Source organism: Amblyraja radiata, chromosome 1, assembly GCF_010909765.2.
Source record: "Amblyraja radiata isolate CabotCenter1 chromosome 1, sAmbRad1.1.pri, whole genome shotgun sequence".
NCBI lineage: Eukaryota > Metazoa > Chordata > Chondrichthyes > Rajiformes > Rajidae > Amblyraja > Amblyraja radiata.
Genome location: NC_045956.1, coordinates 124,690,331 through 124,833,717, shown reverse-complemented (window position 1 = coordinate 124,833,717; position 143,387 = coordinate 124,690,331). Strand labels below are relative to the sequence as shown.

Below are 143,387 nucleotides of genomic sequence, written 5' to 3'. Positions count from 1 at the left end.
CTCAAGATATGCTGCCTGTCCCGCTGAGTGACCATACTGAGGGAATTCCCATGTATATGAAGCGAAAATGCTCTGGCACTGGACGATGCGCATTTTCCCTTTGTAGGTCATATCAATAGGTGCGGCCGCGCTGAATTCTATCTTTAACTCAAAGCTGCAGGATGGAGCTGTCTTCTTTAACACTGTTGCTTCACCGCCACCGCCTTCTTGCTGCACAACGGCAGCGAGTGCGGGGCCGAGATCCTGCCTAGTTTTTTTAAGTTCTGAAATTGAATAACTTTCAATACTGAATCAGAATATACTTACTGTATGAGATGCTGTCCAGCTCCTCTATTTGATACTTAAAACAGGCCTTCATTCACGGTTGGCTCATGAGTAACTCGGGAGAGGAACTTGTTACATCGCAGAAATGAGAAGTAAATGGCAAACTTAGACACACACGTGGGAACTCGTTTAAACTCGTGAACATAACCTTGGAATCTTGTGTGAAACCAAGAGTGGGATTTTTTCCTTTCACTCGGGATCACTCGTGGGTGGATTCGCACCGTGAGACGGGGCCATTAAGCACATTCTAGCAAGTTCAGTAAGATACATCCACCGATAGGCACTGCACACTGAAAAAAGATTTTGCAGACGGCAGTGAAAAATGGAGTGCACAATGCACATAAAACATAAGAAGGGCTAGTTGAAATGACGAGCTTGAGAGACTATTTCCATAGTTATTGTTTCAAAGTTTCAGCTTGATACTATGTTGGAAAGGTATATATTGGAAGGTTGATATACTACTGGCACAGTCAGATAACATAGTCATACAGCATGGAATCACCCCAACCTGCCCATGCTGGCCAACATACTCCATCTACAGTAGTCCCATCTGCCTCAGTATGGCCAATATCCCTCTAAACCTTTCCTATCAAAGTTCTTATCCAAAAGTCTTTTAAATATTGTTATACTTCTGTACTCAATACCTGCCTCAACTACCTCCTCTGGCAGCTCACTCCATATAAGCACCACCCTCTGTGAGGAAAAAGCTGCCCCTCAGGTTTGTATCTTCCTTCTCGCCTTTAGATTTATGTTCTCTGGTCCATGATTCTCCTACTCTAGCTAAAAAACACTGCATTCACCCTATCCCCTTCATGACCATATACACCTCTAAGATCACCCCTCGGCCTCATGCACGGGCAAGGAATAAAGTTCTAGTCTGCCCAACCGCCACCAATAGTTCGGGCTCTCAAGACCTAGAAACGTAATCGTAAATCTTCTCTGCCCTCTTTACAGCTTCACAACATCCTTTCAATAGCAGGGTGACCCAACTGAACACAATACTCCAAATGCAGCCCTGCCAATGTCTTGTACAACTGTAACTTTACGACCCAGCCCCTGTATTCAGTACCTTTAGTTTAGAGATACAGCACGGAAACGCCCTTCAGCCCACTGGGTCTGCGCCGACCAGCGATCCCCACATATTAACATCATCGGATGGCTCCAGCAGTCTGTCGCCTCCATTGCTTCTTGTTTTTTAGAATGCGTTAAATGTATGTTTTGGTGTTCTTTAGCTTGTTTATGTGGGGTGGGGCTGGTTGGGGGAAACTTTTTTAAATCTCTAACCTCGACAGAGATGCAATTTTATTTCCGTATGGCTGTATGGTAAATCGAATATCACTGTACCTTAATTGGTACACATGACAATAAAAGACCTTTGAACTATCCTCCACACACTAGGGACAATTTTTACATTTACCAAGCCAATTAACCAATATCTGTACGTCTTTGGAGTGTGGGAGGAAACCGAAGGTCTTGAAGAAAACCCACGCAGGTCACGGGGAGAACGTACAAACTCCATACAGACAGCACCCGTAGTTGGGATCGAACCCTGGTCTCCGGTGCTGCATTAGCTGTAAGGCAGCAACTCTTCCATTGCGCCGCTGCCGCCCTGACTGATGAAGCCCATTCTGTGCAAATGCCTTCTTGTCCACCATATCTAAATGTGAAGCAACATCTAAAAGTGATCTGTAGAATGCCCAGAAATCTCTTGTATTCTATAAAGAGGCTATATAGATTACAATAATATTGTGTGCTTGTGAAACTGAACAGGCCATGCCAACGATAGTTATAATCTAACGCAGACAAAATATCAGTTGTCTAGAGGCAAGAAAGTCACGCTATAAATAATGAACATTATAACGCACTTATACATTTTCCCAGCAGTTGCTGGAAAAATGAAAGATATTCACAAAATGTTTGCAATTCCCATGCTTATTCAGAATTGAAAGTCAACAACAGTAGTCAGCAGTATTTGATCATCAACATAACTAAATAGCTGCACTCATTAATGTGGTTTAGTCAAGCTTTGCTGAAAGGTTTCAAGGTGGTTATGAATACAATTGTGCAAGAACTGGCCATTGCTTGCATAAGCATGCTGATCTGCTGATCATCACAAGCACAGAAGAGAATGTTCTGATTTTGAAGGAAGTGTTTAGGAGATAACATGAGATCAATGAGTTATAGCACAGGAAAAGTTCAGTTTAGTTTATTATTGTCATGTGTACCGGGGGTACAGTGAAGCCTTTGTTTGTGATATCTGGTCGGAAAAAAAGACTATACATGAATAAAATCCATCCGTCCACAGTGCAAATCTAAAGGAAAAGGATACAACATTTAGTGCAAAGATATAATGTTGTTGTCTGATAAAGTCCGATTAAGAAAGTTCAAAAGTCTGTAATGGGGTATAATGGAGGTCAGGATTGCACTTCAGCTGTTGAAAGGATGGTTCAGTTGCTTGATTACAGCTTGGAAGAAACTCCCTGAATCTGGAGGTTTGCATTTAGAAACTTCTGTACTTCTTGCCTGATAGGAGAGGGGAGAAGAAGGAGTACTGGGATGTGTCTAGTCCTTGATTATGCTGGTGGCCTTGCCTAGGTCATGTGAAGTGTAGATGGAGTTGATGGAAGGGTGGCTGGTTTGTGTGATGGTCTGCACTGCATCCACCACTCTCTGCAATGACTTGTGGTCTTAGTTGGAGCTGTTCCCAAACCATGCTGTGGTGCACCCTGATAAAATGCCTTCAATGGCATATCTGTGGAAGTTGATGACACTTGTTGGGAACATGCTAAACTTCCAACCCCTTCAAAGGAAGTAGAGGCATTGGTGTACTTTTTTGGCCACAGCTTTGATGTGACTGGGCTCCAGGACAAATTGCTGGTGATATTTATTCATCTGAACTTGAAGCCTTCGACTTTGGCACCATCACTGTAGACTAGGGCGTGTTTACCGCTTCCTTTTGTGAAGTCAATCACAATCTTCTTTATCTTGCTGATATTGAGGGAGAGGTTGTTGTCTTGGCAACAAGTTACAAGGTTCTTAATCTCCTATCTATACTCTGTCTCATCATTATTCAATCTCTGGCCCACTGTGGTGGTATCATCTGCAAACCATTTTATTGAAAGCATATTTAACAACTTTAAAGCATATTTTTATCAACAAAAATGTTTGGATTCGATGCTAATGACCTAAAAACAACAACCAAGCTCTTGGTCCAATGGACCCCATCTTCCAGCCAGTCCACATATAGCATACCCTTCAAAGCACTGGCGAAAAACCAATGCTATCTCATAGAGCAATACAGTTGTCTGGCCCAACTCATTCATGCCATCTGATGCCCAGTTATGCCAATTCCATTTGTCACACTAGGTCCATATCCCCTCCTTTGCAATCCAACAACCTATCTAAATACTTTTTAAATGCTGTGATTTTATCTGCCTCTACCACTTGCAAGTAACTGCCACTCTGTGTGGAAAAACCTACCTTTCGAATGTTCAAATTCCCCTCCCCTTAACGTATTGTCCGCAAATTATACTCCCCTCCCCCCAACCCTACACATAAGAATCTAACCATCTACCCTCGCTGTGTCCCTCACACTTTTATAAACCTCTATAATAAGTTCACCCACTCAGCCTCCATTCTGCAGCTTTATAGAACACAGAACAGTGCAACACAGGGACACAATATCTGTCATCTCTTAACTGCCTGCACATAATCCATATCCCTCCATTCTCTGCATATGTATGTGTCAACCCAAAGTCGCCTAAATGCCATGATAGTATCCAGGGCCGGTGCTAGGAATTGCGGGGCCCAATTAGAAAACTGATGGCGGGGCCCCTACTCTAGAAAAGTAAAAATTTATGTATGTTTATATTTCGTGTAGTTTCGGGAATTTTAAGGCAAGCTGGTTGGTGATTGGATGCAACCCCCCTAGAGACAGCGTTTGATTGGCCGCCAAATAAATTTGTCAAATCTGTAACAAAAATCGCTGGTTGGTGCGAACTCAGTGGACTATCTGGTTGTATCTCCAAACTAATCTGGTTGTATCTCCAAACTAATCTGGTTGTATCTCCAAACTAATCTGGTTGTATCTCCAAACTGATCTGGTTGTATCAACCAGACTATCTGGTGGTATCTCCAAACTAAACAGTATAACATGCAGGTACATTCATTTAAAATTAAATTCAGTGATTATTTCACATGATTTCTCACTGTGTAAAGCTCAATATCTGACCAATTTCTGTTTAACACGTTTGGTCTGCCGTGAGCATTTTTCGTTGCATCTCGTTGCATCTCCCCTTTTCCTAATCGGCCACAATTCAGATAATAGTCTACTTTCCTGTTTTTGCCACCAAAGTGGATAACCTCACATTTATCCACATTATACTGCATCTCCCATGCATTTGCCCACTCACCCAGCCTATCCAAGTCACCTTGCAGCCTCCTAGTTTAGAGGGGTTTAAACGGTTTAGAGATGTTTAGAGGGCTTCAGATGGGTTCAGGTGTGTTTACAATTGTTTAGAGGGGAATAGAGGGAAATAGGGGGGCTAGAGGGGGTTTAGACGTGTTCAGAGGGTCCCAGAGGGGTTTAGAGACGTTATAAGCCCCCCGTGAGAAATTGTAATTCTCTGAAATTGAAGATAGACATAAAGCTGGAGTAACTCAGCAGGACAGGCAGCGCAGCGACTCTGGAGAGAAGACCCTTCTTCAGACCGCACTGAACTCGCGTCGATGAGAGTACTTGTGATTGTCTGAAGAAGGGTCTCGACCAGAAACACAACCCTCTCCCCAGAGCCGCTGCCCGTCCCGCTGAGCCACCTTCAACTTCAGAGCCAAACAAAAAACACAGAGTGCTGGAGGAACTCAGCAGGCCAGGCGAATGCTTCACCCGCAGGGTTTCTCCAGCATTTTTGTCTACTGCAAAACGTCAACGATTCCGGGAATGCTGAGGGGACAGGGTGATAGAGAGGGAGTGGGAGAGCTAGAGAGAGACAATATGGGGAGCGGGAGAGAGAGCGCGAGAGAAAGAGGGAGGGAGGGAGGGAGTGAGCAAAAGACAGAGAGACACAACCAAAGATCCGCTATAAGATCTTTGGACACAACGTGGGTCGGTAGGTGAATGACTAACCTGCACACCAGGAAGAAGCCCCTTCTCGTGGTCCGGGGCCCTCACTCATGATGGTGAGTTAAATGAAATTCTCAACGTGTCATCGATCTACATTCCTCAGTAAATGTAATTGTGTTTTAAACAAGTATTAATGACGCCGCGTGAATTTTATTCAAAGGAACACGGCGTCATTAATACTTGTTCAAAACACTATAACATTTACTGAGGAATGCGGATAGATGCAGATTCATGACATTGCATAACAAGGTGTTAAGTACTTACCATTAAGAAGTGCTAACAGCACTAGTTAACAAATCGTTTGTGTATGATGGCCGTGCAGCGGTTGTTATACATGTTCGTTTAAAAAAAATCCGGATGGCGAATTAAAAAAAATCTTTATTTAACAAAGAGAATTCGTATTTCCGTACGAAATACTGAACATTAGTGCGGGGCCCCGCTTAGGCGCGGGGCCCAATTTGGAGCAATCGGTCAAATCGGCTTAACGCCGGCCCTGATAGTATCTGTCTCTATTACCCCTGGCAGTGTATTCCAGGCACTCTGTAAAACAAAACTACTTCCCCTGCACATATCCTTTAAACTTTGCCCCTCTCACCTTAAAGCTAGGCCCTCTGGTATTTGATACCCTATCTGTGCCTCTCATGATTTCATATCCTTCTATCAGGTATTTCTTCAACTTTCAGCATTCAAGAGAAAATAGTATGTCTGTCCAACTTCTCCCTATTGCTAATCCAGGCATCATTATGGTAAACCTCTGCACTCTTACTACCAAAGCCTCCATATCCTTCCTGTAATGGGACGAACAGAACTGCACACAATACTCCAAATAGAACAGAATAGAATGCATTTTATTGTCATTCAAACAGACAAGGTTTGAACGAAATTTCATTCCTACAGTCATGACATTACAAAAAAAAAACGAAGACACACACTTAACACAATTTACACAAACATCCATCACAATGAATCTCCAACACCTCCTCCTCACTGTGATGGAAGGCAAAAGTCTTATCTCTTCCCTTTGTTCTTCTCCCGCAGTCCAGCAGTCCAACTGCAGCGTCGAGACGACTGGGGCTCACGATGTTAAAACCCCTGGCCGGCAATGGTAAATCCCGCGGCAGTTTAATCCGCGCAGGGCGATGTTAGGCCCCGCTCCGAGTCATTTAAACCCCGCGATTCCGATGGTAGAAGTTGCCATTGCGGGAGCTCCGAAAAGCGGTCTCCCACCAGGGACCTGCGAGCTGCCGATGTTCCTGTCCACCGGGCCTGCGGCCGGAGCCTCCGAAGCTCCGAAATCGGGTTCCAGCTGCGCGCCACCACAGCTCTCCCCATCCCGAAGATGGCCAGCTCCACGATGGCGAGTCCGCAGGCTCCGCTCCTCGATGTTAGGCCCAACGACACCGGAGACCCGACAGGGAAAAAGTCGGGTCCCCGTACAGGGAAGAGATTAAACAATTTCCCTCACCCCCCCTCCCCCATTCCCCTCCCCACCCCCCACATATACACAGCTAAAAATCTCTCCTTATAAATAAAGCCCGCCATTCCATGTGCGTGGAAGTAGAGATGAAGGAGAAGGATGTGCCCACCTAGTCAAACGCTTTCTGCCCTCCATGTGCTCAGGACAGCAGATTCCATATTGGTCTCATCGACATCTGAGAATCCACAGACAAGGAGTTGAACCCACAGACAAGTTGAGTTGAGGGCAGCACGGTGGCGCAGCGGTAGATTTGCTGCCTTACAGCGCTTTCAGCACCAGAGACCCGGGTTCCATCCTGACTACTGGTGCTTGTCTGTACTGAGTTTGTACGTTCTCCCCGTGAAGAAGTAGAATGAATAAAGTGGACGAGCTTGAGGTTCAGTTAGAAACGGGCAAGTATGATGTTGTGGGAATTACAGACATGGCTGCAAGAGGGCCAGGGCTGGGAACTAAATATTCAAGGGTATACCTCCTATCGAAAAGACAGACAGGTGGGTAGAGAGGGTGGGGTTGTCCTGTTGGTGAGGAATGAAATTCAGTCCCTTGCAAGGGGTGACATTGAAACAGGAGATGTGGAGTCAGTATGGATAGAACAAGGGAATTTTAAGGGTAAAAAGACCCTAATGGGACTAATCTACAGGCCCCCAAACAGTAGCCTGGACATAGGGCGCAAGTTGAATCAGGAGTTACAATTGGCATGTAGCAAAGGTAATGCTGTGGTTGTTATGGGAGATTTCAACATGCAGGTAGACTGGGAAAATCAGATTGGTACTGGAACCCAAGAAAGGGACTTTGTAGAGTGCCTTCGTGATGGATTCTTAGAACAGCTTGTATTGGAGCTTACCAGGGAGAAGGCAATTCTGGATTTAGTGTTATGTAATGAACCGGATTTGATAAAGGACCTCGAGGTTAATGAGCCATTAGGAGGCAGTGACCATAACATGGTCAGGTTCAATCTACAATTGGAGAGGGAGAAGAGTAGATCGGAGGTGTCAGTGTTGCAGTTGAATAAAGGGGACTATGGGGCCATGAGGGAGGAGCTGGCCAAAGTTGACTGGAAAGATACACTAGCAGGGATGACAGAGGAACAAAAATGGCAGGTGTTTCTAGGAATAATACAGAAGGTACAGGATCAGTTCAATCCTAGGAGGAAAAAATATTCCAAGGGGAGAATGGGACGGCCATGGCTGACAAGGGACGTCAGGGACAGTATAAAAATTAAAGCGAAGAAGTACAATGTAGCAAAGATAAGCGGGAAGCAAGAGGATTGGGTAATGTTTAAAGAACAACAGGAGATAACCAAAAAAACAATACGGGGAGAAAAGATGAGGTGCGAAGGTAAGCTAGCCAAGAATATAAAGCAGGATAGTAAAAGCTTCTTTAGGTATATGGAGAGGAAAAAATTATTTAAGACCAAAGTTGGGCCCTTGAAGTCCGAAAAAGGTGAATTTATTATGGGGAACAAGGAAATGGCAGATGAGTTGAACAGGTACTTTGGATCCGTCTTCACTAAGGAGGACACAAACAATCTTCCTGATATAGTAGTGGCCAGAGGATCTGGGGTGACGGAGGAACTGAAGGAAATCCACATTAGGCAGGAAATGGTGTTGGGTAGACTGATGGGACTGAAGGCTGATAAATCCCCCAGGGCCTGATGATCTGCATCCGAGGGTACTTAAGGAAGTGGCTCTAGAAATCATGGATGCATTGGTGATAATTTTCCAATGATCTACAGACTCAGGATCAGTTCCTGTGGATTGGAGGGTAGCTAATGTTATCCCACTTTTTAAGAAAGGCGGGAGAGAGAAAACAGAGAATTATAGACCAGTTAGCCTGACATCGGTGGTGGGGAAGATGCTGGAGTCAATTTTAAAAGATGAGATAGCCGAACATTTGGATAGCAATAACAGGATCGGTCCGAGTCAGCATGGATTTTCGAAGGGGAAATCATGCTTGACTAATCTTCTGGAATTTTTTGTAGATGTAATTAGGCAAATGGACAAGTGATAGCCAGTAGTGTACCTGGACTTACAGAAAGCATTTGATAAGGTCCCCACATAGGAGATTAGTGGGCAAAATTAGGGCACTTGGTATTGGGGGTAGAATGCTCACATGGATAGAGAAGTGGTTGGCAGACAGGAAACAAAGAGTAGGGATTAACGGGTCCCTTTCAGAATGGCAGGCAGTGACTAGTGGTGTACCGCAAGGCTCGGTGCTGGGACCGCAGCTATTTACAATATACATCAATGATTTGGATGAAGGGATTCAAAATAACATTAGCAAATTTGCAGATGACACAAAGCTGGGCGGCAATGTGAACTGTGAAGAGGATGCTATGAGAATGCAGGGTGACTTGGACAGGTTGGGGGAGTGGGCAGATGCATGGCAGATGAAGTTTAATGCGGATAAATGTGAGGTTATCCACTTTGGTAGCAAAAACAGGAAGGCAGATTACTATCTAAATGGCGTCAAATTGGGAAAAGGGAAAGTACAACGGGATCTGGGGGTCCTTGTACATCAGTCTATGAAAGTAAGCATGCAGGTACAGCAGGCAGTGAAGAAAGCGAATGGCATGTTGGCCATTATAACAAGAGGAAATTAATATAGTCTAGTTGTACAGAGCCCTAGTGAGACCACACCTGGAGTATTGTGTGCAGTTTTGGTCCCTAATTTGAGGACGGACATTCTTGCTATTGAGGGAGTGCAGCATAGGTTTACAAGGCTAATTCCCGGGATGGCGGGACTGTCATATGCTGAGAGAATGGAGCAGCTGGGCTTCTACATTCTGGAGTTTAGAAGGATGAGAGGGTATCTCATTGAAACATATAAGATTGTTAAGGGCTTGGACACGCTAGAGGTAGGAAACATGTTCCCGATGTTGGGGGAGTCCAGTACCAGGGGCCACAGTTTAAGAATAAGGAGTAAGCCATTTAGAACGGAGATGAGGAAACACTTTTTCTCACAGAGGGTGGCGAGTCTGTGGGATTCTCTGCCTCAGAGGGCAGTGGAGGCAGGTTCTCTGGATGCTTTCAAGAGAGCTAGATAGGGCTCTTAAAAATAGCGGAGTCGGGGGATATGGGGAGAAGTCAGGAACGGGGTACTGATTGCGTATGATCAGCCATGATCACATTGAATGGCGGTGCTGGCCCGAAGGGCCAAATGGCCTCCTCCTGCACCTTTTGTCTATTGTATATTGACCTGGGTGGGTTTTCTCCAAGATCATTGGTTTCCCCCCACACTCCAAAGACGTACAGGGTTGTAGGTTAATTGGCTTTCTATAAATATAAATTGTCCCGAGTGTGCCTAGGATAGTGATAATGATTGGCGAGTACTCAGTGGGCTGAAGAGCCTGTTTCTGCGCTCTATCTCTAAACTGAACTAAACTAAACCCATGTTTAAGAAGGAACTGCAGATGCTGGAAAATCAAAGGTAGACAAAAATGCTGGAGAAACTCAGCGGGTGAGGCAGCATCTATGGAGCAAAGGAAATAGGCAACGTTTCAGTTCGAAACCCTTCATCATGTATTAAACCCATCCTCTATCCTGAAGCACTGCTAAAGAAGACAGTGTAAAAGGTAGAGGCCCTCACCAATGCTCCACAGCCTAAATACAGGCTGATTCAAGGTTGTTCCTGGGATGTTGCAGACTTTTGGAAGTTCCTTCCAAACCTTGTCACATGCTGTTTCATCATGTATTGAAAAAGTATATAAACATGGATTTGAAGCAAGAAGCCACAAAGTATATATGAAGATTGCAAGAAAAAGTTAGCAAGAGAAGCTGTTCTAGTTTGTTACAATATTGTCCGGATGTTGAAGTTTATATGTGATATGTCAAGATATGGTGCAGATGCTGTGATAAATCACATGATAGATGATGCGCATTAAAAAACCATCCCTTTTGCTTCCCACGCCCTCTTGGGAAGAAACAACATTACTGCCCATGATTTGAGAAGCAAACAAATGTGTTCGGAATCAAGAAGTATTAGCAGTGTTTATTCAGCAAAGCTTCTACACTGGTAATAGATCACCCGCCATTACTAGTGATATTAAGTCTTAAGCCAGCATCACCCTCTAAGAACACCTTAAGGATTCAAAGGTAAGCAATTCTCTGTCTCAACTGGGAACAGGAGTTGTGGGCTGAATGCTAAGGTTGGAAGTGAGAATCTGCTCTATGCATAAATATATAAATATAAATTGTCCCTAGTGTGTGTCGGATAGTGTTAATGGTTGGCGGGTACTCTGTGGGCCGAAGGGCCTGTTTCCGTGCTGTATCTCTAAACTAAACTACACTCATCCTCTATCCAGAAGCACTGCCAAAGAAGACAATGGAAAAGGTAGAGGCCCTCACCAATACCGCATCCGGGTGTCTCACTCAGTATATTTGGTGGTGTATTTTGTTTGGTCACAGTCCCAGGGATTCCTGTGGGTCGAATTGCTGGGTTCAAATTGTTATAGGTTTCATTTATAGTTCTCTTAAACTGGGGGTGCAGAATGTCCCAGGTTGAAAAACTTTTAAATATGATAGGACTTTATTTATCCCAGGAGGAAAATTGGTCTGCCAATAGTCATAAAGCACAAGATACATGAAACATGAAATTAAAATGACAAGTGGAAAGTCCAGGATTGGGGTATGCAAAGATTGTGGAGGGGGGGGGGGGGGGGGGTGGAGAAGGGAAGTTCTCTTAAAAGGGGGGTGCAAAATGTCCCAGTATTTAAAAAATCAGCATTACTACTTTGAAATAAACCTATGAGTTTGATAAAAAGCAAAATGAATACTTCCATTTATTAGTCACTAGACTAAGTGGGACACGTTGGGTCCCAGGTTCACATGGGAGGGCTGGTCCCCCAACGCAACATTCCACCTCTCCACCAACTCTAATATTGGTGGCCAGTGGGGGGGGGGGGGGGTCTGGAGCGCTAGCATGGGTGTTGTGGGTCAAGTCAAGTCAAGTCAAACACGGTGAGTGCAGGGCTAACAATCCATTTCAATCCATTTCATGTCAATCCATTTCAAGTCAAGTCAAGTCAAGCACAGGGCAGGCGGGGTCAGCCAACAATACAATCCATTTGCTTTCATTTCAGGTGAGGTCAAGCAAAGCAAAGGCAAAGCAAAGCAAAAGCACAGGGCAGGCCAAACAACTAATTTAATTTCATTAAGGGCAAACAAATCATTTATTGCAAGCATAATGCTGGCCAACAAATCATTTATTGCAAGCACATTAAGGGTTAACAAATCAACATTCATTGCAAGCACATTGCTGGCTAACAAATCATTTATTGCAAGCAAATAAAGGGTTAACTACATTAACCACATAACCACATAAAGGGTAGACTCACAGTTCAGTTGACTCACAGCAGAATCATAGTTGTGGCATCTCCTTCGCGATCTTCCAGAGTGACTGACTCACATCCAGGCATCCCGGATTTTATAGTCCTGCCCCCCCCCCCCCCCCCCCAGAAGGGGTGTTACCTTCTTCATGGTGATTGACAGGCGAGGGGACCTATCAGCTGATCTCAAGATTTTTTAAACACTCAAAACATTTTTATTATCCATCAATCGGAAAAATCCTCGGGGCTGCCTGTGAGTAATAAGCGGAGGAAGACTGTGAGTAAGATGGTCAAAAATCATAGCGATGTATGGTAGCGTTTTTTCTAAAATCAATATACAACGCAGACAGGAAGTGGTCAAGCTGAGACTTTTCGTTATATAGATATTTTCATTCATGTTAATCAATTGTCATTTTAATTTATCATTTGAATTTTGTATTACTCCTTTGAGATAATGGATTGCTAAGTGATGGTCATTTGTGAATGATCGTTTTAATACTGTGCAACAGCACCATCTACTGGTTTAGCATCAGAAAGTCCCCAGGTTTCAACAGGAGACAGTTGCATCTGTTCCTGAGAAATGTTCGTAACCCGATCTGCTCATGTCAGAAACAAACGGAAACACTGTGTGGAAAACAATCACAGAAAAACAGTTATGATGGGAGGGTGAGCTGTCGTCAGTGAATAAGCAAGTGAGTCTAAATGTAGAAACAAGGAACTGCAGATGTAGGTTTACACAAAAGGACACAAAGTACTGGAGTAACTCAGCAGGTCAGGCAGCATCTCTGGAGATCATGGATTGGTGCAGTTTTTTCAGACTTGGAAAAAGGGGTCCCGACCGGAAAGGTCACCTATCAAGTCAAAGTGTTGTATTTTGGCGGATGAGACAAGAGTCGATTTTCCAAACGAGTTTTATTAACAAAACGATTAAATCAAAGAAGTGACTCAACACAACCAATACACAGATCCAGCCACAACAGTGGTCCAGAACAACTGAAGGGGCATCGCCCAGAAAGCGCGCGAAACACAACCCTTCCCCAGAGTCACATGTCCGAGGCACCCGACCACAGGGTTCAATTACCTGCGGGCACCAGTAGGTGCCGCTACAAGCCCCCCCCCCCAGAACCCGTGGTACAGAACCGAGCAGGGTCCAGGTTGAGACGTCCGGAACACGTGGTCCTCAAAGGCGGGGCGGGCGTAACAGGAGGGGCCAGGAAAACAGGGCCGGGGACCGCGAAAGTGGGACGGTCGTAACAAGTGTGGCCGGCGGAACAAAACCGGAAACAGGCGAAGAAACAACGGTAACAGATGGTGATGAAACAGGCGTACTCAGTACGGGCGAAACGGCCGGCGGACGACTCCTAGGTCGCGATGGAGCAATGACCACCGGGCTGTCTACATCCCCATGGGCGGGCTTAAGACGGCCGACGGAGACGAACTCCTCCCGGCTACCCACGCTCAACGTGAACGTGGTGACTCCGGCTCGCAGCACCCGGAAAAGCCCTTCATAGACCCGCTGCAGTGGCGAGCGGTGTGCGGCCCTGCGGATGAAAACGTAGGCACACCGTTGTAACACCGCGGGCACATGCACCGCAGACAGCCCATGCCTGGAAGTGGGAACTGGGGCCAACGTGCGTACCCGTTCACGAAGGCCAGCCAGCAGCACCGGGGCTGAAACACCCTGGCCGCGTGTGGCAGGCGGGAAATCTCCAGGCACCCGCAAGGCCGAACCATACACAAGCTCAGCTGAGGAAGCAGCTAAATCCTCCTTAGGGGTGGTACAGATACCCAGGAGGACCCAGGGCATCTGGTCCACCCAGTCCGGACCCGGGCCTTCATCGCCGACTTAAGGTGTTGATGGAACCTCTCGACCAGCCCATTAGCCTGCGGGTGATAGGCGGTAGTATGATGTAACCGGGCGCCGTAGAGCTGTGCCAGGACCGACCACAAGGAAGAGGTGAACTGGGCCCCCCGGTCCGTGGTGATGTCAGAGGGCACCCGAATCGGGCGATCCAGTGGGCCCCCATAGCCTGCTCGCAAACCTCGGCGGAGGTATCCAGCCACCGCGTGCAACGGTCCACGATGGTGAGCAGGTGCGTGGTGCATCGGGATTGTGGCAAGAGACCTACGAGGTCCACGTGCACGTGCAGGAACCTGCCCTCAGGGACGGCAAATCCTGCACCGGAGGCCGTACGTGCCGCTGGACCTTGGAGGTCTAGCACGGGATGCAGGCGCGGTCCCAGGCAGCCACCTGCTTACGGAGTCCGTGCCAGACGAACTTGGCTGCCAACAAGGCGGACGTCGCTCGTATGGACGGGTGGGCCAAACCATGGACCGCGTCGAAAACTTGCCATCTCCAACTGACGGGGATGACCGAGCGGGCGCGTCCTGTGGAGATGTCGCACAGGACCTTGGTACCGGCTGCACCGCAAGGAACATCGGCTAGCCGGAGGCCAGTGCGGTAGTCCGCCATACTGGCATTCACCTGCTGCGCTGCTGCCAGCTCACCGTAGTCGACGCCGTGGTCGAGAGCCAAAACGGAAGGAATGGCGGGGCAGGTTAAGCTTCCCAGCTATGTGGCGGATATCTGTCGTGAATTCCGAGACGTAGGCAAGGTGTCGCTGCTGTCAGGCAGACCACGGATCCGCGATCTTACTGAGGATGAAAGTAAGGGATTTGTGGTCCATGAACACGGTGAAAGGGCGGCCCTCGAGGAAATACCTGAAATGCCTGACAGCCAGGTAAAGCGCCAGGAGCTCTTGGCCGAAAGCACTGTATTTGCACTCTGGAGCCTGCAGTTGCCGGCTGAAAAACGGCAACGGCTGCCAGCGGCTGTCAACGAACTGCTCCAGAACTGCACCAACAGCAGCATCCGAGGCGTCGATGGTGAGCACTGTAGGAGCGGACGTGCGTGGGTGCACTAGTATGGTGGCGTCAGCCAAGGCTACCTTGGTACCTTCAAACGCCGCGTCTGCCTTCGCGGACTACACGAGATCCCGCGGTTTGCCCGCCAGGCACCGGAACAGGGGGTGCATGACAGCGGCAGCCGCCGTCAGAAAACGATGATAAAAATTCACCATGCCGACGAACTCCTGTAGCCTCGTGATGGTGAGCGGCCGAGGAAACTGCTGGATGGCCTCAACATTCGCAGGGAGAGGGGTAGCACCCTGCGGGGTAATCCGGTGTCCCAGGAATGAAATGGAACGCAGGCCAAACTGGCACTTCGCGGGGTTAATTACCAGGTCGGACGGGGCCTGCCTTTTGTTTTAATTTATTTTGATGACATTCTTATCGCCAGTGTTTCCCAGATGGAGCACGTCACCCACCTCCTTCTTTTATTTCAGCGCCTCCGCGAACACGAGGGTAAGGGTCCGCATACCGTACGTTCGTATGTCGCTTCCGTTAACGTCCGAGAGAATGGGGCCCTTCTTACCAGCACGAGTGTCACAGCTGGTCGGGGGAAGGATGCTGACGATCGCACCAGAGTCCACCAGGAAACGGCGGCCGGAATGGCGGTCGAGGACGTAGAGGCGGTTGTTTGGGCCGATCGCCATCGCCTCTACAGATGTTCGACCGGGGCATTTCCCTGAAACGAGCAGGGAAGGCGGCAGCGTCGAGCCTCCGTGCCACAGCGGAGGTGATAGTAACACCAATGGTGTCTTCCACGAGTCTCGGGACGCTGCTGTGGTACTTCGGCAGGAGACGAGGGCATGCCCTCCTCGCGGAGCTGCTGAGGCGAAGGCCGTGCTGGTGTCTGGTCATCCAGAGTTCGTCAGCCCGCTCCGCGAGCTGCAGGGGATCGGTGAAGTCCGCGCCGGCGAGCATCAGGCGGATATCGTCGGGCATCTGCTCGAGAAACGACTTTTCGAACAACAGGCACGGGTGGTGGCCGTCCATGAGTGCGAGCATCTTGGCCATGAGGACGGACGGCCAGCGATCTCCCAAAACGTTTATGCAAAGGATGCGGGCGGCACGGTCCCATCGGCTGAGTCCAAAAGTGTATAATAGGAGGGCCTTGAGGTCGTCATAATTCGCGGTTGCGGGAGGGTCCCGAAGATAAGGCAGTAGACAGGAGGCTGACTCCTGCGGCAGAGCTCCCATCACATGGAAGTATCTTGTCTCGTCCGCAACGATGTGGTGCAGATGAAACTGCGCCGCAACGTGTGCGAGCCACACCTGAGGCTGATCCGGCCAAAATACGGGCAGTTTCAGGCTGGGCGTCGGGAGGTAATTGTTCTGCATTCTGTCGTCCAATCTTCAGTTCGACGCATCGGGGTCACCAATTTGGCGGATGAGACAAGAGTCGAATTTCCAAACGAGTTTTATTAACAAAAAAACGATTTAATCAACAAAGTGACTCAACACAGCCAATACACATATCTAGCCACAACGGTGGTCCAGAGCGACTGAAGGGGCAAAGCCCAGAAAGCGCGCGAAACACAACCCCTCCCCAGAGTCACATGTCCGATGCACCCAACCGCAGGGTTCAATTACCTGTGAGCACCAGCAGGTGCCGCTACAGTATATGAATTGGCGAAGTATAAGAAATAAAGTGGACGAGCTTTGAGGCTCAGTTAGAAATTGGCAAGTATGATGTAGTGGGAATTACAGACATGGCTGCAAGAGGAGCAGGGCTGGGAACGGAATATTCAAGGGTATACCTCCTATCGAAAAGACAGACAGGTGGGCTGAGGGGGTGGGGTAGCTCTGTTGATGAGGAATGAAATTCAGTCCCTTGCAAGGGGTGACATTGAAACAGGAGCTGTGGAGTCAGTATGGATAGAACTAAGGAATTGTAAGGCTAAAAATACCCTAATGGGACTAATCTACAGGCCCCCAAACAGTAGCCTGGATATAGGGTGCAAGTTGAATCAAGAGTTAAAATTGGCATGTCGTAAAGGTAATGCTACAGTTGTTTTGGGAGATTTCAACATGCAGGTAGACAGGGAAAATCAGGTTGGTACTGGACCCCAAGAAAGGGAGTTTGTGGAGTGCCTCCGTGATGGATTCTTAGAGCAGCTTGTACTGGAGCCTACCAGGGAGAAGGCAATTCTGGATTTAGTGTTGTGTAATGAACTGGATTTGATAAGGGAACTTGAGGTAAATGAGCCATTAGTGACCATAATATCATGTTTTAATCTACAATTTGAGAGTAAGAAGGGTAAATCGGAGGTATCAGTATGACAGTTGAACAAAGGGAACTATGGAGTCATGAGGGAGGAGCTGGCTAAAGTTGAATGGCAAGATACAATATCAGGGATGACAGTGGAACAACAATGGCAGGTATTTCTGGGAATAATACAGAAGGTGCAGGATCAGTTCATTACAAAGAGGAAGAAAGATTCCAACGGGATAAAGGGGTGACTGTGGATGACAAGGGAAGTCAGGGACAGTGTTAAAATAAAAGAGAAGTACAACATAGCAAAGATGAGCGGGAAGCCAATGGATTTAAAGAGCAACAGAAGATAACTAAAAAAGGCAATATGGGGAGATAAGATGAGGTACGAAGGTAAGCTAGCCAAGAAAATAAAGGAGGATAGTAAAAGCTTCTTTAGGTATGTGAAGAGGAAAAAAATAGTTAAGATCAAAGTTGGACCCTTGAAGGTGAATTTCAAAGGTGAATGTATTATGGGGAACAAGGAAATGGAAACATAGAAAATAGGTGCAGGAGTAGGTCATTCGGCCCTTCGAGCCTGCACCGCCATTCGATATGATCATGGCTGATCATCCAACTCAGTATCCCATCCCTGCCTTCTCTCCATACCCCCTGATCCCTTTAGCCAGAAGGGCAACATCTAACCCTCTTAAATATAGCCAATGAACTGGCCTCAACTACCTTCTGTGGCAAAGAATTCCACAGATTCACCACTCTCTGTGTAAAAAATGATTTTCTCATCTGGGTCCTAAAAGACTTCCCTTAGGACTATCCTTAAACTGTGTCCCCTAGTTCTGGAAATGGCAGATGAGTTGAACAGGTACTTTAGATCCGTCTTCACTAAGGAGGGCACAAACAATCATCCTGATGTACCAGTGGGCAGAGGATCTGGGGTGACGGAGGAATTGAAGGAAATCCACATTAGGCAGGAAATGGTGTTGGATAGACTGATGGGACTGAAGGCTGATAAATCCCCAGGGCCTGATGGTCTGCATCCAAGGGTACGTAAGGAAGTGGCTCTAGAAATCGTGCATGCATTGGTGATCATTTTCCAATGTTCTATAGATTCAGGATCAGTTCCTGCGGATTGGAGGGTAGCTAATGTTATCCCACTTTTTAAGAAAGGCGGGAGAGAGAAAACAGGAAATTATAGACCAGTTAGCCTAACGTCGGTGGTGGGGAAGATGCTGGAGTCAATCATAAAATATGAAATAGTGGCACATTTGGATAGCAGTAACAGGATCGGTCCGAGTCAGCATGGATTTACGAAGGGGAAATCATGCTTGTCTAATCTTCTGGAATTTTTTGAGGATGTAACTAGGAAAATGGACAAGGGAAAATCAGTGGATGTAGTGTACCTGGATTTTCAGAAAGCATTTGATAAGGTCCCACATAGGAGATTAGTGGGCAAAATCTCTGCAATGGTATTGGGGGTAGAGTGCTGACATGGATAGAAAATTGGTTGGCAGACAGGAAACAAAGAGTAGGGATTAACAAGTCCCTTTCAGAATTGCAGGCAGTGACTAGTCGGGTACCGCAAGGCTCGATGCTGGTACTGCATCTATTTACAATATATATTAATGATTTAGATGAAGGGATTACATTAGCAAATTTGCAGATGACACAAAGCTGGGTGGCAGCGTAAACTGTGAGGAGGATGCTATGAGAATGCAGGGCGACTTGGACAGGTTGGGTGAGTGGGCAGATGCATGGCAGATGCGGTTTAATGTGGATAAATGTGAGGTTATCCACTTTGGTAGCAAAAACAGGAAGGCAGATTATTATCTAAATGGTGTCATTGGGAAAAGGGGAAGTACAACGGGATCTGGGGGTCTTTGTTCTTCAGTCAATGAAAGTAATGGCCCTGTCCCTCGGTACGAGTTCATTCCAAGAGCTCTCCCGAGTTTGTCCTGATTTGAACTCGGAGATTTACGTTAATGGCCGCTCGTCGATACTCGGGGCTCTCGTGGACATTTTTCAACATGTTGAAAAATCTTCTCGAGTCTTCCCGAGCTTACTTGCCGTTAGCGAGTCTTCCCGAGTACCTGCCATTAGCGTTAAGAGCCGCTAAGAGACGTCCCCGAGCTCCGACGTACCCGCTACGTTCATTCTCCGTGCTTACCACGAGTTGATTTTTTTTTAAACTCGGGAGAGCTCTCGGAATGAACTCGTACCGTGGGACATGGCCATAAGCATGCAGGTAAAGCAGGCAGTGAAGAAAGTGAATGGCATGTGGCCTTCATAACAAGAGTTGAGTATAGGACAAAGAGGTCCTTCTTCAGTTGTACAGGGCCCTAGTGAGACCACACCTGGAGCATTGTGTGCAGTTTTGGTCTCCAGATTTGAGGAAGGACATTCTTGCTATTGAGGGATTGGCAGATGCAGTATAATGTGGATAAATGTGAGGTTATCCACTTTGGTGGCAAAAGCAGGAAAGTAGACTATTATCTAAATGGTGGCTGATTAGGAAAAGGGGAGATGCAACGAGACCTGGGTGTCATGATACACCATTCATTGAAAGTAGGCATGCAGGTGCAGCATGCAGTGAAAAAAGCGAATGGTATGTTAGCATTCATAGCAAAAGGATTTGTGTATAGGAGCAGGGAGGTTCTACTGCAGTTGTACAGGGTATTGGTGAGACCACACCTGGAGTATTGTGTACTGTTTTGGTCTCCAAATCTGAGGAAAGACATTCTTGCCTTAGAGGGAGTACAGAGAAGGTTCACCAGACTGATTCCTGGAATGTCAGGACTTTCATATGAAGAAAGACTGGATAGACTTGGCTTGTACTCGCTAGAATTTAGAAGATTGCGGGGGGATCTTATAGAAACTTACAAAATTCTTAAGGGGTTGGACAGGCTAGGGGTCAGGGGGTATGGAGAGAAGGCAGGTACAGGATACTGAGTTGGATGATCAGCCATGATCATATTGAATGGCGGTGCAGGCTCGAAGGGCCGAATGGCCTACTCCTGCTAATTTGAGGATGGACATTCTTGCTATTGAGGGAGTGCAGCATAGGTTCACAAAGTTAATTCCCGGGATGGCGGGACTGTCATATGCTGAGAGAATGGAGCAGCTGGGCTTGTATACTCTGGAATTTAGAAGGATGAGAAGGGATCTTATTGAAACATATACAGTGCATTCAGAAAGTATTCAGACCCCATCACTTTTTCCACATTTTGTTACGTTACAGCCTTATTCTAAAATGGATTAATTCATTTTTTTTATCAGCAATTTACACACAATAGCCCACAATAAAATAAGTGAAAACAGGTGTTTAGAAATTTTGGTAAAATAATTAAAAATAAATAACTGAAATATCACATTTACATAAGTATTCAGACCCTTTACTCAGTACTTTATTGAGGCACCTTTGGCAGTGATTACAACCTCAAGTCTTCTTGGATATCACACTACAAGCTTGGCACACCTGTATTTGGGTAATTTATCCCATTCTTCTCTGCAGATCCTCTCAAGCTCTGTCAGGTTGGATGGGGAGTGTTGATGCACAGCTATTTTCAGATCCCTCCAGAGATGTTCGATCGGGTTCAAGTCCGGGCTCTGGCCGGGCCACTTACGGACATTCACAGACTTGTCACAAAGCCACTCTTGCGTTGTCTTGGACGTGAGCTTTAGGTCGTTGTCCTGTTGGAAGGTGAACGTCTGCCCCAGTCCGAGGTCCTGAACGCTCTGGAGCAGGTTTTCATCAAGGATCTCTCTATACTTTGCTCCGTTCATCTTTACCTCGATCCTGACTGGTCTCCCAGTTCCTACCGCTGAAAAACGTCCCTACAGCATGATGCTGCCACCACAATGCTTCACCGTAGATATGGTATTGGCCAGGTGATGAGCGGTGCCTGGTTTCCTCCAGACGTGACACTTGGCATTCAGGCCAAAGAGTTCAATCTTGGTTTCATCAGGCCAGGGAATCTTGTTTAGGTGCCTTTTGGCAAACTCCAAGCGGGCAGTCATGTGCCTTTAACTGAGGAGTGGCTTCTGTCTGGCCACTCTACAATAAAGGCCTGATTGGTGGAGTGCTGCAGATATAGTTGTCCTTCTGGAAGTTTCTCCCATCTCCACAGAGGAACTCTGGAGCTCTGTCAGAGTGACCATCGGGTTCTTGGTCACCTCCCTGAATATGTTAGTAAGTCTCTATCCTAAGGCCCTTCTCCCCAGATTGCTCAGTTTGGCCAGGCTCTATGAAGAGTCCTGGTGGTTTCAAAGTTTTATTTAAGAATGACGGAGGCCACTGTGCTCTTCGGGACCTGCAATGCTCCAAAAAATGTTTTATACCCTTCCCCAGATCTGTGTCTCAACACAATCCTGTCTCGGAGGTCTACAGACAATTCCTTCGTCTTCATGGCTTGTTTTTTGCTCTGACATGCACTGTCAACTGTGGGACCTTATATAGACAGGTGTGTGCCTTTCCAAATCATGTACAGGTGCACAACCTTTTATCCGAAAGCCTTGGGACCAGACACTTTTCGTAATTCGGAATTTTTCGGCTTTCGGAATGGAAGATTTTTAGCGTAGATTTTAACGGCTGGCTCAGTGGTAGAGTGCTCGGCTCATATCCGCAAGGTCGCGAGTTTGCGCCTCGATCCCGGCAGTTACTCGATCGCGAGTTTGAGTCTTCAATGTAGTTTTTTCTTGCAGAATAGGAGAGAATAGGGAGGGTTAGGCTGGGATCATTCTCTGCGAGATGATCTTAGTGCGGGAGACAAGTGTAGGAGAGGTGTACTGACTGTGTGGGCAGAACTTTGGAAGTGATTGCCCACCATTCTCAAAAGCCACTGTGTCTCCCTGTCCCTGGGATAGCAGGGGGCGATCAAACAGCACAATACCCCCCTCCCCCTCCAACTCCAGAGGAATCCGCTCCCCGATGGGCCGCTACGGCGACGTGGCAGTTCGCCCACAGCCCGAGCTGCGCCACCCCAAGAACAAGACGTACCTTGCACACCATCAGCTTCTGCCCCTACGGGGAGCATGTTCCTCTGGAGTTGGAGCGGGGCTGGGCTGGAGTTGCTGATCTGGGATCTCCGTGCTTGCTCGGGCTGTGGGCGAACTGCCACTTGTCGCCGTAGCGGCCCATCGGGAAGCGGCTTCTGTGGTCCTGACGTCTCCGGCCAGTTTGTAGTTTTCCTCTGGAGTTGAAACGGGGCTGGGCTGCTGCTGGCTGTGGGTCTCTGGGATCTCCGTGCTTGCAGTGGGCCTGGGGGTCGGTGTCCCGTTGGTCCTGACGTCTCCGGTGACTGGCACTGACCTGCTGGCATCGCCGACGTGAAGACAGTGCAAAGCCCCCGCGCCGGTGCAATGGGCGGGGAGCTGGAGAGGGGAGTGAAGGGGTCACACACATGGCCGGGAAGCAGAGGGGTGTAGGTGGGGTGAAACTGAAGGGAGCGACAATCTGCTGCTGCCTGCCCGCTGAGTTAAAAAGTTCCCACGCAAGACTCACGATACACTGTGTATCGTGAGTCTACCGTGGGAACTTTTTAACTCAGCGGGCAGGCAGCAGCAGATTGTCAATTATTAACCCTCCCGCGCAATATTCGGAGCTTTTTGTTATTTGGAATTTCGGATAAAAGGTTGTGCACCTGTACAATCAATTTAATTGACCACTTGTAGACTCCTATCAAGTTGTAGAAACATCTCAAGGATAATTAATGGAAACACAATGCACCAAAGCTCAATTTTGAGAGACAGCAAAGGGTCTGAATACTTACGTAAATGTGATATTTCAGTTATTTATTTTTAATTATTTTGCAATAATTACTAAACACCTGTTTTCGCTTTTATATTATGAGGTATTGTGCGTAGATTGATGATTAAAAAAAATGACTGTAACCAATTTTAGAATAAGGCTGTAATGTAACAAAATGTGGAAAAAGTGAAGGGGTCTGAATACTTTCTCAATGCATTGTAAGATTATTAAGGGTTTGGACACACTAGAGGCAGGAAACATGTTCCCAATGTTGGGGGAGTCCAGAACCAGGGGGCACAGTTTAAGAATAAGGGGTAAGCCATTTAGAACAGAGATGAGGAAACATCTTTTCACACAGGGGAGAGAGAAGAAAAAGACAATAAACAGAGAATAAGAGAGGGTGGGTTTCTTAAATGTGTATATTTTAATGCTAGGAGCATTGTAAGAAAGGTGGATGAACTTAGAGCCTGGATTGACACCTGGAAGTATGATGTTGTGGCGATCAGTGAAACATGGTTGCAGGAGGGCTGTGATTGGAAACTAAATATTCCAGGATTTTGTTGCTTCAGCTGTGATAGAATTGGAGGGGCAAGAGGTGGAGGTGTTGCATTGCTTATCAGGGAAGATATTACAGCAGTGCTTTGGCAGGATAGATTAGAGGGCTCGTCTAGGGAGGCTATTTGGGTGGAACTGAGAAATGGGAAAGGGGTAGCAACACTTATAGGGGTGTATTATAGACCGCCAAATGGGGAGCGAGAATTGGAAGAGCAAATATGTAAGGAGATTGCAGATATTAGTAGTAAGCACAAGGTAGTGATTGTGGGAGATTTCAATTTTCCACACATAGACTGGGAAACACATTCTGTAAATGGGCTGGATGGGTTGGAGTTTGTAAAATGTGTGCAGGATAGTTTTTTGCAGCAATACATAGAAGTACCTACTAGAGAAGGGGCGGTGCTGGACCTCCTGTTAGGAAATGAGACGGGTCAGGTGGCAGAGGTATGCGTTGGGGAACAGTTCGGGACCAGTGATCACAATACCATTAGTTTCAATATAATTATGGAGAGGGTCAGGACTGGACCTAGGGTTGAGATTTTTGATTGGAGAAAGGCTAACTTTGAGGAGGTGCGAAAGGATTTAAAAGGAGTAAATTGGGACAGTTTGTTTTATGGGAAAGATGTGGAAGAGAAATGGAGGACACTTAAAGGTGAAATTTAAGATAACAGAATATTTATGTCCCTGTTCGGTTGAAAGGAAATAGTAAAAATTGGAAAGAGCCATGGTTTTCAAGGGAAATTGGACACGGTTCGGAAAAAGAGAGAGATCTACAATAATTATAGGCAGCATGGAGTAAATGAGGTGCTTGAGGAGTATAAAGAATGTAAAAAGAACCTTAAGAAAGAAATTAGAAAAGCTAAAAGAAGATATGAGTTTGCTTTGGCAAGTAAGGTGAAAGTAAATCCAAAGGGTTTCTACAGCTATATTAATAGCAAAAGGATAACGAGGGATAAAATTGGTCCATTAGAGAGTCAGAGTGGACAGCTATCTGCAGAGCCAAAAGAGATGGGGGAGATATTGAACAATTTCTTTTCTTCGGTATTCACCAAGGAGAAGGATATTGAATTATGTGAGGTAAGGGAAACAAGTAGAGTAGCTATGGAAACTATGAGATTCAAAGAAGAGGAAGTACTGACACTTTTGAGAAATATAAAAGTGGATAAGTCTCCAGGTCTGGACAGGATATTCCCTAGGACATTGAGGGAAGTTAGTGTAGAAATAGCAGGGGCTATGACAGAAATATTTCAAATGTCATTAGAAACGGGATAGTACCGGAGGATTGGCGCACTGCGCATGTTGTTCCAATGTTTAAAAAGGGGTCTAAGAGTAAACCTAGCAATTATAAACCTGTTAGTTTGACGTCAGTGGTGGGCAAATTAATGGAAAGGATACTTAGAGATAATATATATAAGCATCTGGATAAACAGGGTCTGATTAGGAACAGTCAACATGGATTTGTGCCTGGAAGGTCATGTTTGACTAATCTTCTTGAATTTTTTGAAGAGGTTACTCGGGAAATTGATTAGGGTAAAGCAGTGGATTTTGTATATATGGGCTTCAGTAAGGCCTTTTGACAAGGTTCCTCACGGAAGGTTGGTTAAGAAGGTTCAATGGTTGGGTATTAATGGTGGAGTAGCAAGATGGATTCAACAGTGGCTGAATGGGAGATGCCAGAGAGTAATGGTGGATGGTTGTTTGTCAGGTTGGAGGCCAGTGACTAGTGGGGTGCCACAGGGATCTGTGCTGGGTCCACTGTTGTTTGTCATGTACATCAATTATCTGGATGATGGTGTGGTAAATTGGATTAGTAAGTATGCAGATGATACTAAGATAGGTGGGGTTGTGGATAATGAAGTAGGTTTTCAAAGTCTACAGAGAGATTTATGCCAGTTGGAAGAGTGGGCTGAAAGATGGCAGATGGAGTTTAATGCTGATAAGTGTGAGGTGCTACATCTTGGCAGGACAAATCAAAATAGGACGTACATGGTAAATGGTAGGGAATTGAAGAATGCAGGTGAACAGAGGGATCTGGGAATAACTGTGCACAGTTCCCTGAAAGTGGAATCTCATGTAGATAGGGTGGTAAAGAAAGCTTTTGGTGTGCTGGCCTTTATATATCAGAGCATTGAGTATAGAAGTTGGGATGTAATGTTAAAATTGTACAAGGCATTGGTGAGGCTGATTCTGGAGTATGGTGTACAATTTTGGTCGCCTAATTATAGGAAGGATGTCAACAAAATAGAGAGAGTACAGAGGAGATTTACTAGAATGTTGCCTGGGTTTCAGCAACTAAGTTACAGAGAAAGGTTGAACAAGTTAGGGCTTTATTCTTTGGAGCGCAGAAGGTTAAGGGGGGACTTGATAGAGGTCTTTAAAATGATGAGAGGGATAGACAGAGTTGACGTGGATAAGCTTTTCCCACTGAGAGTAGGGAAGATTCAAACAAGGGGACATGACTTGAGAATTAAGGGACAGAAGTTTAGGGGTAACATGAGGGGGAACTTCTTTACTCAGAGAGTGGTGGCTGTGTGGAATGAGCTTCCAGTGAAGGTGGTGGAGGCAGGTTCGTTTTTATCATTTAAAAATAAATTGGATAGTTATATGGACGGGAAAGGAATGGAGGGTTATGGTCTGAGCGCAGGTATATGGGACTATGGGAGAATACGTGTTTGGCACGGACTAGAAGGGTCGAGATGGCCTGTTTCCGTGCTGTAATTGTTATATATGGTTATACAAAGTTGTGAGTGTGGAATTATCTGCCTCAGAGGGTGGTGGAGGCCAGTTCTCTGGATGCTTTCAAGAGAGAGCTAGGTAGGGCTCTTAAAGATAGCGGAGTCGGGGGATATGGGGAGAAGGCAGGAACGGGGTCCTGATTGTGGATGATCAGCCATGATCACATTGAATGGCGGTGCTGACTCAAAGGGCTGAATGGCCTACTCCTGCACCTATTGTCTATTGTTACTTCAGTACTTTATGTCCTTTTACGCATGCTTCTGCTCATCGTTCACAACTCCAAGTGCCAGCAGAAGATGCCAGCAGTCGGCAAATCCATCCCCATCCCAACAGTCCTCCAATATGTATTGGGTGTCCCAAAGTTGGATGTTTGTAATTCGGATGGGTCTTGTATTAGTTTTAATGCCCCAGTGCTGGTTATTTTTCTGCGTTAGCTGCAACATAATTCAATCTTTGCAGCTATAATCTGTTTTCATTAAAAAACAATGTTAATAGTAGCACATCGAAACTAAAGATAGGAAGAGAGAAAGTAGCGTAGAGGAATCAAGTCAAGTTTATTATCTAATGCACAGATTTGGTTGGGTACAGGTACAATCAAACACTTGTAGCAGCATCACAGGCAATGCGAGACAATACACAAAAATATAAAATTCCTGGGATGTCAGGACTTTCATATGAAGAAAGACTGGATAGACTCGGTTTGTACTCGCTAGAATTTAGAAGATTGAGGGGGGATCTTATAGAAACTTACAAAATTCTTAAGGGGTTGGACAGGCTAGATGCAAGAAGATTGTTCCCGATGTAGGGGAAGTCCAGGACAAGGGGTCACAGTTTAAGGATAAGGGGGAAATCTTTTAGGATCGAGATGAAAAAAAAAAATTTCACACAGAGAGTGGTGAATCTCTGGAATTCTCTTCCACAGAAAGTAGTTGAGGCCAGTTCATTGGCTATATTTAAGAGGGAGTTAGATGTGGCCCTTGTGGCTAAAGGGATCAGGGGGTATGGAAAGAAGGCAGGTACAGGATACTGATCAGCCATGATCATATTGAATGGCGGTGCAGGCTCAAAGGGACGAATGGCCTACTCCTGCACCTATTTTCTAGGTTTCTATGTTTCTATGTAATAGAAACACAAGTTTAGCCCCTTCCTTCCCAAATGTTCTGTTCTCACCCCCTTAATGCAGGTGGACCTTAACGCTGCATGCTTAACCTCCTGCTTTATTCTCTTTGCATCCATATCTGTATGGCTACGTACAGCTCCAATGCCATCCATATATTCACTGACAACACTACTCTGGATGGTCGATTCACCGGTGGTGATGAGCCAGCGTAGAAGAGAGATACAGAACACCTGGTTGAGTGCTATCACAACAACTTCTCACTCAACATCAACAAGACCAAGGAACTGATTGTTGACTTCATAAAGGGGAAGACGGGAGACCACGTGCCATTTTCTATTGGTTAGCAATTTCAAATTCCTGGGCTTTAACATTTTACGTGGCCTACCCTGGGCCCAGTACAAAGCTGCAATTAGGAAGAAGGTACGTCAACATCTCTACTTTCTTAGAAGTTTCTTAAAGATTTGGTACCTCTCCAAATACTCCAACAAGGTTTTGCAGATGTACTGTAGAAATTATCCTGACTGGTTGTATCATGGCTGGGTATAGCAACTGCAATGTGCAGGAATGCAGGACCCTCCAGAGAATTGAAGCGTTGGCCCAGTCAATCACAGGCACAGACCTCCCCTCCATTGAAAGTATCTACACGAGGCACTGCCTCAAGAAGGTGGCATTTATCATCAATGATTCCCACCATCTGGCTTATGCTCTAAACTCACTGTTACCACTGGGCAGTAGGTGCAGAGGCCTAATGTCTGACATGACCAGGTTCAGGAACAGTTACTTTCCTACAACTGCATTCTGCACTCCGGATGTGGCCTCCTTTACATTGGCAAGACCAAGAAAAGACCAGGCAACCGTTTCTCCATACACTTACACTCGGTCCACCAAGGCCTGCTGCATCTCCCAGTTGCTACCCATTTTAACACTCCTTCCTATTGTCATACTGACCTTTTTGTCCTGGGCGTCCTCCATTGCCAGGTTGAGGCCACACGTAAACTGGAGAAGCAGTATCACGTGTCCCCTTGGGTAACTTACTCCCAACTGTATGGACATTGAATCCTCAAATTTAAAGTAACAACACTCGCCCTTCCCCTTTCTATTCTGTACCTCTCCTCCACCCTAGTGCACACCCATTTCACCCACTATCCAACCATTCCTATCCCCGTCCCCTTCCACCCATATCCCTCTCTTTGACTTTGTGTTTCACTCCTCTCCTTAGCTGATACCTTTATGTCTCTTTTTCATCTCTAGCCTTTGTCCACCCACCTTTGTCCGCCAATCAAACCTCCTCGCTTATGTCCGCCTATCACTTGCCCGGTTTTGTCCTACCCCAATATTTTTTCCAATTATCTTCCGCCCCTTTGCAGTCTATTGAAGAAGGGCCTTGACCTTAAACAGTGTGCATCCATTCCGTTCACCGATGCTGCCTGACCCGTTGAGTTCATCCAGCACTTTGTCTTTTACTCAACTCTTCAACGATCAGGTTGTTGAAGCAATCTCCACAACTGTGATCGTACTTACCAACAGAACACTATGGCCCACCTCTTGCACTTCTCTGGACCTGTTTCTTTCTGAACTTGAATGCCAGATTCAAAGGACTTTTGGAAGATTACAACCAATGCATCCATTATCTCTGTAGCCACATTTTTTACAATCCTAGAATGTAACTATTAGGTCGAGAGCTCTTATTAGCCATGAACCTCATTAATTTACTTAACACTATTTCCCAAATGACAATGATGGTATTTAATTATTACCCTGTATTTTTTTAGTATACTTTGACCTCTCATCCCTTTTAATACTGTATCACGCACTGTCAATTTTTGTTTCTTGCCAAGGGGGAAAGAAACAGGGGGGAGAGGAATGGGTAAGAGGGGGAAGTAAAGGGAACAAGATTCAAGAGAGTTTATTTTGGGACGACAGATGGCACAATGGACTAAGTGTTCGGCTGGCAACCGGAAGGTAGCCGGTTCGAATCCCGCTTGGAGTGCATACTGTCGTTGTGTCCTTGGGCAAGACACTTCACCCACCTTTGCCTGTGTGTGAATGTGTGTGAGTGATTGGTGGTGGTCGGAGGGGCCGTAGGCGCAGATTGGCAGCCACGCTTCCGTCAGTCTGCCCCAGGGCAGCTGTGGCTACAGAAGTAGCTTACCACCACCGAGTGTGACTGAGGAGTGAATGAATAATGCGATGTAAAGCGCCTTGAGTATTAGAAAGGCGCTATATAAATCCCATCCATTATTATTATTATTGTCATGTGTCCCAGATAGGACAATGAAATTCTTACTTTGCTTCAGCACAACAGAATATAGTAGGCATGAATACAGAACAGATCAGTGTGTCCATATACCATTATATAAATATATACCCACATGAATAAATAAACAGATAAAGTGCAAATAAACAGACAATGGGCTATTAATGTTCAGAGTTTTGTTTGAGTTGAGCTTAATAGCCTGATGGCTGTGGGGAATTAGCTATTCCTGAACCTGAACGTTGCAGTCTTCAGGCTCCTGTACCTTCTACCTGAAGGTAGCAGGGAGATGAGTGTGTGGCCAGGATGGTGTGGGTCCTTAATGATGCTTCCAGCCTTTCTGAGGCAGCGACTGCAATAGATTCCCTCGATGGACTGGGCAGTGTTTACTACTTTTTGTAGTCTTTTCTGCTCCTGAGCGCTCAAGTTGCCGAACCAAGCCACGATGCAACCGGTCAGCATGCTCTCTACTGTGCACCTGTAGAAGTTAGAGAGAGTCCTCCTTGACATACCGACTCTCTGTAATCTTCTCAGGAAGTAGAAGCACTGAAGTGCTTTCTTTATAATTGCATCAGTGTTCTCGGACCAGGAGAGATCTTCAGAGATGTGCACGCCCAGAAATTTGAAGCACTTGACCCTTTCCACCATCGACCCGTTGATATAAATGGGACGGTACACAAAAATGCTGGAGAAACTCAGTGGGTGCAGCAGCATCTATGGATCGAAGGAAATAGGCAATGTTTCGGGCCGAAACCCTTCTTCAGATATAAATGGGACTGTGGGTCCCCATCCTACCTCTTCCAAAGTCCACAATCAGTTCCTTGGTTTTGCTGGTGTTGAGGGCCAGGTTATTGTGCTGGCACCATTTGGACAGTCGGTCAATCTCTCTCCTATACTCTGACTCGTCCCCATCAGTGATACGTCCCACAACAGTGGTGTAGTCAGCGAACTTGATGATGGAGTTCACTCTATGGCCGGCTACGCAGTCATGAGTATAGCAGGGGGCTGAGCACGCAGCCTTGAGGTGTTATCGAGGCTGACACCTTTCCACCAATTCGAACAGACTGTGGTCTCTGAATGAGGGAGACAGGGAGATGGGAATGGGGTAGGGGCTCAAGTAGGGGAAGGGAGGGGCTGTGGAGAGTGTTAAAGGGGATAAAGAGGGGTAGATGGGGTGAGGGGGAAATGGGAAAGTCTGAAGAAAGACAAGGGGGAAGAAGAGGTGTTGGGGAATAGGAGTGGACGAAGGGGATAAAGATTCTGGGAGAAGTGGCAGAGCTAAGAGGATTGGGGGAAATGGGGTGAAGGGGAATGGCGCAAGTGAGAAATTGGGCAACAGGAAAGGGGAAAAAGGGGTGTGGGGAAATGGGGCAGAGGGGAAATGTGCTTAGGGGTGAAGGGAAATGAAGTGAAGGGATAAGAGTGCAGGTGGGATGGGAGTTGGTGAAGGACTGTGGTGGAAGGGAAGCGAAGGGTGGGAGTAGAGGATAAGTGGCAGCGAGGGTGTGAGCGTCCCAGGCTTATGGTGAGAGGACGTGCGTGGCCCGGAGCAAAGATACTAGAGAGGGAGGGAGGGGGGAGCTGGCAGACGGAGCGGCGCCTCCTCTCTCTGCCGGGCCGGGCCGGGCTGGGGCGGCGATGCTGCGCCGGCTGCTGTCCCGCTGGAAGCGCTACAAGTACCGGCTGGTGCCCTGGATCGCGCTGAACGTGGGCAAAAACCCCAGGTAAGGAGGTCGCCAGCAACAAACAGCCAGGCTTGGGCCAGGGTAACGCGGCGGCATATTGTGCAGCTAAATGCTCATTTCAAACTCATAACATTACGGAAATAATTAAACCATCAAATTAAATGCAGAGAAACATTAATCCGTATAACGTATAATTGCAATAAAATGAAATATACGTACAGCAACTTCCTTAAAATATATAGTTAAATATTAATATCAACAAGGAGTTAAATGGTGAATATGTTTATTTCCCAAAATCAATTTTATTCAGAATTTAAAAAAATATATATATATATATACAAAACACGAACTATGCAAAAACTCTGCCGACATTTTCAGCAGCTATACATACATTTCATTGGCCTTGTATTTGGAAGCAGCTGAGGCAGGTTATGGCAGAGCCTTGAAGGAATGAAATGCTGTCCCCTGCAGTTAAACAGGAACATAGCAACTATGTCAACATGAGGAAGAGAGGCATTGACTGAGACCAAACAGGATATCGACTCGTGGAGCAATTTGAAAGACCGAAGCACTGCAGGAGCACCTAGAGACATAGTCATACAGCATAGAAACAGGCCCAATTTGCCCATGCCAGCCAGCCAGCCAGCCAAGGTGCCCCATGTGCACTTGCATATATACCTCTAAACCGTTCCTATTCATGTACGTCCAAGTGTCTTTTAAATACTGTTATAGTGGGGGTGGAAAAATATAAAGTTGGTATATCCCTTTTGCGCGGTTTTTATAATAGCTTTGGGGTTTTTTTCCTTTTTCCTCCTTTCTTTTCTAGGGTCTATTTCTTAATTATTTTCTCTAACCAATGGGTCTCTATTTTTTTTCTCATTGATCACTCTTTTACACGAACACAACTTTCTTTCTCTCACTTTCTCTACTTTCTTTATCTATACCTTTCTTTAAAGCTTAAAAAATGAAGGGGTACAATAAATGTAATAAGATATATCTGGCTTGTACTATTGTAATTTACTGTCGTTCTAATAAATAAAATATTTTTAAAAATACTGTTATAGTACCTGCCTCAACTACATCCTCTGCTCGTTTCATATACCTGCCAGTCTCCGTATACATGTCTGTTTGTTTCTCTCTTGCTGAAGAGAAAACTGCAGATGTTGGAAATCTGAAGTAAATCCTGGAAACAAGTCAGCAGGTCAGGTAGCAGAGAAGCCAGGTTAACATTTAACGTCTGAGTCACTCAATCAAAAATATTAGTTTTCTATAGGAGAAAATTGGATATCTTTATTAGGCAGATAGGCAGCCAGAAGTGCAGTGGACATCTTTGGTTTTGTTATATGTGTATGAATAGCATAGCTGTGTGACAAGTCCAGCAGGCCAAACTATTGCCATGGAGAATGAGAAACGGACTCAGAATCTTGAGAACCTCTGACAAATTTGTTCTTAACCTTCTGAATGAATGAATGAATTAATAATTTATTTCGGTCATACATTAAAAAGAACAAAACTTTATAATCTGTGTGAATATGAACCAACACTGTATCCATTTCACACAACGTTCATATAGGGGGGTTGCACGTAAGGTCACTGGGTCATAGGGCTTGATGCACGGAGCCGCTCAATCCACCTGGAGGACATCCGTCACTTCTGGTATATGTTATTAATGCAAGAAACGCGTACTTTCCTACCTGTTAAAAACCACCAAAATGTTGAATTTTTGCGTTGAAAAAAATTGTGGAAGGTGGGGTAAGTGTGAGACATGTACCCAACTTTAGAATTCCAAAAGTGAAGCGAAATGAAGGTAAAGAGAAGCGAGAACTGAAGGGACTACAGCAGCTAAAGTGCTTGGTAAACATTGGCCGTGCAGATATCGGAATTGAAAATATTGGGAATTATCGCGCTTGCTCACTGCATTTCATCAACAGTAAGGCATTATTTGTGTTTTTTCTTGATTCCTTTGGCATCTAAAAAGTCTCAGAAGTGATAAATCTGGCTGTAAATTTTGCTTCAGAGGCGTTTTCTTTTTGTATGTAAAAACTCACTTGAGAACCATCGGCGATTTTTTAAATTTACAGCCAGATTTATCACTTTGAAACTTTTTAGATGCCAAAGGAATCAAGAAAAAACACAAATAATGCCTCAGTTGATGAAATGCAGTGAGCAAACGGCCAATGTTCGGCAAGCACTCTGGCTGTTGTTGTCCCTTCAGCTCTCGCTTCTATCTACCATCATTTCTCCTCACTTTTGGAATTCTGAAGTAGGCTAAATGTCTCACGCTTATCCCGATTTCCATTATTAATTACAGCGCAAAAATGGACAATTTCGGCGGGTTTTAACGGGCCCGCTACGCTGGAAACAATGGTCAGTGCTTACCTGCAGTTCATCGCGTGTAATCCATTTGGAGTAGCGTAGCAGCAGTACGGGTCATGGGTTGTGACCCGACTGCCGTGAAACCTCCCTATAATCAATGACCGAAAAAGGAATAGGCTGAAGCCACATAGCTTATTTTTGCCTATCCTATACAATCCATAAAATAACCCAGAATATCAGCATTACAAAGGAAAGAAGAAAAAAAAATTACTAAATTGTAATCCTTACTTATTTCACATTTTAATCATTTTACATTATAATTATTTTACATTTTAAGGCTTTCTTGAAACTCAACAGAGAGCTACAAAATATCAACTCATCACTAAGCCCTTTCCATAATTTGACTCCCAAAACTGAGACGCATCTATATATTAAATTGGTTCTCACTTTCAAAAATACACAACCCTCTTAAATTATAATGTCCTTCTCTTAATTAAAAAATGTTTTGAATACTAACAGGAAGGCTTTTATTCCTAACTCGGAAAAGTATTTCTAATATCTTTACATGCGCAATATCCAAAAAATTTAAGGTACCGGACTTTATGAATAAAGATTTTTAGTTTCACGGTAAGAAGCTTTATGTATTATTCTAATAGCTCTTTTCTGGAGTTTAATTATAGGGTTTTATATACATATTTGTTTTATATACATTTCCCCAAACGTCAACACAATATGACATATATGGCATTATAAGCGAGCAATACAATATATACAAACACTTCTTATTCAACAGATCCTTTGTTTTGTAAAGAATAGCAATGGATTTAGATAATTTCCGTTCGGTGTATTCTATATGTGGCAGTAAAGAGAAGAACCATGGCTTCTCCAATCTACATCTTTAGTGTGATCATAGCCAATCCTTCCTGTATCCTCTCCAAAGCCTGGCACTCTCTTAAATGACCTCAGAATTGACCTCAGTTTTGTATCTACTACAAACCCACTGACTCCCATCGCTATCTCGACTACACTTCTTCCCACCCTGCTTCCTGCAAGGACTCTATCCCCTACTCCCAATTCCTCTGTCTACGCCGTATCTGCAACCGGGATGAGGTGTTCCAGACCAGGGCAGCGGAGATGTCCTCATTCTTTGGGGAACGGGGGTTCCCCTCTTCTATTTTAGATGAGGCTTTCACCAGGGTCTCCTCTATATCCCACAACTCCGCTCTCACTCCCCATCCCCCCCACTCGTAACAAGGTCAGAGTCCCCCTTTGTCCTCACCTTCCACCCTACCAGCTGCCACATAAAACAAATAATCCTCCGACATTTTCGCCACCTCCAACGAGATCCTACCACTGGCCACATGTTCCCATCTCCTCCCTTTTCTGCTTTCTGCAGAGACCATTCCCTCCGTAACTCCCTGGTCAATTCGTCCCTTCCCACCCAAACCACCCCCTCCCCTGGTACTTTCCCTTGCAACCGCAGGAAATGCTACACTTGTCGCTTTACCTCCCCCCTTGGCTCCATCAAAGGCCCCAAGCAGTCTTTCCGGCTGAGGCACAGGTTCACCTGCACCTCCTCGAACCTCATCTAATGCATCCGCTGTTCCAGGTGTCAACTTCTCTGCATCGGTGAGAGCAAGCACAGGTTTGGCGATCGCTTCGCCCAACAACTCCGCTCAGTTCGCATTAACCAACCTGACCCCCCTGTGGCTCAGCACTTCAACTCCCCCTCCCATTCTGAATCTGACCTTTCTAGCCTCCTCCATGGCCAGAGTGAGGCCCTGTGCAAATTGGAGGAACAGCACCTCATATTTCGCTTGGGTAGTTTACACCCCAGCCGTATGAACATTGACTTCTCCAATTTTAGAGGGGATCTTATTGAAACATATAAGATTATTAAGGGATTGGATACGCTACAGGCCGAAAACATGTTCCTGATGTTGGGGGAGTCCAGAACCAGGGGCCACAGTTTAAGAATAAGAACGGAGATGAGGAAAAACTTTTTCACCCAGAGAGTTGTGAATCTGTAGAATTCTCTGCCTCAGAAGGCAGTGGAGGCCAATTCACTGGATGCTTTCAAGAGAGAGTTTGATAGAGCTCTTAAAGATAGTGGAGTCAAGGGATATGGGGCGAAGGCAGGAACGGGGGTACTGATTGTGGATGATCAGCCATGATCACAATGAATGGCAGTGCTGGTTCGAAGGCTTACTGAATGGCCAACTCCTGCACCTATTGCCTATAACCAGTGTTTTATGCTTAGCATTACATCCATGTTTTTGTACTCTGTTCCATAGTTTATGAAACTAAGTCAAAAGTGTCTTATTGTGTCTTATTGTTATATGTCCAAATTTTTACCTGCAGCACTGCAACAGATATGTAATCATAGTACTTAATAAAAAACAGATGTTCTCAGTACGAAGGCAGTTGAGTACGCCTCATTCTACCTCTGGGCTGCCAACATTGGGTGAGAGTTGGGAGTGAAAAATTGCGAGAGACCAAGCCCGAGGAAGTTATATATATATAGCCTATATATATATATATATATATATATATATATATATATAATAAAAAACATTTTGGTGTTATATATAATAAAAAACATTTTGGTGTTTATTATGAACAAACAATAATAGACAAAAATGATGCCCCCACGTTAATGTATTTCGGAGCTTATTTGAAGGTTGTAGTGTTTAATAGCCTAATGATTATTGGGAAGAAGCTGCTCCTGAATGTGGACGTCACAGTTTTCAGACTCCTGTCTCTTCTTCCCAATGACAGGAATGAAATTAGAGTGCGGCAAGGGTGGTGTGGATCTCTGATGATGGCTGCCTTTTTGATAGATCCAAGCGGTCTTATAGATCCCTTTGATGATGGGGATGTCATTACCCGTGATGGACTGGGCAGTGTTCGTCATGTTTTGCTATCTTCTTCCTTCCTGAGCGTTCAAGTTGTCATACTAGGCGCATATTCAAACAAAATTCCATGTGGTTATGATGCCTTTGAGGGGCACAAGCAAAGACTGGTCTGAAATCTCACGACTGGACGATGTGAAACACATCAAACCACTTTAGATTTGGGAATTTCAGCTTTCAAGTTTTCTGTTGACTAAAATAAATAGAATGAAATCACTGATCAGTAATCGTATGTGCATAATATTCCAACCAGATTTAATTTCATTTGAGGAATCTTATTTCAGGAACATGTCATAAGTGTCCTATTAGAAGGAATTAGGGAGCCACCATTCCTAATTTGCAGAGAGAATCTGAGTTTGTAGTCAAATTATTCCTTGGTGGAGGTTTGATGGTATAAGGCTTTGCTAGCGTACACAAGTAATGCCTTTTACTTGTTATTGCAGGACAATTCGATTTGTTCCAGAAACTTCCTTGGATAAAGTTATTTCTGACTGTGCGATTGAGGCCTCGTTACTGAAGTTATTTCGTGCTTTGTTCAGGAGAGATTTGAGCAATCAAGCTGAGTTTCTTAATATGCTGCCGGAAAGTATTCAATCAAAATACAAGAATATATTAACTAATTTTCACAAAGAAACAGAAGGAAATGGAATGGATTTTAACCCTGATGGGGCAATGCTTGAAACATTTGGATTCATTATAAGACGGGCAATTAGTTCACTTTCATTTGCTGGAAGAGGGGTATTTGTCACAACCGGAAGGGTGCCAAAAGGAACAGTAGCCTGCATGTATCCTGGTACTGCAGTCATTCTTGTACAATGTTTTTTAAAGCTTATGAAATGACCATTGTAATGTGATCTCTATCCTTTGCTATCTAAAATGGAGTGGTGTTCGGCAATTTGAGACACTAACTTTCATTATTTGTTAAGGGCATGGTACTTAACTGCACATATCTCCATTCCTTGACTCCTACTTGCAACTACTATCTTCCCTTGTTATTTGTGTGCAGTTAACCATATAACCATATAACAATTACAGCACGGAAACAGGCCATCTCGGCCCTACAAGTCCGTGCCGAACAATTATTTTCCCCTAGTCCCATCTGCCTGCACTCAGACCATAACCATTCCTTTCCCATCCATATACCTATCCAATTTATTTTTAAATGATAACAACGAACCTGCCTCCACCACCTTCACTGGAAGCTCATTCCACACAGCTACCACTCTCTGAGTAAAGAAGTTCCCCCTCATGTTACCCCTAAACTTCTGTCCCTTAATTCTCAAGTCATGTCCTCTTGTTTGAATCTTCCCTACTCTCAATGGGAAAATCTCGTTGCACTGACGTGCAATCACTAAATCTCGTTGCACTGACGTGCAATGACAATAAAAGATATATTAGCTTGTCCACGTCAACTCTGTCTATCCCTCTCATCATTTTAAAGACCTCTATCAAGTCCCCCCTTAACCTTCTGCGCTCCAGAGAATAAAGACCTAACTTATTCAACCTCTCTCTGTAACTTAGTTGTTGAAACCCAGGCAACATTCTAGTAAATCTCCTCTGTACTCTCTCTATTTTGTTGACATCCTTCCTATAATTGGGCGACCAAAATTGTACACCATACTCCAGAATTGGCCTCACCAATGCCTTGTACAATTTTAACATTACATCTCAACTTCTATACTCAGTTCTGGTCAATCAATTACAGGAAGGATCGGGAGGCTTTGGAGAGTTTACGAGAATGCTGTCTGAGTATTACCGAGGGGTTGGATAAACTTGGATTGCTTTCTCTAGAATATCAGAGGTTGCGTGGAGTCCTGGCAGAAGTATATAAAATTGAGAGAGATAAAGAAGGTAGACAGAGGAATCAAAGGTCGACAGTCGGAACCTTTTTCGAAGGGGGGAAATGTCGAGGCCCAGAGGGCATAGTTTTAAGGTGGGAGGGGCAAAGTTTAAAGGAGATGTATGGGGTGAGTTTTATTACACATAGTGGTGAGTGCCTGGACTGTGCAGCGAGGGTGGTGGCAACAGATGCACTAGTGGTGTTTAAGATGCTTTTAGATAGGCACATGAATGTACAGGGTATGGTGGGATATGGATCACATGCAGGCAGAGGAGATTAGTTTATTTTGGACATTCCAACTGATCTATTCCTATGCTGTACTGTTCTTCCATGTTCCATGTAATTTAGTCTTTCCTGCCCCATCCCCTGTGATATTTGCCCTCCTTTCCCCCTTTCCTTTACCTCTTCATCCCTTTCTGATTTTCAGTTTTCTTCCACAGCTGAAGGGCTGTGAAGTGTAAAATATAATTAGCATTAGAAGGGGACAAAAAGGTTGATTAGAATTTTAAAACTGATCTGTTGAATGGATGATGATGAAGTATAGCGGCTGATATTGGTATTTGTGCACAGTGCAAGTTTCCAACTTCAGGAAGTCGAAAACATAGGAAGAGAGAGGGAAGAGTTGCCCGAGGTCCACACGGATGTAAAATTTCCAGCAGTCATTACAGGGGGGTGACTGAGCTCCCAGGTGGATGCAGATCTAAAATAAACCTGTTGGAAGGACATGCTCAAACTCTACTGCAGGGCAAAGCATGGGGACGGTTATGAAATCTCTGCAATATGAGAAGCTGTGATTGCTAATAGGGCTAAAAATGCAGAAAGATGTTGCACATCCAAGTTGAATGTAATCTCCAGTGCATATTTGAGTCTGACACGTGATAAAATGACTAATCAGATATTATAGGGGTAATATAATATTTCTGCATTACAATAACTCCTGGTTGATCAGACAGTGTGCCAAATGGAGGCTTGCAGTAGGTGGGCTCTTTCCTTTGAATTTGTTTTGAAGTAGGGCCTTTCTTTTGATACATTAGGATATTCTCTACTGTCTCCCAGTGGAATTTTCAAGGCACTATGTTCTTAGCATGGTGAAATGTGGTTGCAAAGCTGTGGTGGCCCTATTGTTTGGACAGAGTTTGATATTATAAATAGTCAGGATAATCTATTAAAGTGACATGTAGAATATTTAAGTAAATAAATGTTATGACAATTCAAAAATGATTTCCCAAAGCCAAGTCTGACAGGAGCCTTCCTGGATTTTGTGATTTGCTGTAGAAAGCCACACACCGTGTGTGTGTATCTGCAGTATTTTTGTATTCAATGTTCACGGTTCAGTTTGCCCATTTTCCCCCTCTGCCATCAGTACATGGCATGATGAAGACATGTACATATGTGTGTACATACACAATTATGTGTGGTCATATATATGTACAAGAGTGTGTACATACAATTAACACGTGCATGTGAATTATAACTCATAAGTTCTAAATTATGAATAACAGTGTGCACTAATTCTGCAAGTTTTGGAGTTCAATCTGACATTACTGATAATGCACGAGTATGGCAAATTTCTGCTTTCATTTTCTCTCACTTTTTCACGAGTGTAAACTCTTGTAAACTTAAAGTCCATCTGGATGTTGTATATTGTCAAGTAGCGTGTTGTGAATTGCGGACATTACAATTGGATTTCAGTTGCTATTATAGAAACATAGAAAATTGGTGCAGGAGGAGGCCATTTGGCCCTTTGAGCCAGCACCGCCATTCATTGTGATCATGGCTGATCATCCCCAATCAGTAACTCGTGCCTGCCGTCTCTCCATATCCCTTGATTCCGCTGTAATAAAAGTTGACTGGAAAGATACCCTAGCAGGGATGACAGTGGAACAACAATGGCAGGTATTTCTGGGAATATTACAGAAGGTACAGGATCAGTTCATTCCAAAGAGGAAGATTCCAACGGGAGTAGGGGGGCGACCGTGGCTGACAAGGGAAGTCAGGGACAGTATAAAAATAAAAGAGAAGAAGTACAACATAGCAAAGATGAGCGGGAAGCCAGAGGATTGGGTAACATTTAAAGAGCAACAGAAGAGAACTAAAAAGGTAATATGGGGAGAAACGATGAGGTATAAAGGTAAGCTAGCCAAGAATATAAAAGGGGATAGTAAAAGCTTCTTTAGGTATGTGAAGAGGAAAAAATTAGTTAAGACCAAAGTTGGACCCTTAAAGACTGAAAAAGGTGAATTTATTATGGGGAACAAGGAAATGGCAGATGAGTTGAACAGGTACTTTGGATCCGTCTTCACTAAGGAGGACACAAACAATCTTCCTGATGTACTAGTGGCCAGAGGATCTGGGGTGACGAAGGAACTGAAGGAAATCCACATTAGGCAGGAAATGGTGTTGGGTAGACTGATGGGACTGAAGGCTGATAAATCCCCAGGGCCTGATGTTCTGCATCCCAGGGTACTTCAGGAAGTGGCTCTAGAAATCGTGAATGCATTGGTGATCATTTTCCAATGTTCTATAGATTCAGGATCAGTTCCTGTGGATTGGAAGGTAGCTAATGTTATCCCACTTTTTAAGAAAGGCGGGAGAGAGAAAACAGGGAATTATAGACCAGTTAGCCTGACATCAGTGGTGGGGAAGATGCTGGAGTCAATCATAAAAGATGAAATAGCGGCACATTAGGATAGCAGTAACAGGATTGAACCGAGTCAGCATGGATTTACGAAGGGGAAATCATGCTTGACTAATCTTCTGGAATTTTTTGAGGATGTAGCTTGGAAAATGGACAAGGGAGAGCCAGTGGATGTAGTGTACCTGGACTTTCAGAAAGCATTTGATAAGGTCCCACAGAGGAGATTAGTGGACAAAATTAGGCCGCATGGTATTGGGGGTAGAGTGCTGACATGGATAGAAAATTGGTTGGCAAACAGGAAATAAAGAGTAGGGATAAACCGGACCCTTTCAGAATTGCAGGCAGTGACTAGTGGGGTACCGCAAGGCTCGGTGCTGGGACCGCAGCTATTTACAATTTTCTATTAATGATTTAGATGAAGGGATTACAAGTAACATTAGCAAATTTGCAGATGACACAAAACTGGGTGGCAGTGTGAACTGTGTGGATGATGCTATGAGAATGCAGGATGACTTGGACAGGTTGGGTGAGTGGGCAGATGCATGGCAGATGCAGTTTAATGTGGATAAATGTGTGGTTATCCACTTTGGTAGCAAAAACAGGAAGGAAGATTATTTGAATGGTGTCAAGTTGGGAAAAGGGGAAGTACAATGGGATCTGGGTGTCCTTGTTCATCAGTCAATTAAAGTAAGCGTGCAGGTACAACAGGCAGTGAAGAAAGCGAATAACATGTTGGCCTTCATAGCAAGAGTTGAGTATAGGAGCAAAGAGGTCCTTCTGCAGTTGTATAGGGCCCTAGTGAGACCACACCTGGAATACTGTGTGCAGTCTTGGTCTCCAAATTTGAGGAAGGACATTCTTGCTATTGAGGAGTGTAGCGTAGATTCACAAGGTTAATTCCCGGGATGGCGGGACTGTCATATGCTGAGAGAATGGAGTGGCTGGGCTTGTATACTGGAAATTAGGATGATAGGGGATCTTATTGAAACATATAAGATTATTAAGGGTTTGGACAGTTTAAGAATAAGGGTAAGCCATTTAGAACAGAGATGAGGAAACACTTTTTCACACAGAGAGTTGTGAGTCTGTGGAATTCTCTGCCTCAGAGGGCGATGGAGGCCGGTTCTCTGGTTTCAAGAGAGAGCTAGATAGGACTCTTAAAGATAGCGGAGTCAGGGGATATGGGGAGAAGGCAGGAACAGGGTACTGATTGTGGATGATCAGCCATGATCACATTGAATGGCGGTGCTGGCTCGAAGGGCCGAATGGCCTACTCCTGTACCTATTGTCTATTGCATTTGCTTTCATGTGTCCGGACCAACAGTTCTAACCGTGCTGTTGGAATGGAGCAGATTCAACCTGTGGTCATTATTCACCCCATTTGACCATTAAATTCTTGACCATCCGCATCCCCATTGTTTCGCTCATCTTCCTTATCAATGGAAGCTTTCAAAGTCTGTTTTTTTGTTTCTCGCTAGATTGTTCACTTATTCCACTTTCCCCTTCCATATCAATGTCTTGATCCTCCCTTTATCAATTCTGAAATGTTCCCACTGCTCTCGTTACTATTCTCTTTGGCAACATTATTGGCCCTTTTCCGCATTATCGAATGCCATCTTTAACTTGTACTGAACCACTTTTCTTCACTTTCCTGGGTACTTGTTCCTTAAGTGGAATTATACTTGTGCTCAGTGTACTCATTCTTTAAATGCTATCCATTGTTTGTTTACTGTTACACGTTTTAATGTAGTTTCCCAATCTATCAGAGCCATCTCACATATCCTTGTTGTTTGCTTTATTTATAACCATATAACAATTACAACACGTAAACAGGCCATCTCGGCCCTTCTAGTCCGTGCCGAACACTTATTCTCCCCTAGTCCCATCTACCTGCACTCAGACCATAACCCTCCATTCCTTTCCCGTCCATATACCTATCCAATTTATTTTTAAATTATAAAATCGAACCTGCCTCCACCACTTCCACTGGAAGCTCATTCCACACAGCTACCACTCTCTGAGTAAAGAAGTTCCCCCTCATGTTACCCCTAAACTTCTGTCCCTTAATTCTCAAGTCATGTCCTCTTGTTTGAATCTTCCCTACTCTCAATGGGAAAAGCTTATCCACGTCAACTCTGTCTATCCCTCTCATCATTTTAAAGACCTCTATCAAGTCCCCCCTTAACCTTCTGCGCTCCAAAGAATAAAGACCTAACTTGTTCAACCTTTCTCTGTAACTTAGTTGCTGAAACCCAGGCAACATTCTGGTAAATCTCCTCTGTACTCTCTCCATTTTGTTGACATCCTTCCTATAATTAGGCGACCAAATTTGTACACCATACTCCAGAATTGGCCTTACCAATGCCTTGTACAATTTTAACATTACATCCCAACTTCTGTACTCAATGCTCTGATTTATAAAGGCAGCACACCAAAAGCTTTCTTTACCACCCTATCTACATGAGATTCCACCTTCAGGGAACTGTGCATAGTTATTCCTAGATCCCTCTGTTCAACTGCATTCCCCAACTCACTACCATTTACCATGTACGTCCTATTTTGATTTGTCCTGCCAAGATGTAGCACCTCACACTTATCAGCATTAAACTCCATCTGCCATCTTTCAGCCCACTCTTCCAAATGGCCTAAATCTCTCTGTAGACTTTGAAAATCTACTTCATTATCCACAACACCATCTATCTTAGTATCATCTGCATACTTACTAATCCAATTTACCACACCATCATCCAAATCATTGATGTACATGACAAACAACAGTGGACCCAACACAGATCCCTGTGGCATCCCACTATTTAGGTTTAGGATTTTGACTTTGCACTTAATTAAATCACTTTCCACCATTTGCCATCATACCAGTTCATCACCACCTTCTGCTAAGCAGGTCTATGCACATGTAGTTGAACACATCCTCAGTTCAACCACACTTAACTAAAACTCTATTTTTATGATTAAAAGGTACTGTCTATCAGCAATATGAACCGATCCTTTTCCAGTCTATATGCAACCCATTCATTTTCCGGTGTGTAGATGGCGTGTTAATTGATGGAAATGACAAAGGGATCTCTAAAGTTATTTACAGGTGAGTTTCATTTACACTGTAATTTCAGATGTGATTGAAGTCATCGGGTTCACTGTAAAATGTATTATTTTATAACGTACAAATGAAATAAAAGTATGTTTGTGCATAATTGGGTTATTATCCAATTAGTCAGATGGGGGAGAGAAGGGTGAAGATAAACACAAAAGCTGGCGGTGGAATCTGATAAGAAAGGAAGGAAGTAGTAGACGCTGTTTGATATCGCCTTCCTGTACTTAAATTCTCGTGGACCATCTCCGACACTTCCATCCCCTTTCTTAAACTCACCATCTCCATCACACGAGATATGTCGACTGACATTTATTATAAACTTATTGACTCCCACAACTATCTCGACTACACATCTTCCCACCCTGCCTCCTGTAAAGACTCTCCCAATTCCTCCGTCTATGCCACATCTGCACCCAAGATGAGGTATTCCATAGCAGGACATCTGAGAGGTTCTCATTCTTTAGGGAATAGGGGTTCCCCTCTTCGTCATGGATGAGGCCCTCACGAGGGTCTCCTCTCTTCCCGCTGCTCTGCTCTTCCTCACTCTCCACCTAGTTGCAACAGGGAATGAGTCCCCCTAGTCCTTACCTTTCACACTATCAGCCGTCGCATACAAGACATGATCCTCTGATATTTTTACCACTTTCAATGGAATCCCACATCTTCCTATATCCATCCCTTTCTGTCTTCCGCAGAGACCGTTCCCTCCACAACTCCCTGGTTAACCCATCCCTTCCCATCCAAACTATCCTCTCCACAGGTATCTTCCCCTGTAACCGCAGGAGATGCACCACCTGTCCCTATACCTCTCCCCTCGATTTTGTCCAGGGACCCCAACAGTCCTTTCAGGTTAGGCAGAGGTTCAATTGCACCTCCTCCAACCTCATCTTCTGTATCCGTTGTTCCAGCTGTGGATTCTTATACATCGGCAAAACCAAATGTAGACTGGGCGATCGTTTCGCTGAGCACCTTCGCTCAGTCCGCCTGGACCAACCTGATCTCCCGGTTGCAAAACATTTTTGAGCTGCTGCCTTACAGCGCCAGAGACCCGGGTTCGATCCTGACTACGGGTGCTTGTCTGTACGGAGTTTGTACGTTCTCCCCGTGACCTGCGTGGTTTTTCTCCGAGACAAATTGTCCCTAGTTTGTGTAGGGTAGGTTGAATGTGCGGGGATCGCTGGTTGGCATGGACTCGGTGGGCCGAAGGGCCTGTTTCCGCGCTGTATCTCTAAACTAAACTAAACATTAACTCCCCTTCCCATTCCCATTCACACACTGACCTTTCTGTCCTTGGCATCCTCCATTGTCAGAATGAGGCCAAATGCAATTTGGAGGAACAACAACTCATATTTGGCATGGGCCGTTTCCAACCCAGCGGGATGAATATTGATTTATCTAACTTCAAGTAACCCTTGTAACCCTTCTCTCTCCGTCCCTCCACCACCATAGTCATTGTGCTAGTTTATCTGTTGTCCTGGTGAGTTTCATTGTCTGTAACTAGTTTTCACCAAGATAAACACAGCTAACAATGACCTGTTTCCTTTACCATCCTTACTTTTTTTGCATATCTTTCATTCATTTTTTTCTGTATCTCTCTATATCACCATCTATATCTCTCGTTTCCATTTCCACTGGCCCTCAGTCTGAAGAACGGTCTCGACTCGAAACGTCACCTATTCTTTTTCTTCAGTGATGCTGACTGACCCGTTGAGTTACTCCAGCTTTTTGTGTCTATTTTCTGTTTGATATCACTGTCAACCACACCTTCCAACACTTTGCTGATTGAGAGTAGACTGATAGGGCAGTAATTGTGAAAAAGCTACTTTCTTAACTACTAAACCAGGTTCGCTTCTTAATAAACAGACACCACACAAACTGTTTGGTAGACCAGTTCAAAACTTTACTTAACATCGGCCGATGGAGGGAGGGAGAACTCCAGTCAAGTGACCATTACAGACACTTGACCGTCCTCCGTTCACCTCACTGAACAACAGAATTACATTGCCTTAAATAGGGTTTTTTTGTCCCCTTAGCACATTTCACAGACATTAGTCATGGTCAGAGGTACAGGAAAAGTTTTCCACAGAATGCATCACATCAAAGGCCTTTTGTTTACATAGTACAAGATAACATTGGCCATTTGGTTTACGACATTTTATCTTCACAGAGATCACCCTAGATCTCGCTGCTTCCTCTCTGTCATTTGGTCCTTCATAAACATAGGCCATTTGGTTTATGGCATCTTACTTCAAAGATGTGACTAGCTGTTTCTTTCTCTGTCACTTCCTCACTTGGGAGACAATGTTATAGGATTTATTATCCCACACACCCGCAACCTGAGGCAAGCCTAATTTGAGACTAAATATAAGCTGTAAGCTAGCCCAGAAGCCAATTTAATATCTTCTTATATTTTAACTAAAATTCAGCTTCATCATTCCATCCTTTTATCAAATTTTTGATAACAACTACAGTCCTTGCTGAGTACATACGAAAGACCATAAGCATCTCATCAGACAAATTAATAGTACACTAGTAACACAATTATTTCATAGTGGACAATCGTTCCACAAGTCCCTCCAAATATTTTAAATGGCCACCAACCTCCACCGGACGTGACACTAAGATACTACCATAGGACAGGAAAAGGATCATTAAAATTGCTCAGCCTTTATTCGGCTTCGCTTGGAATTCCCCGTGTGCTGGTGTAACTGGTTCGTGCTTCTCTTGTGTGGCACTGCATTTGCAATATAACAATGCCTGTCACAAATATACTGTTTCCTAAAAATACACCAGTGCCTTGGTTGTGGCAAAAACAGGTAGATTTAACTGGCCTTTGCAGACCTCTTACTGTCTGTAGTCAGGGTATCTTTGCTGTGCTTGTCATGTTTGACTTCAATCTTGTTTAAAAGGAGGTGTGTACCATCCTTTAAATGTGGGTTAGTCCACAAGCTTGCCATTCTGAAGAAAGTTCAGTCCATGTGGGCTGGGCCACCCCAGAATAAAGGGAGTATCAATAGCCCATCGTCCTTGTTTCCACAAACTGTTCACAGTCAATCAAATGTATCCAGCGACGATGATCTTCAAGCTTTACAGCAGTTCATGTTGTTAGCAACACTTGGTTGTTCTTTTCAACACAATCTCAATTTTTTCTTGTCCCAGCACCATCATCGTATAGCTTTTATGGCTTCCAGCAAAGCTCCTCCATCCTGAGAATGTAGATCTGGCAAGACATGGGTTAATTGCCGTCCATACATAATTAGTTAATTGCCCAGGGCCTGTAGGTGGCGTCCCCCCCACTCTCCAGGGGGTGGACAGCAGCTTTTCCTGTATCAATAAAAAGTTGTGAATCTTGTTCCCAGCTGAGTTTCTCCAGCACTTTTGTCTACATTTGATCCTCCAGAATCTCCAGTTCCTTCTTAACACTTCCCTGTGAATTTATTCTTTAATTCGATAATATCCGAAGAGGCTCTCTCCACCTAAATATTCAATTCTCCAAATATGTTCTCTTCCCCAATCTACTTTATCTTTTACCAAACAGTAATCTTGCTTCATTTGCATTTTAAAAGACAACCTCTGTTATCATCTCAAAACAATCTTTCCCAAAAGAACTTACTCAGAATCAGTAATCAATAATACATTTTCTTTTTCTCTGTAATTTTGACATTTCCAATCTCATTTAACACTTTAATCGGGATGAGTCTTTTTTTAACTTGGTTCAAAAGATTTATAATCAACCAACACATTTTATCATTCGAGTATAGCTCCGCCCCCCATTCATGCCTGTTTCTTAACGGAGCACACCATAAACTGTCTGTCCCATTTGCATTTTAAAGGACAAACTTCTTAAAGCGACACACAACGTTGCTCATTGCTTCGAATTTCACACATTCCACATAAAAAACATTGTTTTACAAGCAGTATATATACAAAAACATTGTTTTACCAGCAGTATATATACAAAAACATTGTTTTACCAGCAGTATATAATATTTCATCTTCAAAGACATCTCTTTGTAATTGACTTTCCCTTTTTCTGACAAGACTTCTGTTTACCAAAATCCTGGTTACCTAACCCTAATTGGACATTGATCCAGATCATGATTAGTCAGACTCCCCTTGACTTTTCAGTCTCCCTAGCTCTTTCCTCATTTCTCCATCAAATTTCCCTTCATCCCCCAATTTTTTTATAACATAGTTGCCTGTCAGAAAAAGGATTTACCTCCGGGGTAATTTTGTTTTGCAATCCTCATTGACTCTTTCCACCATCCCAGATGCCTGTGGGTGGTGTACACAGTGAAATTGCAGTCGAATATTAAAATGTGCACATTTTTCCTTATTAATAGTGGCAATAAAATGAGGACCATTGTCTGAACTTATGGCAGTAGGTAGGCCAAACCTGGGAATAACTTCTCTTAACAACAATGTTACCATAGTTTCAGCAGTATTATTAGTGGTTGGTAGAGCTTCACTCCATCTGCTAAATAAATCTAAAATCACTAAGCAATAACACTGGGCCCTTTGCATTTCAATAAAATCAATCTGTATGCATTCAAACGATCGTGATGGCATTGGCGTCACCCCTGAGGGTATCTTAAATGATTTGCCTGGATTACTTTGTTGGCAAATTTTACATTCAGAGGCCTGCCACCACATTTCCTTTGTTATCCTATCATTCCCTCCTTACCAGCATGGGTAAGACGAGTAAAAATGTATCGAATACACCAACTTGTCCAAGCGGGGTGTGCTGAATCAATGGCGCAGCCCTCTTGTTTCCATAGTTATATTATATATAAGAGGCGTCCCTCTGTAATGTACATACCTCCTTCATGTTTGGCAGGACCATTCTATTTGCTAGCATCTGTTTACGTGCTGTCACTACGCATTTGGATGTACAGGCTGCTTGCTTGGATACATTATCAGCAACTCATTGCCTTTTGCTATAGGGTCCCCAGCACCAGTGTGTGCAGTACATTTAACAATGGCCAGCTGTTCTGGTAGCATCAATGCGTTAAACAAATTACGCACAGAAAGGCATTCCCGTGCTCCCAATCCTGGGGAGCTTTGTAAGGTCAGAACTTCAAGGTATAGGGATGTTACTGACGGAACTGTCACAGGTAAAGATGCCATTGCTACTGGTAGGGCATAGGTGGACATGTGGACATCTCCCAAAATTATCTAACTCCTCATCTTCACTACCAAATAGGGTCGTCGTGTCAGACATGAAGTCTCCTCCAGAGGATTTACCAGTACTGGGTTTATTTTTTACTAATCATCACCTGTTTCTCACCTCCTGTCTTGTCTTTTAATTATTTCCTCTTGTTCCTCTGCCCACTGGCATTCTAGTTGCAATACGTTCCATCCTTTCCGAGTGCTATCCTTGTTTCTTAACTCTATCCCCTTCTTACATACAGCATCCATCCAACTTCAACCTCTATACTCTCCTCATGCTTCTTCACTGCTTCTGCGTCCCATGTTTTAATTCCTTTCTTCCATTTCTTTCCCGCCTTCCTTTCCCATATAAATGTCTCTACATTCCATGTTCCCCTTACTGGCCAGGCTTCATCCCCTAACCGTTTGGTCAACTTGTAACTTAACATTCTAAATTTCTTATTATACTTAGGATTCAAATAACACATATGTTGGACTGTTATCCAGAGCATTCCCCATAGATAGATAGAAAGAAAGAGAAAACAGACTTCTTAATTCCGAATCGTTCCAAATATATCAACTAGGCTGACCCGCTAACCAAGACCCCAGTTTCTCAACCTGGCAGACGTTTTATCCTTAAAATAAGCCCCAAGTGTCTCAACGAAGCAGACCCGCTATCCGTGACCCCTGTTTCTCAACCTGGCAGACTTCTTAACTCTTTAATATACAACGCCACTTATTTCTCAATCCGACAACTCTTCGGATGTCTCAATAAGCCAGACGCAAACCTCAACCCCCCATTCTCAACCCGACAAATCACGGATGTCTCAATGAGGCCTATGAGCCCTTAGTAGAGATAGAGAAAAAGAGAAAACAAAGAGAGATAGAAAGAGAAACCGCTCAAGTCCTTCTTAAAAATACATGCACAATTCTGTCTTAAAAATACATACACAATCCCTTCTCAAAAATACATACATAATTCTGTCTTAAAAATACATACACAATCCCTTCTTAAAAAAAACATATAAAGCCTAACTGGTCTTACCTTTGTCTGTTTCTAAGAACCTCGGCAGGGAACCAATTCAATGTCTGATGAAGGATCACAGATGTTCCCGGGAGTTTCTAGGGAGTCGGTCTGACAAGGGGGCCGATAGAGCTCAGTTATCTCCCTTCCAATCCCGGCAACCTCTGCAACCTCTTGCACAGTCAGCTGTTGATGTGGTCCCAGCGAGGCCTGCATAACTACGCCAATGATAAAGCTACTTTCTTAACTACTAAACCAGGTTCGCTTCTTAATAAACAGACACCACACAAACTGTTTGGTAGACCAGTTCAAAACTTTACTTAACATCGGCCGATGGAGGGAGGGAGAACTCCAGTCAAGTGACCATTACAGACACTTGACCGTCCTCCGTTCACCTCACTGAACAACAGAATTACATTGCCTTAAATAGGGTTTTTTTGTCCCCTTAGCACATTTCACAGACATTAGTCATGGTCAGAGGTACAGGAAAAGTTTTCCACAGAATGCATCACATCAAAGGCCTTTTGTTTACATAGTACAAGATAACATTGGCCATTTGGTTTACGACATTTTATCTTCACAGAGATCACCCTAGCTCTCGCTGCTTCCTCTCTGTCATTTGGTCCTTCATAAACATAGGCCATTTGGTTTATGGCATCTTACTTCAAAGATGTGACTAGCTGTTTCTTTCTCTGTCACTTCCTCACTTGGGAGACAATGTTATAGGATTTATTATCCCACACACCCGCAACCTGAGGCAAGCCTAATTTGAGACTAAATATAAGCTGTAAGCTAGCCCAGAAGCCAATTTAATATCTTCTTATATTTTAACTAAAATTCAGCTTCATCATTTGCCCATTGGATATGTCCTACTCTTTGTTAGTGGGACATACTTGAGCAATTCACCACATTGTATTCAAACAGCTTCACCAGGGATACAAGCCTTCAGCAGTGGTGTGATACTTTATGTCCTATTGTCTAGAGCACTAAACCATTTCTTGATATCATGTGGAATGAATCAAATTGGCTGAAGACTGGCTTCTCTGATTACCTGAATCTCAGGAGGAAGCCAAGATGGTTAAATATAGCTGCAAATGTAGCCTTGTCTTCAGCATCCCTCTGCTGGGCTTCATCAAGATTGGAGCCACGTTCTCCAATAAACTGTTGAATTATCCACACCATTCACAACTGGGCATCGCAGGGTTACAGACATTTGATCGGCCTGTTTGCAGGATAGCAAAGCTTTATACATTACATACATTTTTGCTGCTTGACGTTTATTTTGAAATTCTGGAGGACTATGTTTTTAAATACTTCTATCTATTGAAATGTATTACATTTGATATTATTAGGAAGTTTTCTGAAAATCTTACTTGCTGAGGAAAAGAGACGATCTAGATGTTTACCATAAATAACTAGATTTGCTTTGATAGTTTTTTTCCCCCGTTTCTTTCCCTGACTTTTCAGATCTTGCAGTGGACGGGATAGACTTGGTCCTTATAAAACAAGTGATGTCACTTGGCTGACAGAAACCCCGGCCAATCCATTAGCTCTGGGTCAGTACGTCAACAACTGTTCCAATGGTATGTTGCATCATTTTAAAATCTTGTTTTGTAAAACATGTTGATATCCAGTTGACATCATGCAATTAATATGTGTGCACTTCAGCAAAGAGCAAATTGGCTTTATTATAAATCACGATCGCCAACTCAGCTGGTAGTTGTTGTGTACAAACATCCTCCAGGTGGTCTGTTTGGGCTGCACTTACCCAGTATGCTATCAGTAAGGTTCCAGAGTGTCTGTCATGCAATGTAATCAAGTCTTGATTTAGACAAACAAAGCTTTTTCCTCAGTAAAATACAAAGTGCTGGAGGAACTCAGCAGATCAGGCAGCATCTGGGGATGGAATGGGGAGGTGACGTCTCAGCACAGAACCTTTCTCCAGACTCATCTACCTCAGCTTTGTTGTCCAGAAAATCTATTGCATTTCTTGAATGCTAATGAACATGCCTGATATTTAAAAGTATTCAAAAGCTATTTCCAATTAAATAAACATTAAAACAATTATGACAACAAATTTAAATAATAACAAAGTAAATGTCTTCATTTTTAATTTTCTTCCCTGCACTTGGAAATTTTACACTGAAATAAATTGTCGTGTGCATCCTGCACTTGTCTAACCTCGCACAGATTCACAAACTAATTCCACAACGTAAGTGGTAGGGAATTCATCAAATGGAATATGATAGCCAGTTGAGAATAGTTTATTCAGTTTCACATGCACTAAAGTCACACAACATCACAAGAAACCAAGAGCCAGAGTAGGCTATCAAGCCCTTCAGAGAGACACAAAAAGCTGGAGTAACGCAGTGGGACAGGCAGCATCTCTGGAGAGAAGGAATGGGTGAAGTTTTGGGACGAGACCCTTCTCTGCTCCACCAGTAAATATGATCATGACTGATCTATGCTGGATTAAACTCTACTTTAATGCCATTTCTCCATACTTCTCAATTCTTCAATCTAACAAATGTTTATCCACCTCCATTCTAAATATTTCTAGTGATCTAGTTTCCACCACCTGCCGGGGCAGAGAATTCCAGAGATTTAGCACCTTTGAGAAATAGCTGCGTACATCCGTTTTAAACACCGGCCCCTTACCTTACACTTATGCCCCTTTTTCGTGAACTCTCCCACCAGTGAAAACATCCCAACATCTACCCTGTCAAGCCTCCTTATGATCTTATATGTTTGAGTAATGTCACCCCGCATTCTTCTAAACTCCAAAGAATACAGGCCCAAACTGTTTATTCTCTCATGGTAGCACATCCCTCTTATCCGCGAACTTAGTCTGATGAATCTCCTCTGGATTGCCAGATCTTTTCCCATTTTCCTATTGCAGAGTAACCTTATCACACCAAGACCTTCCAACTATTTTCATATCATTGACAAATTGGGAAACATTGCATTTCTTCATCCAGGTCATTAATGTAAATAGCGAGCAATTTCAGCCCAAGAGCTGATCTCTGTGGTATTCCACTAGTTTACCTTCTAGTCTGCAAATGATCCATTTATTCCAACTTTGTTTTCTATGATCAGTCTGTTTGGATGGAAATCAGCCAGTTTTCAACCAAACATTATCATTTAGGAGCATAAATGCCACCATTTAGCAGTAACATTTACTAGTGCGTAAGATTATTGCAAATCTCAATTGCAATCGAGAATATGCCAGGATTTGAAAGATTGTACCATTATCTCAATGATGTCAGATTAAGAAAAAGGGAAGTGCCACGAGACCTGGGTGTCCTTGTACACTAGTCACTGAAAGTAAGCATGAAGATACAGCAGGCAGTGAAGAAAGCCTTCATAACGAGAAGATTTGAGTATAGGAGTAAAGAGGCCCTTCTGCAGTTGTACAGGGCCCTGGTGAGACCACATCTGGAGTATTATGTGCAGTTTTGGTCTCCTAATTTGAGGAAGGACATCCTTGCTATTGAGGCAGTGTACAAGGTTAATCCCCGGGATGGTGGGACTGTCGTATGAGGAAAGATTGGAAAGACTGGGCTTGTATTCACTGGAATTTAGAAGGATGAGAGGGTATCTTATAGAAACATAAACTTATAAAAGGACTAAACAAGCTAGATGCAGGAAGAAAATTCCCAATATTGTGGGTCCAGAACCAGGGGCCACAGTCTAAGAATATATGGGAGGCCATTTAAAACTGAGATGAGAAAAAAACTTTTTCAACCAGAGAGTTGTGAATTTGTGGAATTCTCTGCCACAGAAGGCAGTAGAGGCTAATTCACTGGATGCATCGAAAGAGAATTAGATAGAGCTCTTAGGGCGAGCGGAATCAAGGGGTATGGGGAGATGGCAGGCACGGGTTGCTGTTTGTGGATGATCAGCCATGATTACAATGAATGGCGGTGCTGGCTCGAAGGGCCAAATGGCCTCCTCCTGCACCTATTTTCTATGTTTCTAACGGAGCTTCAAACACAATAAAAAGAAAATAAAGAAGAATAAAAAGGGATAAACAACCTGCAGATGCCTTGTTTTCCTGCAAATTAATTCTATCAATCACTGTGTTGCAGAAAAAGAAGCCAATGTATGCTATCAGGAATTTGATGTTCCCACGACATTTCCTGTAGAGTTCCGACAGTACTTTCCTAACGTAAACTACAGACATGATGTGGAAAGGTAAGTCCTTTTGAATAACGCTTTCACTTTCATCAAATAGCAGGATCAGGAGATAAATGTTAAACATTTTCAAGAGGGATTTCTACGAAGCCTGCTTATAATTTAAAAGAAGGACAAGTATAATATGTGAAATATTTGTTATTCATTATTTGTCATTGATATTCACATTTTGATGGATTTAACATTTAGAACGACAATCGAAATGTCAATTGGGCAGTATGGCTGAAAACGTAGACACAAGTTACTGCAGATGCTGAAAATCATGAGCAAAAATATTGGAGGAACACAGCGGGTCAGGCAACATCTTCAGACAGATTGGAGTAGTGTCGAGAAATCTGGAAAAGTGAGATGAGTATGGTCAAAGATTGCAGGAGGTATTGATAGGCAAATGGGTGGAGTAAGTGATAAAGGCGAAAGATGAAAAGGAGACAAAAGGGTATCAGATAAGGAGAGAAGAGATGGCATGAAATGTAGAATCAAAGGGAGGGATATGAGTGGAAAGGGACAGCGGGGTGGGGAAAGAGGGGGGATAATAGGCAAATGTGGGAATCTGGAATGGGAGATTAGCATGGGAAGGAAGGGAAAGGAGCAGGGAGAAATTTGCATGCCTGCTGAGGGGGCTGCAGGGGAATGAGAGGGGGGAGGTTGGAGGGGATATTTCTTTAATCTTACAATTTCAACAACGCTCACCTGCATTTCACAGCTTTGATGTCGCCTTAGTTAAATTTGCCTCTCGTTCTCTCTTGAAATAACTACATTAATCTATTAACATGGTTGCTCAGTTGGCACCCAAATCATCAGATGGCACCCGTGAAGAAAGTGAATCTGCTGAGAGTTTCCAGCAAATACTGTTTTTATTTTGGATGTACAGCATTTTCATATATTTGACTTTCAGTAGGTTCTAAATTTTATGGATACAAGAGCATGGTTAATGATGAATACTGTTTCCAATTCCCAATTATAGATAGTGCATTGGAACAATAGGGGAACGATAATGGATTAAATAGAAAGCTGCCAGGATTTAGTGGATTACAATTATCAGGGATCGTTTGAAAAATTGATCCTTTATTCATTGCGGAAAATGAAATGGTGGAGTCTGACTGAAGTACTAGGAATTAAGAAGCTATTTCACAGGATAGAGATAGATTGTTTCAGATTACTTCAGATTGATTCAGGTATTACTTCAGATTAGTGCAAAAAACTTTTTTTTCCTGCGACACGATGTACAAAAATTAAATTAGAAAGCTCTGTAGCTATGATCTATAAACAAATTATTTAATTCTGTAACTAGTATACATACGGAAGTACAAAATAAAATGCTGGAGGAACTCAGCAGGCCATACAGCATCTGTGAACGACAGATGACATTTTGGGTCAGAACTCTTCTTCTAGTGCCTTCACAGATATTGAGGTGTTTATTTGGTCACTATGCTTCTGCATGTGTTACTCAAGAGGTTTGCTCTTTTGTTTTGCAGGTTTTTGCGATGTGTGGTTCTTGTGACGCTTCGAGATATAGAGATGGGAGAAGAACTGTTCTCAAATTACTACACGATTATAAAATAAAAACAGGACACACTGTGTTCAGTGTTTCAACCCAGTGTGTGGGCAATTTGTTTTCACTTGCTGAACTCTTTTTATTTGATATCCTTGAGCCCTGGCAGTGAAGGAGGGCAGTCAGCTTCCAGTCAGACACCAGAGCCACTCTGAAACTGGTGAGAGTAATTTAAGGATTATCCTTTGTTTACCCTTTGCTGGGTAGCCATTGAAACAGCAGTTAATAGTAGGAGGAAACAGAACTGACCGATGATATGATTTGCATCATCATTAAATATTGTAGGTAAATCTTCATTGCAGAGAAATGGCAGATGGAGTTTAATCTGAGCAGGTGTGAGGTGTTGCACTGTGGAAAGTTGAATACATGGGTTGTGCAGAATTTGTACGTTCTCCCCGTGACCTGCGTGGGTTTTCTCCGAGATCTTCAGATTCCTCCCACACTCCAAAAACGTGCAGGTTTGCAGGTTGATTCGCTTGGTAAATGTAAAAATTGTCCCCAGTGGATGTAGGATAGTGTTAATGTGCTGGGATCGCTGGTCGGCGCGGACCCGATGGGCCGAAGGGCCTGTTTCCGTGCTGAGTCTCTAAACTAAACTAAAGGGATTGTTAGTCGAGATCCTTAACAGCATACATGTGCAGAGGGATCTTGGGAGTCCAAGACTGACCATAGCTCCTGAGAAGTAGCAACACAAGTAGAGAGTGGTAAAGGCATACAGTCTGCTTGCCTTCATCAGTTGGGGCATTAAGTATAAGAGTCATAAAATCATGTTGCAGTTTTGTGAAACTTTGGTTATTTGGAGTATTGTAAGCAGTTCTGCCTGGCCCCATTATGGGAAGAATGCAAAACCTTTGGGGAAGGTGCAGAAGAGGTTTGTCACAATGCTGTCAGAATTAGAGTATTTAGCTGTAGGAAGAGGTTGGACAGACTTTTCTATAAAGCGTTGGAGGTTGAGGGGAAAGTTGATAAAAATGATGAGAGTCATAGATAGGATCGACTGTCGGAACCTTTTCCCCAGGATGGATATGTCAAAAGAGTAAAGGGTATAACGTATATGGTCGCATGCGCACAGTGTAGGTATTTGGAAAGCGCTGCTAGGGATGGTGGTGGGAACAGATACTTAAGTGTATAAGAGGTTTTCAGTTTGCTGTACTGGTTTATAATGCTTTATGTTATGGAGTCTATGTTATACAGCATTGAACAGGTCCTTTGCCCAACTCATCCATGCTGACTAAATTGTCTATTCCTGTCTGACTAAACTTTTTCCATTCTTGTACCTGTCCAAATGTCTCTTAAACATTGTCATAATCACACCCCTCATGATTTTATTACCACTAATGTCACCCCTCAACCTCCACTGCTCTAGGAAAATATCCCTGTCAATCCAGTCTCTCCCTACAACCAATGCTCACCCACCAGTCCCAGTACCACCCTCAACTGCTGTATCTTTGCAGATTAATGACATGTTGTCTTAGCTGACCCACCAGCACTCCAAATGTGGCCTCACCAATGACTTGTACAGCTGCAACATGATGTCCCAACTCCTGTACTCAAATCCCTGACCAATGTTGGCAAGCACGCCAAATGCCTTCTTTACCACCTTATCTTCCTGTGTCACCATTTGCAGGGAACTACGTATGTATATCCCTTTGTTCTACAACATTCTCCAGGGCCTGACTATTTACGGAATAGGTCCTTTTCTGGTTTAATTTACCAAAATTAAATCTGGAAGTTGGTATGATTAAGGCCTCTCTAATATTTTGTCCCTAATTTGAAAACCATAGAACTATGATTATCTAGTTCTGGGAATTTGTCTATTTTTTATTTTTCTACAGATTTCATATTTAGCTTAACTTAGCTTAATTCCTTTACTGATTTAACAGAATCATTTTGTCAATGCACAACCATTTGCACACAATAGACAATAGGTGCAGGAATAGGCCATTCGGCCCTTCGAGCCAGCACCACCATTCACTGTGATCATGGCTGGTCATTCACAATCAGTACCCCTTTCCTTCCTTCTCCCCATATCCCTTAACTCCGCTATCCTTAAGAGCTCTATCTAACTCAATATAGACATTTTGATGTAGTTAATGACCCACAGCTCTTAACAGTGAAGCCATCACCATAGTGGAACTGCAAAGATGGATCATTGTAAATTGAAGAAAGTAAGCTTTGTGGTCATGTTACTGGACAAATTATCTGATTTTCTAAATCATCCCAGGGTATTCAAATTCAGTTCATTTAAGGTATCATTCAAAAGAATTGTAGTAAAAACGCACCAGTCTCATTAACATTCATGAAGGGAATCTGCTGTTCTCACCAGGTTCATCACATTATATGGGTCTTTTTTATGCAGTCACTGATTTTGTTTAAACAAGGGACTGCAGATGCTGGTTTACAAAAAATGACACAAAGTGCAGGTGTAACTCAACGCTGTTCTCCAGAGATGCTGCCTGACCCAGTTACTCCAGCACTGTCTTCAGGTGATAATATTTTCTTCACATGATTTTGGAGAATTGTGTAGCTATAGCATTAGTGGTATTTTTTCCAGGCTTGAGATGTCTAGTCCAGGTTTGGAATCACAGATCATTGCTGCAAAGTGAACTAAGAGTTTTGAACTTAGTCTGAGGTATCAAGCAAACTACTTGAGGAACTCTGTTGGGTAGCATCTGTGGACAGACCCTTCGTCAGTCTGAGGTCTTGATCTTCAAATATCCTTTCCCTCAAGCAACCAAAGGCTGGTGGCACTTTGAAGATGACAGTGAATCAACAATGTCTGCCATTGCTGAGATAGCACCTTCCTACCACTATGCCAAATGGTACTTCCGGAACAGATTCAGATGTTCAATCTGGTGATCATTGCGCACTGTGGGCCAGTAGCATAATTGTTTTCCTTCATAATTTGCAACCTCATGCCCACAAGGTGCCAGGTTGGAGGTGCAGTATAGGATTATACAAGCCAAGCAGCATGCACTACGAGACCCAAGTGATCCCACAACCAGAATTAAATATTTTGCATCCAGGTAGAGGTAATTAAGCAACAAGCCCTCCTGAAAGTGCATTCCTCTTTCAGCTCCCATGTTTGGGTCCCCTGCTTCTGCCCTTGTTTAGGCACCTCAAAGATGGCACAGCCCAGTGTACGACTCAAAACATCAATTGTTCTCTTCTGCTGACCAGTGAGTTTTGTATAATAACCAAACTGAAGTTGCCAAATGGGCTTGTGCATACTTTTGACCTTGGATTACAAATCCATCTGGAATCTCATTCTCTGAAACACTTTCTTACTTTATCCCATTTTCAATGCAGATTTAACTAGCATGATGGTGGATAAAAAATCTCATCTCTGCATAGCAATGTCACTGGAAGCTTTAAGAAAACATGTTCCCAGTATAAAACCTTTGACCTCAATCAACATTGGCTATATTAAGCTTTGGTAAATTGCTTTGGCATATCTATAATATCAGCCATCGAAATAATCAAACCAAATAAATATACTGCTGAAACCAGGATGGAATTTTATTATTATAAAAATACGTTGAGTATCTGTCCTTAACTGCTGAAGGCACAAGGCAAGACAGTTCAAGGGATAATCATTTCAGCTATTGGCTGCCTTGCCAACAGTACATCTGTCCCTTCTTTGTGTTTTAATAGTATGTGTTAAATGTATGCTTTTAGTGTTGATTAGCTTGTTTTATGTGGGGGGGGGGGGTTGGGGTGAACTTTCTAATCTCTTGCCTCGACTGAGATGCGTTTTTTCTTTGCTGGAGACCGATTTTGAGAGCTCCACCAGTCACCTGCAGACTTAACATCACGGAGCTCGCGATCCCTTTGCCAGGCATCGACCACGGAGCTCCAACCATGGGTGCTTGCGAACTTTAACATCACGGAGCGCGTGGTCCCTGGTTAGAGACCGACTTTGGGAACTGCAAACCACAGGAGCTTCGATCGCCCCGACACATGGTTCGAATGCCCCGACCGCGGGAGAATAGAGGAAGAAGCTTGGACTTTTTATGCCTTCCATCACAGTGAGGAATGTGGGGAATCCACTGTGGTGGATGTTTATGCTAACTTTTATGAAGTTGTATGTCTTGTTGCTTTTTTTTCTCCATATGGCTGTATGGTAATTTCCATATCACTGTATCTTAATTGGTACATGTGACAATAAAAGACCTTTGAAGCCTTAAATAAATTCCTCATGTCGCCCCAATAGAATTAATTCTGGGGGTCAGATTTAAAATAGTAATCTCTCATCTGAGCACAAGGTGGAATTTTCAACAACAAAAAAAATTATGGTACTGCCTTGATTGGAGAACTGAATAATTGTTTGGCATGAGACATATCGTGGAATCACCTCACAGATACAAACCCTGACCAAGTGCAATGCACCAAGCAGTTGAATGATAACATCAAAAAAGTGAAATATTTTCCAACTACAGGATGGTTTTAATGATCCCTGAACCCCACTGATTTTATGTTGCCAAATTCAGTTTGGGTTTTAGGTTCCTGAATGATCAGGCATGATAAATCAGAATGAGGAGACCCATTATGCACATTAATAGCGTATTGAAAAAGCTTCCATCACAAAACAGGGATTACTTCTGTCATAGATGCATGATAAAAGGCATTAGAAATGTCAATACTAGAGAATCTAGATTGTATTTTGGTGGTGCTCCAACTTTAAAACTCTACCCCTTAAGGGATCTACAAGATGAGGGAGCGCTTTTCTTCTGGAGAGCGACTTGGTCACATTTTTGTTGTTTAAGGATAACAAATGAGGTCAGATACTGAGAAAATGTTCAAAATAACATTTCTCAAAGGGCTATCATGTCGAGTTTATTGTCAACTGACAAACTGGAAGTTAGGAATCTAAATTCAGTACCGCAATGCACCCAGATGATCAACTCAAACATCCTGGCAGGTATACATTCTGATGTATGTTGCTAGAGCTTAGAAAAGTAATAGCAGCACTGATGATGACTATAAGTAAATCTTTTCTTTTTAATCCATAAATTGAAAGTATACTTATTATTGCCTTTATTATCTTTACACTCAAATCTTTAAAACATTAATAACTCGGCAAACATTAAATGTTGAATTGCTCCACTCAAGAAACAATATCCAATTCCAATGCAGCTCTGCACTCATAGGAAGAACTGAACGATGATATTTAATAGAATTTCTTATTTTCAGATAAATCAGGCATATTTTCTGCTGCATGTTAACAAAAAACTAAAGAGACTTTCCCATAATGTTACTTGGGCGTTTCAAATGTTTACTGAGCTTTGTGTAGACTGCTTAGGATATGTATTTCATCTTTAGATAAATTCAATACAAAGTAACTTCATAATAATACTTAAAAGTTATACTTAATGAAAATAAAGATGAGACTTCCAGACTTTTTATTTCTGGAATGGTGTATACCACATCAAGGTACAACAGAAGTACAAAATAATGCTGAACACAAACCTTCAGTATTTATATACAAATATTAAAACAAAACACAACATTAGAGCTTTCTCTGGTATATCTTCAAAAATGAATGCTGTCTTGATTGTCACCAATTAACCCATGTTTTCCACCACTGGCAGTTCTATTACCAAATACAACAGTACAGTAGAGGAGGAGCTGTAGCACCATTTCTTCAGAACAGTATTGTTAGGGCTTTTATTTTATTAAAAGCATTTAAGTAGCATGTCTATATTGATCATCAATACCACATTGCTTTAATTTTTCACAAACATTGTACAAACTTCCTCTTCTGCAATGTATATACTTTTCAAATTTCCTTATACAGTTAGTTCAACTTGTCACTATTTTACCTTCAAAAGATAATTTTAATTTGTACTAGACTTTGGATAAGTTATCAATATGCTCAATAATAAGAGATTTACTCACTACATGTATTTATCCTCAGCCACAAAGAAAAATCGCAGTATTTTTCATGAACTAATTAATCTTGATATTCTTCAGTCATCAAACAAGTAATACCTTCAAGTAAATGGATCAGTTTATATTAGGAAACTGGGTGACGTTTCGGGTCAAGACCCTTCTTCAGTCTCTACCCGAAACGTCACCCATTCCTTCTCCAGAGATGGTGCCTATCCCGTTGAGTTATGGGCCTGTCCCACTGTACGAGGTAATTCAAGAGCTCTCCCGAGTTTAAAAAAAAATCAAACTCGTGGTAAGTACGTAGAATGTACGTAGCGGCTACGTCTGAGCTCGTAGATGTCCCGTAGCGGCTCGTAATGCTAACGGCAGGTACTCGGGAAACCCGGTAACTCGTGAAGTTTTTTCAGCACTGTGAAAAATGGCCACGAGAGCCCCGAGTACCTACGAACGGCTATTACCGTAATTCTCTGAGTTCGAGTGGGGAAACTCGGGAGAACTCTTAAATTAACTCGTACAGTGGAACAGGCCCTTTACTCCAGCTTTTTGTGTCCATCTTCAGTTTAAACCAGCATCTGGAGTTCCTTCTTACACATATATTAGGAAATTAATCATTTAGACTAGTGGGGAAACATAATCTCCTTTTTGGTGAAATATTGCTATTTTCACCACAGCACCAGTTACAATTCTAAATGTATTAGTAAATGAACAGACATTTCAAAATGGAAAGGAAAAACAATCATCTTTGGCCAACAGTCAACAAAGCTTGACAATACACAGCAAATCTTACAAATCCCAGTGGTTAAATGATGAGATTCTCATTTAGAAAGAATAAGCAAGGATCATTTCATGACACTTTAAACTTCAGAAAAGTAGTTTACTAGATGCATAAATTCTACATAATTACATTCTCTCAAATTATTGCCCTGTTTAATAAGAACATAAAATGAAATTTACAAAGTTCTAAAATATCAGTTCCCATTAAGATTTTGGTTTTAGTTTTGGTTGAGTATTTCGATGATCTTTGTTTTGCGTGTAGGATGAAGAGCAATTTTTCAACACCCCAAACACATTTAAAAAAATCTAAACATTGTATCACGTAAATAACACTGACTAGACCCAACCAAAAAAGGTTAAACAATTTCAGACTAAATGTTTTTAAATAAACTGTATTATTCCGTCAGAAGAGTTAATCAATGTTACTGGCAAGAGAATACATACCAATAAGGATTTTATTTTAAAAATCACAAGCAAATCAAAGGAAATTTTAAATTAAACCCTGTAATAAAAATCATACACTACTGTTTGCCAGGGAAACCTTACAAAGTCTGAATGCATAGTTAATTTCTGTATTTATAATGCACTAGGAATGGTTTTAAAATTTCAAAAAGTGCAACTGATACAAGTTGATCAGTCATAAATCTGTATGAACATTACTACAGACTAGCCTTTGCAAATCCAATCACACTCAAATATATAAATGAAGGGATATGAATAGCATTTCCACAAGTACAGGACTGGGTTCAGTTAACATTAGTGAGAAAGATCCCACAGAAGACAAATGCATAGATCAGCACATAAACACAAGCTACAAGCTGATGACATGAATCACAATTCCACGCAATACTGGCAAGAGCCAAGGCTACCCGTTACTTCTGTGTCTTGTACCTTTATGCCACCCTGTACGGCCTCAGAACCTAAAGCTTCATCTACCTTACAAGATTCCTGTATTAAAAACTGAAAGACCATTGTATGGCTGTACAGTCATACTTGTCTACATAGCAAACCAATTCAGCCTCTCAAACTACAGTATTCATTCTTGCGCTTTTAAAATGGCAGTATTTGTGTAAAAATTCTGCACTGTTTTAGGGGCTTGTGCAAATAAGGTTGAGGGAGGGGTGGGGGGCTGGGGGAAGGGTGAAGATAGATTCTCCAGACTATGCAAATATTTACAGTACACTAAAGCAGTTCATTATGTTATGTATCCCAGCTAATTAACCTACTTCACACTTTCAATTTGCCTGCAAATACAGTAAACCTGTTTATCAAATGTATTTCAGTAAATTATTTTACTTTTAAAAATATGTAATAATGGGTATTCATCTGGGTCTAATAACTACATTTTTGATAGATGCTCAATGATGGAAATGAGTTTTAAATATTAATGACTACATTGTCAATTAGAAACTAGGAAAACAATGAATGTAATGTAAAAATTATACCACGAAATACGTGATATAGCACATACTATAAATAGGTTAAATGGGACGTATCTTTCAGCATAAGTATTTTCTAATACCAAGTCGTAGGGAATTTCCAATTTTTTTAGCAGACTTTGATTATGACCAGCATCAATTTACACTTAAAAACACCCTTTTATATCCTGCTGTGTAACATTGATCCCAAGTAAGTCTAATCAAATAATTACTGGAAAATTCAAATGTCCCTGTTTAAGTCAAGTGTTTTATTGCAAACTTTTACTTCCAGAAAAATTGTAAAGATTCAGAATATATTACAAAATATTAAGGTTCAGTTTTGGTTCAAGGTTTGACTGTACTATGCTTGGTTAGGCATGTACAGAACGTTGAATACAGAACACAATGAACTGCTGCAAGAGACATGGCTTAATTGTAAAACAGAATTGTGATTAGAAGTGGCAAGTCCCAAGTTGTGTTGAGACAATTTCAGCTGCCCCTGGAAATCTTCTTCGATATATAATGCACTACGCAATTTGAGATACACTATAATACAATCTTTAAAGTCTTAAAAAAACAATGTACAATTATCACAAAATTCAATATTTAATCTAATCAATAAAAGCTTGAAAAGTTTCTAAGCACAGAAATCTGGCAATAGTTCCAACCCGTTTACAGATGGCAGCCATGCCCAACACTTGAGTCTGAGGGCGTCTTCCCATTTGTATTTCATCCATCAATTTTTTCCCCAAAGTATGCACTCATGGCACTGTAAACTGAAGTGCTCTGTTTTAAATGAATGGATGAGATGGCTCTGTTCATGCAGGTCTTTGCACTGGTTGTGCACTGTTCACTTCCAAAATGCTACAATCGCCAGGAACAAGGCCAGGTACCTGTAAACATTAGTATTCCTCTATACCCACTACTGTGACAGCAGTGCGCTTTCATGGAAGCCATTTCTATTGTTTCAGATTCCAAATGGTGGTGTCAGGAGGTGAAATGGTTCCTTTATCTACAGGCTACAAAAAGAGATGCAACAGCGTGAGAGTTCAGGACTGCGTCAAGAAGTTCAATTTCTCGTCCCCAACTCTGCTATTTGAACATAATCTCTCAAATTTCTACGTTACCAGGGATTTAAAATAAATGGCTTTTAACTCTTGAGAAATCAAGATTGATTGAAGTCCTATAGGTAAAAAGACATCACTGATGTCATCGTAAAAAAATTCAAACTTCCAGTGAATGACTGAACAATTTCCATGGCTCACCCACCAAGTTCAACATTGCTGCATACCACCATTTCATGAGAAGTTTCAATGGAGGAGTCACTCTGATTGGAGAGCTGTATGCTGGTGTAGTGCACAGGGATTGATGAAGCCATTTGCTTCATTATTAGGCAAGCTGCTAAAATCTGCAACAGAAACAGACATTTTGGCACTCGTGATGTGGTGTGTGTGATTCTCAAAATCCACATCCAGGTTATTTACAGAAAGGTCATTGATGAAAGATTCTTGAACAGAGATCCCCATTTTCAATCTCTTTGCTGGTCTTTCAGTCTCGTTGTTGCACATGCTTATCTGATTCAAATCAGAATGGTAGAATCCAGTCTCGAATAAATTTAGGCAATCTGTGTCACCATTCGTAGGCAATCCAAGTGATTCGTCTATTAAAGCAGGCACATGGGTAGTTGGTCCTTTTGTGTGTAAACTCTCCACCGGAGGAAAATTATAGGAATCCAAACAGCTTACATCTGCAATGCTGCATGTTGTACTGGTCAGTGCTAAAAAAAAAAAGAGCAAAATTTCATTCTTTCAAAATTACAGCTGTATCCAAGATATTTTCACAAATCATTTTAATTCATTCCAAGATGGCTGGAAGATTTATAACACAAGAGTATAAAAGAGTATTCGACTTAAAAGGATGTAATAAAACACAATCTAACAATCTGAGATCCCCCAGATCCTGACCAACTTCTACCGCTGTACCATCGAGAGCATCCTGACCACCTGCTTCACGGTATGGTACAGCAGCTGCACTGTTGCGGACAGGAAGGCACTACAACGGGTGGTGAAAACCGCGCAGCACATCATCGGTGCCCCGCTCCCTGCCATGGATGCCCTCCACCGAAAACGGTGTCTGAGACGGGCTGGGAAGATCATTAAAGACCCCTCCCACCCCAACCATGGACTGTTTGCCCTCCTCCCATCAGGGAGGCGGTACAGGAGCCTCAGGTCTCGTACCAGTAGGATGAGGAACAGCTTCTACAATTATACCATAACATTGCTGAACTGGGAGTCCCGCCGATAGATTTCTCCGGTCCCTCCGTCCCCATTGTTTAATTATTCTGTATTTTTGATTATTCTGTATCTTCTTCTTTTTTAAATTTCTATATGCACTACTACTACGGACTGACGCAAAACTGCATTTCGTTGTACCCATACTCAGTATTTGTGCAATGACATTATAGTTGAATTGAATTGAATTGAATTGAATCACTGGATTTTTACATTATTAACCAGTGACTTTAGAGATACAGTGCAGAAACAGGCCCTTTGGCCCACCGTCTGCACTGACCAGTGATCACCTCGTACACTAGCACTATCCTACACACTAGGATTTACAATTTTGCACCCAAGCCAATAAACCTACAAACCTGTACGTCTTTGGAATGTGGAAGGAAACCGAAGCATCCGGAGAGAACCCACACGATTACAAGGAGAACATACAAATAGGCAGCACCGATAGTCAGGATTGAACCTGGGTATCTGGTGCTGTAGGGCATCAATTCTACCGCTGCGCTACTGTGCCGCCCAGTTGTAACTAACTAGTTATTACATGCGAGGATAAATATAAATCGAACAGATATGGGCATCAAGATGTTCACGTTACATCTTTAGGAGGCACACTGCACATTTTATTTGCTAGTTCAATCTTGCAAAGAATTGCAAGGATAAATTAATTGTTATAATATGCTTGAATATCCCATTCCAGAGTCAACTCGGCTCAGGTGACTACTCAGGAGGATTCAATGTCAAATCACACCATAGATTTTGGCATTAAATCTGTTCTGGCAACTTAATACAATACTTAGCGAGGTGCCATTAAACTAAGATCAGATTTGTTGTCTCAGGAGGGTATTACAAAAATTCAAGGGAACTAATTAAAAGGTAGCAGGACTTGAGTAAATTGGGTCATAGATTGAGATCACTATAAAGTGAAAATTGATCTCTTATTAATCGTGCACTCGAGATGACTAATAAATATTCTTTCATAATCCTCAGTACCAAAGGCTTATGAATCACAGGTGGTGTGTTTGTTTGTAGGTGATACCTGTAGGTGGAGATGGTCGAGAACAGAAGGCAAGAGAGAAAACAAAGAACTGCTCTCAATGTGAAATTCAAGATAAGGGAGAAGAAATATACTGCAGATGTAAGAGAAGTGAAATAAAAACAGTGCTATAATTATTCAGCAGGTCGGGCAGTGTCTGAGGTGAGAGAAGAAAATAGTTAATGTTAGGGATGAAGACCTTAAATTAAGTTCTGATTCAATCTGGGAAGGTTGATTATCTGAAAATTGTTGAATTCTACATGGAGTGCTGAGGACACTAACATACCCAGCACGACAAGAAAATGCTCTAGGCTTATGTTCAACTTTTTTGGAACAGTGTGAGAGGCCAAAAGGAGTTCAGTTCTATTTATACCTGGTCAATTTCTAACTCAGACTTCTCTATGTCTATCATGGGTTAGGTCAGCAAAAAACATCCACAACAAGCCCATGGACTCCTGCAGTTGTACATCTTCCCATCCCATTGCCTGTAAGGACTTAATTTCCTTCTACTCCTCCAGGACCCATGTGCCTATTCCAACAACACCATCGTCAATACTGGTGCATTCAAGGTCTTTACTTTTTTTAAACAGTTTCATCTCCACCACAGTTGACGGGTCTCTCATCTGTGTCTGTTCCGTTGCCCACTCTTCTGCTTTTACCCCTCTCCCATGCAGAGCATCCGTCCCAACAATCAACAAAACACTCTCTGGAATTTCCACCACTTTCAGTTTGTCAGAAGTTGCACATCTTTCTCCCTTTTCAGCATTCAAAAAATATTATTTTCTCCATAATTTTCATGTTCATCCTTGCATCTCTGCCAACACCCATTCCATTTCTAGTGTCTTCCCATGCAACTGTAGCAGATGCAACACCTACCCTTTTATTTTCACCAGAGAATCAAACATTCTTCTGTGTGAAGTAGTACCTCATTTGTACCTCGAGCAATTTAATACACTGTGTCAAGTGCTTGCAATGTGGTCCTCTCTATATTGGAAGTGCCGGCTTTGCAGAACATCTCATACTTAAAACATTGTTTATTTTTTCTCCTTGGTTCACAATTAAGCCAAACCTTCACTGCAACCTGGGGGAGGGTGGAGGAGGGGCAACAGAGTGACGAAACTTCACCGGGTCAGACATCAGGATTCAATCCTGATCTTTGGTGCACTGTGGGGAGTTTGCATGTTCTCCCTGTGACTGTGTGGGATTCCTCTGGGATCTCTGGAGCTTCCTCCACCCCCCCACATCCTGAAGACAGATGACTTAGTATGTTAATTGACGCTTCTATGCTTCTTCTGACAGCGCATTCCAGCTACGTTGAATTTAAACATTGCCCCCAGCAGTCCCTCGCAAAACTCCCCCCTCTCACCTTAAGTCTAATGCGGCTTTTACACGGGGCGACTTGACGCAAGAGTTAACCAGAGTTCAACATCGTGGGAACCTCGTGCGATAACAGTGCGGCATTCGTGGACCACCGTGGACCACCGTAGCGCTAACGGCAGGTCATCGTGTAACTTGGTCACTCGGGAGAAAATTCAAGAAAATTGGAATTTCTCCAAGAGTGACTTGTACACTTGTGGTTGAGTATTGCAACATTATATGAACGTAGTGGCCAGTGCGATATCCGTGCGATATCCGTAATAACTCTTGCGGGTACCGTGGGAACTCCTGCGAACGGTGAACCCGGAAGCTGGACAGAGGGGACAGAAGGTGATTAAAAAAGGTGGTCTCAAAAGGACACATGGGAACATGTGTCCTTCGAGGACGTCCCACCTAATTGTCATTGTTGGATAATCTTTTTAACAGGAACACTTGCAGAGATGGCTCCCAGAAAATCTCAAAGGAAGGGGGAAAAGCGGGTCAGAGATGTTTTTGCCATGCAGGAGAATGAGGAGGAGACGCAGCAAGAGAGACAGGTGGAGAGGCAACAGGAGATGCCACAGATAACACTGCCTGTGGGCTCCTTGGAGCAGGGAGAGGGTGAGCAAGGTGCAATTCAGATTGCCTCCCCAGTAGCCGTTGTAGGAATAGCCTCTACAGACGCTTATGTAAAGGGAAGATGGCAGAAGGTAAAGCCATATAACTTCACCAGGGAACAAGAGGGGGAACTTGTAGAATGGTTCCAATTTAACGAGATTCTGTACGATAAATCCAGAGAGGATTATAGAAACAGGGAGAGGAAAAGGAACCTGCTGGAGACGAAGGCTGCCGAGTTTCCCGAGTGCTCATGTGAGTTTATATAACGATATATAAGTTCATCAAGAGGAGAACCATTTAATGTTATCCAAGATTTTAAAACATACATTGCTATTGATGTAAAAGTTCTGTGTTTGCAGTAAACTTAAACTTCTCTTATAAGTCTGTCTGTCTGCCCTGCAGCTGCAAAGTAAAAAAGTCGCAGACAGCTTTTACACCCTCTGTGTTTGAAGTTTAAAGAGCCATAAAAAGAATTATGCATGAGGGCAGGCAATTCTCACTTGTAATGCTTGCCTTTAAAAAGGCCATCTGTATTTACCAACTTGTGCTCAGGTATCCAAGAAGCACAAGAAATAGCACATTAAATGCGGAGGGCAGGCTCTATTTACTGTTCAGAACTTTTAATATAACGGAATACATCCAATGCTTGAAGTTCTATTTAATTCCACCACTCTACGTCTCCAAATGAGCCGATTCAACCAAGGGAGGATATATATAGTGTGTGAAAAAAAAAGTTACATCATTTGTGTCACGTGTAGTTCACGATGTTCATTCAAGATTTAACGCGACTGCTCGGGAAACGGCCAAGTAACTCGCACGAATAACATAAATGCCGAGTACCGTGGGAACTCTTTATCTACTGCCGTTATATCGTGCGAGACTCGTGCTGGACCACGACCTCTTCACTCTGGTGACATCTTGCGTCAACTCGCCCCGTGAAAAGGGGGTTTAAGACCTTGAGTTTTAGAATCCTCTACCCTTGGAAAAAGATTGTGAGCATTCACTTTAACCATGGGGGCTTCGTGATTGAGTCTCCAATACCGCAAAGAACATATAGTCCCAGCCAATTCAACTATCCCTATAACTCAAGCCAGAAGGACCCAGAAACAAGCTCCTTAATCTCTCCTGCACTGATTCCAACTTAATGATACTTCCTATACCTAGGCAACCAGAACTACATGCACCAAGGCTTTCTGTGGCTTCTGCAAATTTTCCTACCCTTCTATGACCAAGACAAAAATTCTGTTTACCTGTTTTTATAACAGCACCTTTTAATATTGCATGTGGAATCCTCAACTATTGGTCCTTAACTGTCCTTATCTTTTCACTGTTTAAGGTCAACATTTGTAACAAATTGGACTCGAAAGAAGACGACTACTATTTAAACATTACTTTAATTATCAACCATTTGTCCAAATGGATAAACTAGTTTGAATTTTTCAGTCACTCACTCAGTTTTTAATGTTCCAAGCTACACCACTTCCTCTAACAATACTATTTACACTGGCAAATTTGTGTCAACCTAGTCATTAATACATATATTGAGATGTTAAAGCCTTCATATAGCAGGAATGACAGTAATTATTTAGATAACTTAAATAAGAGACTCTTATTTAATGCATTCTGTGACGATACCTTACAACTTGTTCACCTAATCGATGAAATTCACCATTGAAAAATATGCATAAGATGAAAAGTTACTTATATCAGCATATGTGGAGGCTTAGTCATCTATTACAAACATAAAGTTGTCATCAGCACGAAGGAAACAAGTGATTTGATTCCATGGTCTAGCTTCCCTTCTACTACTAGTTCAATGATTGAGGCAAACTTTTAAAATTCTGGATTTAAGCCGTTTCAGTTATTTATGTCTATAAGATCAAGAGCAGGAATGAAGACGTAGACTGTTTTCTAAATGGGGTGAGAATCCAGAAATCCAAGGTGCAAAGTGACTTGGGAGTGCTGGTGCAGGACTCCCAAAAGGTTAATCTGCAAATCGTATTGGTAGTAAAGAAAGCAAACTCAATGCCAGCATTTATTTGAAGAGGGCTTGTAGACAAAAACAGGGATGTAATGCAGAGGCTCTAAAAGGCGGTGGTAAGGCCACATTTGGAATATTGTGAACAATTTTGGGCACTATATCCGAGGAATGATGTGCTGGCTCTGGAGAGGGTCCAGAGGTTTACAAGAATGATCTGACGAATGAGTAGGTTTACCTATGAAGAACATTTGTCGGCACTGGGCATGTCCTCGTTGGAGTTTAGAGGAAGGCTTGGATAGAGTGGATGTGGAGAGGATGTTTCCACTAGTGGGAGAGTCAAGGACTAGAGATCAGAGCCTCAGAATTAAAGAACGTTCTTTTAGGAAGGAGATGACAAGAAATTTCTTTAGTCAGAGGGTGGTGAATCTGTGGAATTCTTTGCCACAGAAGGCTGTGGAGGCCAGGTCGGTGGATATTGTTAAGGCAGAGATAGATAGATTCTTGATTAGTACAAGTGTCAGAGGGAATGGGGAGAAGGCAAGAGAATGGGGTTAGGAGGGAGAGATAGATCATCCCTGATTGAATGGCAGAGTAGACTTGATGGGCCAAATGGCCTAATTCTACACCTATCGCTTATGACATAATAGGCCATTTACATGCAGGTAAATTGTTAAACAATTTCTTCATGACATTGCTTGAACTACAGCTTTTATGATGGAACGACCTTCCCTAATCTATCAATCTATCTATACCTAACTAAAACTCTGATCTTGTGCTCTTCCGGTTTGCGCAGTTTTTCTATTAGCGCAAAAACGGTACACGATAGCGCTATGATTTTTCGCCACCCTACTCATAATTCCCCTGTGCTCAAGTGCGACAAGTTTTGTTCCGATCAATACTATATTGTAAAAGTTAAGGTTTGAAAATCGTAAAAACTGTGCATGTGCAGATTGGTCTCCTTTCCTGTCAGTCAGGAGGGGGCATCACCGGGACGTCAACGCCCCTTCCTGCACCATTGCCGCACTGATTGGCCGTGTCCGCTGTCAGTCGGCTGGAGGTCGCCACCAGCGCCGCGGTGAAGGAGTGGCGGCGGCCGGGTGGGGAGGGTGGTGCTGCGGGCCGGTCTGGAGCCAAGGACGAGCCCAGGGACTGGGCTTGGCCTGAGCTGGAGCCGAGCCGAACCTGGGGCTGGATGGGAAGTGACGGCCGAGCCCGGGTCTTGGGATGGGGCCATGACCGGGGCCGAGAAAGAAGCCGCGGTCTGGGATGGAACCAAGGACAAGCCCTCCTATCCTCCCTCCCACTATCTCTCTCCCTCCCTCTATCCATCCACTCTCTTTCCCCCCTCTCCCTCCCTATTCACTGTAAAACTGATACGCCCCCCACTCTCCCTCCTTCCCGCACTCTCCCCCCCTTTCTTTCCATCCCGCTCTCTCCGCCTCTCACTCCATCTCTCCCTGTCTCCCTCCCCCTCCCCCCTCACTCCCCCTTTCCCTCCCCCTCTTTCTCCCCCTTCCTTTATTCCCTCCCTCCCTCTCCTATTCCCTTTCTCTCTCGCCCCCCTCCCTCCCTCCATATCCCCCTCCCTCTCTCCCTTCTTTTTTTCCCTCCCTCTTATTCCCTCCCTCCCTCTCTCTCTTCCTCCCTCCTCTCTCCCTCCCTCCTTCTTTCCAGACCTCTCCCCCTCCCTCAATCTCTCCCTCTCCCTGTCTCCCGGGTGAAAGAAGCGGGTCAAGAGGGGGACAGAGTGATGGGTGATGAGGGGTATTGGAGGAGGATAGGAGTAGGAAGAGAGATAGCGAGGTCATGGAAATATTAAATGCAAAGTTATTCACTTTAACTTAACTTCTGCCGTTAGTGCGGGACCATCAGCTGATCATGCGCAGTTGGAGGCTATGGCTTAGTGGTGGAATATTGCGTGGGGGGACCAAGCCTCCCATGTGACAAGGGACCCAAGGGTCCCACTTAGTCTAGTGTTATACACAAAACTACACTCATGTCATTTTAAAGAAATAATATTTCAAAATTCAAATTTCCTTTCATACTCTTCAACTGTAGACATTTTCTGCCTGTTTGGATTTGGGCTCTTTTTAAAGTGAGATATACTGAAACGTTGAGATATTTCATTGTGTTGAAAGAATGTAAGAAACATGATAGACAATTAAATCTGATTAAAGGGTTACAAACTTTAAAATCATAGATTGACGAAGGTGTAGGAGGACATTCTGCCAATCCACTTTGTGACAGCATTATATGCAAGCTTCTGGCTAGACCCACTTTCCTGCCTTTTGCCCATGTTCCTCAAATTCTTTCATTTTAGCTACTTGCCAAGCTCCTTTTGACCAGCTGGATCTGCCTCCACTATCATCACAGGCTGACTTCTGCACTCTACGTCTTTGCATGATGCTTAAAGCATGTCACCCAGATTAAATATTGTATGAAAAAAGACAAAGGGCTGAAATAACTCAGCAGGTCTGGCAGCATCTCTGGAGAACATGGATAGGCGACATTTCGGTCAGGACCTTTCCTCAGACTGTGGGTGAGAGATGGTGGTGGGGGTGGGGGAACGAAAGAAAGCTGAAACAAAGCCTGGCATACAATAGGTGGATAAGGGTGAGGGGATTTTTGAAAAGGAGATGGTAAAGCTAGAGGAACAAATGTAGGCGGTAGGAGGAGAAAGAAATAAGTGCAAGTTCAGGTGGGGCACAAGGGAGGGGTTTAAGTAGTTACCTAAAATTAGAGGATTCAATGTTCATACCATTGCCTCCTCCATGTCAGAGTGAGACCATAGGCAAACTGGAGGAACACCACCTCGTATGCGCAGCTTCCAATCCAACAGCATAAGCATTGAATTTCTCAATTTTAGGTAACCACTGACAACCCCCCCCCCTTGTGCCCATCAAAAATACCCCTTCACGTATCCACCTATTACTTTCCAGGCTTTGTCCTCCCCTTCTTCTCTTCCACCTTCCTCCCCCCTTCCCAATCAGTCTAAAGAAGGGTCCCAACCTGAAACATCACTATTCATGTTCTTCACAGATGCTGCCTGACCTGCTGAGTTACTCCAGCACTGTGTGTCTTTTTTGTAAACAAGCATCTGCAACAGTGTTTCCACTTTGAAGGAAATTACCCGAAATTCGGGAAATTCTGGTTGTCTTCGGGTAATTTTAGGGAAATTGAATAATTTCAGGAAATTTCCGCATCCGGCCTGTGAAGGGGTGTAAAGATAATAGCCACAGCACTACCGGTTTGGCGCTCAAAGGTTTAAACAGAGCCCTGTCAGTTTAACGCGTGGGAATTTAAATAAAGAGCTATCGGCTGCAGCGCTATGGGTTCTAAATATAGTGCTACCGGATGCAGTGCTATGGGCTTAAAACGTAGCGCTATGGCCACAGCGCTTGGATCACAGACTGTTCAGGAAAATTCTCGTATAACAAATGAGTATTTGGAATTCTCTTTCTCAGTGGAAGTTGAGCCTTTGATTATTTTTCAGGCAGTGGTAGAATTCTGGATAAGCCTAGTGGTGAAAGGTTACCAGTGGCGGTGGGATTGCAGTTACATTGGGATTGGCCTTGATCTTACAGAATGGTGGGTGGGCTCAAGGGGCCGAGAGGGAGGGGTGGAGAGAGGGAGAGGGGGAGAGAGAGGGGGAGAGAGGGAGAGAGAGGGAGAGAGAGGGAGAGGGGGAGGGAGAGGGGGAGAGAGAGGGAGAGAGAGAGGGAGAGAGAGGGAAGGAGAGAGAGGGAGAGAGGGAGAGAGAAGAGAGAGAGGGAGAGAGGGAGAGAGGGAGAGAGGGAGAGAGGGAGAGTGAGAGGGAGAGAGGGAGGGAGAGGGAGAGAGAGGGAGAGAGAGGGGAGAGGGAGGGAGAGGGAGGGAGGGAGGGAGGGAGGGAGAGCGAGAGAGGGAGGGAGAGCGAGAGAGGGAGGGAGAGGGAGGGAGGGAGGGAGAGGGAGAGAGGGAGGGAGAGCGAGAGAGGGAGGGAGGGAGAGCGAGAGAGGGAGAGAGAGCGAGAGAGGGAGGGAGAGGGAGGGAGAGGGAGGGAGTGGGAGGGAGAGCGAGAGAGGGAGGGAGGGAATAAGAGGGGAGAGAAAAAAGCAAAGTGGGAGAGAGAGGGGGGGAGAGCGAGATAGGGAAGGAGGGAAAGGGGAGGGAGGAAGAGAGAAAGAGAAAGAGGGAGGGGGAGAGGGAGCGAGGGAAGGGGGGAGGGAGGGAGGGAGAGAGAGAGAGAGGGAGGGAGGGCAGAGACTGAGGCACATGAGAGCAGGTTGAAAAAACAAAGCCAACTAAAGCTGTTGGAGGCAACGAAAGCTGCCTTGCATAACACTGTACAAGTGAGTAACAGAAGCAGGCAGTTACGGTGTAGTTACATTGATCTATTTTGCCTTGTTCTTCTTTGTGCACGCGAAAAAAAAACATCAAATCACTGGAAGCATTTTTTAAAATTTCTGGAAACACAGGTGCACAACCTTTTATCCGAAGATCCAAATAACGAAAACCTCCGAATAGCGGACATTTTTTCGGTCCTTGAAGAAAGGTCCTTGAAAACGTTCACCGAGGGCGGCCCGCAGAGGTGACAGCGGAACCTCCGGTCGGTCCTCGAAGAAAGGGGAACTAAATCCCCATTCATAAAAGAGAAGGTGAGGGTATATTGCGCGGGAGGGTTAATAATTGACAATATGCTGCTGCCTGCCGAGTTAAAAAGTTCCCACGGTAGACTCACGATACACAGTGTATCGTGAGTCTTGCGTGGGAACTTTTTAACTCAGCGGGCAGGCAGCCGCAGAATGTCGCTCCCTTCAGTTTCACCCCACCTACACCCCTCTGCTTCCTGGCCATGTGTGTGACCCCTTCCCTCCCCTCTCCAGCTCCCCGCCCATTGCACCGGTGCGGGGGCTTTGCACTGTCTTCACGTCGGCGATGACAGCAGGTCAGTGCCAGTCACCGGAGACGTCAGGACCAACGGGACACCGACCCCCAGGCCCACTGCAAGCACGGAGATCCCAGAGACCCACAGCCAGCAGCAGCCCAGCCCCGTTCCAACTCCAGAGGAAAACTGCAAACTGGCCGGAGATGTCAGGACCACCAGAAGCCGTTCCCCGAGCTGCGCCCCCTCATCGGGACACCGACCTACACGTAGGGGCAGAAGCTGATGGTGTGCAAGGTACGTCTTGTTCTTGGGGTGGCGGATGAGGGGGCGCAGCTCGGGCTGTGGGCAAACTGCCACTTGTCGCCATAGCGGCCCATCGGGGAGCGGATTCCTCTGGAGTTGGAGGGGGAGGGGGTATTGTGCTGTTTGATCGCCCCCTGCTATCCCAGGGACAGGGAGACACAGCGGCTTATTAGACTGGTGGGCAATCACTTCCAAAGTTCTGCCCACACAGTCAGTACACCTCTCCCACACTGCATTTCATACAAACATTTATTCTGCAAGAAAAAACTACATTGCAGACTCAAACTCGCGACCGAGTAACTGCCAGGATCGAGGCGCAAACTCGCGACCTAGCTCGGGGATTCAAGAATCCCCGAGCTAGGCCGCCTAAGGGCATGTAGCCCCGCTAGGGTGACATGAGTGCGAGAGGTGATTCAATGCTGCGGGCACATTTACAAATTCAGGAATTCATTCAACACACTGCATTTCATACAGACATTTATTCTGCAAGAAAAAACGACATTGAAGACTCAAACTCACGACCGAGTAACTGCCGGGATCAAGGCGCAAACTCGCGACCTTGCGGATATGAGCCGAGCACTCTACCACTGAGCCAGCCATTAAAATCTACGCTAAAAAATTTCCATTCCGAAGGCCAACAAATTCTGAATTACGAAAAGTGTCTGGTCCCAAGGCTTTCGGATAAAAGGTTGTGCACCTGTACTATCAAATTCCAGGAAATTTGGGATTCTATTTAAGGAAAAAAAATGTTTTGAGGTGTGGAAGCACTGATCTGCAGTTCCCAGTTTCTAAATATCAATTGACTTCCTTGCTCTTGCCTTCTATGCCTCTATTTATAAAGCATAGTATTCCAAATCATGTACGTATTCGCTCAGATTAAAAATACTACATTAGCCCACCAAAGCATGAACCTTCACATTCCTCAGTATTAAATTCAATCTATCTAATCAGTTTTTACCCCTTGCACATTTGAGTTTTCCTGTCTGCTCAAGTCCAAGTTATAATATATTTTCTTCACATAGCCCCAGGCAGCTTCATTACCCACTTTTTCTTGATGAGAAAAACTTTATTTCACCACTTGTTTCCTGTTCACTAGGAAATTAGTACCTATGTTGCCACAGCCTCTTATTTGGTGGCCTTCAGTTGTGGTGACAACCTATTATGTGGCATCGGATCAAATACATTTTAGAAAGCCATATACATCACATCAACCCTCTCTGACATTTACCAAATCTATACCAATTCTCTCTAATCAGTAACACTTGTCCAAATGATTGTTTACTCTGAACATAATTATTGTTTCTTAAACATTCTTCATCAGCAAGATTAAATGGACTAGACTACCATTCTTTGACCAAGGTTCCAGTTACCATTTTAGTCCTGAAACACAACCTTTGAATTTGTCGAGATTTGACACATAGGCACCCCTGCCCCTGCAATTTATTTCCGTCCCTCAGTAATCTAGGATACATCCTGTCTGGATTAAATGGTTAATTCTCTTTAAGGGCAGCTAGCCTTTCTAGTTGCTCCACTTTATCATGTGTTAGTCCATCCTGAGTTTCAGCATATTGAGCTTGAATGAAAATTCAGCATTCTTCTTTCTTGGCGTAGTGATATAAAGTATAGGAAAGAACTGCAGATGCTGATTTAAATCGAAGGTAGACCAAAATGCTGGAGTAACTCAGCGGATCAGGCAGCATCTCTGGAGCAAAAGAATGGGTGACGTTTCAGGTCGAGATCCCTCTTCAGACTGATGTCAGGGGAGAGGGTGGGACAAAGATAGAATGCAGTCGGAGACAGATGTAGATACGCCGCATCTGGGCCCAAATGAGGTGTTCCATACCAGTGCATCGGAGTTGTCCTCATTCTTAAGGATAAGGGGGTTCCCCTCTTCCATTATAGATGAGGCTCTCATTAGGGGGTTTCCTTGATATCCCGCAGCTCTGCTCTTGCTCCCCCTCCCCCATTCGCAACAAGGACAGAGTCCCCCCAGTCCTCACCTTCCACCCCATCAGCCATCGCATACAGCATATAATCCTCCAACATTTTCGCCACCTCCAACGGGATCCCACTTCTGGCCACACCTTCCCATCTCCACCCCTTTCTGCAGAGACCTTTCCCTCAAACTCCTGGTCAACTTGTCCCTTCCCACCTAAACCCCCCACCCCCAAGGTACTTTCCCCTGCAACCGCAGGAGATGCAACACCTGTCCCTTTACCTCCCCCCTCGACTCCATCCAAGGACCCCAACAGTCTTTCCAGGTGAGGCAGAGGTTCACTTGCACCTCCTCCAACCTCATCTACTGTATCCGCTGTTCCAGGTTTCAACCTCTATATCGGCGGGACAAGGCGCAGGCTCAGCATTTGTTTCGCTGAACACCTCCATTCAGTCCGACTTAACCTACCTGATTTCCCGGTGGCTCAGCACTTCAACTCCCCCTCCCATTACCAATTTGACCTTTCTGTCCTGGGCCTCCTACATTGTCAAAGTGTGGCCCAGCGCAAATTAAAGGAACAGCACCTCATATTACACTTGGGTAGTTTACACCCCAGCGGTAGGAACATTGACTTCTCTAACTTCAGATAGCCCTTGCTTTCTCTCTCCATCCGCTCCCCTTCCCAGTTCTCCCCCTAGTCTTACTGTCTCCGACTACAATCTATATTTGTTCCGCCCCCTCCCCTGACATCAGTCTGAAGGGTCTTGACCCAAAACGTCACCCACTCCTTCTCTCCAGAGATGCTGCCTGACCCGCTGAGTTACTCCAGCATTTTGTGTCTACCTTCAAGTGGTATAAAGTGCCCAGTTAGTACTGCAGCACTCTGCCTCTGAGAATATTTATTTTCTCATCTTTGGTCAGCCTCCCTTCTGTATTATTACCCCTTTCCTGCCATATGTCTACAGAATCTTTTGGATTTGCTTTGATTCTACTCAGTCTTTTTTTATGCCTTTGATTCTTGCATTTCTTATTTTATAGAGCTTTATCCTATGAAATTTCTGTTAATGGTCTAGTTCTCACTTACGTAATTCTTTACTGCAGTATTGGAAACAAAAATTAAAATTACATTAGAATTTAGTAAGTGTCCATTAGTTCAAGTTTAAAATTCAAAGACTTGAGCTTTGAAATTTACTTCAGGCTGTTGTGGACACTCTGCTGCACATATACAATGGAATTTTACATCTTGTATCTTAAGTACACAATGTCAGGGCTACATATAACTTGTGAATCCTGGAACACAATTGCCTAATCCCAAACTGCCCTAACCCTATGCTGACAGATTTCTTTAAGAGCCTGGGGAATTGTAAGGAACTGTCATAAATGAAAAGTTCATATTCATGACACATATTCAAGTGTTGCATAAAATCTATATATCTGCAAATTTTTAAGAATGCCATCTCATAAATCACCAAATTACGCATCTTTATGTCACAAAGGCACAATATCTATCAATGCAACACTTATTTTCACCATAGAGGTTCGAATGTTTGCACTGTCAAGTATATTAATTTACTTAGATAATAACCATTGTTTGAAAATTATATCAATCCTTACCAGAAAACTCATGTCCAGAGCTCATTAAACTATGCTGATCAGAAATTGTTTCGGATCTATTGACGGAAGTACAAATAGACGGAGAATGTATCGATCGACTTAGCATTCCCATCTCAGCCTCATCTACTAGGCGATCCATGTAATCCCTAAAAAGAAATGTTTTGTAGTTACATTGTTGTGTAATAAAATGCTGAAACCCAAATATGATGGTTCACTGGATCTGCCAACTTACATATATACTTAAAGGTTGTGAATTGGGAAATCATCTTAGACAATACTTACCCTTACAACTTTTGTCCTGTGCATTATGACACTGATCCATGCAAAGGTCTGTTCAGAATTTGAATGTATAATTTTAAATATTCTATCAATTTAGCAACTATTTCTCATTAACAGACCCAGATAAACCCATGGTGTTAAACACCAAGCCTAAAAACAGTAAGAACCCAAAGTAAGCAAAGGATTCCTCAAGTGAAGCCTCAATAACTAATGGAGCATATTTAAAAGGCTTAAATCCAACTAAAATTACTATCCTACCTGACTGTAAGGATAGGAAATTCTCCACAGTAGACACAGTAGCCAACAATGGAAAATCGTAACTATATTCCACAGAAATAAACTAACTGGACCAGGAAATAGACAATGTTGGTTAATTGACAAAAATGGACAAAGCAAGGTAGAACAGGGACAGTGCTTATTGTTTTCCCAGGATTCTTCAAGATGTTTGACATGGGAAATGTATGTATAATAAATGAAGATTGGACAGGAGGAAAAGCTAAATTACTTTATTTATAATGGTTATTTATTGAGAAAGGAGTTGGCAATTTTGTCAATCTGCACTAAATAATATTATGGTAAGAAATACAGGATTCAATTGCAGTCAAGCAATCCGTAAGGATCCAAATATGCAGCTGACTTCTCAGAATAAATAGATGCACGTTTTCAGAATTAGGATTCCAGTGGAAAGATTCAAAACAATTTATATGAGAAAGAGATTAGAAGAAAAATAACAGCAACATAGCATGCAAAAGAAAAACACGGAAATATTGAATAATATAGCAAATGAGGTAGAGGCAATTTTGGTCATCTTCCCTGTCATGGTGACATGCAATTCTTTAAGCTTTACTTGTATTTTGTTACGATCTCTCTGGAGATTTAAAAAAAATGTGGAGGTTTTTGGTATTGCACTATGTGGGCAGGCCTGATGTGCTTTGTGGGCTGTTTATAGTACCTCATGGACATGGCCGCCAAACACCTATCCAACCACATACAGGATTTTCAGCTGCTGACTGGACAGCTTCCCCATCTCTACTTTGTGAGTGTTGAAATCCCAGAATTATCTCAATAGATTTTGCAAAATCTGTATATAGGAAAAATAAAAGACGAAAAACATTTGGGTTTGAAAGATCCTTTTCCTTTCTATGGTATTACTCAATACTAAAAATGACTAAACTCAGTTATCTTTTGATGCCTCAAAAGCTTAAAAAAAACTGAAGAATCAAATACAATAGGGGTAGGAAGGAAAGTAAATATGCAATAACATTCCAGGACATTAGGTTCAAACGCTAACTTAACAAAATACATAACCCTCGCTATATCGGACCATGGGGAGGGGATCAGAATGGTGTCCGTAATTGCCAATTGTCCACTATGACCGAGTAAGAGTTTTTCCCTCCATTTACATAATTGGCTGGGCGCCGGGGTCAGAATCCTGGAGTCCAGTCACTGCGAGCCCAGTGGGACCTCACTCATGACACAGAGCACAGCGGCGGCCCAAGAGGGCCACCCAGCATCACCTTGTCCAGTGCAGCTCGGGAACGGCAATAACTGCTGCCCCTGCTACTGATTCCCGCAATCATAGATTGAGAGCAAAATAGGAGGTCTGGAGCATTGGGATGGTGGGTTGATGAAACCCTGTCCCATTCTAAGTGAGACTCCCACGACCCGGAGTTCATGGTGAAAGGCCATCGACCGTAAATGTTAACTTCGCTTCTCCTTCCAAAGACACTGCCTAACCAGCCGAGTGCACAAAGTTCTTTTAACAGCTATAAATGTATTTTTGTTACTGCAAGCTAAAATTACAAAAGGCTGTTTGGTTACGTTGTTTAATAGAGTTAAGTGTCAATCGAAGCAATTACTTGTCAATTTAATGGCTGGTAATTCGCAGTGTAATTAGCATCCTGTGTTCTCAAGGAGACTGTGGGACGCTCCGTCCGCAAAAAACAAAATCCGTTATAAAGAGGTCTGTAATAACGAGGGTAGACTGCACAAATTTAAGATGACATCAATTCCATAATGGAGTACAAAATTCAGAATAACTGAAAGTAGAAGTTTTCGGAAGTTTTGTATTTATTTTGTACTCGCGTTAATGCAAAGAAAAAAATATTTTTAGATTAGTTTCATTAACACTGTACCATTATTTAAAAAGGATATACTAAGTAATTAATATTTAATTAGATGGTTGGAAAATTATTGGAATTCACTAAAAAGTTTACACCATTTTTTTGAAAGGCATAGATTTAATTGGGATAAATTTGTTCACAGATTGTGCCTGACCAACTTAATTGAATTTGTTGAGGAGGTAACATGGAAGGTTGATGTTGGGAGTCTATTTAATGTACTCTACATTGACTTTAGTGAGGCTTTTACATGATCTCACATGGCAGACTGTCACATAAGCAAATGTAGGAGAGTAGCAAATTGGGTCCAAAATTAACGTTCTCAAACACAGTAGAATTATGAAACACTATTATTGTGAAGGAGATCATTGAGAGACTGCAGAGCACACTGGAGGACGAAGTTAAAAAGTTAGAGATGAGGTGCATATTATTGTCAAAAGAAGGTGTTTGAGAAGTTAGTGAATCATTGCTTTTGGACCCTGACGTAGAAAAGTTTATGAAACCCTGGCTTAAGCAGCTTCTTAAAATACATGCACAAATAATCATGTAAATACCTTTCAGCTGTGACATTCAGTGCATTAAGTAGCTCAACATTCATGACTAACCTTATTTAAAAGGACATTCATAGTTGATATCTAGTAGTTCATCAATAGCGATGATTAGGAGAAAAGCCCAATCATCATTTGCAAAATTTGCAAATGATGATTGGGCTTCAACATTTGCCAGGAAGTTATATACAATTCATGCCCCCCCCCGCCCCCCCCCATAAAATACATCCTAACTAAAATACATATGAATAAACAGTAGCTTCTGAAGCAGCATGACAGTTCTGAAATATTTCCACTATGCATCACCAAGAACACAATCTCTGGGACAAAGATATGTGGGCTGCTGTAGGAACTCAGCATCTGTGGAAGGAAATGGGTAGCTGATGTTTCAGGTTGAGACCCTTCATCTGGACTCTTCACAAACTTTGATTCCATATTATTAACAATAATACAAAGTGCTGCATCACCAAATTGTTCTAACTTGAATATTGGAAGGAAGGTTGCCAACAATTGGCAGTATTACTGGAGGACATGGATGGGTGATGTGATGATGCAAGGAACTGCAGATGCTCGTTGACACAAGGAACTGCATCCCACACCGAGTGTGACTGAGGAGTGAATGAATAATGCGATGTAAAGCGCCTTGAGTATTAGAAAGGCGCTATATAAATCCCATCCATTATTATAATTATTAAAACGTCCCTTTCCACATCACATTTCATGTCCTCCAGAGATGCTGCCCGACCTGCCATGTTACTACAGCACTTTCTTTTTTTTCCAACTGTTTACATATTAGATTGGTGCACATTAAACCTGACAAAGATAAAGTTACTCCAGCACTTTATTTTATTTTCAACTGTTTGCATATTGGATTAGTTAGTGCACATTAAGCCTGACAAAGATACTTCCTACATTTCTGAAGGAATGGCAGAGAATATAGATGGTGTAACCCAATTTGTCACTCTTCTTAGATGTGGGGGGGATTCTATGGTGCATGGATTGCAAACTTTACACAACTTTAAGAAGTTAAACTTGGAAATCCTTGTCCAATCAGCCAAATGACACCGGTGTGAAAACTTGAAATAATACGAGGAAAAATTAATCAATATTTACCAATGAATAGGTTTATAAATAAAAGACAGCATGGATTTGTTAAAGCTTATAAATCTGCTGGTTGATATAACTCAAAATAATTATTGAGTTTCTCATAAAAGAATTGTTTGTCTGATGCTTTGTACATTGTAAGCATGAATATGACACTTTCCAGAGGAATACAATGATAGAAAAGCTGTCTTCAGAAGGGAGAGAGTAATAGTTGCGTGTCCCAGGGATTGATACTGGGACTGCTGCTCTTTATGATATGTATTAAGGACCTGGATATACGACATAATTGCAATTTGTAGGGAGATTGGTAAAATATAATCCATGGATCAGTTCCTCTTTTATTGGGGTGAATGTGAAGAGACAATATGAATGGCTAAACTTTAACAGGGTGTAGTAATAAAGGCACAGCGTAAATTCTAAATAAGTTGAGAAGGCAAATGGGATTATTGGCTTTGTTAAAAGGGGCTGAGCACAAATAAAGGAAGTTATATGAAACCAATGTAAACTACTGATTAGAAATGTGTTCCATTTAGAGTATCACAAGAAGAATCGCAAGGTAGAGTACGAAGGAATTTACCACAAGGGCACCAGGATTAAGGGCCTTCATTTTTGTGGGTAGAATGGAGTTGTTACAATTATTTTCCTTTGAACAGGGAAAGTCAAGTTGAAATATGACAGAGGTGTACAAAATTATTAATAATATTGCTAGAGTACATAGTCAGAAGCCATTTCCAGCAGCCAAAGGATTTAACCAGTCAACACATTTAAGGTGATTGGTAAAAGAACCAGACTTAGAGGGGAAAAAAATCATGTTCTCAAGCATTGTTTGAATACATGTTGGAAGGAGATTTATTAATGAACATTCAAGAGAGAAATGGATGTTCCTTCATTTTTTTTTTTAAATGTTGGGGAAAGAACCTGATAGCAGGTAGGTTAAACTGGAATTTTCAATCAGCAAGTTGCTACCAGCATTCTCATTACTGATCTGGGGAATGAAGAAACGTGAAATTCAAAAGTTACAATCAGAAACTATTGGGACTTTCAAATGCTTGATCAAAGTTTTTCTACCATTCTTTAACGGAAAACAAATGTTAGCAAAATGTAAATAGTCAGGATGCTTCAGGACTGTCAAGATGCATATGAACGAGTTCCTCAATGGCAACAAGCTCTACCTTAAGCCAACTCGCTCATCAGGAGCTTCCTGTATACTGCAATCCAATCACTTACTGTAGTTACTTACGTAACTCCAGGATGAAGATTGTATCTCTTCTTCCCAAATCTAGTTTGCTGTGCAAAGTAGTCATATCTTTCGGACTTTTTCCACATATAATAGAAAGCCACACATTCCCCCACAGAACGATTCGTGACCTAGAGATAGAAACAAATACCTTGATTGGAGGTGAAAGACTAACGTACTTAATAAAGTATATTTCTAGGGGCATCTGCATATTAAACAAAACAAAATCCCCAAGTTTAAAATTCTTAGGTTCCTACTTCTCAGCTTCTCTTAAAATGGGGGAAACAAGGAGGTACATCTTCCATTTTCATCACCTCTGGACAGATCAACTGAGATCAACAAGCCTTACCCATCCTTTTTTGGTTGGAATCAGACCCATATGTGTCCTCCCCTTTTTCTTGATCTCCACAATCTCACTGTCGTTCCCTTTGTTCTCTCCATCCCTCACTAAAATATACTTTTTAACTGCTTCTAGTTCTGTTTCTAGTTCTGCGACTTGAAACTTGCATTCAATGCCTCCCTCCACACATGCTGCTGGACCTGCTGAGTACTTTCAGTATTTTCAATTTTTATTTCAGATTTTTAATCACCTGTAGTTTTTTTTTTGCTTTTTGGTTTCATGGTTGTTCTTGTGGTTGCAGTGTATATTATGCAAAACAATGAATCTCACAGTTTCTAGGTGCGTGTGACAATACGATTGACAAATACCATTGAACTATTGTTCATTAAAATTCAAAGGAAACAAGTATGTTTCATTTGATGGGTTATCACCCAATGATAAATTTGGACACTAATGATTCCACAGACAAGTCACCAATATAAAAATTGATGGGATAAAATTTGATAAAAACGTTCTCATAAACGTAATAGACAATTAACAATTCGGCCCTTCGAGCCAGCATCACCATTCAATGTGATCATGGCTGATCATCCACAATCAGTACCCCATTCCTGCCTTCTCCCCATATCCTGACTCCGCTACCTTTAAGAGTCCTATCTAGCTCTCTCTTGAAAGTATCCAGAGAATTGGCCTCCGCCGCCCTCTGAGGCAGAGAATTCTACAGACTCACAACTCTCTGTGTGAAAAAGTGTTTCCTCATCTCCTTTCTAAATGGCTTACCCCTTATTCTTAAACTGTGGCCGCTGGTTCTGGACTCCACCAAACATTGGGAACATGTTACTGCCTCAAGCATGTCCAAACCCTTAAAAATCAAATATGTTTCAATGAGATTCCCTCTCATCCTTCTAAACTCCAGAGTGTACAAGCCCAGCCGCTCTATTCTCTCAACATATGTCCCGCCATCCCGAGAATTAACCTTGTAAACCTACGCTGCACTCCCTCAATAGCAAGAATGTCCTTCCTCAAATTAGGGGACCAAAACTGCACACAATACTCCAGATGTGGTCTCACTAGGGCCCTGTACAACTGCAAAAGGACCTCTTTGCTCCTATACTCAACTCCTTTTATTATGAAGGCCAACATGCCATTAGCTTTCTTCACTGCCTGCTGTTCCTGCATGCTTACTTTCATTGACTGATGAACAAGGATCCCCAGATCCAGTTGCACTTCCCCTTTTCCCAGCTTGACACCATTTAGATAATAATCTGCCTTCCTGGTTTTGCTACCAAAGTGGATAACCTCACATTTATCCACATTAAACTGCATCTGCCATGCATCTGCCCACACCCTACCTGTCTAAGTCACCCTGCATTCTCATAGCATCCTCCTCACAGTTCACACTGCCACCCAGCTTTGTGTCATCTGCAAATTTGCTAATGTAGCTTTGAAACCCTTCATCTATATCATTGATGTATATTGTAAATAGCCGCGTTCCAGGCACTGAGCCTTGCGGTACCCCACTAGTCACTGCCTGCCATTCTGAAAGGGACCCGTTAATCCTTACTCTTTGTTTCCTGTCTGCCAACCACTTCTCTATCCATTTCAGCACTCTACCCCCAATACCATGTGGCATAATTATGCCCACTAATCTCCTATGTGGGACCTTATCAAATGCTTTTTGAAAGTCCAGGTACACTACATCCACTGGCTCTCCCTTGTCCATTTTCCTAATTACATTCTCAAAAAATTCCAGAAGATTAGTCTAGCATGATTTCCCCTTTGTAAATCCATGCTGACTCGGACCGATCCTGTTACTGCTATCCAAATGTGCTACTATTTCATCTTTTATGATTGACTCCAGCATCTTCCCCACCACCGATGTTAGGCTAACTGGTCTATAATTCCCTTTTATCAGTCCCATCAGTCTACCCAACACCATTTCCTGCCTAATGTTGAGTTCCTTCAGTTCCTCCGTCACCACAGATCCTCTGGCCACTGGTACATCAGGAAGATTGTTTGTGTCCTCCTTAGTGAAGACGGTTCCAAAGTACCTGTTCAACTCATCTGCCATTTCCTTGTTCCCCATAATAAATTCACCTTTTTCAGTCTTCAAGGCTCTTAACTATTTTTTTCCTCGTCGCATACCAAAAGAAGCTTTTACTATCCTCCTTTATAATCTTGGCTAGCTTACCTTCGTACCTCAACTTTTCTCCCCGTATTGCCTTTTTAGTTGCTCTTTAAACGTTACCCAATCCTCTGGTTTCCTGCTCATCTTTGCTATGTTGTACTTATTTTTTATGTTTATAGTCTCCATGACTTCCCTTGTCAGCCACAGTTGTCCCTCACTCTCCTTGGAATCTTTCTTCCTCTTTGGAATGATCTGATCCTGCACCTTCTGTATTATTCCCAGAAATATCTGCCATTGTTGTTCCACTGTCCTCCCTGCTGGGATATCTTTCCAGTCAACATTGGCCAGCTCCTCATGGCTCCATAGTCCCCTTTGTTCAACTGTAATACTGACACCTCTGATTTACCCTTCTCCCTTTCAAATTGTAGATTAAAGCTTAATATGGTCACTACCTCCCAATGGCTCCTTAACTTCAAGTTCCCTTATCAAATCCGGTTCATTACACAACACTAAATCCAGAATTGCCTTCTCCCTGGTAGGCTCCAGTACAAGCTGCTCTAAGAATCTATCACCAAGGCACTCTACAAACTCCCTTTCTTGGGGTCCAGTACCAACCTGATTTTCCCTGTCTACCTGCATGTTGAAATCTCCCATAACAACCGTAGCAATACCTTTACAACATGCCAATTGTAACTCTTGATTCAACTTACACCCTATATCCAGGCTACTGTTTGGGGGACTGTAGATAAGTCCCATTAGGGTCTTTTTGCCCATACAATTCCTTAGTTCTATCCATACTGACTGCACATCCGCTGTTTCAATGTCACCCCTTGCAAGGGACTGAATGTAATTCTTCACCTACAGAGCTACCCCACCCCCTCTGCTCACCTGTCTGTCTTTTCGATAGGATGTATATATACCCTTGAATATTCAGTTCCCAGCCCCGGCCCTCTTGCAGCCATGTCTCTGTAATTCCCACAACATCATACTTGCCAATTTCTAACTGAGCTTCAAGCTAGTCCATTTTTTTTCTTATACATCACAGATTCATATACAACACTTTGACTTCAGTATTCACCTCCCCTCTCACACCACTCACTATTGGCCCTGACCTTACTCTCTTATCCCTTCTCGAACTTTCCTTCCCATCAATTCGGGAGTCTTTTGTAACTTTTCCTGTACACACTTTCCCTTTAACTCCATCTTTCTACTCCCAATTTGTCAATCCCTCCCCCCCACTATTTAGTTTAAAACCGCACGTGCAGCCCTAGCAAACCTGCCTGCCAGAACATAGAAAATAGGTGCAGCAGTAGGCCATTCGGCCCTTCGAGCCTGCACCGCCATTCAATATGATCATGGCTGATCATCCAACTCAGTATCCTGTACCTGCCTTCTCTCCATACTCCCTGATACCTTTAGCCACAAAGGCCACATCTAACTCCCTCTTAAATATAGCCAATGAACTGGCCTCAACTACCTTCTGTGGCAGAGAATTCCAGAGATTCACCACTCTCTGTGTGAAAAACGGTCCTAAAAGATTTCCCCCTTATCCTTAAACTGTGACCCCTTGGTCCCGCTCCAGTTAAGGTGTAACCCGTCCCTTTTGTACTGGTCACCCCTACCCCAGAAGAGATCCCTGTGGACTATAAAGCTAAATCCTTGCTCCCTGCACCAGTCCCCCAGCCATTAGGATTATAGGACAGTAACATGTAGGATTCTCTCAAGAACAAGAGTGCTTATGGAATCGACACTAAAAGGTTCAGTTCTTATGACAATTAAGCATGGCAAGTAATTTCCTCTGGCTTGATTTGGAGTGATTGCATGTTAAGGCTGGAGTAAACCATGGCCAGAGAAGTGTCTGCGGGTCTACCTGGGTACTGGCAGCATCAGCCTCATGTTATGACTAACTGCTGCCTCCTCTTGGATGTGATGGAAACTGCTGTCTTTCCATCTCTGTATGCCTTCACAGCTTTCCTTTGCCCAGAGTTTTCTTTAAGGTTCTGAACAGATATATTTGAAGGGACTGTGGGAAGCTAGAGAAGAAATTGCAGGAGCCCAGGCTGAGATATAGGAATCACCATCAGACAAGAGTGAAGTGCTGAAAGACTGGAGGGTGGCTAATGTTAAGCCTCTATTTAAGAAGGGCTGCGAGGAAAAGCCCGGGAACCATAGACCAGTGAGCATAACATCTGTGGCAACCAAGAAAGAATTCTAAATGATACGATATATATGCATTTGGATAGACAGGGGCTGATTAGTGATGGTCAGCATGGTTTTGTACATGAGAGTTTGTGTCTTACAAATCTGACTGAGTGTTTTGTAGAAGGAACCAAAAAGGCAAAGCTGGAAATGTTATCTATATGGAATTCAGCAATGCATTTGATAAGGATCTGCATGGTTGGGTGCGCTGGAAGGTTAGATCACATGGGACCCAGGGAGAGCTGGTCAACTGGATAGATAATTAGCTTCATGGAAGGAAGGTGATGTGGAAGAGTGCTTTTCAGACTAGCCTGTGATTATGTGGTATCATAAATAATGAAGATGATAACCGGAATGGTTAATGGAGTTTAATGCAGATAAATGCGAGGTAATGCATTTTGGAAAGCCAAACCAGGGTAGGACCTTCTCAGTGAATGGTAGAGTTCTGGGGCGTGTTATAGAGCAAAGGGATCTAGAAGTGCAGGTACATAGTTCGCTGAAAGTGGCACCACAGGTGGTGGAATTTGTGCCAAGTTCCTGATACAGCAGCACACAGTCCCGGCGTACTTCTTTTCTAAAGCACACAGGGTGGGGGAACCAAGAGCAACATAATAAATCAGTGGGATGGTGCTAATTTGGGTATCATGTAATCAGTTTTGTTCAACAACAGTTAAAAAAAATGAAATCACAGAATTATATTCCAACAAATTTATATAACCAAAATATTTTGTCACGAGATTTATGGGCAAAATCTATTCTAAAATTAAATTAAGTTCAATAAAAATGGATGCGTGTTTCTTGCCTTATTTGCTTGTATTAGGTAAAAATCTTTGCCATAAAGTCGAAGGGCAAGTTCAAAGTTTCTACATTCGTCTTCTGTCCAAGCAGACCGGTCATCTGTGGATAGTGGATATTGACATTTACAAATAACATTTCCAAAATCATTTAAGTTTATAACCAGAGCATTCTGAAGCTCAAACTGTATTAATATTCTTACCTTGTGCAATTTTTACATTTGAGTGATAATTTCCAAGTGCTTCCTTAACTACGTAGTTACATTTTAGAAGTTCATAGAGTGCCTGTCGAGAGCATGAAACAAATAGTTTAAAATCTAAATATAAAACAATTTCAATTCTAGCCAAGGAAAATCAACATGTGTAGGAAGGATATACAGATGCTGGTTTACACCGAAGTTAGACACAAAATGCTGGATTAACTGAGCAGGCAGCATCTCTGGATGGAAGGAATGGGTGAAGTCTGAAGAAGGGTCTCGACACGAAGTTACTCCAGCATTTTGTGTCTATTTTCGAGGAAGATCAACACTTGGAAAAGCACTAGTCAAATTATTAATAGATTTTTCATAAAACTACAGAATAATTTAAAGATATTAGATAGAAAGATATCCTTCATAGATGTACTCCGTGTAAAAGCAGTCAGCTAGTTTCTTTCACTGTGACTACTTATGTACGCACATGTAATTGAGGGAGAAACTACCCCGTTCAAATAGTTCTATGCAATTCCAAAACTCAATCGATTGTATAATATTTTTACTTGCTATCAGAGTTGAGAGCATCTCAAATTTCCAGATCTATCAACTGTGATGGTCGCATTTTTGTTTAAAATTCCAATAATGTGTACATGCCATTAGTGTTTCTTCCCTGGCCTCAAGGCTGGGACCTTGATCATATACTTTAATTCTATTCTTTATATGCAAAGAAATTAAAGGACTTTAATAACCATAATTTTGCTTTAGTTTTTCCTCAGCAGTGGCAGTCACAAGTTCTCCATGAATTGGCGTGAATATTGTTAAAAACACAGAAAACTTATCTTCTATTCATTCAAAGTGTTTGATCCTCATTTGCTCATGAAATTCATAATGTATATAAAGCCCATTAACCTATTTGGGATGCAAGGGGAAATCCACGTTGTCAGAGGAAGAACATGTAAACTCTACATAAACAGCACCCAAGCACAGGATTAAACACTGGTAATTGGGATTGCACATCATCCTGGAATGGATTAGGAAAATAAAAATAAAATAAAAGCTATTTTTTTCCACCACATTACTCATAAATTCCAGAAGCAGAATTACGCCATTCAGCCTATCAAGTCTACTCCGCCATTCAATCATGGCTGATCTACCTTTTCCTCTCAACCCCATTCTCCTGCCTTCTCCCCATAACCCTACACATTGTACTTTGCTTTTTTTTTTAGTAAGAAAGAAAATCAACCCATTGGTGGTTCTTTGCTGAATTCTGAAACTTTACCAATTGTCAGGCCTATTAGGTTTTTTTGGGCACATTTCTCACTGATCTTTAATTTCTCTTGGTGGATATGAAGAACCACTTTCTGGGGAGATTTATATCTTAAAATGGATATATAAATCTCCAAATGTTAACTATTGCAGATTTTTCATGTAATAACCAACCATGTCATACCTTTCAATGTTTAATTATTTGACAAATAGTTTCTCTCCCATTTGACTCACTGTATCAATTTGGCTGGGAATGGTACAATTCCCTTGTACATGCCTTTATTACTAGTGGGCTAGATTATTGTAACGGTCTCCTTGCAGGTCTTCCGAAAAAAACTGTCAGGCAGCTACAGCTTGTTCAGAACGCTGTTCTAACAAAGACCAAAAAATTTGAACACATTACACCAATTCTTAAATCCTTACATTGGCTCCATGTATGTCAGAGAATTGATTTCAAATTCCTGCTGCTCACCTATAAATCACTACATGGTTTAGGACCAAAGTATATCACTGACATGCTTCCACTATATAAGCCTTCTAGACCGCTAAGATCTTCTGAAACCAATCTGTTAGTGATTCCCAGAGTAAATACAAAAACATGGGAAAGCAGGATTTAGTTACTATGCAACAAATAGCTGGAATAAACTTCCTGAAGATTTAAGACTTGCCTCAACTTTGACCACTTTTAAAACAAGACTGAAAACTTTTATGTTTACTTTAGCTTTCATCTAAATCTTAACTAACTTGCACTTTTAACTTTTGCACTTTTTATAATGCATTTTTAATTTTGCTTTTCTTTTCTTTTAATTCTCCTATTTTATTATTTCATTTTATTGTATGACATGTTTTTATGTGAAGGACTGAGTCTGCCTCGTGTATGAAATGTGCTATATAAATAAAGTTGCCTTGCCTTGCCTTGCCTACAATGCCAGGTCACTTTGACCTAAACCATATTTTAAGTGAGTAAAACTATTTCTAATGAAATGACACCACTCATATTCACCTGTTCATTGTCTCTTACATGGATACCTTCAGGTATACCACCAACTCCCTTTTCGTCTGTAGATCTCTTAGCTGCTTCATGCAAGAACTCCTTTATTGTATTTTCAGGAAGCAAATGGGGAGTCCAAAGTAATTGGTCCTCATTTTCATAAACTAGAAATAAAATACATGTTACAGTAACTTTCTGATTCTTATTGAAACATGAATATATTCAGCTCCATCATACAATTTAAAAAAACAAAATACTTTTGTCACAGAGTTGAATCTGCTGATGAATATTCAATGTTTCAAAGGTTTCTCAGAGTACAACGTAGCCCTCCAATATATCGGTCCTATTCCATTCAGCAAAATTCTGAACTAAATACTTACTCACTGATTTAAAGATAATTTACTGATTGCAGATAATCATTCTGTTATGACTGCAATATTTTCATAATTTAAGTAAATGAGAAATTTCCCTTCATTCTCAAACTAGTAGAAATTATAGGTTTACTCAGTCTGTCATACAGCATGTAAACAAGCCTTTCAGCCCAACATGCCCATGCCTACCAAGAAGCTCCATCTGCGCTAGTCCCATCTGCCCATTTGGCCCATATTCCTCCAAACCATTCCAATCCATGTACCTGTTTAAATGCTGAAGTACATGCCTCAACTACCTCCTCTGGCAGCTTATTCCATACCCCACCTGATGCCCGGATTCCTATTAAATCTTTCACCTCCCACCTTCAACTGGTCCTCTGGTTCTTGATTCCGCCAGTCTGTGTAAAAGACTCCGTGCATTCTACTCCCCCCATGATTCTATACATCTCTATAATATCTAGTTCCCCTCTTTCCTTGACTATACTTACAAAATCTCTTTGAAAGTTCCTTAATATTTCTGCTCGAGTTATCTCGCCCCATTCTTACCTTTCTTCATAAGTATGCTCATTTCCCAAAACTGCTTCAGGAATATACTTGTATAGGCAGCTGGGATCATGTCCCATGCTGCCTCCTTTTTCCTGACCAGGGCATCAATTTCTCTCATCATCCAAGCTTCCTTATTCCACCTGCATTGCTCTGTGCTCTAAGAGTAACATGTATGCTCTGAATCCTTTGTCATCACACGTTTAAAAGCATCCTACTTTCCCGACAATCCTTTGCCTGCAGACCAGGTTGGCATTCTGGACGAGTGTGCGTGCGTGCGTGTGTGTCGCCTTTGTAGTTTATGTACATCATGTGAGAAATAAGGTAGAGAGGGAAATAGTAACAAGTATTTTGGTTCTGTCTTCACTAAGGAAGACACAATCTCCCAGAAATACCCGGGGACTGAGGATCTAGTGGGAGGGAGGAACTGAAGGGAATCGACATTAATCAGGAAATGGTTTTAGGTAAACTGTTGGGACGGAAAGCAGATAAATCCCCAGGGCCTGATGGTCTGCATCCCAGAGTACTCAAAGAGTGGCCCAAGAAATCGTGGATGTGTTGGTGATCGTTTACCAATGTTCTCTCGACTCTGGATCAGTTCCTGTGGACTGGAGGGTACCTAATGTAACTCCACTTTTTAAGAAAGGAGGGAGAGGAAAAACGGGGAATTGTAGACCAGTTAGCCTTACATCCGTAGTGGGGAGTCAATTATTAAAGATGTTATAGTAGCGCATTTGGAAAGCAGTGACAGGATTGGTCAAAGTCATGATTGACTAATTTTCTGGAATTTTTTGAGAATGTAACAAGTAGAATGGATAAGGGAGCGCCAGTGAATGTGGTGTATCTGGACTCAAAAAGCCTTTGACAAGGTCCCACACAAGAGATTAGTGTGCAAAATTAGAGCACATGGTATTGGGAATAGGGCATTGACATGAATAGAGAACTGGTTGGCCGACAGGAAGCAAAGAGTAAGAATTAACGGGTCCTTTTCAGAATCACAGGCAATGATTTGTGGGGTGCCGCAAGGCTCGGTGCTGGGACCCCAGTTATTTACACCATATATTAACAATTTAGACAAGGGAATTAAATGTGAATCTCCAAGTGTGCAGATGACACAAAGCTGAATGGGCGTGTGAACTGCGATGAGAATGCTATGAGGCTACAGGGTGATTTGGATAGGTTGGGTGAGTGGGCAGATGCATGGCAGATGCAGTATAATGTGGATAAATGTGAGGTTATCCACTTTGGTCACAAGAACAAGAAGACAGATTATTAACCGAATGGTGTTAGATTAAGAAAAGGGGAGGTGTAACAAGACCTGGGTGTGCTTGTACATCAGCCACTGAAAGCAAGCATGCAGGTACAGCAGGCAGTGAAGAAAGCTAATGGCATGTTGGCCTTCATTGCGAGAGGATTTGAGTTTAGGAGCAAGGTCGTACTGCAGTTGTACGGGGCCCTGATGAGACTGCACCTAGAGTATTGAGTGCAATTTTGTTTTCCTAATTTGTGGAAGGACATTATTGCTATTGAGGGAGTGCAGCGCAGGCTCACCAAGTTAATTCCCGGGAAGGCGGGACTGACATATGATGAAAGAATGGTTTGACTGGGCTTGTATTCACTGGAATTTAGAAGGATAAGAGGGAATATTATAGAAACATATTAAATTCCTAAAGGATTGGACAGGCTAGATGCAGGAAAAATATTTGATGTTGGGGGAAATCCAGAACCAGGGATCACAGTTTAAGAATAAGGGGTAGGTAGACAAAAATGCTGGAGAAACTCAGCGGGTGAGGCAGCATCTATGGAGCGAAAGAATAGGTGACGTTTGGGGTCAAGACCCTTCTTCAGACTCGACCCGAAATGTTACCTATTCCTTCGCTCCATAGATGCTGCCTCACCCCAGGGCTCAAAATTAGCGGTTGCCCGGGTGCCAATGACCACCAAAGTGCCGCCGGGCAACCTAAACGGCAAGTCATTTTTCCCAGCATGACACTGCAGATACTGGTTTATACCGAAGATAGACACAAAAAACTGGAGTAATTCAGCGGGTCAGGCAGCATCTCTGGAGAAAAGGAACGTGACGTTACGTGTCGGCAACGGCTGTCGTGCGGGGCAAAGATATTAGGTGTGGGGTGACAAAGGGTCGGAGCGAATGACGGGCCCTGCACAGCGGCCGCGACACAGGCTCCACCCCTCCTCCTCCCGCACCCCGCCCGCCCTGATAGCGGCCGCTGCTTGCAAATCAGCTAACGGTGATAACCGCTTTCAAAACAAACCCTCTCGTACGCCGAGGCCGGGAGGGGGAGGCCTCCTTCCGCCATCTGAAGCAGCTGCACCAAAGATCCTATAGCTATAGGATCTTTGACCTGCACCACTCGGCCCCGCACCTTGCTGTTGGCTGGCGGAGGAGGGGAAGCGGTGGCGGGACTTGGCGGTGGATAGAGACGGCCAAGGCAGCGGGGCGATGTTGTCTGAGGAGCACTGACCTTCCTTCCTCCCACCTCCTCTGCTCCCCCCCCCCTCTCTCTCTCCCTCTCTCTTGTACGCCCCCTCCACCCCCCCTTATCCTGAGCCCCTCCTCTCCATTCCGCACTGATCCCCATTCCCGCCTTTATTCAGTCCTGTGACATCCACAGTGCTCCCCTCTCCATCGACCACCCCATCTATTCATCCTGCGCTGATCACCCTATCCACCTCGCATTGATTCTCTTGCCACCCCTCCATTCATCCTGCACTGAACCCCCCATTCATCCCGTACTGCCCCCCCCTCCATTTATCCTGCACCTATCCCCCATCCATCCTGTAGTGATCTCCCCATTCATCTTTTACTGATCCACCCATTCATCCTGTACCGATCCCCTCATTCATCCTGTACTGATCCCTTTCATCCAATACTGAACCCCCCATTCATCCTGTACTGATCTCCCCCATTCATCCTGTACTGATCCCCTCATTCGTCCTGTACTGATCCCCCTCATCCATCCCATACTGATCCCCCCATTCAACACCACTGACATCCCCCGTGCTCTCCCCTCACAATTTTACATACTCCAACCAACACGTACAAATTCACCTGCCTCAATCCATCCATTCCGCACCGATTGCCTTCTCAACCCCCACCACCTTCCCCCCCGCCCCCGCCATCTATCCACCTCGCACTGATTCACCCCCCCTGACCCTATTGTCCTGGAAATGTCTTCAGAGCGAACATTGACTATGTTTGATAACGGAATGCAATCAAATATGTTTTAATTCCCAATGTTAATATTTGTTTTAGTCCATAAAGATGGATTAATTAAATTGTGAACACGTGAAACATTAAAACCACAGTGTTCGATTGTCACTGCTACCGTTGACACGTTATGACAGGATTCATTTTAACAGCAAATTAATGCTCTTAATATGGAGTATCAGTACTGTAGTTATTTAATGGACAACATTCACAACTATAGGGGGTACACAAAATTGCTGGGGAAACTCAGCGGGTGCAGCAGCATCTATGGAGCGAAGGAAATAGGCGACGTTTCGGGCCGAAACCCTTCTTCAGACTGATGGGGGGTGGGGGAAAGAAAGAAGGAAAAGGGGAGGAGGAGGAGGAGCCCGAGGGCGGGCGGATGGGAGGAGACAGCTAGAGGGTTAAGGAAGGGGAGGAGACAGCAAGGGCTAGCCAAATTGGGAGAATTCTATGTTGATACCATAAGGACGCAAGGTCCCCAGACGGAATATGAGGTGCTGTTCCTCCAATTTCCGCTGTTGCTCACTCTGGCAATGGAGGAGACCCAGGACAGAGAGGTCGGATTGGGAATGGGAAGGGGAGTTGAAGTGCTGAGCCACCACAACTAAATTCACAACTATACGTTGGATTTTGACATCTTTAAACATATTACCAAAGGAACATTTGCTGCAGTTATGTCCTTTGGCCATCAGTTAGTGTAATCAGTTAGTGTAACCACTAACATCAGTTAGTGTAATTTTTAACCTGTCAGAAGGGTATAGTCGGATTTAACATATTCTCATAAAATACCTTTAGAAATTTCCTTGCAACTGGATATTTTGTTATGGATAAATTATGTGGGAAACGAGAGTGTTTCTGTACCAATAGCAATAACGACCCATGCTATGGCCATGTCATGGTAATTTTCAGTCCTTCACAGAAAATATGCTTGCATCAATCTGTAGCTCGCATGGTTAAGCATATATGTGACCATGGTCCAGGATTTATTGACACAGGTTGATCATACGCTGAATAGTCCAACCACATTTTTGTTTAGAAGTGGAAAGAACTAATAGAAATTGCATTAATTGCAATGTGTAAAAAGAGTTGAGATACTGTATTATAATTTTGCTGCATGTCATTGTGGTATATATCATGTCTTGATTGGTGAATATGTTAGTTTGTGACTTTATTTGAAGCAGAAATAATATGTGAATGCTTCATTGAGCATAATTCCGACTGGTAACTACGCACTTCGTCCGAGCACATTATCGCAGGTGTCATGCAAACCGTCTTAAATGACCACCTAAACTGTCATTTGGCAACCTAAAAAGCTGTCAAGGTTGCCCGGCTGGCAACAGGGGAAAAAAGTTAAGTGAGAGCCCTGCACCCGCTGAGTTTCTCCAACATTTTGGTCTACCTTGGATACTTCAAATAAAGTCACAAAATAAACATATTCACCAATCAAGACATGATATATACCACATGATATATACCACAATGTATATATATTAGATGTACGTGGCAGTTCTTTCTTAAACAAGAATAAGGGGTAGGCCATTTAAGATTGAGATGAGGAAAAACTTTTTCACCCAGAGAGTTGTGAATGAATCTGTGGAATTTTCTGTCACAGTAGGCAGTGGAGGGCAATTAATTGGATGTATTCAAGAGAGAGTTAGATTCAGCACTTAGGGCTAAAGGAATCAAGGGATATGGGGAAAAAGCAGGAGCGGGGTACTGATTTTAGATGATCAGCCATGATCATATTGAATGGTGGTGCTGGCTCGAAGGGCCGAATGGTCTACTCCTGCACCTATTTTTCTATGTTTCTATCTCAAGCCCACAGGTCCATGTAACATCCTATAAATCTTTGTACCCTTTTGAACGATGACATTTGTCCAAATACTGGGAGAACGATCTGCACGCAGAGTGCGACCTCATCAACAACTAGTACAAATGCATCATGATGTCCTATCATTTGTGGTCAATACCTTTCCAAATGAAGGCAAGCTTGCAAAGCGCCTTCTTCGGTCCATCTGAACCGCCACTTTCAGGGAACTATGCACCTGTTCTCCTAGATCTCTCTGTTCCACAACACTCTCTGGTGCTCTGCCATTTACTGTCAAGTCCTGCCCTGGTTTGACATACCCAAGTGCACCATCTTATTTGTCAGAGTTCAATTCCATTTGCCATCCCTTCATAATTGATCCAGATTCTATTGCAAATTTAGATATCCTTCCTCACTGTGTATTGTACAATCAATTTTGGTATACTCTGCAGGTTTACCAGCAATGTTACATTATTATCCAAATTGTTAATGCAGATAGTATACAAAAGTGAATCCAGCTCTGACCCCTGCAGCATACCACCAGTCACAGGTCTCCTATCAGTTGTTAACAAACACCATCCCATCCAAATCCTTTACACTCTGGGAGACCCAGTCCGCATTAGAGAAGTTGAGATCTCCCACTAAAACTATTATACTCTCAGCTATCTGCAATCTCTCCTACAAATCTGCTCCTCCAATTCCAGCAACTATTGTGGGGCCTAAAATACGCTCCCAAAGTGACCATTCCCTTCCTGTTTCTAGGTTCTACCCATATAGTTTCACTGGACAATCCTACAAGAATATTCTATCTCCACATTGAAGGCCTTTCGAAAGTCCAAATACACCACAGTCACAGGTTTCCATTTATCTATTCTGCTAGATTCAATCTCATAAAACTACAGATTTATAACACTTTTCTTTTTCAAAATCCATGAAGACTGACATTTTTCCTGCAGGATTGTGTACGTGAGCTGATAGTAACCCAGTGTACTAAATTCACGTAGCGCCTCGGAATCAAAATCAATTATAGAAAAACACTGATTCGCAAGGAATCTACCCAAATAATTTAGATAATTGTCTTTTCGTGCTTACCAAAGTCATAACGTGAATAAAATATTTTTCTCACCTTTATCTCCATCTTTATATTTGCACAGAGAGGATGGAATTTCAGCTTGATACTCTGAGCCCACCATTATTTCCTAAACAAGGACAAGCCAACATGAGTCACGATTGTTATCCAGCTGATTTACATTTGCTTTCCATAAAACATAGCAATTAAGTAGATTATAATGTTATATAATATGTCAGTACACTGGAGTCCCTGGTACCTTCTACATTGTTGATAGATCATTTTACTTCAACAAATTATCTTTTGGTGATAGTTCAACTTTATATAGCTTTTAGCTCTACCCCTCCACCGCCGCCGCTGAAGCTCTGGGCCCGACTCCGGCAAAGGCCGCACTAAACCAGCTGCAAGGCCGCGAGGAGGGGAGGGCGAAGAAGCGACAAGAAAGAAAGTCGCCTCTCCGTCGAGGTAGGTGCCTGAAAACGGTTTCCCCCTATTCCCCCTCCCCCCACCACCCCCCAGACAAGACATAGAGAAACACTAAAACATACTTTTGGACAAACCAAAAAAGTTGAAACACAAGCCCGCTGCAGGCGAGGCAACCGATTCGCAGCGCCACCGGAAGGGATTCTTGTGGTGACAGTCCTATCATTCCGCTAGTTAAGGAATTATAAAAGTTTGACCCAACAATAAATGTAGAACAGCGATATATTTCCAAAGGAAATTCGCAGATGGTAGCATCCTCATGTCTGTCCAAGTAACATCATGATGCACTCTTAATAGCTCCAAAACATCGTTTTCTTGGTGGAAATGTGTTGTTTAAATAGTCCTTATTGTAGATAGTAGACAGCACAATATCTGTGCAAATCAATCATGGTTTAGGGTGTCAGCCAGCCAATCAAAAGGGACTGATTTGTCCGTAACTGTGTTTGCCTTTGTTGTACTGCATTTTTACAGGTACAGTGCCCTCCATAATGTTTGGGACAAAGACCTGACATTTGTTTGCTTCTGTATTCCACAATTTGCGATTTGTAATAGAAAAAAAAAAATCACATGAGGTTAAAGTGCACATTGTCAGATTTGATTAAGGGCCATTTTTATACATTTTGGTTTCACTATGTAGAAAGTACAGCTGTGTTTATACATAGTCCCCCCATTTCAGGGCACCATAATGTTTGGGACACATGGCGTCATAAGTGTTTGTGATTGCTCAGGTGTGTTTAATTGCCTCCTTAATGCAGGTATAAGAGAGCTCTCAGCACCTAGTCTTTCCTCCAGACTTTCAATCACATTTGGAAACTTTTATTGCTGTTTATCAACATGAGGACCAAAGTTGTGCCAGTGAAAGTCAAATAAGCCATTATGAGACTGAGAAACAAGAATAAAACTGTTTGAGACATCACCCAAACCTTAGGCTTACCAAAATCAACTGTTTGGAACATCATTAAGAAGAGAGAGCACTGGTGAGCTCACTAATCGCAAAGGGACTGGCAGGCCAAGGAAGACCTCCACAGCTGATGACAGAAGAATTCTCTCCATAATAAAGAATAATCCCCAAACAACTGTCCGACAGATCAGAAACACTCTTCAGGTGTGGATTTGTCAATAACTACTGTCCGCAGAAGACTCCATGAACAGAAATATAGAGGCTACACTGCAAGTTGCAGACCATTGGTTAGCTGCAAAAATAGGATGGCCAGGTTACCGTTTGTCAATAAAAAGTACTTAAAAGAGCAACCACAGTTCTGGAAAAAGGTCTTGTGGACAGATGAGATGAAGAATAACTTCTCTCAGAGTGATGGCAAGAGCAAAGTATGGAGGAGAGAAGGAACTGCCCAAGATCCAAAGCATACCACCTCATCTGTGAAACACGATGGTGGGGGTGTTATGGCCTGGGCATGTATGGCTGCTGAAGGTACTGGCTCACTTATCTTCATTGATGATACAACTGCTGATGGTAGCAGCATAATGAATTCTGAAGTGTATAGACACATCCTATCTGCTCAAGTTCAAACAAATGCCTCAAAACTCATTGACCGGCGGTTCATTCCACAGCAAGACAATGATCCCAAACATACTGCTAAAGCAATTTTTCAAAGCTAAAAAATTGTCAATTCTTGAGTGGCCAAGTCAATCACACGATCTGAATTAGCATGCCTTGTATATGCTGACTGAAGAGAAAACTGAAGGGGACTAGCCCCCAAAACAAGCATGCCAAAGATGGCTGCAAAACAAGCATGGCAAAGATGGCAGAGCATCACCAGAGAAGACATGAATCACAGACTTCAAGCAGTCATTGCATGCAAAGGATATGCAACAAAATACTTAACATGACTACTTTACATTGCTGTGTCCCAAACATTCTGGTGCCCTGAAATTTGGTGAACCGTGTATAAACACTGCTATAATTTCTACATGGTGAAACCAAAATGTATAAACATGGCCTTTATTAAAATCTGATAATGTGCACTTAAACCACATGTGGTTTTTTCTATTACAAATCTCAAATTGTGGAGTACAGAGGCAAATAAATAAATGATGGATCTTTGTCCCAAACATTATGGAGGGCATTTTCAATGGAGAGCATTCCATCACATTCCTGAAATAATTTGGAGGTGGAAAAGCTTTTGAGAAACCTTAATTCAGGGAGTGTAAATCTTGCACATTTGATGAAGCCCAGTAACAACGCACAACAATTATTGTTGACTGACTCTCTCAGAACACCTCATCTGCACCAACGGTGATGTCTGTCTAAGCTAATATCATTAGTCGCATTAGGCTTGTATCCCTCTAGGTCTTTCCTATGCAAGTTACTGCATAACCATCTTTTAATAGTCGTAATTGCATCTGCTTCCACTACCTATTCTGGAAACCTGTTCCAGATAGTCACCATCATCTGCATGAAAAACTTATCCATCAAATCTCCTTTAAATTCCTCCCATCTCACCTTAAAAACTGTGCTTTCTTCTTCTGGACTCCATTGCCCTGGAGAAAAGATTCTATCTATACCCCGCATAACCCAAGAAACTTCTCCGATCATCCCTCAGCTATGTTCCAGTGAGAATAAACCAGCCAATCCAATCTCTACTTATAAACTACAGCCCACCATACCACGCAACAACTTTGGGCACTCTTTTTATTGCTACCACATCCTTCCTGGAGTGTTGCAACCAAAACTCTGTGTGGTCTAACCAATGTTTACTACAACTGCAACAAGACATCCAAATTCTAATACTCAAAGCTTCGAATGATGTCAGGAAATATACCAAATAATTTTTACACAACCCCATCTGCTTGTGCTGCCAACTTCAGGGAGGTCAGCCCTCGCACCCCAAGGTCTCTCAGTCCATCCACAATTCTGAAGTTACTGCCATTTACTCAAAATGTCCCACGAGAATTTGACTTCCCAAAGTCTACTAGCTGGATTAAAAGCCGTTGCCACTATTGTGGCCAGCTTTCCACCTTTCCAGTATCTCACAAAAATCATTCAATTCATTACAGAATGCAATTTTACAATAATTTCAAAACTAATACAAGATCGAAGCCATTTATGACATCCTGATGAAACGTTGGGCACTAAATGAATGAAATCCACTTCCTTCAAGAAAGTTAAAAAACAATGTTATTGTGATTTAAATGTAGCTAAATAATTACCTAATTTAAGTCAAACTTCACTGAGAGGCATCGTTCCAGGCTAGTGAGGAAAACCACTGTACACGAGCCACTGTTCGCACTCTCTGTTACAATTGAATTCCTTCTGCTCATTAAATTATTAAGCAAGGTCAAAATCAATCTGATAACTTAAATCACGATTCACAAAACACAAATTTAGCGGCTACTAAAGTTTAACTACTTGGAAAAAGATACAAAATGACTGTCAGCTGCAGAGGTAATTTGTCTTAGTAAGTGCTCACTTTAGAAGAGAAGGACATGTAAAATAAAATTGTAGGCTAATGCCTCGATGTAAATTGGGAGTCTGTATGTTTTCTTGAATAAAAGGTTCAGAGATCTAAAACCCACACAAATTCTGTGCAATTTAGATTTTTTTATCATACATCATAAACATTTTATATTAAGATTGAATTACCTTTTTCAAATCTTCAGGGGGAGCACAATCATCTTGTCTTTCCTCATCTTCAGATTCTTTATCACCAAAGGCGGTGCTTGCTGCATGTAAAAAAAATGCAGCTGTTTAAAAGGACAACTAAAAATATAGTTTTCACTGAATTCACTAAACAAGAGAAACTTTATTTTTGACCAATAATATTTTAAGTTTTTCCCAATTATGGATTTCCCAAAATGTTCAGAATCCATCCTCTAAATATATATTTTGATCCCACTCATTCCTCCTCAAATCTTTAAATGAAATATGCACTCATAATGAATAAGTTGTAGTGGCTAATTAAAATACATATTTTTACCAACACAACTTTGTGAAGATCACTTGTCAGCCATGATCATATTGAATGGCGGTGCAGGCTCGAAGGGCCGAATGGCCTACTCCTGCACCTATTTTCTATGTCTTGCCCCCATTGAGATATACAGGCCTAAATTCAGCCCAATTCATCCACGCCAATCAGATTTTATGACCGTTAATCCCATTTGCCTGCTTTTGTACCAATCTAAATGGTTTTTAAATGTTGCCATTGTATCTGCCTCTACAGCTTCCTTGGGCAGCTTGTTCCACAAACACATCACCTTCTGCACAAAGGTAGACATAAAATGCTGGTGTAACTCAACGGGACAGGCAGCATCAAGAAAATTTCAAGAAGGGATAAGAGTGTAAGGTCAGGTGAAATAGGAGGGGAGATGAATACCAAATTAAAAGTGTTATATATGAATGCGCAAAGTATAAGAAATAATGTGGATGAGCTTGAGGCTGTTAGAAATTGGTATCTATAATATTGTGGGAATTACAGAGACATGGCTCCAAGAGGTTCAGAGCTGGGAACTGAATATTCAGGGTGATTTGTCCTATTGGAAAGACAAAGAGGTGGGCAGAAGGGGTGAGGTAGCTCTGTTGGTAACAAATGAAATTCAGTCCCTTGCGAGGGGTGACATAGAAACAGAAGAAGTAGCCATTGTTGATAGAACTGAGAAATTCTAAGGGTTAAAAGACCCTAATGGGAGTTATCTACAGGCCCCCAAACAGTAGCCTGGAGATAGGGTGCAAGTTGCATCAGGAGTAAAAATTAGCATGTAACAAAGGTAATGCTATGGTTGTTATGGGAGATTTTAACATACAGGTAGACTGGAAAAACCAGGTTGGTACTGGACCCCAAGAAAGGGAGTTTGTAGAGTGCCTCCGAGATGGATTCTTAGAGCAGCTTGTACTGGAGCCAACCAGGGAGCAGGCAATTCTGGATTTAGTGCTGCATAATGAACCGGATTTGATAAGGGAACTCAAGGTAAAGGAACCATTAGGAGATAGTGACCATAATATGATAAATTTTAATCTGCAATTTGAGAGGGAGAAGTGTCAGTATTGCAACAAAGGGGACTATGGAGGCATGAGGGAGGAGCTGGCCAAAGTTGACTGTAAAGGGACCCGAGCAGAGATGACAATGGAACAACAATGGCAGGTATTTCTGGGAATAATCAAGAAGTTGCAGGATCATTTTATTCCCAAGAGGAAGAAAGATTCTAAGGGGAGTAAGAGGCGACCGTGGCTGGCAAGGGAATTCAAGGACAGTATAAAAATAAAAGAGAAGACATATAACATAGTAAAGATGAGCAGGAAGCCAGAGGATTGGGGAACTTTTAAAGATCAACAGAAAGTAACTAAAAAGGCATACAGGGAGAAAAGATGAAGTACGAGAGTAAGCTAGCCAAGGATATAAAGGAGGATAGTAAAAGGACGGTGGAGGCCAGTTCTCTGGATACTTTCAAGAGAGCTAGATAGGGCTCTTAAAGATAGCGGAGTCAGGGGATTTGGGGAGAAGGCAGGAACGGGGTACCAATTGTGGATGATGAGCCATGATCACATTGAATGGCGGTGCTGGCTCGAAGGCCTGAATGGTCTACTCCTGCATTGACTAAAACTCAGTGGCAGGAAGTTAATTCTACAGCAAGACAATGATCCCAAACGTACTGCTAAAGCAACAAGGAGTTTTTCAAAGCTCAAACATGGTCAATTCTTGAGTGGCAAAGTCAATCACCTGATCTGAACCCAATTGGCATGCCTTTTATATGCTGAAGAGAAAACTGAAGGGGACTAGCCCCCAAAACAAGCATAATCTACAGATGGCTACAATACAGGCCTGGCAGAGCATTACCAGAGATGACACCCAGCAACTGGTGATGTCCATGAATCGCAGACTTCAAGCAGTCATTGCCGGCAAAGGATATGCAACAAAATACTAAACATGACTACTTTCACTTACATGACATTGATGTATCCCAAACATTATGGTGCCCTGAAATGGGGGGGACTATGTATAAGCACTGCTGTAATTTCTACATGGTGAAACCAAAATGTATAAAAATGGCCTTAATAAAATCTGACAATGTGCACTTTAACCACGTGACTTTTTTCTATTACAAATCTCAAATTGTGGAGTGCAGAGGCAAATAATTAAATAAACGGTCCTTGTCCCAAACATTATGGAGGGCATTATGTTTGTCTTCGCTGGAGCTCGCTACCAACACGTCTTCGATGTACACGTGGACAAAATCGAGGCCGGAGAGTACGTGGTCCATGAATCACTGGAACTATTGTGCTGCGTTCCGTAAACCAACTAGCATATGTAGAAATTTGAACGTCCCAAACTGAGTGACCATGGCTGTCTTGGGAATATCAGCAGGCTCAACTGGAATTTGATAATATGCTCGCACGAGCTTGATGCTTGCGAACACCCGCTTACCCTGTAGGCTTGCAGAGAAATCTTGCAAATGTGGGATGCTGTATCAATCTGGAATAGTGACATTGTTTAGTGAACGGTAGTCACTGCAGGGTCGCCAATCTCCGGGAGACTTCTTCGGGATCATGTGAAGAGGTGATGCCGAGCAGCTCTTAGACCTGCGGATGATCCCGAGCTCCAAAATATGGTCAAATTCGGCCTTTGTAATGTTGAGGCGATTTATGGGTAACCCGCGTGCTCTTGCCGAAACTGGAGGACCGCAGGTCTGAATATGATGCGTGACAGAGTGTTTGATATCATTGTGCCGGTAAGACGGAGTTATTAGTGATGGAAATAGTTTAGGTAACTCCTGATATGGGCCGGTGCTAGGTTGGAAGCTGGTACGGTGAGATAGTCATTGCAAGACGGCAGATGCAGTTCACCTGTGCGCGGGTGCAGTAATCAATTTTAATCCACCAGCAAAGAAAAGTGTGAAAGAAAATCCGCTCCGATAATGGGTTTTGATACGTCGTCGACTATGAAAATCATGCGAAACTTTTCTGCAGACCGAAGTCGAGCGTGACTGATTTCTGACCAAATGCCTTTACGCTAGAATTGTTCGCGGCGGTGAGAACACATCCGCGGTTAGGGTGTAAATGCTCGTGGGAATTTGGAGGTACGACCGATAACTCGGCGCCGGAGTCAATGCATACCAGAGAGGCGGCCGCTGAGAAAAAGGCGGTGGCTAGTTTGCCCACGGGCAGCAGTCGCCTCTACTTCCTGGCCTCGTCGTTTCCCAGGTGTTGATGTTTATAGAAGGAGCAAGGAGGTTGACACGATCGGTCCGCTGTACCTTATTCTCGTTGTTTCCAGCAAATGCGTTGGGCATCGCCTCAACCCCATCCCCGACGATTTGCGTTAAACATGAAACGGGGATGGTTCTGCTGGTCTGCCAAAGCCTCGACTTGCGCAGTGACCACTACATTTTGCTGTTCCCGTTGTGTATTTCCGGCTTTACTGTTGTTGCATTAACCACAATCACCTGCAGCGCAGTGGTTGGCTCCGTGATAATGTCGGCCTGTTTTGTGAACTCATCTATGCTGGCCGATTGAAACATACCCATCAGGTGCCCGTGCACCTGAGTAGGCATACAATGGAGACACTTCTGTTTCCAAACATCGCTGTCAATATTTTTGTCTACAGCCAGCCTGCGCCATCTCCGCAGCATTTGTGATGGCCTCCTATCGCCGAGATTATCATCTCCCAGCAGCTCCTAAACGCGGGCTTGCTTCGAGGGCTGCGTTCGCTCCAAGATAGCAGATTTAAGCACGTCGTATGGCATAATTTCTTCAGGATTAAGGAACACGTCCTCTACTTCCCATGCGATCTGCTCTGGAAGACGAGCAGTTGGAAACCCAAATTTTGTCCATTTGCTCGTGACATTGAGGAAGTGAAATCCAGCTTCCAGTATTGACACAACAGCTCTCGCGTTGGTTGTGAAAAGAGTTGGGACGTCAAGTTTTATTTCGTCGACTGACACCGTGTCACTTTTATAATCTGTAAGTGGAAGGTTGCGTGTAGCAATTGGGTCACCAGTTGTAGGATCTACTGAATCCCACAACAGAAAGCAAAGAACAAACGACATTTAGCTGAGCCAGACATCTTGTGTCACGTTTATTCCAGAAGCCCCTTTTAACTACATTCTCACCAATCATAACCAGTGTGCAGATAAGGCCATTTAGTGCATCTGACCTTGGAGCTCTTGTGGCTGTACCTTCTCGTGAGGCTGCTGGCGAGTCACCAGTGGTGACAGGCTGTATGCAAAACCAACGTGGGCATGAAGGAGCCACAACTTCACACAAAGAATTCAGAGTAGAAATATTTTGCCACAGAGTGTTAGAGTGGCACAAAATCCACTTTGCTTTGTATACAAAAATAAAATCACATGCACACAAATGTTTCTAGAATCCATATGATTCCCAAATGTACTGGAAACAAGTCATTAATACAAAAGAACACAACCTTTTTTGTTGCTCAGTGATAAATATGCTTGCACATATTTTTTCTGGTCAATATTTTAATGCAGTTGCTAACTAATCAGTTTCTCATAAATTGGTGATTGCATTACATCAGCACAAAGAAATATCAGTCAAACAGTGTGCTATTTTTGCAATCTTGCACTAGCTGAGGTTTTTTTTATGCTGTTTTTTTCAGAACCAGAGTTCTGAAGAAAATACTTTCTGGATTGGGGTTCATGCTATGTCTCATTAGACAGCCCTGAAAAATCAATAATTTTAATGTAGATAGAACTGAAAGTGTTGCAACACAGAAAGGCAGTAATCTCAGATCAGATGTAAGGCTAAAAAGAAAATTTGATGTTACTTTGTATGGAAAACCTCAGAAGGTTCCTGTGGGTAATCAGCCACACTGAAGCAAAACCTCAGCCAAACTCCAAAACCCATAAAGGATTTGTGCAGACAAAGTTTAAGGTATAAAGATGTATTCAACAACCACTTGTTTGCATCTTGGAATTAAGGGTTTATTTTATTTCATCTGCAGCTGAGCAACTACACATACAATGGAGTAAAAGTTACAATAGTTTCAGACTTCTTTGAAAGATAAAGGTTGTGAAGACTGGAAGAATGAAATGTGAAGGCACCAACTGAAAGTCCTTCATTTCCTTTGATGTCAGGAGTTGAAATAGACCAACTTGGTTGAAGATAAAAGCATTGAAGTCTGATATAGGTAGTGCCCCAACATGGTTGAGGCTTTACTTTTAAATGCCCGTGATTCATCTTCAAATAAAGTAATGCACCGACAAGAACAGGAGTCGGTATTTGTCAGCTCCTCAGATCTCATCTTATCAGAAGGAAATGTAGTGCCATTTTTGTTGTGACACCAAAATAACCTCATATCCACTTAACACCAGTAGTTTATAAAGAAAAAAGAATTCCGTCAATGGAGAATTGTCAACACCAGATAATTACTAAAGAGGGTTCAAGCACCATCAGAAACATTGCAAATAAGGACTGATGGCTGACCAAATGCTACACATTCCAGAAAGACAATTTCCTGCGACTTCCCTTCAACAGAAAAGACACGGTGATGACGATAGTTGGAATAGAAAGGGGGCTGAGTGGGAAAGGTGAAGGTGTGAAGGGTTTGGTGAGAATAGGTTGGTGTAAGAGAGTGACATCCTGGTACCAGGCTTTCTTGACATTCCAATGGATTGACTCCTCATACGAGTCAGTGCCAAGTAAGTTGAGCCACAGCAGGAGTGGTGACCCGAGGAGAAACCATGTGTTTTGGCACCTGTGGAGCAGGCTCATTGTGGAGGGGGCCAACTTACCTGGCTCCCAGACCTCACTCCTGCAATGGACCCTTTTCTTGGAGAATTGTTGGAGACTCTCCCTCCTGGTATGGGAGGAGACGTCCAAGCATATGGTGCACAATGCCATGTTGTGCTTCAAGCATAATTGCAAGAAACTGAAGTGGCCATCTGCCACAACGAAGACGCCATTACATTTTGTGCAATGTTTAAAATCAGCAGACAACTTGCTTGAAGATCAATAATCCAAGCTGGAAAACAAGAGAACACAGAGCTCAACCAAGTGAGAAAATAGTGCCAAGTGATATGTTGCAAAGGGGAAATGTTACAATATAGGATATAAGGAAAGTGTCTCTAAGTGAATGAGGAAAGTGAAGCATCATGAAATGTAATTCAGAAAATATGCTATTACCCTAGAAATATGAACTTGCTCCAAGAACATGAATATCAACCATTACCATACTTTTTGCCAACAAACGCGTGTGATCATTTTGCTTCAAATGAAAGTCAAGATTTGTCCATGTCAACCTCATCTCTGCCATGGTGTGAATTTATGGCAATGACTATAAATTCACATCAATAATGGTCAGCCTTTCCTCTATGACAGAGAAATGTTGACTATTACACTCCTTCACACTGCCCAACATTGCAGCTAAAATCATAAAAGATAAGATGTCCAAACATACTTTTTTTGTTGACACAGCCAGTGTTCAAGCTCATGAAACCTAGGAATTTACTTTGAAGTAAAATCAAAGAGGAGCGCGCTGAGGAAACACTGTTTGAAGAAAGACAATTTTGAAAATACTTCCATGTAAAATATTTTATCACTGTATTCTTTTAAAAGTATCTCAGTTATAACCCTCTGTGTCAAAGAACTGTACACGCTGTTCTCGGTTTTCACATTTGCTGTAAAAACAGGATTGTATTGCATACTTCAACAAATGCTACAGCTTTAAAAACAAATTAAAAACTTAATTATACAAGGAGCATTGGAAACCGACATCTGGGCTGATATATTACTCCATTAAACTTGGCATACAACACCACCAAACAAGGTGAGATAATGTCAACAGATTCATGGTAGTGATGGGTTTTGGTACAACTATTGGGGGATCGAACCACATACCACAGTAAACATACTCATACACCAACTGCTATAAGAAAAGCCAGAGGAGCTGCTTTATGAAATACCACTATAGGATGTTTTTAAATATATGGCAAAGGGTACGGGGTAAGCATTATAGTTCCGAATGCTTTGCCTGTTAATGATAAAATCCAGAATATACGACATAAAATGTATCTTTCCCCAATCCCAGAATTTCTATCTCGATTGAAAATATTGAAACATGCTCATCACCATTTATTTTCTATTATTATATCCAAGATGACCCCACATTGGCAGATATCATGTTCCTTAATGAGTACACATCAGGTTATTTTATTCAAAATATGTATACAAATAATATGACTACAATGGTTTTGAAATGTTGATGAATTGCACCTATTCAATTATTTGTAATGCACACAAACATACAAAACACTAAAACGCAAAATCAATGCGGCTGCAAGGCCTCTATGGAAAAATAAAAATATATCAACGATATAATATAAAACTAGCCACCTGAAACAACATGTAGCTGTCAGTTATTTTTGCATTTTGATTGCACAATGCTATACTAATTTCATCCACGAGTGAAATTCAAAACAAAGTCAATGAGTCATACCGCACAGAAACAGGCCCTTCGGCTCAACTTGCCCATATCAACCAAGATGCCCAATCTACTCTAGTGCCACCTGTCCATGTTTCACAGGTATCCTTCTAAACCTTTCCTATCCATGCAACCTGTCCATACGTCTTTTAATTATATTATCTTCCTCACTACCTCCTCTGGCAATTTGTTCCTTATACCCACCAACCTCAGTGCAAATGCGTTGCGCTACAGGTTTCTATTAAAACATTCTTCTCTCACCTTGAAATTATATCCTTTGGTTCTTGATTCCCCTACTCTGGGTAAAAGATTCTGTGCATTCAACCTATCTATTCACCTCATGATCTTATACACCGATATAATCATCCATCAGTCTCCCGTGCTCCAAGGAATAAAGTCCCAACCTCCTCCTACAGCTCAGGCAGGCCCTTATATCCTGGCCACATCCTCGTAATAGTGTCTGCATTCTTTCCAGTTTAATGACATTGTTCCAAAAGCAGGGTGACCAAAACTGAACACAACATTCCAAATACAGCTTCACAAACGTCTTGTACAACAATAACATATCAGGTTTTTGGTACTCAATACCAATAGACAATAGGTGCAGGAGTAGGCCCCTTCGAGCCTGCACCGCCATTCAATGTGATCATGGCTGATCATCCACAATCAGTATCCTGTTCCTGCCTTCTCCCCTATCTTTAAGAGCTCTATCTAACTCTCTCTTGAAAGCATCCAGAGAACCGGTCTCCACCACCCTCTGAGGTAGATAATTCCACAAATTCACAACCCTCTGTGTGAAAACGTTTTTCCTCATCTCAGTTCTAAATGGCTTGCACCTTATTCTTAAACTGTGGCCCCTGGTTCTGGACTCCCCAACATCAGGAACATGTTTCCTTCCTCTAGCGTATCCAAATCCTTAATAATCTTATACGTTTCAATAGGATATCCTCTCATCCTTCTAAATTCCAGAGTATACAAGCCCATCCACTCTATTCTATCAACATATGACAATCTTGCCATCCCGGGAATTAACCTTGTGAACCTACGCTGTACTCCCTCAACAGCAAGACCAAAACTGTACACAATACTCCAGGTGTGGTCTCACTAGGGCCCTGTACAACTGCAAAAGGACTTCTTTGCCCCTTTATTCAAATCCTCTCGTTATGAAGGCCAATATGCCATTAGCTTTCTTCACTGCCTGCTGTACCTGCATGCTTACTTTCAGTGACTGATGTACAAGCACACCCAGGTCTCGTTGTACCTCCCCTTTTCCTAATCTGACACCATTCAGATAATGTGTGTAAAATGGCACAGAACTAGCCAAAAGCACCCAGTTAATCAGCCTCCACTGCCTTCTGAGGCAGAGAATTCCACAAATTCACAACTCACCAGGTGAAAATTTTTTCCTCATCTCAGTTCTAAATTGCCTACCCCTTATTCTTAAAATATTGCCCCTGGTTCTGGTCTGCCCCAACATCGGGAACAGGTTTCCTGCATCTATTGTGTCCAATCCCATAATAATTTATATGTTTCTTTAAGATCCCCTCACATCCTTCTAAATTCCGGTATATACAAGCCCAGTCACTCCATTCTTGCATCATATGACAGTGCCGCCATCCCGGGAATTAACCTTGTGAACCTACGCTGCACTCCCTCAATAGCAAGAATGTCCTTCCTCAAATTAGGAGACCAAAACTGCATACAATACTCCAGAAGGATCTCTTTGCTCCTATACTCAACTCTTCTTGTTGTGAAGGCCAACATGCCATTCGCTTTCTTCACTGCCTGCTGTACCTGCATGCTTACTTTCAGTGACTGATGAACAAGGACCCACAGATCCCGCTGTACTTTCCCTTTTTGCCAACTTGACACCCTTTATATAATAATCTGCCTTACTGTATTTGCCGCCAAAGAGGATAACCTCACATTTATCAACATTAAATTGCATCTGACATGCATCTGCCCATTCACCCAACTTGTCCATGTCACCCTCCATCCTCATAGCATCCCCTGACTGATGAAGACAAATGTACCAAAAGGCTACATGGAAAACGTATCTACCTATAACGCCACTTTCAGGAAACTACGTATCTACACTCTTAGATCCCTCGGCTCTACAACACTCCCTAGGGCCTTGTTATTCACTGTGAAAGTCCTACCCTGGCTTGGCTTCCCATCTAGCAGCGCCTTGCATTTATTTGCATTAATCTCCATGAACCATTGTTCAGCTCACTTACCCAACTGATTAAGATCTTGCTGTAATTTTTGATAACCATCTTCGTTATCTACGAAGCCTTAGTGCCATCTGCAAACTTACTAACCATGCCATGTATATTCTCAGCTAAATCATTAACATAAACCACAAGCAGCAAAGGGGCCAGCACGATCCGAGGCACACCACGATTCACAGGCCTCTGGTCCAAAAACCAACCTTCAAGCATCAGCCTCTTCTTCCTTCCATGAAGCCGATTCTGTATCCAGATGGATAGTCTTTTCCGGATCCCATGCAATCTAACCTTGCAGAGTAGCCTACTATGCAGACCTTTATTAAATACCTTCCTGGCGTTCACACAGACAATGTCTAATTTGCCCTCAATCATCTTTTTTGGTGACTTCTAAAAAAAACAGATTTGCAAGACATCTGTATAAAATGTAGATTCCCGCATTCAAAACCCTGGTGACTATCCATACATAATCAGCCCATCTATCTCAATGCACATATACAGTGGCTTGCAAACGTTATTGGGATTTTATGTGATAGACCAACACAAAGTGGTGCATAATTGTGAAGTGGAAGGAAAATGTTACATGGTTTTCAAATTTTTTTACAAATAAAAAACTGAAAAGTGTGGCGTGCAAAAGTATTCAGCCCCCGAGTCAATACTTTGTAGAACCACCTTTCGCTGCAATTACAGCTACAAGTCTTTTGGGGTATGTCTCTACCAGCTTTGCACATCTAGAGACTGAAATTTTTGCCCATTCTTCTTTGCAAAATAGCTCAAGCTCAGTCAGATTGGATGGAGAGCGTCTGTGAACAGCAATTTTCAAGTCTTGCCAGAGATTCTCAATTGGATTTAGGTCTGGACTTTGACTGGGCCATTCTAACATATGAATATGCTTTGATCTAAACCATTCCATTGTAGCTCTGGCTGTATGTTTAGGGTCGTTGTCCTGCTGGAAGGTGAACCTCCGCCCCAGTCGCAAGTCTTTTGCAGACTCTAACAGGTTTTCTTCCAAGATTGCCCTGTATTTGACTCCATCCATCTTCCCATCAACTCTGACCAGCTTCCCTGTCCCTGCTGAAGAAAAGCATCCCCACAGCATGAAGCTGCCACCACCATGTTTCACAGTGGGGATGGTGTGTTCAGGGTGATGTGCAGTGTTAGTTTTCCGCCACACATATCGTTTTGCATTTAGGCCAAAAACTTCAATTTTGGTCTCATCTGACCAGAGCACCTTCCTCCACATGTTTGCTGTGTCCCCCACATGGCTTGTGGCAAACTGCAAACGGGACTTCTTATGGCTTTTTTTTCAACAATGGCTTTCTTCTTGCCACTCTTCCATAAAGGCCATGATCGTATTGGTGGAAATGTGTCAGCCTCGATAACAATCAGCACGGGAGCACCTCAAGGCTGCGTGCTCAGCCCCCTGCTGTACTCACTCTATACCCATGACTGCGTAGCCAACCACAGTGCGAACTCCATCATCAAGTTCGCTGACGACACAACTGTTGTGGGGCGTATCACTGATGGGGATGAATCAGAATATAGAAGGGAGATCGAGCAACTGTCCATATGGTGCCAGCGCAATAACCTGGCCCTCAACACCAGCAAAACCAAGGAACTGATTGTGGACTTTGGAAGGAGTAGGAGGGGGTCCCACAGGCCCATTTATATTTATATGGTTGAAAGGGTCAAGAACATCAAATTCCTGGGCGTGCACATCTCTGAAGATCTTTCCTGGTCCGAGAACACTAACGCAATTATCAAAAAAGCTCATCAGCGCCTCTACTTCCTGAGAAGATTACGGAGAGTCGGTTTGTCAAGGAAGACTCTCTCTAACTTCTACAGGTGCACAGTAGAGAGCATGCTGACCGGTTGCATCGTGGCTTGGTTCGGCAATTTGAACGCCCTGGAGAGGAAAAGACTACAAAAAGTAGTAAACACTGCCCAGTCCATCATCGGCTCTGACCTTCCTTCCATCGAGGGGATTTATCGCAGTCGCTGCCTCAAAAAGGCTGGCAGTATCATCAAAGACCCACACCATCCTGGCCACACACTCATCTCCCTGCTACCTTCAAGTAGAAGGTACAGGAGCCTGAAGACTGCAACAACCAGGTTCAGGAATAGCTACTTCCCCACAGCCATCAGGCTATTAAACCTGGCTCGGACAAAACTCTGATTATTAATAACCACTTTCTGCTATTTGCACTTTATCAGTTTATTTATTCATGTGTGTATATATTTATATCATGGTATATGGACACATTTATCTGTTTGTAGTAAATGCCTACTATTTTCTGTGTGCTTAAGCAAAGCAAGAATTTCATTGTCCTATACAGGGACACATGACAATAAACTCACTTGACTTGATAAAGGCCCGATTTGTGGAGTGCACGACTAATAGTTGTCCTGTGGACAGATTCTCCCACCTGAGCTGTGGATCTCTGCAGCTCCTCCAGAGTTACCATGGGCTGCTTCTCTGATCAATGCTCTCCTTGCCCGGCCTGTCAGTTTAGGTGGACGGCCATGTCTTGGTAGGTTTGCAGTTGTGCCATACTCTTTCCATTTTCGGATGATGGATTGAACAGTGCTCCGTGAGATGTTCACAGCTTGGGATATTTTTTTATAACCTAACCCTGCTTTAAACTTCTCCACAACTTTATCCCTGACCTGTCTGGTGTGTTCCTTGGGCTTCATGATGCTGTTTGTTCACTAATGTTCTCTAACAAACCTCTGAGGCCTTCACAGAATAGCTGTATTTATACTGAGATTAGATTACACACAAGTGGAAGTATTTACTAATTAGGTGACTTCTGAAGGCAATTGGTTGCACTGGATTTTATTTAGGGGTATCAGAGTAAAGGGGGCTGAATACTTTTGCACGCCACACTTTTCAGCTTTTTATTTGTAAAAAAATTTGAAAACCATATATCATTTTCCTTCCACTTCACAATTATGCGCCACTTTATGTTGGTCTATCACATAAAATCCCAATAAAATACATTTACGCTTGTGGTTGTAACGTGACAAAATGTGGAAAAGTTCAAGGGGTATGAATACTTTTGCAAGCCACTGTATCTTACCCCTCAGAATCCGCTGCAATAACTTGGCTACCACTGATGTTAGGCTCGCTGGTCTATGGTTCCCAGGCTTTTTATAGTTTAGAACAGTAAAGTACAAGAACAGGCACTTCACCCCACAATATCTGTACCGAACAAGATGCCAAGACCCATTTTCACTTGCCTGCATATAATCCACATCCCTCCTTCCCTACAAACCCATATGCCTACGCAAACGTCTCTTAAATGCCATTATTGTACCTGCCTCAACCACCACCACTGGTAGTGTATACCATTGTATATTTTCCCCTTAAATTTGACCTCCCAAAATGCAACACCTCACATTTGCACAGATTAAACTCCATCTGCTGTTTCTCTGCCCATTTTGTAGATCTCTATCCTGCTTTGACAGCCTTCCTCACAGTCTGCCACCACACCAATCTTGGTGTATTCTTCAAATTTACTAACAAACCCATTCTCGTTGACAAACAAGTCGTTTACAGTGCCCATCCATAAATGTTTGGGACAAAGACCCATCATTTATTTATTTGTCTCTGTACTCCACATTGTCAGATTTTATTAAAGGCAATTTTTATACATTTGGTTTCACCATGTAGAAATTACAACTGTGTTTACAACAGTCCCCCCATTTCAGGCAACCATAATGTTTGGGACACGTTGCTTCACAGGTGTTTGTAGTTGCTCAGGTGTGTTTAATTGCCTCCTTAATGCAGGTATAAGAGAGCTCTCAGCACCTAGTCTTTTCTCCAGTCTTTCCATCACATTTGGAAAATGTTATTGCAGTTTATCAACATGAGGACCAAAGTTGTGTCAATGAGTCAAAGAAGCCATTATGAGACTGAGAAACAAGAATAAAACTGTTAAGGGCCTGTCCCACTTGGTGATTTTTTCAGCATCTGTCGGCATCGTTGACTGACATCAGGTCACTGAAAAAGTCGCGGCGTGATGACGTATTGACGAACAGTGTCTCAAGTGTCGCAAAAATTTGTTGTCGCCGCTGGATTTTGAAATGTTAAAAAGCTTTCAGCGACCTGATTCGTCAGTCAATGAAGCCGGCAGTCACCGAAAAAAATCGGCAAGTGTGACAGGCCCTTTAGAGGCTGAGAGACAACAGCCAAACCTTAGGCTTACCAAAATCAACAGTTTGGAACATCATTAAGAAGAAAGAGAGCACGGGTGAGCTTACTAATTGCAATGAGACTGGCAGGCCAAGGAAGACCTCCACAGCTGATGACAGAAGAATTATCTCTATAATAAAGAAAAATCCCCAAACACCTGTCCGACAGATCAGAGAAACACTCTTCAGAAGTCAGGTGTGGATTTGTCAATGACCATTGTCCGCTGAAGACTTAACGAACAGAAATACAGAGGCTACACTGCAAGATGTAAACCACTGGTTGGTTGCAAAAATAGGATGGCCTGGTTAGTTTGCCAAGAAGTACGTAAAACAATCACAGTTCTGTAAAAATGTCTTGTGGACAGATGAGACAAAGATTAACCTATATCAGAGTGATGTCAAGAGGAAAGTATGGAGAGAAGGAACTGCCCAAGATCCAAAGCATACCACCTCATCTGTGAAACATGGTGGTGGGGGTGTTATGGCTTGGGCATGTATGGCTGCTGAAGGTATTGGCTCACTTATCGTCATTGATGATACAACTGCTGATGGTAGTAGCATAATGAATTCTGAAGTGTATAGACACATCCTATCTGCTCAAGTTCAAACAAATGCCTCAAAACTCATTGGCCAGCAGTTCATTCTACAGCAAGACAATGATCCCAAACATATCGCTAAAGCAACAAAGGAGTTTTTCAAAACTAAATAATGGTCAATTGAGTGGCCAAGTCAATCACCTGATCTGACCCCAATTGAGCATGCCTTTTATATGCTGAAGAGAAAACTGAAGGGGACTAGCCCAAAAAAACTAGCATAGGTATTAATCACATGTGATTGGCTTCTATTACAAATCTCAAATTGTGGAGTACAGAGGCAAATAAATAAATGATGGGTCTTTGTCCCAAACATTATGGAGGGCACTGTATATATATTACAAATAGCAGAGGTCCCAGGACAGATCCCTGCAGAACTACACTGATCTCCAGCTCAATTATTGTCCTTCCACCACAATATCTTTATCATTAAACCAGTTCTGAATCAGAACGAGTCATTATTAATCCCACACATCTTAATCTTCTGAATCAGCCTACCATGGCGACTTTATCAAATGCCTTACTAAAATCCATTGCCTGACCCAAAACGATCACCTTCATCACCTCCTCAAAAAGGACACAAAGTGATACAGTAACTCAGCAGGTCAGGCAGCATCGCTGCAGAACATGGACAGGTGACATTTCAGGTTGAGGCTTTTCTTCAGACTGGTGATGAAAAAGCCATACTCACTGTCCGTAATTAAGGCATTCTCTCCCAAATGGCAGTAAATCCTGTCCTGAAGAACCCTCTCAAATGGTAACCCTCTTATATATAACGTATTTATAAAAATCTGGGAATTTCCTTAATCCGACTCACGTTGCTTATTTACTTAATGCATTTATGTCTCTTTTAATGACCTTGTGTAAATTTATAAAAGTACACATGGAGTTCAATAAGAAGTTTCCTAGCATGTCCACTCTGAAGCTAAGTCTAATTTAATACATCAAGGTAACTATTAGTTTTTGTTTACACCCCGTCCTCTGCCATCTCATTCCATCTTCATCCCATCTATGGAATGAGTTGTATTTTTATCATAACTGCAGTCCCATAGATTTTGATGAATCGACTTTTGTTTCTAATCCATTAACTTACATCTTAAGTGCCGGGGAAACAAATCTGTCGTTTCATGAGAAGTGACTGATGGAGTCAGGTCATCTGCAGAAGACTGTGTTTCTTCATCATCACCCGATAGTAGATCTTTTGCTATTTCTTCCTGTTAAATGCAGATAAAAAGAAAATTTAGTGGCATAATCCAAACTATACACATTAAATAGAAACATAGACAATAGGTGCAGGAGTAGGCCATTTGGACCTTAAAGCCAGCACTGCCATTCAATGTGACCATGGTTGATCATCCAAAATCAGTACCCCGTTCCAGCTTTTCCCCCATAATCCCTTGATTCGCTTAGCTCTAATAACATTCTTCAATTGCATACATTGAAACAAAAATAAAGAGAAATTATAAATCTTACTTTATCAAGGGTCATGTCCGGTAACTCATCAGCAAGCTCACTTGGAGAACTCCCTGGATTTTCATTTTCTATCACTGAAACAGGAGGATCATACCCGTAGAGTACCAGCAAATCATCAAGTGGCATGTTGCTCTCCTGTTAAAACAAATTATTTGCCATGTAATGCTTTTCTAATGCTCGTCTAGTTTTCTTTATTCGCTGTGTATCGCTAGGTCAGTAACTCCTTTCCCGACAGATTTACCAGTCGCATCCACATTTCATTAACTACTCAAAGAAGATATTTCAGTAAATTTCCAAACTAGATTTAATTATTCAAATTCGTTGTTGGAAATCAAAGAGGCAAGGTCCAGGGTAGACAAAAATGCTGGAGAAACTCAGCGGGTGAGGCAGCATCTATGGAGCAAAGGAAATAGGCTACGTTTCGGTTCGAAACCCTTCTTCAGACCTATTTCCTTCGCTCCACAGATGCTGCCTCACCTGCTGAGTTTCTCCAGCATTTTTGTCTACCTTCGATTTTCCAGCATCTGCAGTTCCTTCTTAAACAGGCAAGATCCAGTCTGTATTTCCATCATTCCCACATGGAAGCACCTAACTATACAATTTTAAGTGAAGAACAAAGTTAACATAGCTCAGGAATGAAAGGCAAAGAAAAACAAGGGCCCAAAAAGAGTAGGAGCAGTTTCTGAAAGGACAGAATTGATAGGCAACAAGGTCAAATTGTTGGGGTGGGAATTTCATAGGAACTGGGAACAGATTATCCAGTGTGAAGGATGAGAAGGTCTTGCACATTGTGAAGAAATTAATTTCACAAAGATACTTCAAAATTAGTATGCCTCCTTGGGTTATTTTGGCGGTAAGCAAGAAAGCAGTGAATCAAGCACCTGATGACTAGAATTAAAACGGAAAGTAACATATAGCACATTGACTGTATTTTAGTTTAGAGGACATGTGATAAGGGGCAGAGAAGAATTTTAATTAAGATTGCAAGAGGACAAGTATTGCAGCATTTAAAAAGTGAAGAAATGGCTGAGGAGAAATAAAGCAAGTGGCTTTTCAAACTATCAAGCTTCCACGCTCATGAGCCCTCCCTAAGATGGGTATTAGAAAACACTTTAAATCTTCAAATATGTATTTAAGAGCAATACTTGATACCACACATAAGCAACTCATAACATTGTTTTCTGCCAAAGATATTCAAGATTTACATAAACAATATCACAGAGAACTGGTACCTTTGGCTATGTACTAACAAACTATTGGGTTTTTTTTTTGCTACCATGCAGAGGGGATTAAATCAGATGAAAACTGGCAACTGTGATGGAGAAAGCTCAATTGATTCCACGACTCAGCACTTCCTTTTGAAGACGACTGCAAATGCTTCCTCCTTGTTTTGGTACTCACATGCTGGGTTTCACTATCAATGAGAATGGGGACTTGAACACTCTTCTTTCTGTTAGCTGTTGCATTGTCCTTCACTGTTCATTATATTTGATAGACAATAGATAATAGGTGCAGGAGTAGGCCATTCGGCCCTTAATCCCCTTACATCTGTGGCCATGAAGTCATTCGAGCGCATTATTCTTGCTCACCTCAAAACCAGCACTTCCTCCAATTTGGACCCACACCAATTCGCATACAGAGCCAATAGGTCAGTGGAAGACAGTCAATCTGGCCATTCATCACACTTTGCAACACCTGGAAACCGCCAACACGTACGCCCGCATCCTGTTCATGGACTTCAGTTCGGCATTTAACTCCATCAACCCGGTTAAACTCTTCCATAAATTAACGGACATGAACATCAACCCCTGCATCTGTCACTGGATCTACAGCTTCCTTTGGAACAGACAACAGAGGGTGAAGATACATAACACAATATCTCACCCCCTGCACCTCAGCACAGGAGCCCCTCAGGGCTGCGTCTTGTCTCCCTGGTTATTCTCACTCTACACAAACCAATTCACATCCCAGCATAGTTCAGTTAAAATTTATAAATACGCAATGACACAACCATCATAGGTCTCATCTCGAACAATAATGAAACAGAATACCGCACTCAAACACACAAAGCAGTCACTTGGTGCACAGATAATAACCTCTTACTCAACACATCAAAAACACACAAACTCATCATTGATTTCAGACGTAAGGCACAACCCAAGACCCCCCTACTCATCTCAGGCGAACCCATATCCACCACTGACTCATACAAATTTCTTGGCACTCACATAAGCAATAACCTCAAATGGAAAATCAATTCAAATCACATCTACAAAAAAGCCAACCAAAGGCTCTTCTTCCTCCGCCAGCTCAAGAAGTTTAGAGTAAGGAAACACCTCCTAATCAAATTCTACACAGCCATCATCCAAAGCATGCTCACTTCATCAATTACAGTCTGGTTCAGCAGTTTAGACACTCACTCCCGTAATAAATTACAACGCATAGTTAACAAAGCATCCAAAATCATCAGCACTCCCCTTCCATCAATAGAATCACTCCATCACAAACGGTCCGTGTCAAGGGTGAAGAAAATCATCTCTGATCCCTCCCACCCAGCTCACCACATCTTCCACCTGCTGCCATCAGGAAGGCGCTACAGCTCACTGTCCGCCAAGACATTTCGATTTAAAAAGTTTTTACCCACACGCAATCCGAATTCTGAACACATTATGATAACAGCACATATCCTCCCCATGCATGTACTGTATATTGTATGATGTTGTGTTTTATGTTATGTTTGACGGGAATCAGCCTACCTTGTAACATCCTGTACTGAACCTGAATTCCACCAGCTTGACTGTGTGGTCATTAAATAATCTAATCTAATCTAATCTAATCAATGTGATCATGGCTTATCATCCACAATCAGTACCCAGTTCCTGCCTTCTCCCCATATCCCCTGACTCCGCTACATTTAAGAGCTCTATCTAACTCTCTCTTGAAAGCATCCAGAGAATTGGCCACCACTACCTTCAGAGGCAGAGAATTCCACAGATTCACAACCCTCTGTGTGAAAATGTTTTTCCTCATCTCCGTTCCTAATGGCTTACCCCTTATTCTTGCAGAATAACTGCAGAACTTTGATTTTATCCAATTATTATAGAATCATTTGGCTCTCTATACTGCATGCTGTTTTTGCTGTTTGGAATACATACAGTACCTCATTACAAGTTCATTAGGATGATACCTCATTTTCAATCCCAACACATCATTCTATACATCACTGAATAAGCTTTATTCCTGTGCCTTGGTAGTTTTACAGGGATATGCCAGGCAAGGATTCTAGCTGATGGCCCACTGTAGGTTAGTAAAGGTTCTCCAGGAAATTATATTTCAGCATATTTTTAGATGGTATTTCGTTGCAATAATCTCAAATTGTACCATGTAAAACCTGTTGGAAGTTTGAAGTTTAGTTATTGTCACACTTCACCTGAACAACTCATACAAAAAAGACTTAATTTGGTTTCCCCCTCTTTTTTTAAACCCCCCCTGGCATTCATAATCCACAAATTTAAACTGCCCAAAGGTTAAACTGAAGGCTTGGTCCAAATCTTTCGGCCAAAACCTTAAATTTCCTGCAGTACTCTGGAAACATTCCATTTAGGTTGACCAACAGATATTTTACTCCTTCAAAGGATCACAGACTCAGAACTTGCACGGTTAATATTCCCTCTCTCCAGTAGAAAGATTAATGATTACTGAACCATCCTATCACCAACTAAAGATCAGCCCTGAGCTACCATCTACCTCATTGGAGACCCTGGGACTATCTTTAATTAGACTTTACCTTGTACTAAACATTATTCCCTTCATCCCATATCTGTGAGGATGGCTTGATTGTAATCATGTATAGTTTTTCTGCTGACTGGGCAGCATACGACCAAAAAAGCTTTTCACTGCACATTGGAACACGTAACAATAAACTAAACTAAAAAGAAAAGTTTCAATAAAAGATTGGTTTCTGTTATTGAGTATATGTTATCCATCAGTAGTATTATTAATTATGACCGTGGATTAACGGAAAACAATGAGTCAATGTGACTCCAGCATTACTATTACCTGCCCTCTTAGCAAGCCTTTCAATTCAAGAGATAGAAAATGAATAGTGGCTTTGCCAGCCATATCCATGCCCCAGTAACAAATAAATAACTGCTTATGACTCCTTTTAATATATAGATAGGACATATAGGGGGAAATATCCTCTGTTAATGGGTATATATACTCTTTATAGAATATGTTGACTTATCCTTTCATCTTTTAATAAGTAAAAACAATCTTAGCTGTACATGGAAGTAAACAACATGTAGACAGCAGCAAATTACTTAGGAAATCTATACACTATCCCTACCATCGGTTATTTTTCCATATTTATGATCATGCAAGATAATCCTACATCATTACAAATCTTCAAATTATTTTTAAAGGTATAACAACTATTGATCAATTCTGTGACAGTAAATAACACCATTTTTAACAGTTCAAATTTAAAGTTAGTTTACATTACAAAAAATTAATACCCTTTCCAAATCTTCAACTTCAGATGTGAAATTCTTCCCTCCCTCTAACATTTCCTCTTCCTCCAGTGTCCGCTCATCGTCATAATCATGCACTAGCATTTCTGCTGTCGGGTCGAAATCATGATCCTCAGAAGAAAATGAGCCAACTATAAAGTAAAAACAATAAAATTAGCGTATACCAAATCTGTGATAGATCTCATATTGCGTTCTACCAAATCAATCACTTCAAAACAGAAATTGCTTACACTAGGTACTAGTACAAATGATTTCAATTAGATGGCTCCAAATAGGATTTATTTAGTTCAAGAATATGTAGGGTAATTAAAATGTTTATTGTTGTTAAATATGGAACACCAATACACATTTCAAATGTTTTCAAAATCATTGTGCTTAATCGACAAAGTACCAAATTCCAAAATATCAAAGGAACCAGTCATTATCTGCAAAACATCATTAATCATGAACAAATATGATGAACTAAACTCTGGTATTGCACAATGTTCAGTAGAAAATAGAGATGAAAACAAGGAGAGAAATATTAATATTAAAGCAAGAAACTCAGTGTGTTAAATAATTTACCTTAAATGAAAAACTGAACAGCATAAACAAATCATTCAAAGCAGTCAAATTTAAAGATGTTGAATGTGAGGAGAGCAAAAAAAAAAGGAGACCAGCAAGTGAGCTTGATTAAGTTCCAAAATTATTCTTACTCACTATACAAGCGCAACAGATTAAATGGCTTTCAACAGTATATTATTGCATGATTCTGTCAATCTCCTTCCACTCCAAGTGTTAAAATCAGACCACAATTTGCCCTTTAGAGAACTCGAACACTGTACTGAACAGCTAAAAAGACTGGCATTTATTTTTTGATAACTCAATGCCGTTTTCATAAAATAGTCAATTGAGACTTCAATTATGCACATTTCCTGTAGATATGCAGAGTTCCCACAATCAATAATGCGTAAAACTAACGATTGCATTAGCTTCCACCAAAACAATCCTTCTTCCTCCCCCCCCCCCCCCAAATTTCCTAGGAATAAATATCACCAACCATTTGTCCTGGACCAGCCACATTGAAACTCTGGCCAAGAAAGCACACCAACGTCTCTACTTCCTTAGGTTTAGGAGGTTCAGCATGGCCCCAACAACCCTCACAAACTTCTACAGATGGACGGTACAAAGCATTTGATCAGGATACATCACAGCATGGTTTGGGAACAGCTCTATCCAAGACTGCAAGAAATTACAGAGCGTTGTGGACGTAGCCCAGACAATAACACAAACCAACCTCTGTTCCATTAACTCTTCATGCTGCCTCGCCACCAGCATAATCAAGGGCCAGTCTCACTGCAGTTACTCCCTCTTCTCCGATCAACCAAGAGGTACAGAAGTGTGAAAACACGTCCTTCAGACTAAGGGACAGTTTCTTCCCAGCTGTAATCAGGCAACTGAACCGTCCTGTTATCAGCCAAAGTCCTGACCTCCCATCTATTCATTGGAGACCTTCAAACTACATTTAATCGGACTTTATCTTGCACTAAATGTTGTATCTTCCATCCTTTATGTGTACACTGCGGACGGCTTGACTGTAATCATGTCCAGTCTTTGACTGGATAGCACACAAACAAAAGCTTTTCATTGTACCTCGGTAAACGTGGCAATAAACTAATCTACTAATTTTGCATTGTCAATTATCATGCGAGAAGCATGAAAGATCACAAAGAAGAAAGTGAAGATATGAAAACAATTTCAATGGTGAAGTGGATGTATTTTTTTTTTTAAGTTTGAGGTGGTAAAATGTAATGGCAAGCCTCAAATAAATGGAAATTATGAATTAGTTTCCACAGCAGAAAACTGTAGTTAAAAACCCGAGGCGGGGACAGACTATCCTTTTTTGAAGCTGCCCAACACATTCCATCAAGCAATAAAAACAAAATAGGTAGCATACCTACTTCACCTTACCCAGGGATTCGAGTCAGATGATTAAACCAGTCAGTAAAATATATCAATTATAGATGGAAATGGATTATCTTTACATTTTGATCAACAGATCAAAACAAGAGTTTGAATCAAAAATAAAACTATGATCCATTTTCATAAATGCACTTTATCTTGCAGTACTTTTAACTAGATATTAAATTTGGAATTACGTCCACTTTTGGAACATATCTCAAAAAAAATTTGTAACAATTGCAGGAACCTACTGTTAACCTTAACATCCTTACCACTCTTTGAAACTGATTCAGCACCAAATTGTGAAAATCTGGTATTGCATAGTGATCAAGTTCTAATTTTCTTTCCCGTCACTATTATCCCAAATGTATGTATGCTAGCAGCTCAAAGATTTCTGTAAGCAGCCAGAAATGGAGGGACAGATGTCCCACTGATGTCCCACTAAGTAAACAATTAGCAAGAATACTCAGATATCTACCAAGATTTCATGAACAAGAGTCTCTGACTGAAACAAATTTCAAATTTAGCAAAAAGGTTCATCAAGCAATATGTGACTGGAAGTTTCAACCCAAGAAAAGCATTCTAATCAAAATAAATACAATAGACAATGGGTGCAGGAGTAGGCCATTCAGCCCTTTGAGCCAGCACCACCACTCAATGTGATCATTTTAACTCAAATTTAAACAATTTAAACTCAAATTTGGATATGCGCGTTTAATAACAAATATACACATGTCAGAATAATAATTGCTTAACAACGTGTCAATGTGTAACAAGGGCATCAAAATAATTTGCATAGATTCCAAGCCCAAATTCTACATTAAAATTAGATTTTTACACAGTATCTGAATTTCCATTTATACCATACATATTTTTTTCCTCCATAAGCAGTATAGTTCAAATTCCTTAAATACTAGATCATTATTATTATGCTACTTTTGAAATGAGGGCTATGTGGACACCCTGCTTCAGCACTAAGCTGTTAAACAAAGTTCTGCTGGCCTATTAGTATTTCATAAAATGCTATGCTATCTTATATTATTTTAACTAGCTATATTATAAGCATTCAATGTTCTCTTTTCTTTCGATTTATCTTGATTAACATTAAAATGTTCATCCCTAACCCTATACTATGCTCAGTTTATTCAATAAAAACTCACATTTACTGAAATGGATACACACGAACATGATATTTGCCAATGCAAATGCAGTCTATTCAAAACACACGTCCTAACCAGTGCAAAAAGCTAATGCAATAGTGACAAACCTATTAATCTCAAGTGTGTCCTCAGTGAAATTAATAATTCAGATTAAATAATCTCATAATAAACCTAACAAGAGCATCACTTGCCTCAACTTCCTGTGAATTAACTTAGCATCTCTTCTGGTTCCTCTCTCATTCGTTGAACAGTATGTTAAATGTTTCAGATTTGTGGGAGACAATCATCAGTATATATGCTGATTAAATGCCACAGCCAAGAAATGTAATTAAAAACTTAAGTTTCTTTGCCTGAAAGAGAGGTTGCCATTGTTATACTGTAATTTCAGATTTTAAATATTAATAATTTTGTTCTAATTCTTACCAACTATTTTGATGTAAAAACATTTGATTTTAAGACAGTTTAGACATCAACTGAATTAATGCAAAATGACAAAATGCCTGAGAGTTTACGGATTAAAATTAAGTTTCAAATGTTAACGCAAGGATTGCATGTCTTGCAGAATTCATTTTTCAGTGACGTAGGTTAACGAAAGTTGAATAATAGTTTGATGAGATCTAGAATTTGTTTTAGTAGTTGCAAAAGACATCTAGAATAAAGTAAAAATGACCACCCAAAAAAGTGCATTTAAATGACTATGAAATCTCTTAAAATATAACACATGCAATGTAATAAGCAACCAAGCCTTGAGTTTCATGCTTACTTTAACTGCAGGGTGAATACTACATGTCATTTTCTTCCAAATCAATTAAAAAAACTCTTGAATATAGAACACTACATAGAGGTTTCATCCAAAAGTGAAGTAGATCAGCACATACCTGGACTCGAACTTCCATAGGAAGCCTAAAACAAAATATGTAAAAATGCATGAATTAACAAGATTCACATTACATGCAAACATTGTACACAGTACACAGTACATCAAACATTGAACATAGGGTGTAAGGTTTTCAACACCAGTGATAGGAATCTGTGCACTTTGCAGCTGAAATGTGCTACTCAAAGTTACTTGCACATCTCCAAACATCATTGTTTTCATAATCATGTAACTAGGTAGTATTTTGGAAAGCAGCTTGAAAAATTATTTTGTACACAATATTCACTTAAATATATTTAATGTGTTAATTTTCTAAATTTAATAACAGAGCAAAATAAACCCCACAACGATAAGGATTAAAATCAGAATATCTAGTCCATATGCATAATCAACCTATTTTTTTTGAAATCACAAAATTGTTATAGAACTATTTACCAATTTAAATGTGTTTTTTTAAATGACCCTTCAAAAGCCAGTGAGCAGGTATACATAGTAGAAGCTTCCCTCTACAATGAAAAATCAAGCCAAACTTAATTTGCAAATGGAGCACATTTCACCATATTCCCCCATATAACCGTTTTATCTGTCACACTGATTTGTACAATCTCTTTGAGTACTTTTGAAGTAATTTCTGATTCTTCCTCCCACTTTTTAAATTTCTTTCACTCTCAGCTGTTATTTTAAAGCTGTTTTGGCAGGTTTAGTGCAAATCACATGAAGTATCGCACAACCTTGCAAAAATCTTAAAATAATAATTTTCTTCTCATTATTTGATGACTGGACTTGAATATAGCCCAATTTTAGTTATCGCTCCTCCCCTTCTGACCATACCACAAAAAACACCCTGCTCTGCAATTTTGGTGCAAGGCACTTCTAATTAAATATCTCTGCCTAGCTTTGGTTTTAAAGTACTATCCCCTATCAGTTTTTCCTTGTATCACCTCATTTTTTGAGAGGAATAGACAACCGCTTCCTGCTCTCAACCTAGCTGAAAATTATATTACCAAAACAAAATACTCCAATTACAGGAAATCTGAAAGAAAAAGGGCAAGTACTGGAAATATTGAGCAGGTCAAGTAGCCTATTCTGGAAAAAGAAACAGAACTAACATTTCAGGTTAATAATCTTTCGTCAGAAATGAGACATCAACAATGTGAAACTTTTTCTCTCAACAGATGCTACATGACCTGCTCTTTCCAGCCTTTTCAGTATTTAACTTAACTAAATGCAGCATTTAAAAAAATATCCTGGTTATTTACTGTTGATTTATTTTTCCCTTACTGGTATCTCCCATTCCATGCAACATCATTTATATGAAACATTAACACTTTTGTTCTCCCCAGTTGTTGTCTGACCTGCTGAGTATTTCAGGTATTTTCTTTTTTCGAATACAGATAAAAAGTTTTCATTTCAGTCTCTCTGGCTACTGCCGCATAATTCTGCCGCATCTGGCTATTTTATCCATCATAATTCCAATTTCCTCATTTCACCTGCCCACCTCTGCTCATCACCCCTTCTATTTAGCTGCTGTTGTTCTTTCTTTGCTGCTTCAGAACTCCATTTGTATACCACAGACCCGAAACATCACCCATTCCTTCTCTCCAGAGATGCTGCCTGTCCCGCTGAGTTACTCCAACATTTTGTGTCTACCTTCGGTGTCTACCAACATCTGCAGTTCCTTCCTTCACAGACAAAAGCTCTCGTCCCACTCACCTGCGTTTCTTCCAAACTCTAACTATTGCTTCCTGTTTCCACTTCTTTGATTTCCTTGGAGTACCTACCCTTCACATCCTTGGTAACGTTGGGCCTCAACTACTTCAAAGTTGGGCCTCAACTACTCTCAGCTTCTCTCGAAATCCTCTCCCTTTCTACCCTGTCCATCATCGGCTCTGACCTTCCTTCCATCGAGGGGATTTATCGTAGTCGCTGCCTCAAAAAGGCTGGCAGTATCATCAAAGACCCACACCATCCTGGCCACACACTCATCTCCCTGCTACCTTCTGGTAGAAGGTACAGGAGCCTGAAGACTGCAACAACCAGGCTCAGGAATAGCTACTTCCCCTCAGCCATCAGGCTACTAAACCTGGCTCGGACAAAACTCTGATTATTAGCAACCACTTTCTGTTATTTGCACTACCAGTTTATTTATTCATGTGTGTATATATTTATATCATGGTATATGGACACATTTATCTGTTTTGTAGTAAATGCCCACTATTTTCTGTGTGCTTAAGCAAAGCAAGAATTTCATTGTCCTATACAGGGTCACATGACAATAAACTCACTTGAACTTGAACTCTTCTCCTCCGCAGGAGAATCACCAGCATCTTGTTCCATTACCACACATTTCCTCAAGGATCCTGTTGCTCCAACCTCACTAACTCCTCATTTTCATTCTGATTCTCAACAACACGAGCCAAAACAATGCCAGATGCCGCAAGCAGGTAAAGTTCTCATACATCTTCTATACTCGTATTTGTTAGGCTCTTTACCTGGCATGTCACAATAGATGAAATGCAAGGTTAATGCCATTATTTTCATTCTTTGCCAGACTGAACCAGACCTTAAGCACGGTACCCCATGTGATCCCAATGATGAACTTCATATTTTATCAGTCGCACGAGCACCCAACTCTCTCACATAAGAGTTCAAGAAGGAACTGCAGATGCTGCAAAATCGAAGGTACACAAAAATGCTGGAGAAACTCAGCGGGTGCAGCAGCATCTATGGAGCGAAGGAGAAGGGTTTCGGCCGAAACGTTGCCTATTTCCTTCGCACCATAGATGCTGCTGCACCCGCTGAGTTTCTCCAGCATTTTTGTGTACCCTCTCTCACATAAGATGTGTTGCTGAGCCCATATCCCTACTCTAGTCATCCACAAGCTTGACTGTTCCAGTGCTCTAAATGCCAATCAATCTTATCCGCTCTTCAAAAATTTTAAGTTCATCCCATGCTTGTGTGTGAGCTTTACATCACACCAAATCCACCTAATTTACCATGGACCCCATACTCACTGACACTAGCTCTTAGTCCAGCTCCTTGTCCAGCAATGCCTTCATTCTTAACTTTACCAATCTGGCCTTCAAATCCCACCATGGCTTCATCTTCACCTTATTTTCCCAACCTCTCTCAACCTTTTACAATGTCCCAAGATATTTGGGCTCCACCAAATACTTCCACTGGCAGACTGTGTCTTTGGTACTGAGACATAGAATGTTCTCCCTGTCCTTCACGTATTTTAAACTAAAACACTTGTATCTTTCTTCAGTCTGAAGAAGGGTCTCGACCCGAAACGTCACCCATTTCTTCTCTCCAGAGATGCTGCCTGTCGGGACTGAGTTACTTCAGCAGCTCATGTCTACCTTCGATTTAAACCAATATCTGTAGTTCTTTCCTACACACTTGTACTTTCCTCCATGCCTGTTTTCCCCATTTGCTCTTTTATCTTTCTCTGACACTTTTCTTGCATCTTACCTCGCTCGCCCAGTTTACTCTTCCACAATTTATCAGCTTCATCTATTACTAATTCTTATTATACTTTCCCCATCCTTAACAATGACCGGTTAAATCATTAGTGAGAGTTTAGTTTGGAGATGCAGCGCAGAAACAGGTCCTTCGGCCCACCGAGTCCACATCAACCAGCGATCTCCGCACACTAACACTCTCCTACACACACTAGGGATAATTTACAATTATACCGAGCTAATTAACCTACAAACCTGCACGTCTTTGGAATGTGGGAGGAAATTGAAGATCTCGGGGAAAACCATGCAGGCCACGAGGGGAACGTACAAACCTCATACAGGCAGCACCCATAGTGGGGGTCTCTGGCACTGTATAGGCAGCAATTTTACCGCTACGCCACTGTGCTGCCCTATAACATCTATCCCTTCACCTTCTTCCTCATCAAAGGACCTAAACAGCCCTTCCAGACAAGGCACTTGCACCTCTTGACTTCCAACCTGGTCAACTGTATTCAGTGCTCATAATGTCATCTCCTCTACACTGGAGAAACCAGGCATAGACTAGGTAACCTTTGGCAGAACAACTGCACACTCTACAATGGCCACCTCGAGCATCCGATTGCATGTCATTTCAATTCTTCTTCCCACTCCCATATTGAAGTGTCTGCTCTTGTGCGGCCACACACAAATTGGAAGAACAAATTTTCATATTTATCTTGGATAGCTTCTAACCCAATGGTATTAACATTGAATTTTCCAATTTCAAATACCATACATCCCAGTGTTGTTGTTCTGCGCACTTATCTGTCGATCTGGGTCTTTTATTTCTTTCTTCATCTTATGTCTCCATTCCCATCTCTCTCCCACGGTTTATTTGTCCACCAATTCCACCCCCACTCCCCGCAAAATGGTTCCACATTCACCCACCGTCCCATTCCTCCCTACACTGCGACATAACTGGCAATCTTTCCTCTTCTCTCAATTCTAATGTAGGGCTTTAGCCAAAACGTTGACATACATTTGACCTCCAGGGACGTCGCTTGACCCATTCTGCGTTTTTTCACCTTATTTGATCTTTACCCGTGCCTTTTTCTCAACTCCCGCTTTTCATTATCAGATGCAATTCCCTACCCTATTCTTTCCCCAACTAACCCATATCTCTCTGCCCTTTTCCCTTTTAACTGTGGAATTCTCCACGGTCCGCGGCCTTTTCTACGCCTACTCCATCTCAAAGTGACTTACTTTTGCCATCTCTCATCTTAACGGGTTTTCTGTGCTTCTTTCTAGCCGGATTTCATTTCATCTCCTTCTCCTTTTCCCTTGGTTGCACTGTTCACTTTTTACCTCCCACCAGTTCCCCGCCCCGCCCGTTTCCTCCCGTTACCTTCTCCGCATCTCAGCTCCCCCTCCTCTCCCGCTGCCCACGGTCGGCTGCCACTGTGGGAAAGTTATTCGGCCCCGGTCCTCGGGCCCCGGGCCAGCTGAGCCTCCTCCTCCCCGTCCCCGTCCCCGACCCCCGGCTGCAGCCGCCGCCAACCCGGGCAGCTGAGAAACGGCGTCTCCGCCCCGGCTTCTTCCCCAAACAACTCCGCCTCCTCGGCGCCAGCCGCGAACACACACACCCTGGACCCAGGCAGCCGGGGGGGGGGCAGCGCCGGGGGGGGGGGGGGGGCAGGGGCAGGGGCAGCGCCGGGGGGGGCAGGGGCAGGGGCAACGCCGGGGGGGGCAGGGGCAGCGCCGGGGGGGGCAGGGGCAGCGCCGGGGGGGGCAGGGGCAGGGGCGGCAGCGCCGGGGGGGGGGGGGGGGCAGGGCCGGGGGGGGGGGGCAGGGGCAGGGGCAGGGCCGGGGGGGGGGGGGGGGGGGGGGGCAGGGCCGGGGGGCAGGAGCTCAAGTCAAGTCAAGTCAACGGCCTGCAGCGTCCCCCGGTTTCCACAACCCTCACCCTGCCCCGGGGCCGGGCCGGGCCGAGTGTACCCCTGGTCCCCCTCCCTCCCACCCACCGGCGCCCAGCCCTGCCCTGCCCTGCACCGGCCGCGTCCCGGCCAACTCCTGCTGCTGCTGCTGCTGCTGCGGGGAGGGAAGGAGGGAGGGAGGGAGGGAGGGAGCTACCGGTGTGGGAGCTCCACCGCTGACCCGCAGAAGGGATCAGGGCAGCGGCGCCCACTCGGGTCGGGTCCAGTCCAGTCCAGTCTATCGGCCGGTCCGGTCCGGTCCAGTCCGGTCCGGTCTGTGTGTGTGTGTGTGTGTGTGTGTGCTCACCTCCGCCATGTTGTTACCTCTCCCAGTCCCGGAGAGCGAACGAGCGAGCGAACGAACGAGCTGCCCAGCCCAGCCCGAGACCCGGATGGAGGCCGGCAGACGGAGCTTTGCAACATTTGTTGCAATTGGTGGAGCTGCCCCAAAAAAAGAAAATGTCATTTCAACTTTACCGTTTTGGTCCCCTCCCCTCTGCTGCCCTGTCCCGACACACGCATCATCTTCGCTCCAGCGCTCCCTCCAGCCAAGATTTAATTACCTCCCTCCTACCTCCAACTTACTTCAGGGGTATTCCGTGCATGGTCAAAACTCTCCAAAGTATGTTTTAAGAAATGAAAGCAAAACCAACTGTTATCTTGCCCATTTAAAAAATCCATTTAAAAGTTGCGCTGACGAACCGAAATTAATAATATTATATTTTTGTATTTCGATTTATTTGGGGTTTTTTTTAATAGCTTTTAGGCAAACTTAAGGTGACTATGGCTGACTTACCAGACTCATCGTTTGGTACTGATAATTAAAGCGATGAGTTTAGTTTTGGGGGAAAATGACACCATTTTATTCGTATTTTCTCGAAAACAAGTATTCGGAGCGATCAATAAATATAATTGCATCGCGTAAGTGTATGTATATATATATATCAAAATTTGATTTTCAGATAACGTAAACCTGATGGAGGAATTCCAAAAAAGGAAAGGACAGATATTTCTGTGGGTAAATTAATTTAATTATTCGGAAGAAGCAGGGGAGGTTGAGATGGTAGTTGTAGAAACACTGGGGATCTTACAGAGGCAAAGAGGGAGGGAGACAACATTAGTTCTTTTAAAACATTGGTGTGGCTACAACTGATGATTTTAGATGCCACGATTTAGGAAAACAAAGAATTCAGAAAGGATGCAGAAGAACTATACTAAAATGATTATAGGAATGAGGATATGTTGTCATGGCCATTAACAACAGAAACTGAGCTTGGCTTCCTTGGGAGTTTAAAAGGGGATCTAATAGAAGCATCAAAAACGTTGAAGTCAGATGAGGCAAAGAGAAACCACTCCCTTTGGCAGAGAGGTCAAGAGCTATAGGATAAAGTATGAAGGCGCAGCCAAAATAACCAAAAGTGATGTGGGGATGGGAGGAGGCGACTCTTTTATGCAACGAAGAGTAGGTTCTGGGATGTTGTAGTGGGGTATCAGTAAACACAGTTGCAATTAATGATTCAAAAGGAATCCTATTAAGTTCCTGAAATATGCAGGGCTATGGGCTAAGAATGTGGGCGTGGCATGAACGGGATTGCTCTTAATGAAGGCTTGCATAGCTTCAATGGGTGAAATGACCTTCCACACTGCAATGTGGTCATTATGCTTGAATATTTTTGTTGGCAAGGGCCAGACTAAATCGATATAAATATAAAAATAGAGATGAAATACAATTTCAAATGTTTCCAAACTTCTCTGGTATAAGAATAGAATAGTTTCTTTATTGTCATTGTAACATGAACCATGTACAACAGGAGCAGGTAACCCAAGCTCCACAGGGCTGCGTGCTGAGCCCCCTGCTCTACACCATCTACACACATGACTGCATCCCCGCCCACCACAGCAACACCATTGTCAAATTTGCGGATGACACTACGGTGGTGGGACTCATCTCCGGGGGGGACGAGTACGCCTACCGGGATGAGGTGGAGCAGCTGACAGTGTGGTGTGGAGAAAATAACCTGCTCCTTAACACCTTAAAGACCAAGGAGATAATAATAGACTTCAGGAAGAATAAAACGGACATGGTACCATTAGTTATCAGAGGGGACTGTGTGGAGAGGGTGGCGGATTTCCGCTTCCTGGGAATCCATATTGAGGAGGACCTGACGTGGAGCGTGAACACCTCTGCGCTGCTGAAAAAGGTCCAGCAGAGACTGCACTTCCTGAGGGTGCTCAGGAAGAATAACATCACTCAGAGACTGCTGCTGTCCTTTTATCGGTGCTCCATTGAGAGCCTCCTAACATACTGTGTATGCGTATGGTACACCAGCTGCACAGCGGCTCAGAGGAAAGCGCTCCAGAGGGCCATTGACAACGCCCAGAGGATTGTCGGATGCCCTCTCCTTACCTTGGAGGACTTACACAGTTCCCGCTGCATCAAAAAATCCCAGAGTATTATAAAGGACATTTCCCACCCCGGACACTCCCTGTTTGAACTGTTACCGTCAGGCAGACGGTACAGATCTACAAGGACAAGGACAAACAGACTTAAAAACAGTTTTTACCCCACTGCTATAAAGGCACTAAATGTAGCCGCCAAGGAACGCAGGGGCGATACATACATACATGAAATCGACACAAGGATGTAGGGCTGGGTGTTTATGCGTGCTATTTTTATGATATTTATTTTAGTTGTTTATCTTTTTAAATATTTTACCTTGTATGTATCGTTAGCTTTTAGAAATGTTTGAATGGTGCACTGACTGGCTGACATTTTACAATTTCGGTGTACATAACATCCCTGGGTTTGACCAGGACTGTCTTGCCAGAAGGGGAAACCAGCGGCATACTTGTGGAAGCAAATAGTCTCAGAAGTTGTTAACATTAAATGCAGATGCCAAAATGTCAAATGGATCAAATCGAGGTGAAGAAACATACTTCTGATTAGCATCTATTGTCAGGAGTTTGTCAAAGCAGTATCCTGGGGACAACCATCTTGAGCTGCTTCATCAATTGCATAGCTTGCATCATGGGGTCAGGGACGATTACACAATGTACAATTCTATTTGCAATACTTTGGTAAACAAAGCAGCATATGCTTTCATGCAGAAAACATTCAATGGGTTGATAAATGGCAAGTCACATTCATGAAATGCCGACCATCAAAAGAGGGTGTCTAACCACCTTTCCGTGGCATTCAATGTGATTGCCTCATCATCAATAGATGTTTCTAGATCACCATTAGCCAGAAACTCAACTGGACAGATCATTTATATACTGCGAACAGCCTTGTCGAAGGAATTGCCTTGTGAGAAAAGTGAGAGTCTTTGGCTCGAGAGTCTTAGATGAGGAGGCAGAGGTGAGGAGACTACGCCAAAAGTTGGAGAGGGTGAGACGCAGTAAAGAAATGACAGGTAAGCTGATTCAGTGTGATGCTTGCAGGATGTGGGAGGTCAGGGACACTGCTGGTGCCTCTGGCTGCTATAACTGTGGAAAGTGTGTCCAGGTTCAGCTCCTGAAGGACCGTGTTGGGGCACTGGAGAGGCAACTGGATGAACTCAGGATCATCCAGGAAAACAAGAGTTTCCTAGACCGGACCTACAGTGAGATCGTTACACTGAAGATACAGGAAGGGAGAAGGTGGATGACGATGAGGAAGGGAAGGAAGCTTGGAGTACAGGAGACCCCGGGGGATGTACTTCTTGAAAACAGGTTCACCCTCTTTGAAGCTGTTGGGACAGAAGACACTGCCATTCTGAAAGGGGGAAAGGTCTGCGAGTCAAAAGTGGCACTGAGGCAGAGCCAAAGAGACAGACGTCAGGCAGAGCCGTGATAGTCGGGAACTCCATCGGCAACTAGCGGGATTCAAGGATGGTGTGTTGCCTCCCTGGTGCCAGGATCCAGGACATCACGGACCGATTGCAGAGCATCCTCAAGGGTGAGGGTGAGCAAACCGGAAGTGGTGGGCATGTCAGCACAAATGACGATGGGAAGAAGAGGAAAGAGATTCTGCAGAGTGACTTCAGAGAGCTCGGAAGAAGGCTGAAAAGCAGGATCTCCAGGGTGGTTATCTCCTGTTTGCTTCCAGTTCCTCGTGCTGGTGAGGGCAGGAACAGGGAGATAGGGGATCTGAATGCGTGGCTGAGGAGCTGGTGCAGGGAGCAGGGATTTAGATTCTTAGACCACTGGGATCTGTTTTGGGGTAAGGGTGAATTATACAAAAGGGACGGGTTGCACCTTAACAGACGGGGCACCAGACTTCTGGCAGACAGGTTTGCCACTGCTACATAGATGGGTTTGAATTAAATAGTGGGGGGGGGGAGGCGACAGATGGGAAATACAAGGATGGAGTTAAAGGGGAAGAGAGGAAAGTAAGGAAATCCCCGATCTCAGGGGATTCCCCGACCTCGCGGAGATCCGTAAGTACTCTACCATTAAACACCGAGGAGGGCTCCATGGAGTACGGAAACGTGGCCGTCGGGCAGGACTACAAGTAAGACTGAAGCGGAGGGGGCTTCAGCCCCCTCTCACTACTATCCTACTGGTCACTTGAAAACAAAGTGGAGGACTTAAGGGCAAGGCTGCTTTATCAAAGTGAGCTGAGGGAATACTCTGTGTTCTGTTTCACAGAGACATGGCTCACCCCCAGCTCCCCAGACGCAGCACAGTTTGAACTGTGAGGAGGATGCTATGAGGCTGCAGGGTGACTTGGACAGGTTGGGTGAGTGGGCAGATGCATGGCAGAGGCAGTTTAATGTGGATAAATGTGAGGTTATCCACTTTGGAAGGCAGATTATTATCTGAATGATGTTAAGTTAGGAAAAGGGGAAGTACAACGGGATCTGGGTGTCCTTGTTCATCAGTCACTGAAAGTAAGCATGCAGGTACAACAGGCAGTGAAGAAAGCTAATGGCATGTTGGCCTTCATAACATGAGAGTTGAGTATAGGAGCAAAGAGGTCCTTCTGCAGTTGTACAGGGCCCTGGTGAGACCACACCTGGAGTATTGTGTGCAGTTTTGGTCTCCAAAATTGAATTGAATTGAATTGAATTGAATTGAATAGCGGAGTGCTTCAACATTACTAATACATGGTTATGTGGCAAAAGACATGTGCATCACATTGACCATTTCTTGCTTAATAACGGCTTCAAAGGTGATGGTGAATGGCAAAGAAGGTTTCGATGGGTCGAATAGCCTGATTCTGCTCCTGTGTCATGGTCTTATTGCCCTCATCAATTCTATGTCTGAACCTTATCAAAAATGCTATCAAATAGGTTTGGCACAATTTGCACTTAATAAAATTATTTTTCTCCATCAGACTATAAATCCTGTTTCAGATCAATGCTTTGAAAAACTTTCCCACCATCAAGTTTAAAGTATGTGGCTTGTAATCGATGTGCTTATTTTTCCATTTTGTTTTTGAACAAGGAAGTACACCCAATTATTCTGCTAAGATATATGCAAAGAGCTTTGAAAGATTACAATCAGTACCAAGTTGATTTCCTCATGTACTTCCCTCAAAATCTAGGTTGCATTCCATTCCGTTGCTTTCTTGGTCATTTATCCTTTTAGCTTTTCTAAATATTTCTAAGCTATCAATGTTTGAGCTATTCTATTTTTAACATATTCAACTAGACTAAGTGGGACCCGTTGTGTCACAGTCACATGGGAGGCCTGGTCACCTAACACAACCCATTCCCCAAATCAATATTCCACCACTCACCCATAGCCCATAACTGCGCAGGCGTGGCTGACAGGTTCCCGTTGTGACGCCCCTGATCCCCCCCCCTCCTCCTTTCAATCCCCCCCCCACCAACTCCGCCTCTTGCCCTCCCCCCTCCACGCACTCTATCCATCCCCCTCAACCCCCCCCCCCCCCCCCCCCCCCCCCCCCCCATATCCACCCTTAGTGGCTCTCCGGCTGTGCAGCCATTCCTGCCCATTGGGTTCCCCTTGTGACGTAGAACAAGCAGGTATTACTGCACAGGCGCAGCTGACTGACACGGCAAGTGGAAAAGGGATTTATTAAAGCTTAAATTGTGAATAACTTAAAATATAACAACAATTAAAGAGGAGATTTATTTAGTCCTTTCTTTCTTGGTGCGTCTCTTGTGTTCTGCAGCCAGGGGAGGGGGATGGCTTCAGGCAGGGGCTGTCTGCGGCCGGTAGGGGGGGGGAGTGCTGCCATGGCCTACCACTGCCGTGGCCTACCACTGCCGTGGCCTGCCGCTGCCATGTTACTGGTGGGGAGCGTCCAGCAGCTGGGGACGGCTTCAGGTGGGGGTGCGGGAGCGTACTGTAGCTGGGGATGGGACGGCATCAGGTGGGAGCCGGTGGGAGTGGGGGGGAGTGCTGCCATGGCCTACCGTTGCCGTGGCCTACCACTTGTGAGGCGGGGTGCTTGTGTGGCGGGAGATGGGGGGAGGGTGGGTGTGGAGGGGTTGTGGGTGGGGGAGATGTGGTGGAGGGGGGTGTGTGGGCGGGGGAGGTTGTGGGGGCAGGTGGGGAGAGAGCTCAGAGAAAAGACGGGGGTTGTGGGGGGTATCGCGGGGGAGGGGGGCAGGAGCCAGCGAGGGGTACCAGAGGGGAAGGGGCTGGAGCGGACTCCAAGCAGTCGCTGGACCACTGGTCGCTGGACCACTGGTCGCTGGTCCTTCTCCTCCGCTGGGATCAGATTCTCCGCTTTCCGTTTGGTGACATTTCACGTGCCGGGCCGGGCCGTTTCTAGTCCCTCCGAAAATTGTGTCCGGTTGGAAACCTCCGCCAGCCACCCTCAGCTCCAGAAAACACGCGATGGCGCAGGAAGGGGCGGACCGTCCCACGGAGTGACAGGAGAAAAGACCAATCCAAACATGAATGACAGGAGAGGAGATCGATCTGCGCCCGCGCGGTTTTTAACTTTTTTAAACCTTGCTAACGTTTACATTACCACCGATTGGAACGAAACATGGTGCAATCGCAGCGCAGGAGAACAGTGAGTAAGCTACCGAGAAATCGTAACGCTATCGCGTAACGTTTTTGCGCAAATATAATGAGCGTGCAACCATTAGATAACAAGATCAGAGCTTTAGTTATGGATAGATAGATGGCATCACTATCCTCGTGGAGTTTAAAATGGGCCAGAAACTCAATTGAACCACCTTTATACCTACTGTGTCAATGAGAACAGATCCAATATTGAATGTCCTATGATAATTTACTTATTTTCAGAATCCCCCGTTCTTCTATCATCTACAAGGCACAGGTCAAGAGAAAAAATGGAACACGCTTCATTTGCCTGCACAAGTGCAGCGACAACACACAAGGAACTCAGTACAATCCTGACCATGCAGACTGTATGGCTGCAAACCCATTTATCCTCCAAACATGAACGTTCTCTGTTACCAGCATTCTGGGGCTGCACAGAGTGTACCCTCTGCAATAATGCATTGTAGTTTCTCACTAAGGTGAGTATCATAATACCTCCCAAACCCGTAAAATGACAAAGGGAGGAAGAACATGTAATATCGCCACTTGCAAGTTCCCTTTCAAGTCACTCTCTTGATGCTCCTTCAAGATAATGAGGTGTAAATCTTGGAATCTCTACCCAAGAACCTTTCCTTCAATTATACTTGAATCATGAGAAAATAAACATAACTCCAAAGAGGCACCTCATTTAAAAGAAAGCAACTAAAAAAATGTACAACATTCTTAAAATAAGAAAATATTCACTGCAGCCTCTCTCCGTCAAATTTGGCTGTTCCAACTCAATCATACAAGGATATTTGTTCACTGAATTCATAACTGCATGTTGCACATGACATCTTTCAAATATTTATTTCAGGCACTATGGATTTGAATAGAGCCTCTTACACATATAGTCTCATATATAAATAGAGAAAACTGAAAACACTCAGTAAATCAAGCAACATCTGCTGAGAAATAAAGTTATAGTTTCAGGTTGATAAGTTTTCACCTGTTTGCCAGTTAGATACTTCTTGGTGCCTCCCAAGCCTACCTGACTAGTGCTCTATTTGGGCCAGGCCAATGTAACCAGTAGCTAGAATGGCTCCTGAAATATTTTCTGCTAAATGATTTGATCATCTCAGAAACAGTTCCCCAATCTGAGGATTTAATGCAATCCATATTGCTAAACACTGGTGCATGCTTGTGTCTCATAATAGTGAAAGGCTACTGAACCTAATCCAAAGCAATCTGATAGTTCACATAGATCAGATGATTCCTTTTGCATATTTGCCCATCCCAGTTTTGCTCTTGCTGCACAAAAAATGTTTACTCCTGGCTACAGTTTCAATATGCACGCTCAATAAAGAAATGTACTGCTGTTATTACCATTCTTTGGTGTGTAACAGACCCAGTTGACATTCAAGTTTCCATCTGCTCATTGTCCAATTTGACCGTGTGTAAGGTACTCCCATCAGATCCATACCCTTTGTCTTCCTCAATCCAAGTTACTTTTTTTCAGGGACTTGCAACCCTTGCAATATATCCTATTCCATGATAACTGAAACATTGGGTAATGTTGAACAGGCATTTTGAGACCAAAAACCTTCACAGCCTCTATCCGAATCAGATCAGAATCAGAATCATTTATTGTAATTTGAACAT

The 143,387-nt window shown here is 42.8% G+C and overlaps 2 protein-coding genes across 9 annotated transcripts; one reads left to right on the top strand and one right to left on the bottom strand.

The window, feature by feature from the left end:
* Positions 1-31,307: 31,307 nt before the first annotated feature.
* On the top strand, positions 31,308-56,234 carry setd9 (SET domain containing 9). Its single transcript, XM_033030289.1, has 6 exons — positions 31,308-31,494; positions 37,127-37,476; positions 44,138-44,261; positions 51,910-52,025; positions 54,531-54,636; positions 56,112-56,234. The coding sequence occupies exons 1-6, from the start codon at positions 31,409-31,411 to the stop codon at positions 56,197-56,199; spliced, it is 870 nt and encodes a 289-aa protein (XP_032886180.1). The 5' UTR covers positions 31,308-31,408; the 3' UTR covers positions 56,200-56,234.
* A 6,699-nt stretch (positions 56,235-62,933) lies between these two features.
* Positions 62,934-135,320, bottom strand: mier3 (MIER family member 3). Of its 8 annotated transcripts, none has more exons than XM_033030244.1 (14): positions 135,088-135,228; positions 129,366-129,390; positions 128,679-128,837; positions 125,372-125,517; positions 120,855-120,989; positions 120,475-120,595; positions 104,581-104,660; positions 100,554-100,626; positions 93,484-93,635; positions 91,224-91,305; positions 91,029-91,123; positions 85,563-85,690; positions 80,272-80,417; positions 62,934-66,049 (listed from the first exon to the last, which is right to left on the bottom strand). In XM_033030244.1, exons 4-14 carry the CDS (start codon positions 125,468-125,470, stop codon positions 65,595-65,597), a joined length of 1,566 nt encoding a protein of 521 aa, XP_032886135.1. In that variant the 5' UTR covers positions 125,471-125,517; positions 128,679-128,837; positions 129,366-129,390; positions 135,088-135,228; the 3' UTR covers positions 62,934-65,594. The 8 variants fall into 8 exon arrangements, with proteins under 8 accessions (XP_032886135.1, XP_032886144.1, XP_032886121.1 ...); XM_033030253.1 differs by lacking the exon at positions 135,088-135,228 and adding an exon at positions 134,071-134,089; XM_033030230.1 differs by lacking the exons at positions 128,679-128,837; positions 135,088-135,228 and adding an exon at positions 135,258-135,320.
* Between the last annotated feature and the right edge of the window lie 8,067 nt (positions 135,321-143,387).

Coding starts and splice junctions, on each gene's coding strand:
- mier3 (XM_033030230.1), bottom strand. CDS start 135,305: ATGATGCGTGTGTCGGGACAGGGCAGCAGAGGGGAGGGGACCAAAACG. Junction 91,124..91,223: donor AAATGTAAAAATTGCACAAG/GTAAGAATATTA, acceptor CACTATCCACAG/ATGACCGGTCTGCTTGGACA. Junction 85,691..91,028: donor ACCTAATACAAGCAAATAAG/GCAAGAAACACG, acceptor TTCTATCTCTAG/GTCACGAATCGTTCTGTGGG.
- setd9 (XM_033030289.1), top strand. CDS start 31,409: ATGCTGCGCCGGCTGCTGTCCCGCTGGAAGCGCTACAAGTACCGGCTG. Junction 37,477..44,137: donor AGTAGCCTGCATGTATCCTG/GTACTGCAGTCA, acceptor TATGATTAAAAG/GTACTGTCTATCAGCAATAT. Junction 44,262..51,909: donor ATCTCTAAAGTTATTTACAG/GTGAGTTTCATT, acceptor CTGACTTTTCAG/ATCTTGCAGTGGACGGGATA.